General features: G+C 33.9%; 10 protein-coding genes across 10 annotated transcripts; 4 read left to right on the forward strand and 6 right to left on the reverse strand.

Moving 5' to 3' along the window:
* Window positions 1–18,282: 18,282 nt before the first annotated feature.
* On the reverse strand, window positions 18,283–35,740 carry LOC133338415 (intersectin-1). The gene is given in 11 exon segments (XM_061546591.1): window positions 18,283–18,321; window positions 20,910–21,083; window positions 23,909–24,182; window positions 24,585–24,923; window positions 25,381–26,364; window positions 26,762–27,022; window positions 27,089–27,236; window positions 27,311–27,584; window positions 27,646–28,070; window positions 28,136–28,924; window positions 35,577–35,740. Coding segments are annotated over 11 exon segments (3,843 nt in total). The 3' UTR covers window positions 18,283–18,310.
* Window positions 35,741–39,614: 3,874 nt separating this feature from the next.
* Window positions 39,615–41,297, forward strand: LOC133338414 (ATP-dependent RNA helicase DDX47). Its single transcript, XM_061546590.1, has 3 exons — window positions 39,615–39,857; window positions 39,920–40,178; window positions 40,240–41,297. Exons 1-3 carry the CDS (start codon window positions 39,615–39,617, stop codon window positions 41,295–41,297), a joined length of 1,560 nt encoding a protein of 519 aa, XP_061402574.1.
* Window positions 41,298–44,852: 3,555 nt separating this feature from the next.
* Window positions 44,853–51,741, reverse strand: LOC133338405 (transcription factor E2F2). Its single transcript, XM_061546581.1, has 5 exons — window positions 51,511–51,741; window positions 50,977–51,086; window positions 50,646–50,901; window positions 45,052–45,409; window positions 44,853–44,965 (listed from the first exon to the last, which is right to left on the reverse strand). Exons 1-5 carry the CDS (start codon window positions 51,739–51,741, stop codon window positions 44,859–44,861), a joined length of 1,062 nt encoding a protein of 353 aa, XP_061402565.1. The 3' UTR covers window positions 44,853–44,858.
* Window positions 51,742–53,443: 1,702 nt separating this feature from the next.
* LOC133338406 (M-phase phosphoprotein 6) lies at window positions 53,444–54,070 on the forward strand. Its single transcript, XM_061546582.1, has 2 exons — window positions 53,444–53,552; window positions 53,640–54,070. Exons 1-2 carry the CDS (start codon window positions 53,444–53,446, stop codon window positions 54,068–54,070), a joined length of 540 nt encoding a protein of 179 aa, XP_061402566.1.
* A 1,028-nt stretch (window positions 54,071–55,098) lies between these two features.
* Window positions 55,099–60,008, reverse strand: LOC133338407 (ubiquinone biosynthesis O-methyltransferase, mitochondrial-like). Its single transcript, XM_061546583.1, has 8 exons — window positions 59,933–60,008; window positions 59,284–59,564; window positions 59,065–59,221; window positions 56,663–56,741; window positions 56,407–56,592; window positions 55,978–56,341; window positions 55,758–55,917; window positions 55,099–55,214 (listed from the first exon to the last, which is right to left on the reverse strand). The coding sequence occupies exons 1-8, from the start codon at window positions 60,006–60,008 to the stop codon at window positions 55,099–55,101; spliced, it is 1,419 nt and encodes a 472-aa protein (XP_061402567.1).
* Window positions 60,009–62,233: 2,225 nt separating this feature from the next.
* Window positions 62,234–63,522, reverse strand: LOC133338413 (ubiquinone biosynthesis O-methyltransferase, mitochondrial-like). The gene is made up of 4 exons (XM_061546589.1): window positions 63,416–63,522; window positions 62,979–63,354; window positions 62,421–62,580; window positions 62,234–62,359 (listed from the first exon to the last, which is right to left on the reverse strand). Exons 1-4 carry the CDS (start codon window positions 63,478–63,480, stop codon window positions 62,241–62,243), a joined length of 720 nt encoding a protein of 239 aa, XP_061402573.1. The 5' UTR covers window positions 63,481–63,522; the 3' UTR covers window positions 62,234–62,240.
* A 3,390-nt stretch (window positions 63,523–66,912) lies between these two features.
* On the forward strand, window positions 66,913–69,443 carry LOC133338410 (nucleolar complex protein 2 homolog). Its single transcript, XM_061546585.1, has 3 exons — window positions 66,913–67,059; window positions 67,120–68,109; window positions 68,185–69,443. Exons 1-3 carry the CDS (start codon window positions 66,916–66,918, stop codon window positions 69,436–69,438), a joined length of 2,388 nt encoding a protein of 795 aa, XP_061402569.1. The 5' UTR covers window positions 66,913–66,915; the 3' UTR covers window positions 69,439–69,443.
* A 1,378-nt stretch (window positions 69,444–70,821) lies between these two features.
* LOC133338411 (NADH dehydrogenase [ubiquinone] 1 alpha subcomplex assembly factor 2) lies at window positions 70,822–71,268 on the reverse strand. Its single transcript, XM_061546586.1, has one exon. The coding sequence runs from the start codon at window positions 71,266–71,268 to the stop codon at window positions 70,822–70,824; it is 447 nt and encodes a 148-aa protein (XP_061402570.1).
* A 1,724-nt stretch (window positions 71,269–72,992) lies between these two features.
* LOC133338408 (phosphatidylinositol 3-kinase regulatory subunit gamma) lies at window positions 72,993–100,662 on the forward strand. The gene is made up of 3 exons (XM_061546584.1): window positions 72,993–73,026; window positions 73,521–74,454; window positions 99,891–100,662. The coding sequence occupies exons 1-3, from the start codon at window positions 72,993–72,995 to the stop codon at window positions 100,660–100,662; spliced, it is 1,740 nt and encodes a 579-aa protein (XP_061402568.1).
* A 21,616-nt stretch (window positions 100,663–122,278) lies between these two features.
* Window positions 122,279–123,950, reverse strand: LOC133338412 (eukaryotic translation initiation factor 4E-binding protein). The gene is made up of 2 exons (XM_061546587.1): window positions 123,786–123,950; window positions 122,279–122,487 (listed from the first exon to the last, which is right to left on the reverse strand). The coding sequence occupies exons 1-2, from the start codon at window positions 123,922–123,924 to the stop codon at window positions 122,279–122,281; spliced, it is 348 nt and encodes a 115-aa protein (XP_061402571.1). The 5' UTR covers window positions 123,925–123,950.
* Between the last annotated feature and the right edge of the window lie 20,229 nt (window positions 123,951–144,179).

Genomic DNA, 144,179 nt, shown 5'->3' on the forward strand with positions numbered 1-144,179 from the left:
AAATATTCTTTAAAAAATCCACGCCTTGTCATGGTGAATCCCTGAAAAAATATTCTTTAAAAACTCCACGCCTCTGTTGATAGGCACTGAAAAAATATTCTTTAAAAACTCCTCGCCTCTGTTGATAGGCACTGAAAAAATATTCTTTAAAAACTCCACGCCTCTGTTGATAGGCACTGAAAAAATATTCTTTAAAAACTCCACGTCTTAGGTGGCTGCCCTTGAAAAAATATTCTTTAAAAACTCCACGCCTTAGGTGGCTGGCCCTTGAAAAAATATTCTTTAAAAACTCCACGCCTCTGTTGATAGGCACTGAAAAAATATTCTTTAAAAAATCCACGCCTCTGTTGATAGGCACTGAAAAAAATTTTTTTTAAAAAATCCACGCCTCTGTTGATGGTCCCTGAAAAAAATATTCTTTAAAAAATCCACGCCTCTGTTGATGATCCCTGAAAAAAATATTCTTTAAAAAATCCACGTCTCTGTTGATGGTCCCTGAAAAAAATATTCTTTAAAAAATCCACGCCTCTGTTGATGGTCCCTGAAAAAAATATTCTTTAAAAAATCCACGCCTCTGTTTATGGTCCCTGAAAAAAATATTCTTTAAAAAATCCACGTCTCTGTTGATGGTCCCTGAAAAAAATATTCTTTAAAAAATCCACGCCTCTGTTGATGGTCCCTGAAAAAAATATTCTTTAAAAAATCCACGCCTCTGTTGATGGTCCCTGAAAAAAATATTCTTCAAAAAATCCACGCCTATGTTGATGGTCGCTGAAGAAATATTCTTTAAAAAATCCACGCCTCTGTTGATGGTCGCTGAAGAAATATTCTTTAAAAAATCCACGCCTCTGTTGATGGTCGCTGAAAAAATATTCTTTAAAAAATCCACACCTCTGTTGAAAAAAAATTCTTTAAAAAATCCACGCCTCTGTTAATGGTCGCTGAAAAAAAATTCTTTAAAAAATCCGCGCCTCTGTTAATGGTCGCTGAAAAAAAATTCTTTAAAAAATCCGCGCCTCTGTTAATGGTCGCTGAAAAAAATTCTTTAAAAAATCCACGCCTCTGTTGATGGTCGCTGAAGAAATATTCTTTAAAAATCCCCGCCTCTGTTGATGGTCCTGAAAAAAATATTCTTTAAAAAATCCACGCCTCTGTTGATGGTCGCTGAAGAAATATTCTTTAAAAAATCCACACCTCTGTTGATGGTCGCTGAAGAAATATTCTTTAAAAAATCCACGCCTCTGTTGATGGTCCCTTAAAAAATATTCTTTAAAAAATCCACACCTCTGTTGAAAAAAAATTCTTTAAAAAATCCGCGCCTCTGTTGATGGTCGCTGAAAAAAATTCTTTAAAAAATCCACGCCTGTTATAGGCCTTGAAAAAATATTCTTTAAAAAATCCGCGCCTCTGTTGATGGTCGCTGAAAAAAACTTCTTTAAAAAATCCGCGCCTCTGTTGATGGTCGCTGAAAAAAATTTTTTAAAAAATCCTGAAAAAATATTCTTTAAAAAATCCACGCCTCTTTGGATGGTCCCTGAAAAAATATTCTTTAAAAAATCCACGCCTCTTTGGATGGTCCCTGAAAAAATATTCTTTAAAAAATCCACGCCTCTTTGGATGGTCCCTGAAAAAATATTCTTTAAAAAATCCACGCCTCTTTGGATGGTCCCTGAAAAAATATTCTTTAAAAAATCCACGCCTCTTTGGATGGTCCCTGAAAAAATATTCTTTAAAAAATCCACGCCTCTTTGGATGGTCCCTGAAAAAATATTCTTTAAAAAATCCACGCCTCTTTGGATGGTCCCTGAAAAAATATTCTTTAAAAAATCCACGCCTCTTTGGATGGTCCCTGAAAAAATATTCTTTAAAAAATCCACGCCTCTTTGGATGGTCCCTGAAAAAATATTCTTTAAAAAAAATATTCTTTAAAAAATCCACGCCTCTTTGGATGGTCCCTGAAAAAATATTCTTTAAAAAATCCACGCCTCTTTGGATGGTCCCTGAAAAAATATTCTTTAAAAAATCCACGCCTCTTTGGATGGTCCCTGAAAAAATATTCTTTAAAAAATCCACGCCTCTTTGGATGGATCCCTTTAAAAAATAGTCTTTAAAAAATCCACGCCTCTTGGTGAGACGCCGTCAAAAATATTCTTTAAAAAATCCACGCCTCTTGGTGAGACGTCGCAAAAATATTCTTTAAAAAATCCACGCCTCTTGGTGAGACGTCGCAAAAATATTCTTTAAAAAATCCACGCCTCTTGGTGAGACGTCGCAAAAATATTCTTTAAAAAATCCACGCCTCTTGGTGAGGATGGATCCCTTTAAAAAATCCACGCCTCTTGGTGAGGATGGATCCCTTTAAAAAATCCACGCCTCTTGGTTGGATGGATCCCTTTAAAAAATAGTCTTTAAAAAATCCACGCCTCTTGGTTGGATGGATCCCTTTAAAAATTATTCTTTAAAAAATCCACGCCTCTTGGTTGGATGGATCCCTTTAAAAAATAGTCTTTAAAAAATCCACGCCTCTTGGTGAGACCCCTTTAAAAATATTCTTTAAAAAATCCACGCCTCTTGGTGAGACCCCTTTAAAAATATTCTTTAAAAAATCCACGCCTCTTGGTGAGACCCCTTTAAAAATATTCTTTAAAAAATCCACGCCTCTTGGTGAGACCCCGTCAAAAATATTCTTTAAAAAATCCACGCCTCTTGGTGAGACCCCTTTAAAAATATTCTTTAAAAAATCCACGCCTCTTGGTGAGACCCCTTTTAAAATATTCTTTAAAAAATCCACGCCTCTTGGTGAGACCCCGTCAAAAATATTCTTTAAAAAATCCACGCCTCTTGGTGAGACCCCTTTAAAAATATTCTTTAAAAAATCCATGCCTCTTGGTGAGACCCCTTTAAAAATATTCTTTAAAAAATCCACGCCTCTTGGTGAGACCCCGTCAAAAATATTCTTTAATAAATCCACGCCTCTTGGAGCCCTTTAAAAAATCCACGCCTCTTGGTTGGATGGATCCCTTTAAAAAATAGTCTTTAAAAAATCCACGCCTCTTGGTTGGATGGATCCCTTTAAAAAATAGTCTTTAAAAAATCCACGCCTCTTGGTTGGATGGATCCCTTTAAAAAATAGTCTTTAAAAAATCCACGCCTCTTGGTTGGATGGATCCCTTTAAAAAATAGTCTTTAAAAAATCCACGCCTCTTGGTTGGATGGATCCCTTTAAAAAATAGTCTTTAAAAAATCCACGCCTCTTGGTTGGATGGATCCCTTTAAAAAATAGTCTTTAAAAAATCCACGCCTCTTGGTTGGATGGATCCCTTTAAAAAATAGTCTTTAAAAAATCCACGCCTCTTGGTTGGATGGATCCCTTTAAAAAATAGTCTTTAAAAAATCCACGCCTCTTGGTTGGATGGATCCCTTTAAAAAATAGTCTTTAAAAAATCCACGCCTCTTGGTTGGATGGATCCCTTTAAAAAATAGTCTTTAAAAAATCCACGCCTCTTGGTTGGATGGATCCCTTTAAAAAATAGTCTTTAAAAAATCCACGCCTCTTGGTTGGATGGATCCCTTTAAAAAATAGTCTTTAAAAAATCCACGCCTCTTGGTTGGATGGATCCCTTTAAAAAATAGTCTTTAAAAAATCCACGCCTCTTGGTTGGATGGATCCCTTTAAAAAATAGTCTTTAAAAAATCCACGCCTCTTGGTTGGATGGATCCCTTTAAAAAATAGTCTTTAAAAAATCCACGCCTCTTGGTTGGATGGATCCCTTTAAAAAATAGTCTTTAAAAAATCCACGCCTCTTGGTTGGATGGATCCCTTTAAAAAATAGTCTTTAAAAAATCCACGCCTCTTGGTTGGATGGATCCCTTTAAAAAATAGTCTTTAAAAAATCCACGCCTCTTGGTTGGATGGATCCCTTTAAAAAATAGTCTTTAAAAAATCCACGCCTCTTGGTTGGATGGATCCCTTTAAAAAATAGTCTTTAAAAAATCCACGCCTCTTGGTTGGATGGATCCCTTTAAAAAATAGTCTTTAAAAAATCCACGCCTCTTGGTTGGATGGATTCCTTTAAAAATATTCTTTAAAAAATCCAAGCCTCTTGGTGAGACCCCTTTAAAAATATTCTTTAAAAAATCCACGCCTCTTGGTGAGACCCCTTTAAAAATATTCTTTAAAAAATCCACGCCTCTTGGTGAGACCCCTTTAAAAATATTCTTTAAAAAATCCCGTGTGTTGATGGGTCCTTTTCAAAAATATTCTTTAAAAAATCCTCGCCTCTTGGAACCCTTTAAAAAATAAAAACATTTTTTTATTTTTTTTTTTGATAGCATCTCTTCTTTTTATTAATTTCCATTTGTTGTTTGTTTGTATGTATTCATGTATGTATATAGTTAGTTATGTATAAGTGTTTGGTTTCTTTTTTTGTTTTTTGGTATGTATTATCATTTTGTCATTGGGGAAAAAATGTTCTAAATTCTTTTTTTGTTAAGAGTATCCATTTCATTCTTTTTTATCTTACTTCTCTTTGCTTTTTTATTTTTTTGCAAATTTTTATTTTCGTTTTTTTTTAATTTTATTTTTTTAATATATTTTTGTGAAATAACTCAACGCAAACAAACATTAGCTATGTATATATATAATAAGTAGTCTATATATATAATTCATATGTATGATAAGTATGTAATTATGTGTTTGTTATGTCTTAGTTACATATGTACTCTCCTTCTTATACTCTATGTATATATAGCAAGTAAATAACTTCCATTTTTTTGTTCTATATATGTGTGTGTATGTAAGTATGCAATTTAGAAGTGGTTGGTATGCAAGGATGTAAAGGATTTCGATTGGCTTTTTTTCAAGTATATAGATGTATTTTTTTGCTTCGTATATATATTTATTTTTATATAGCGTTTTTTTTTTGTAATTTTATTTTATTGGAATAATAGTAATTGCTGTGGTTGCTTTAATTAGGTAGATCTGCATTATGATGCCATACTTCTTCATCTGCCTGCCTCTGTTTGCCTTTTCTTTCATTTCGATAATTATTTAATAGATTTTTTTGGTTTTGTCAACAATTCGAACAGTAATAATATATACTTAATTATTTTAATTTAATTAATTTAAAAAAAAATTGTTTAACACAAGTTTTAGCATTAGCAGCACAAAAGCTATTTTTCATTTGTTATATTGTTTGTGATTTTATTTTTTTTTTAATTATAAACTTAATTAGTTTTTTGTTATTTAACATTAAACAGATGGATACATGTTTTATTATTATAAGTATATTTGCAAGAAAATTTAATTTAAATCGATTTTTTTAAATTTATATTGAGAGAGAAATATTTTTTTAGAGTAGATGAGAATAGTAGATAGAGTATAGAGTTTTAAATTAAATTTAATTTTAATTTTATTTAAATTTAAATTAATTTAAAATAAAAAATTATTTCAAGAGAAGGGTATGGAAGCATGTATTGGTAAATTGAACGGACTCCTCTTCAGATTTTTTTAAGGAATAAATCCGTCAATTGGTCCTAGTTTCATAACTCCACCCTCCATACCCTTTCCTACTATATATAAATGTATTTATATATACAATAAAAATAATAATGAAGGCCTTTTGCTAAATAAATTCGACTAATTAATTTTAAAGATATTAAAATTAATTACATTAATTTTAAAGATATTAATAATTATAATAATTAAAGACACACAAATTACAATTAACAAGTATAACATTTGTTGTTGTTGTTGGTTTTCACATTATTTTTTTTAATTATAATAAACATAATTTTTGTTTTTCATAAATTAGCTTAAAAATAATAATTAAGTGGCAGTATTCATTTATAATATATATTTTTTTTTAATTTAAAAAACAAGCAACAGATTTTTAATTTAAATTAGATTTTATTTTTTCTTTTTTAATTCGATTTTTTTGTTTTGGTTATATTTTTATTTTTTGGTTTCATAAAGGCTGACACAGTGTGATTGAGATTTTGTTGTTGCGGTTGTTAATAGTTCGTATATTTGTTTAGGATAAGTCGAGAGGACATATTATGTTATGTATGTAATGCAATATTATGATTGAAATATATGTTGTGGTTGTAATTATTTTTTTTAAATTAAAGTTCATGTCGATATCATATTTTGGGGGAAGGAAAAAAAATCATTTCCGTATTTTCATTGTGAGTAATATTTATTTTTTATTTAAAAAATAATAATTCCATGGCGTATAAGTAATATTAATTAATCATACGTATACATGCTATTTTTTATTATTTTTTGTTATTACTCATACGCTATGAGGAAATAATTGATGGTAGATAGTTTAACGATTAGTTTTTTTTTCTAAAACACTAGGGAATGTTTTTAAAATGCAAACAGAGCTTGGATTTATATAGAAATTATCCAAAATTATCCAAGGACCAGCAGAGCCTTTATTTATTAAAAAATACATTTTAAACGACCTGAAGAAGAGGATTTATAAAGAACAAATTTTCCAAGGACCAGAGGAGTTCAGATGTATTAAAAAAAAATTTTTTTTTTCAAAGATCCGAAATTTTTTTTTAAGGAATATTTTAAATAAACCAGAATTTATAAAAAGAATATAAATTCTGGTTTTATAAATGATCATAGGAGTTTTTACGGACTCGAACAAATAATATTTTTCCATAGCCAACAAAAGATAGATTAAAAACCAGTGAGCGGAGCAGTATAGTCGGACGGGGCCGACCATACGATACCCTACACAACTTCCAAGAAAATCTAACTTGCTGCGGTTCTATATTCTGAGATTGGGCAATAATTCACGATTTTTGCACACTTTTGACTGGTTAGGGGTCAGTAATTGTTACTAATAATCAGTACAGCCCCTCTAATTACTTGTCCCTTCACCGTGGGTTGTGTTGTGATGTTCGGCTTTCGACTCGAAAAGTACAAATAATTAAGTTTTCGGTCCACTTCATCCGAAAAATTATTATCTTATAATCACCTAACATTTTAGGCGTTGTCCTTGACCATAACTGGAACCTCATGCAACATTTCAAAGCGATCAGCGCTATATTTCCGCCCTCCAGTGTGGTAATAGGTTAGTAAATAATATATGAATACGTAGGCACCTGTAAATATTTAAGTGTAACTCCCGCATCCGAGTATCTACGACAATATAATTGGTATCAATTTAAAGGTCAACCACTCCTCTTGGATATACTATCAACTCCTAGGGTCTACGTCCTTCAGTGGTAAATATATACGCTATAGAATACAAATTTTGTCATTTTTCACACAAAAGTTAGGGTCCATTTCACCCGCTAAATATTGATCTATCTTTATCAAAACAGGCATGCTTATTCTTTGACCCGATCCCCTTCTCCATGCAAAAATTCGCGGTGTTTGGGTAATAATTGCGACCTCTGGAGCGACCAGAAAAACCGACAAAAATAAAGTTTTTGGTCCATTTTATCCCCTAAATATTAACCGATCTTTTCCAAAAACAATAGGGGTCTTCATTGGGCAGAACCCATCCTACAAGCAAAATTTCGTGAAGATTGGTCCATAACTGTGGCCTGTATCGTGTTTACAAATTATAATGGACAGACGGACGGACGGACGGACACACATGTCTAGATCGACTCAGCTAGTCGAGATATGACGATCGGTATACTTAAAGGTGGGTCTAGGACCAATATTTCGCGGCGTTACAAACTTTTGGTGCTGCACAAAGCTATAATAACCTGACAACATAGTTGTGTAGGGTATAAAAATAGATTTCACTAGGCCATTCAGACTTGGATTTTTTATAGAAAATGAGAATTTTTGATGGATACTTAAAAGCGTCAATTTTTGAACAAAAAAAATATTTTTCAGGTATGCAGAGAAGGCGAGGATTATAGATACTTTTCAGACAACCTCAAAGACTTTTGAATTTGTTAAAGAATATTTTTTTAAAGGTTCGTTAAAAGTTTTGAGTTTAGAATATATTTGCAATCAGACTGTGTTGATGAATATTTTTTCAAGGTCCATAAAATAAATAGACTTGTAAAATAATGCATTTTCACGGTCCATGGGAAGGGTACATTGTTTTTAAATATGTCAAAAACAAATCAAGAAGAACTCGGACATAAAAAATCCGCAAAAGTGAATGTCTATAAAATACTTTTAAACTAAGAGAAGGCGGTGTTATTAAAAGTATTTTTAAATGACCAAGAGAAGACAGTTATGTCTATTAAAAGTATCTCAGTCGGTATTGCCGACAGAGATATACCATCAGCTTATGGTTTGCGGAAAGACTCTATAACAAATTCCCTTTCAGCTTGTCCATAGAAGACTCCTTTCGTCGGTGTTTCTATTCAACCCATTCTGCTCTCCAATAAAAATTTTCTTTCTGCCTCAGCTCTTCTGTAATGACTGATCACTCTTCTGCTGTCCATTGCGGACTTCTCTTTTTTTAGGCATTCTATTAACAATATTTACCTATTATTAGTCCATAAAGACTTCCTATACTTCAGTATATTCAGATTTGCATTCAAATAGTCTCTCGTGTAGTCACTTTTGGTCCTTCGTCCTCAAACAGGTGATGTCACCTTTGGTCGAAGGACCAAATTCGGTTAATTGAAAATTATTTTATTCGTCTGTAACGACTCCATGTACTATAAATGCTCTTTGCCCTTCAGAAGTCTAGTTTTTATTAAATAATTAGCCAAAAAAAATCAAATTGGTCCTTTGTCCTCAAGTAGGTAATTCTACAACTGGTCGGAGAAACAGATTCTGTTGGTTGGTCTTTAATGACTCCCTTTTCTTCGGTCAGACTATAAAGTCGACTATTTCTTCAGACAGCATCTTTGTCATTTAATTAGTCACTTCGTCCTCAAATAATTGACGTCACCTCTGGTCGAAGGACCAATTTATGTTAATCAATGTTCAAAATTGAAAAATTAGGCAAGGCAATTTGTATGTTGCATACTTCGATTTTTGTATCTACAAATCAATTTAATGCAGTATTTTTATTTCTTTTTATATAAGGTATATGTTTTATCAAAAAATTGGCCAAATCAAATATTCTATTATCTTCATATAGGATTAACAAATATTCAAAATGTTGACACATTGTAGGGAAGGTACGGAAGGAGTGGACCAACGGGTCCCATATTTAAGCAAAATCTATGTAAGGTAAATATGTTATCATGTGCAAATTTTAGATGATATTGCCAATTCCGTTCGCCTCTTGTGGGGTGGTACTAGATGGAGTGAAACGATAATTCCCATCTTCCAACATTATACAGACGTGGTAAAAATATTAAGTTGTCCAAAGTTTTTTCAAATTGGATAGTTCGTTCGCATGATATTCTTAAAATTAATTTTTTCCCAAAACAACACAACAAAGGAGACAAGACGAAATGTGCCAACTATAGAGAAATTAGCCTTCTTCCCATCGCATATAAAGTGCTATCCAGTGTGCTGTGTGAACGATGTAAGTCAATAGTCAATGACATTATTGGACCATACCAATTCGATCTGGCAAATCCACCATTGACCAGATTTTCACTCTGCGCCAAATCCTGGAAAAGACTCACGAAAAACACATCGACACATTTCACTTATTCGTCGACTATAAAGCCGCATTCGACAGCCCTATCCGCTCAGAGGAGTTTAAAACTACGTATACGTTCGGCATTCCTGCAAAATTTATACGGATAAATTTAAGTGGCAGAAGGTCAGCAGTTAAAGTTGGAAAGCACCTATCGTAGCCCTTCAATATCGAACGAGGATTCAGACAAGTTGACAGTTTATCGTGTGATCTTTTTAACATCCTGCTGGAAAAGGCCATACGAGACTCAAATGTGAACTGAAATGACACTCTGTACAACAAACAACACTTGTTACTCGCCTGCGCCGATGACACCGATATAATGGGTCGAACATTGCGAGCGGTAATAGCCACCTTTGAACAAATTGGGAAAGAATCTGCCAAAGTAGGTTTGGCAGTAAACGGCGAGAAGATCAAGCTGATGGTGTCAAGACGTCTAGTAGGCTCGAATCTACTGTGGAACTTGAGAACTACAGCTTGGAGGTAGTTAAAGATTTTATATACCTTGGTACCGCCATAAATAAAACGAATGACATCAGTTTTGAAATCCGGAGGAGAATAGTGTTGGCCAATAGATGCTACTATGGTCTAAGTATGCTGCTTAGAAACAAGACCACCTCCCGCCAGACCAAACTCACACTCTACCACGTGCTGTTGTATGGATCTGAAGCATGTGTACATGCGCAAGCACATGATGCAGCTCTTGGAGTGTTTGATAGAAAAATTATCCGGAAGATTTTTGGACCGATCTGTGTCGATGGTGAATATCGCCGTTGAATGAACCATAAGACGGATCGAGCTGCAGCGACTACGTTGGCTAGGCCATCTTGTGAGAATGGATTAAGATGGCCCAGCTCAAAAGGCATATAAAATCGAGGCAAGAAGGAGAAGGAAGGGGTTCACGCAGAAGGGGAATGCCACGAATTTGATAGAAGGATCAAATAGGAGATAACATCTGGGAAAATGGTCTTGCAAATTGGATGAGATGCGCACAAGACCGACGCGCCAGCAAATCTTGTTTGAACTCGGCTTATGGAACAACCGTTCTGCCATAAGCCAGCTAGGTAAGCAGCGACTACGTTGGCTAGGCCTTCTTGTGAGAATGGATGAAGATGCCCCAGCTCAAATGGCATATAAAAGCGAGCCAAGAAGGAGAAGGAAGAGGTTCACGCAGAAGGGGAAGGCCACGAATCCGATGGAAGGATCAAATAGAAGACAACATCTCGGAAAATGGTCTTTCAAATTGGATGAGATGCGTACAAGACCGACGTGCCTGGAAATCTTTTTTATGCTCGGTTTATGGAACAACCGTTCTGTCACAAGCCAGTTATGTAAGTAAATAATGGATTGGTTACTTAAATCCTGGATCCATGCTCTTGGTCCCAAGTGTCCACCAATTCGTAAACGGAAACTAGACAACGTGTATATTTGAAGGATATGAACATTTCTTAAACGATTTTAGAACCTACTGTGCGTGGAATTTTTTAAGGACAAACAAGGAATTCAGCTTCAGCAGATCGTTCGATTCTCAAACAATATCGTGGATTTTTTTTAAACATTTGTTCAAAATTTTCCAGGAAAATGTAATTTTTAAAAAATTATTTTAAAGAACCACAGACTTCGGATTAATAGTTTAAAAAAACTATTTTTAAGGGGCCAGTACGAATATTTTGTTTAAATATTTAAATCAAGGACCATATTTTTTCCAGGACAAGGGGTAGACATTTTTTTTAAATATATTTTCGATAGAATTTCTGTGATGATACGCCAGAGAAATGTTGAAAATGTTCAGGCATTTTTTTAAAGGCAAGTTCGAGCTTTAGTTCTAGCTTTTGTGGATTTTTTTTTTTTTTTTTTTTGGACCCGCTTGCAATTTTTGATCTTATGCCATATTATAATTAAAACTGTCTTTTATGTCCTTTTGAAAAATAATCTATCTTATAAAGAAATTCGATTGTAATTGAATGCCTTTTAAGAAGGATTTTTTTCGGACCCGCTTGTAATTTTTGATATTATTGCCTATTATATATAAAACTGCATTTTATGTTCTTTTGAAAAATAATCAACCCTCTAAAGAAATTCGATTTTAATTGAATATCTTTTAAGAAGGCGTATGAGTAATGTCACAACGTATACTCTGCGGTAATTACGAACAGCGGAAGATATGACTGTTGTCACAACTTATACATTAACAAGAATATAAATTTTTTTTCTGAAGATTGAAACATGTGAGTATTTTGAAAAAAGTCCTTAAAAAAGACTCAAAAGATAGTAAAAAATTACCCATTTTTAAAAATATATTTTCGATAGAATTACTGTGATGATACACATTTTTTAAGCACAGCTTCTTGTGGCTTTTGTGAATTTTTATTCGGATCCCGTTTGCAATTTTTGGTCTTATGATTATGAATAAAAGTGCCATTTAAATTCTTCTGAAAAAAAAATAATAAACCTTATAAATGCGATCGTAATTAAATATTTTTTTAAGAAGGCGTATGAGTACTGTCACAACGTATACTGTGCGGTAATTAGGAACAGCGGAAGATATGACTGTTGTCACAACTTATACATTAACAGGAATATAATTTTTTTCTAAAGATTGAAACAGGTGAAAGATTTCTTTTAAGGACTCAGAATATAATAAACTAATTAATTTTCTTTTCCCCTTATCGACATGACTTTAACATCTATATATTTAATTTCCTTTTATTTTTATGTATACATATGATCAGTAATTATGGTGGTCTCTTTTGTTTCAAATGGATTTGTTTTTTCATTCATAATTTATTTATTTATTTTATTTATTGATTAACGCATAACATCTAAATGGTATTTTAAATATCTTCTCTTAAATATGATTAAATTATGTACAAAGAACATTTTATTTTATCTTTCATTGTTGATTTATGTTAAATATATCAATTTATTTGTTTCGTCTTTTTTTTTGGTTGGAATGGTTTTTGATCTATGTACTAAAAATTGTTTGAAATATATATTTGATATTGTTGTTCACTGGTTTTTTGTTATCGTATAAATTTTGTTGTTGTTGTTATTTGTTAAGAAACACTTAATAAGGTGGTTAAATATGTTGTTGTATGGTAGTTTTGTTTGTGGTTTCAATTCGTTATAATTTCTCTTGGATTCGATTTTGTTTGTTATATTTTTCTTTTGAGAAAATGTTAAGGTTATTTATTGGAAGGGGTATCAAACACACTTTTAATTTTCTTTAAATATATAATTCATATATAATACCACATAAAAATTTGTTAAACCTGATTTATTAGTTTATTTGGAATAATTTGTTTTTTTTTTAATTTAACTATAAAGTTTATTGATTTTTAGTTTGGAAAAGCAAAATGTTGGAATAGTTGAGATTTTGAGGGAATTGTTTGAGAAAATGGAAATAGTTTCTGAAGATGACACATTGGAGCGTATGATAAATATCAATATTTTCTACCATGGTGACGTATGAGTATTTTAAATAGACAAAAAGAATTGGGAAATTCAGTACAATTCTCTAATTTTTGTTTCAAAACACCAAATTTTTCAATTCTAAAAAAAAAACTACACAAATTCTCCTACTGATTTGAATATTTAGATACTCAAACCTTTTAGACAATACTTATTAAAAAACAAGTTTTGTCTTTGTAAGACCCTAAAAAATTCCCTCTAAAAATTTATTGCGCCTCTAAATATTTTCCAATTGATGAGTTCTTAGGGAAAATTGGAATTGTATTAAAAATATATAACTGGAAAATTTTAGACAAATTCAAATACAGTACTAGGTTTTCAAATTTTAAAATAATATGTATATGAAGATCGCAATTGGCCCTGACACATACTGCATATTCAGAAAAATAAAAAGTGAATCATGCAGGGAGATACTTTGAAAAACAACTAAGGGGACCCGCCCCCTTCCTTGGAAAGACATTTTTAATTCGAACATACGCTAATTCAAGAATGTCCCTTTAAATATCAAGTGAAAATCTCAACATCTCTTGAAGTAAAGTCGGATGCAGCCGACTATATGATACCCTTCACCATTTTGGGTATATGCCAAATTTCGTGCAAATCTAAAGATATACAGGGTATTTGGTGGACCATTTACATTAAATCGGACGAAAATATAAATGGTAGCTATATCTAAATCTGTACCGATTTTCAGGAAACTTAACACACATCATTCTAGACCTAATTCAGTACGCTGTGCCAAATTTCGTACAAATCTAATGATATATAGGGACTTTGGTGCACCATTTACCTTAAATCGGACGAAACTATATATGGGACCTCTATCCAAATCTGAACCGATTTTCGGGAAACTTAACACACATCATTCTAGACCTAATTCAGTACGCTGTGCCACATTTCGTACAAATCTAAAGATATATAGGGACTTTGGTGCCCCATTTACCTTAAATCGGACGAAACTATATATGGGAGCTATATCTAAATCTGAAACGATTTTTTCCAATTTCAATAGGGTTCATCCTTGGGCCAAATAAGTGGTGATTCTATGCATATTCTCAAAAGGAACCATGTCTATCTCCTTCCTTTTGCCTGTTACAAACATATGCACAAAGACATAATACCCTGTACCACAGTGTGGTGAAGGGTATAAAAAGGGTTCTCTTAAACCATTATTGGTAACTAGTGAGTCGAACCGGACCTACCGTGTGATACCAACACAAATGCCACTGAAGTCTAAATTCCCGTGGATCAATTGCCTTAAGCACGTTCATGGTCGATTAGAGGTCAACAACGCCTCCTTTTATCTATTCCGAATCATGTTTCCCCGAGTGAACACTTACGAGGAAAAATTAAAATTTTACTATTGTACACACAATAGACTTGGCTCATTTGACCCGCATAATATTGACCAATCACTATAAAAACAGTTATTTTAATTAGTTGGACAGATCCTCTTCCCCATGTGATGTTCGGCTTAAAATTGTGGCCTCCAGAGCGACTAGAAAACCAAACAAAAATAAAGTTTGAGGCCCATTTCACACCCTTAATATCAACTGATCATGACCGAAAATTATAAGTGTCGTCCTTGACCAATAAAATGTCATATCGTTTTGGGTCACAGTTTATAAATGAAACTCATAAATATGTTTTTTCCAATAGAAGCCCAAAATTTGGTATTTTGGGTTTCTATTGGGTAGCAAAACTTCCTACCCAAAATTAACATTTTTAGTTCACTTTCGGGAATTTGAGCGCATTTTCAACAAAATTCTCATTGGGTGAGAAGTTTTCGCACCAAAAATAAGCAATATTGACTTAAGGTTCGGGATAGGCCCCATATAAGCGGATTCCACCTTATTCGCTATTTTGGAAATTTTGATTTGGTTGAAAACAAAATCGGCCATATTTCAAATTTAATTATGGTATGGAACGATTTCATGCTAGTTTGATATTAAATACTGCTAGAAATGAAATATTTAATGTTTTCTAATGTTTGATTCGTCATTTTGAATTAATTTTATTTGATTTTCAAAATTTGATTTCATATTTGTAATCAGTGACCATAGCTCTACAAAATTCGACTGCCATTTTCGATCCACCCTAGTGATTTTTACTGTTTTCTTGCAGTACCGTAATCAGCGTCAATGCCAAAAAATAGGCTCTCTGGCCCATAGTGGATCCCCTTAAATATTTAAGTATTACTCCCCTATTCAATATCATTGGTATCAATTTATAAGTCAACCACTCCGCTTAGAAATACTATCACCTTATCCAGTCTATCTACTTCTGGCCAAATATATACCCCACAGAACGCCAATTTTGTCATTTTTTCTCACAAAAGACTTGGTTCATAGACCCCCATAAATGTTAACTGATCATAGGTTAGGTTAGGGCTGTACGGTTGTTAGTAATAATCGTTCACTCGGAGACTATTGTCCATTGTGATCATCCTTGATACCTGAAAAGAAAAGGGTGAAAAGAAGAGAGAGCAGAACAGACTTGCAATCAAGAACTGCTTTTGAGTTTATAGTGCACGACTTCAAAGGCTCGAGAGCCGCCAGACTATCGACATAAATAGTCACCGGTCCCGTATTATCGGTAGTAAGGGTTTTGACTATTTCGTCCGATTTCGTAATTGCAAGGATTTTCTGCTTGAAAAACGCTACAAAGATTGTTAAGTTTATATGTGTTGTATATTTCTAATTCCCCACAGTAAACGCCTGCACCAGTGCCTTCCTTCATCTTTGACCCGTCTGTGACTGATCATCCCGAAAACAGCAATGCAAAAGTCGGACAGGCCGACTATATGATACCCTTCAACACTCATAAATGCGATCTGTACTTTGTTAAAATTTAACATGGACAGACGGACATGCATAAATCGACTTAGAAAGTGATTCTATGCATATTCTCAAAAGGAACCATGTGTCTGTCTCGTCTCCTTTTGCCTGTTACAAACATATGCACAAAGACATAATACCCTGTACCATAGTGTGGTGAAGGGTATATATAGAGATCGTCCTTGGTCAGTACCGAACCTACATACATGTCCAATTGGACTATAGGGTCTTCTAGGAAAAAAAAAACGAAATGCCAAACTACAGACACTAAGGTTGTATTCGGACCTTGAACATACCAGAAATAAGGCGCAGGCATGCAATCCTCAAAATACCGAAAAGTTGGGTTACTGTGTTATGGGGCATAAAACAAACAGGTACTGAGATTTGAACCCAAGAATCTAAAACATATATTTTTGCAGCCAATTCGGTGGAAAAATGTTCACAACATTCCCAAAATTCCGAATATTGGCCTTATGGGGAGGCGACTACGACACTTACAGACAAATTCGATTGAAAAAAACGTGCCAAATATCGTTAAAATACCGAATATTGGGAGCTGGACTGATATATCCCATTTTCAATATCAAACATACTAGTATGTAGAAATGTTCAAAACGTCATCTTAAATATTGCGAGCTCTATCGTGATTTCAACAGACAGAATGGCAGACATAAATCTACATAGAATTATATTCTAATCCAGAATATATATATATATATACTTTACAGGGTCTCTGGTGATTATTTCGAGGTGTTGCAAATGGAATGCCACATTTACATATACACTTCACCTTATGGTATAAAAATCGACGATTTAAAAATTAGAAAGGAAAGCATACGTATTCGAAATACGATTAAATAAAATCTCTCATACGCCCACAAATTCTTTTAAATAAAAACAGAAGTATTGTTACGCAAATCTCAACTATTTCAACATTTTTAATAATTTTTATTTTGGTTAATTATTTATTTATTTAATCGGTAACGTTTTGTAGGTTATGTTTTTTTGAAAGGAAAATTTGTAATAATAAAATGTTCATCAAAAAGAAGAAACACCTATGAATTTTATGTGTATATACGAGTTATGTATCAATATCCAATACTTTTGTTTGCAATATCATATATATTTTTTTATAATAAATATTATGAACGATTTAGTAATTAAGTGATCCAAAAGAGATTTCAGAAATTCATAACGAAATTTGATATATATATATAATTATTCTGAGATCTTCAAAATGGCTCATGTAGAGGATTAATTTCTGAATTAAATTTTCGTTTTTTTATTAATTTTTAAAATTCAAAATTTCACTGGGCTTCTGAGTCATGTAGAGGATTAATTTCGGAATTAAATTTTTGTTTCAAATCATCTTCATCATTTTATTAGACTGCATAGTCTTGTAGAAGATTAATTTCCGAATTTATTTTTTTTTTTTATTAATTTTTAAAAAATCAATTTTTTCTTTTAGAAAATCTCTTGTGGAACACTTAAGCATTAAATCCACCATATATATCTATATATATTTTTGTTAATATATTTATTTAATAATCAATTTTCTTTTATTATTGTAATAACTAGTCTGACAAGATTTCTTTGTAAAGTGTTTCCCATTTATATATGTAGGTATGTATAATTCATTATTTGTTTGTTTGTATATATGAATGCTTAATTATTGTTTGCATTTAGTTTTTTTGCAAATATGTAATGTAATAATTTATTTTTAATTAATTTACCCAATTATATAAGAAAGCTTGATATTGTCCTTAATACATATGAATTTGCAGTGGATTAGAATATATATGTATGTATATATATATAGTCATCCATCAATGGGTTATGTTGCCTATACCTCGATTTTTCTTCTACGAATTTTTGGTTCCGAACTCTTTCGTTCATTTTGAGAGTGACATTTGAATGTGTAGGTGTCTTACTGACTGACTGAGTGATATTGTGATTGATTAATACGACTAATGGAATGGAATAAATGTGTGTGTGTGAGTATGTGTGAATTTTGTGATTTCCTTTCGATACTCTTATATATTCATTTGTTTTATATATATATTGCAAAAAAAGAACTTACTAATTTCTTTGTCTTCTTTTTCTAATTTTGTTTTTTTTTTCTTTTTTAATTTATTAATTTTTTAATTCATTATTTTTGTTAATAATACCCAGGGTTTTTAGTTTGTAATTTTTCTTATGCCAGATTTTGTGTCCATTTTTGTTTTGTGTTTTTTATTTCTTTTTCTAAATTTTCTAAATTTGTTTCAGTATTTTGTTTTCTATATTTCCGTGTAAATACAATTCATTATTGCTGCTGCTTTACTTTTGTTATTAAATTCAATAATTTTGTTTAGCCATTGTGGTTGTTGTTGTTCTTGTAGTTGCAGTTTAGTAAGCTGGGGCTGGCATAACTTGTTATACATTTCCTAGAAGAAAGAATAGAACAAATTAGTTATATAAAAAAAATTAAAATAAAAAATAATTAAAAAAATCCACCTTTACAAATTATCTTTAAAATTCCCCCTTTAAACAATTATCTTTAAAAAATCCACGCCTTGTATAGACCCTTAAAAAACATCTTTAAAAAATCCACGCCTTGTATAGACCCTTAAAAAACATCTTTAAAAAATCCACGCCTTGTATAGACCCTTAAAAAACATCTTTAAAAAATCCACGCCTTGTATAGACCCTTAAAAAACATCTTTAAAAAATCCACGCCTTGTATAGACCCTTAAAAAACATCTTTAAAAAATCCACGCCTTGTATAGTATAGCCTTGTATAGACCCTTAAAAAACATCTTTAAAAAATCCACGCCTTGTATAGACCCTTAAAAAACATCTTTAAAAAATCCACGCCTTGTATAGACCCTTAAAAAACATCTTTAAAAAATCCACGCCTTGTATAGACCCTTAAAAAACATCTTTAAAAAATCCACGCCTTGTATAGACCCTTAAAAAACATCTTTAAAAAATCCACGCCTTGTATAGACCCTTAAAAAACATCTTTAAAAAATCCACGCCTTGTATAGACCCTTAAAAAACATCTTTAAAAAATCCACGCCTTGTATAGACCCTTAAAAAACATCTTTAAAAAATCCACGCCTTGTATACACCCTTAAAAAACATCTTTAAAAAATCCACGCCTTGTATAGACCCTTAAAAAACATCTTTAAAAAATCCACGCCTTGTATAGACCCTTAAAAAACATCTTTAAAAAATCCACGCCTTGTATAGACCCTTAAAAAACATCTTTAAAAAATCCACGCCTTGTATAGACCCTTAAAAAACATCTTTAAAAAATCCACGCCATGTATAGACCCTTAAAAAACATCTTTAAAAAATCCACGCCTTGTATAGACCCTTAAAAAACATCTTTAAAAAATCCACGCCTTGTATAGACCCTTAAAAAACATCTTTAAAAAATGCACGCCTTGTATAGACCCTTAAAAACATCTTTAAAAAATCCACGCCTTGTATAGACCCTTAAAAAACATCTTTAAAAAATGCACGCCTTATATAGACCCTTAAAAACATCTTTAAAAAATCCACGCCTTGTATAGACCCTTAAAAACATCTTTAAAAAATCCACGCCTTGTATAGACCCTTAAAAAACATCTTTAAAAAATCCACGCCTTGTATAGACCCTTAAAAAACATCTTTAAAAAATCCACGCCTTCTACAGACCCTTGAAAAAATATCTTCTATAGACCCTTAAAAAATATTCTTTAAAAAATCCACGCCTCGCCTTTGGTAGACCCTCTCAAAAAATATTCTTCAAAAAATTCACGCCTCGCCTTTGGTAGGCCCTCTCAAAAAATATTCTTTAAAAAATCCACGCCTCGCCTTTGGTAGACCCTCTCGAAAAATATTCTTTAAAAAATTCACGCCTCGCCTTTGGTAGGCCCTCTCAAAAAATATTCTTTAAAAAATCCACGCCTCGCCTTTGGTAGACCCTCTCAAAAAATATTCTTTAAAAAATTCACGCCTCGCCTTTGGTAGACCCTTTTAAATATTTTTGAAAATCTACGCCTACTAAAAATTAAAATTTATAACTTTTAAAAAATAAATCAAATGTAACAAAAAATAAAACCAAAACAAAAAAGCAATTAAAAATTATTTAACTTTTATTTTAATACATATATATGTGTATATATAATATAATAATAATAATATCGATAATAATATTGCAAATAAAGCACATATATAAATATATATTTACACATATTTTGTTGTTTTAAGCTCATTATCAAAAAAATAAGTGACAAGAAAAAAATAAACTTAAAATTATTTATGATAAAAAAATAATTTAATACAAAAAAAATAATATTGCAAAAAATTTGGTGGGAAAAAGGAATAACAGAAGCCAAATTTGAAAAAAATATATTCGGAAAATAACAAAATTAAAATAGCATTACAAAGCAAATATGATCTATGGCATTGTTGTTGTAATAAATCTAAAGAGAGGGGTGTGATTAGGTTGGGGTCTATTTTGTTTTTCACAATAATTGCAATGGAACAAAACTTGGCTAACTTAACAAACAATAAAAAAAGAAAACAATAAATACAGTCTATTTAACTTAAAGATAATTAATTCACTTAAAAATTAACAAAAAATAATAATAAAGAAAGAAAAAATATAATATTAAATTTAACATGTTTTATAAACAATCGCCAAAAGCGAAAACAGAGAGAGGGAGAGAGAGAGTTGGGGGTAGTTCAATAATAATAATATTTTCGAAATTTCGGAATGTTCGTATTCGTTTTTAATGATCGTTAATTACAGATCAAAATATCATAAAGAAAAAATATATTTTTAAAGCATAACAATGACAATGTATACAAAAATAAAATATTAATGGGTAGAAGAGAGGTGAGAGAGCATTGAGTTGTGTACGGGGGGATTGCATTAAATTATAATTAAAGCGTTCATGTTGAGGATTTTTTTGGTCTATCCCAGCCATTAGCAGCACATCCTAGGAATATTTCAATTATTTGTTGCCATTGGCTTTCTTACCGGACGTCACAAATGGTCCAACATAATTGCTGGGGAACAAACCGGTAAGACCATTCAATTCACCGCGCCACCATTCGGGTTCATCTCGGCCCAGTACACTGATAATATCATCTTTGTCAAATGATAATTCATCATCGTTTTGTGCTTTGTACGGGTACAGAGCAATGACTTTGTCTGGAAAGAGAAGAAGAAGAAAGAAAATTTAATTAAAAATTTGAATATAAAATATAATAAGAATTTTTTGAAAAAATATTTTTGAAGGCGTGGATTTTTTAAAGAATATTTTTTCAAAATAATTGTTCGGGGTCTATCAAAGGCTTGGATTTTTTAAAGACTTTTTTTTCAGGGCCAACCAAAGGCGTGGATTTTTTAAAGAATATTTTTTTAAGGAATATTTTTGAGAGGGTCTACCAAAGGCGAGGCGTGGATTTTTTTAAGGAATATTTTTGAGAGGGTCTACCAAAGGCGAGGCGTGGATTTTTTTAAGGAATATTTTTGAGAGGGTCTACCAAAGGCAAGGGGTGGATTGCGAGGCGAGGCGTGGATTTTTTAAAGAATATTTTTGAGAGGGGTTCCAAAGTCGGATTTTTTTAAAGAATATTTTTGAGAGGGTCTACCAAAGCGAGGCGTGGATTTTTTAACGAATATTTTTGAGAAGGTCTACCAAAGGCGAGGCGTGGATTTTTTTAACGAATATTTTTGAGAAGGTCTACCAAAGGCGAGGCGTGGATTTTTTTAAGGAATATTTTTGAGAGGGTCTACCAAAGGCGAGGGGTGGATTGCGAGGCGAGGCGTGGATTGTTTAAAGAATATTTTTGAGAGGGGTTCCAAAGTCGGTTTTTTTTAAAGAATATTTTTGAGAGGGGCTCTAAGAGACGGATTTTTTAAAGAATATTTTTGAGAGGGGCTCTAAGAGACGAATTTTTTAAAGAATATTTTTGAGAGTGGCTCTAAGAGACGGATTTTTTAAAGAATATTTTTGGGACCCAAAAGGGCACCTCAAGATGCTTGGGTTTTCTAAAGAATATTTTTTTTTGGGTTTGGGGAGTTGATTTTTTAACTAATATATTGTAAATAATCTGGAATATTTTTTAAGAATATACTTCAGGGTTAATTTTGTAAAGAATATCTGTTAAGTGTCCTTCAATTTATTTGGACCCAAGAGGTTTGGATGTTTTAAATAATATTTTTTTGAAACCCAAAAGGGACCCCATTATGATTGGATTTTTTTATAGAATAGTTTTAAGGTCCAACGTATGGCGTGAATTTTTAAAAATGATTTTTAAAGCCGACCTGATTCAGTTCGCCTACAAAGCCGAACTCGTTTAAAAAACGACAATCAACACGTCTATAATGCCGATATAGAATTGGCATATAAAGACGACCTTCAGCTCACCAATATAGACGATCTGTTTCAGCTAACCTACAAAGACGATTTGTTTCAGCTCGCCTATAAAGCCGACCTGAAGACTCGCCTTCTATAGACCATTTGAAAAATATCTTTAAGTAATCCTTTGTATAAGGAGGTCTGGCCAAACCGTAGGCTCTGTCTAACATCCTCGTTCGATAGGAAGAGATCCTTCAGATAGCCATCGACCAGCAACCATTTATCCTCGCTGATGATCCCGTCAGGGTAAGCTCGGTTCATGATTGCTAATCGCAGATCATCCGGAAGCTCTTGTGGAGCAGCAGAGTCGCTGAGCACCGTTGTAGGTTTTTGGGCTACCTGCTTCGAGACAGCGTGTTTGGTTTCCACCACACAATCACTGCTCTTGGCAGGTTTGTCCTTCAGCGCAAACGAAACAGATTTTTGTGCAGCTGACGACTGTGTGGGTCTCTTTGCAGCAGGTTATTGTTCCTCATTCTCTTGACAGCTGTGGACTCGCTACCTTCGGCGCATCCACTAGTAACTGCCCAATTGTCACAGCCTTGGGTATCGGCTTTGGCAATTCGACAGAGTGTGAATTGACAGAGGGTGATTGTGCCTTATCGGTCTTCTTGGAGGCCTTTTTACGCGGTCTCCTGCGGGCCGACTTCGACAGTCCCCTACCTTCCGTCTTTGTGGATGCTGATGTCTGGGACGTCTCAGTACTCAGTTTACCCTTGGGTGGTGCTGATGTATACTATAACCTCCGACAGGTTTCTCCTTCTTTGGAGGGACTACCGTGGTGGTCTTCGTACTGGGTAGGGGGATCCTTTTAAACAAGAAGTCCCTCTCAATATCATTCGTATAATTCCTGGAGAACTTCCGGATGAATTTGAGGTTCCTCCTGATTAAAAGGAACTCCTTTCCCGTGATGCAGTCGCTGTCCCGTCCGATGAATCGGTTGCAGTAGTTAACTGCTGCTAACTGAGAGATTGAGGTCGACCATGGTATAGCCACTTACCAGGGCAAGGACTTGGCGGCTAAGCCTTAATAAGCTTAGGTATCAACAAGGCTTCTATAGACCCTTAAAAAATTAGCTTTAAATGAATTATGAAATCCAGGCCTTCTATAGACCCTTGAAAAATATCTTTAAAAAATTCACGCCTTCTATAGACCCTAGAGAAATATCTTTATAAAGTCCTCGCCTTCTATAGACCCTTGAAAAAACCTCTTTAAAAATCCACGCCTTCTATAGATTCTTGAAAAAATCTCTTATAAAATCCATGCCTTCTATAGACCCTTAAAAATATCTTTAAGAAATCCACGCCTTCTATAGACCCTTAAAAAATATATTTTAGAAATCCACGACCCTTGAAAAAATCTCTTTAAAAATCCACAACCCTTGAACAAATCTCTTTAAAAAATCCAATACTCCCTTGATAAATATCTTTAAGAAATCCACGACTTCTATAGACCCTTGAAAAATATATTTACGAAATTTACGCCTTTTATAGGCCCTTGAAAAATATCTTTAAACAATTCACCCTGAAAAAAATCTCTTTAAAAAATCCACGCCTTCTATAAAGACGAATTTTATATATATATATTTTATCTATTGTTATAATTTTCTTACCCAATATAGTTTCGGTCATCTCAACTCGACTGCCGGAAACGGGAGTATTACGGCCACTGTTACGACCACCTTGTAACACTTTGACATATGTGGCAGGGAACCAACCGATTTGACGTTTACGTCCCTTGGCCTGTAGTTCACCTTCCCACCAACCGGTTTCGGTTTTCTTACGGATCATTATGAGTTGGCCACGAGTCAGCGACAGCTGTTCAGGACTGGTAGCTTCATAGGGTGCAATAACTTGTGCTATTTCGGAACGTTTGGCTCGCATGCCCTAAGGAGGGAAAGAAAATTAATTTAATTTTCAAAAATTCGATTTAGTAATTTTCAAATATTTAAATTTGATGTGAAATAAAAGTGTTTTCATATTAGCATTCCTTTAAACTAGTCATTTGGTAGTAGAGAAGCAATAATTATTAAGAAGAAGCGAAAAAAATGATAACAAAAAATGGTGTTTGAAAAACAAAACAAAACAGAAAAATGATAAAAAGCCGTTTTTACACAACAAAATTACAAAAACAAAAAAATTAAAATATTTTGTTGCTTTTGCTTGCTTGCAACTAATCATACAGTCAGACAGTAAACAAACAGGTGAGAGGGGTGAGAGAAAGGACAGTCAGACAGACAGACATAGAGTTATTACAAAAGTAAAATTATTATTATTTTTTTTAATTACTGGAGTCATGGAAGAAGTACGTGACATGGGACGACTATACGATTCAGCAGGTTCACTTGATTGTGTTTTATTGTTAGATTGTGTATTGATTTGTGAGACTTCCGTATCCAGTTCCTCATTGGTTCGGGTCTCTTCGGCCGCCACAGCTGCCGCATCATCGTGAGTCGCATTGCTATCGACTATATTCGAGGTGGAGGAGGAGGAGGCGGCGGCAGGGTTCATTTGTTCATTGGTTAATTGGGTATCCGAGGCGGCGGCGGCAAGCGTATTATCTGACAAAGCAGTCGAAGCATTTTCGGTTATTTGATCATGATGAGCATTGCCATTGTATGTGTTATCCTAGAAAATGTTTAAATGAGATAGAGAGAGAGACACAAAAAATGTTTGGATTTTTGTTTTTTTCGTAGGGTTTTAAGGGAGATGATAATTCAACTAATGCTTCAAAAGGTGGGTTGTGTGTTTGTAATTCATATAACAATTCTATAAAATTGTAATAATGGACGTGTGTGTGTGTGTGATGTGCTTTTTTCGCTTGTTTCTTTTCTTTTAGTGTATGTGTGATTTTGTGAGGTTATGTTTTCTATTCAATTGCGAAATTGAACTATTTTTCTTGTTGCTGATTTTTGCTTTAAAAATTGTAATTGTGTTATGTTAGTCATCATGCTTTTTTGTTTTTGATTGGAACTTTAACACTGTGCAGCGGGACAGGCACGCCTCTTTTCGATTCGCTTGTGAGATTAATGGTCTAGCAGAGCTGGTTTCAATCTTAAGCTGGCAGCAGGCAACCATTACTCACCTTGCTGTAGGCATCATCATATTGGGCCGTTGTATCTGTGATGGTGGGGGCCGCACCACCCACATCTGCTTTTTGTACATAATTTGAGGGGAACATGCCCGTGCGATTGCCTATTGTACCCGTCCACCAGTCACCTTCTTTCTTTATCACCATTACCATTTCACCGGCACTGAAGGTGAGATCTCCAGCTTCAGCAGATTCGTAGGGATAGGCGGCTATGTAATACTCAACATCACCATTGTAGGTAGGATCTGCAGCCACGGCGTCCGTAGAAGTGGTTCTAAAAACAAAAAAATTTCAAAAATTATTTTTTTCAATTCCCAAAAATGTCTCCTTTAAAAACCCTTACCCATAACCCTGACTATTATCATTGTAGGTATCTTGCGCAGTGGTATAACTCTCCGTGGGCGCCAAATCCTCTTCCATTTTTTCCACATAGGTCTCGGGGAACCATCCCGTATGGCCATTTATTTCACCCGCCAACCAACCAGGTTCAGCATTTTGTTCTAACGGTACAAATATAATATCACCAGGCACAAAAGATATTTCATCCGCATTGCGAGCTGTAAATTCATACACCGCTTTGTATTTAACAAAACCTTCAGGGGCCGGACCGCTTGTATCCGCCACAACAGCATTATCCATTGCAGAAGATACAGCCGTAGTGGATGCCACAGCTGTACTATTGTCATTTGCCAACGAATATTGATCAATACTTGATGTTGTGGTTGCACCCCATGCCGATCCTGTGTCCCATGCCGAGGTCGCGGTAACATTTTCATTCTTTTTATTATATTTCATTTCCAGAACTTGTGTTCGCTGTTTATCATAATCGGCATATAATTCTTCACACTTTTTAATAAGTTCGGAAAGTTCTGCCTTCACTTCGGTCACTTGTATGTCATGGGAATTGATATCTTCTTTTTTAGATTCAATTTCACTTCGGATGTTTTCCACTTTGTCTTTGAGTTGTTTGATTATTAGCTGGAAAGTAGAAAAAAAGAAATTATAAATTTTTTTCGAACGTGGTTTTTAAAAAGAATATTTTTTAGGGCCCAATAAATGGCGTGGATTTTTAAAAGAATATTTTTTAGTGTCGAATATAAGCGTGGATTTTGTAAAGGAATATTTTTAGGTGTCAATACAAGGCGTGGATTTTTTAAAGGAATATTTTTAGGGGTCAATACAAGGCGTAGATTTTTAAAGGAATATTTTTAGGGGTCAATACAAGGCGTAGATTTTTAAAGGAATATTTTTAGGGGTCAATACAAGGCGTAGATTTTTAAAGGAATATTTTTAGGGGTCAATACAAGGCGTAGATTTTTAAAGGAATATTTTTAGGGGTCAATATAAGGTGTGGATTCCTAAATTTTCCACTTACTTGTTTATTTGCAAATGCTGCTGTCAACTGCTCCTGTTGGCCGGCATCACCCAAGGCACCGGCCGCCTTGGCTTTGGCATCCCATTTGGCTTTCTCCTGTGTCAATTGCAATAATTTGGCATTTTGTTCTTTGATACGAGCTTTTAGCTGGGACATTTCCGACATGGATGTGTCACGCTGTGAACGCATTCCATCAATAACCGATTTGACATTGGTCACGCCAGCACGTGTTTCACAAATTTTCTGTGAAAGATCTTTGATCTGAAAATGATGAATAAAAAAAATTATAAATAAAAATTGAAAGGTATTGAAATCAAAGTCTAAAACCTTTTCATTCAATGTACTCAATTCCACATTTAATTGAGTATTGTGGGCTTTTTGCTTGAGTACACGTTCCTGTTCACGTTGCTTTTGAGAATTCAGCTCGGCAATGCGTGCCTGTTCCCATTCCAAGAGACGTTGTTTTTCCAATTCTCTGTAGAAGAGATTGAGAGGATGAATTTTGTAATATTTAAACTCGTATTAGGATATTTTGAAAATGTGACTTACTTCCTAGCAGCTTCTTTGGCTTCAAGTTCCCGTTTTCGTTGTTCCTCCTTTTCCATTTCGAGTTCACGCTGCTTCTGCAGCTGACGTTCAAGTTCTTCCTGTTGTTTGCGTTCAGCTTCAAGCCGGGCCTTTTCACGTTTTTCGGCCTCTTCACGTTCTTTACGTTCACGTTCCTCCTTTTCTTTGCGCTGCTGATCCTGTAATAATTTACGACGTCTATCCAGCTCAGCCTGACCTTTGTCAAAGTTCTCTTTGCGTTTGTCTTCGAAAGAGGCTGTAAAAAGAGAAATTCGTTATTTCAATTCAAAATAATTATGAATGGGAGACTTCCTTACTTTGTGGTAGTCCAGCCAAAGGATCGGCATCGCCGGCCCCTTGAGATGAAACCGAGGCATGTCGAGATCCTGGCTGTGAGCCAGGCCTTGAAATGGGACCCGACACAGAGCCCTGCCGAGATTTATTTTTACGAAAACTAGGTGGTATCCAATCAGCCGGCAAAGTGGCGGGTATTTTTTCACCATTCATGGCCTTATCGCACAAAAACATGGCCAATATAAATTCATCACAACTGAGACGGCCATCGGTATCCAAATCAGAAAGAGTCCAGATTTGAGCCAGTGTGGCTTGTGGCAATTTACTTTGTACCAAAATGCCACGGGCCTGGGGTCCAGTTAAATAGCCCGTGCGATTACGATCTGTGGCATTGAAGACTTGAGTGTATTTGCGTTTGGCTGGGGCCTTGACAGCCCATTCTCCTTGTCTAGAAACGAAAAAGAAAATTTTTATTAAATTGGAAAAATGTTTGAAGATCTGTTTGGTACTCACGGTGATTCCAATGATGGTGCCCTTTCCGATATGGACATATTGCGACTTGGTGGATTACTACCCGGTGGTGTGGGTGTGGCGGCCACAGCTGCTGCAGCCACTGCATTTGGTGGTGAAATTACTTTCGCTGCCACAGATACTGGTGGTGGTATTGGTGGCGGTGCCACACCACCCGCCACCATGCCGCCTACAACAGGAACCGTGGGTGCCACACCAGGCACCATGCCACCAGGCATCATGGGCGGTATGCCTGGCATTGCAGCTGGTTGTGTTACCACTGGCATACCAGCAACAGCTGGCACCCCGGGAACACCGGCAACACCACCATGCATCATACCGGCCTGCATTGCGGCAGGCATTACTGGCACAGCGCCAGTCATTTGTTGCATTGGTGGTATTCCAGCCATGGCTGCCGGAGCCATATTAGCCTGTGGCACAATGCCTGGCAAAGAACCGGGAACCATGCCGGGGACAATGGGCACAGCCCCGGGCATTGGTACCAATGGAGCGGCCGCTGAGGTGGGCACTGCAGCTGCTGTGGGCATTGGTGGTACTTCGGGCTTTTGGGCAGCCGCCGCCACAGCGGTTTTTGTTGCTTCCAATGGACTTAGGCTACCAGCGCCTGTTGGTGTCAGAGTTGGTGTCGTTCCGGTACTTAGCGAAGCCAATAGCGATGGTGGCAACGCTTTGGGTACTTCCATGCCACGTAATTTCAAATTGATTAGCTTGCATGCAATACTGAACTCATTTATGTTCATTTTGCCATCGGAATCTGTATCAGCCAGTGCCCTGATAAGAGAAATACGAAAAAAAAACAATAACAATTAGTATTGGAATTAAGTGTTAAAATTCACAGTTTTCGAAAATGGAAAATAAAAATGCACATACAAAAAATAAAAGTTTAATGAACTAAGATTTAAAGATATGAAATATATTCCGACCTCCAAACCTCCTCTAAATATAAGGCGTGGATTTTTAAGGAATATTTTTAGGGGTCTAATCGAGGCGTGGATTTTTAAAGGTATACTTTTAAGGGTCTAATCGAGAAGTGGATTTTTAAACGAATATTTTTAAGGGTCTAATCGAGGCGTGGATTTTTAAAGAAATATTTTTAGGGGTCTAATCGAGGCGTGGATTTTAAAAAAAATATTTTTAGGGGTCTAATCGAGGCGTGGATTTTTAAAAGAATATTTTTAGGGGTCTAATCGAGGCGTGGATTTTTAAAAGAATATTTTTAGGGGTCTAATCATGGAGTGGATTTTTAAAGAATATTTTTAGGGGTCTAATCGAGGAGTGGATTTTTAAAAGAATATTTTTAGGGGTCTAATCGAGGCGTAGATTTTTAAAGGAATATTTTTAGGGTCTAATCGAGGCCTGACTTCTTAAATAAATATAGGGCTTCATAGAGGCGTGAATTCTTAAATGAATATAGGGCTTCATAGAGGCGTGAATTCTTAAATGAATATAGGGCTTCATAGAGGCGTGAATTCTTAAATGAATATAGGGCTTCATAGAGGCGTGAATTCTTAAATGAATATAGGGCTTCATAGGGGCGTGAATTCTTAAATAAATATAGGGCTTCATAGAGGCGTGAATTCTTAAATGAATATTTTTCAGGGTTTCATAGAGGTGTGAATTCTTAAATGAATATTTTTCAGGGTTACATAGAGGTGTGAATTCTTAAAAGAATATTTTTCAGGGTTTCATAGAGGTGTGAATTCTTAAATGAATATTTTTCGGGTTTTAATAGAGGTGTGAATTCTTAAAAGAATATTTTTTAGGGTTTCATAGAGGTGTGAATTCTTAAAAGAATATTTTTTCAGGGTATTATAAAGACGATTTTTTAAAGAAAATATTTAAAGGCCAAGTAAGGCGTTAAATTTTTAAGAACCAATGTGAGGCGTATTTGGATTTTTTTGAAGAGTTTTGAAGAGCAATCGAGGCGGGTATTTTTTGATGTATATATTATCTGCGACTAATCGAGGCTTTGATTTTTTCAGAGACCAATCGAGGCGTAAATATTTTCATTTTTAAAGAATATTTTTCAGGGACTACAGAAGGCGTCGATTTTTAAAGAATACTTTTTCAAACTACTGTCCATTGCGCCATTCGGGAGCAACAGTACAAGTGGCGAATTTGGAGTTGTCTGTTTTAGAAAGGTTTGTCATCATTTTTGGTTTAAATGTCACAGTTTAAATGCTTCGACTTTAATTTTACTGACCTTTAAATCAACTAGCTGCCCCCTCTCAGAGGATATCCTTATCTTTCACATTATATCCTTTGAAATTGTGAATTTTACTAATGCCAGTCGTTGGAAATCGCCAACAAAAATGAATTATACATCTGCACCACACAACAACAACATTGTTTCTTTATATTCAAATGTGTTTTATTTTCTTTTTGAATTTGGCATTTCCCATTCTTTTTGGTGGCTAAAGTACTTCATTATTCACTTATATACACACACAAACATACATGTCTGCATACAAGTGTATTAGGGTTGGACGGAAAAAAGAAGAGTTCTTGAGATTGGTAAGACAAACGGCCGAACATTATGAGCGACAATTCTGAAATATACCATAAATCAATTAAACCGAAATATCGAAAAAGGGCCAGTCATGTCTGCCCTACTGAACCATAATGTTGAGGCATGTTGCTAATTCGCTTCAGTCGAATGACGATTTCCCTACCGGCTATCGGTTATTATTGTATACGACTACTGTCCCTTTTTTGAAAGCGAGGAGGTAATGGAGACGGCCAAATACCTACTTCGCATCATTGCAAGAAACTGCGAAGTTATTAACAGGACGGTTTCGGGGTTATTCCCTAGACCCCCGTACTATAATTACCTTTACAGAAGAATAACAGATCAAAAATCCGAGTCGATTTCAGTTCTAATGTACCACTTTGGTATCCTTTCTTCCACAGCATATACAAATTGGCCATATTCATTATCGAGTATTCTACTATTTTGTTAATAAAACATTCTTTTCAACATTGTTGGTCATTGTTTTGTAAATTTCCAGCCGAAAAGCCATGAATAGAATGTGTGTGTTTGCATTTGTATTTATTATGGCATTGCATTTTCGTTTTGTTTTTCATTTTTCGCCTTTGTTTTCTAAATAATAATTAGAATGTTTATTTAGAAATTGCGTATGGAAGAATATTCGGAAGAAAGCCTAATATGTGCAAAATGTTTAGAAAAAATCATTAACAAGTTTATAAAGTCATTGCCACTTGCAATAGCAGAGGAACCAACCAAAACCGAGTTCATGGCTAACTATGATGAGAACATTGTTGTTGACCATAGAGGGCCTCTTAGTGTTTGACTTTGAACTAAATAATAACAACAAAGAAGTGAAAAAATCGTTCATTTCGGCCGGGCTTAGGATACCCTCCCCACCATAGGAATACTGACAGATAGTTGAAATGAAAATATAGGAACATACAACATACAAAAAGTGGACATATAACGACAATTTTACCAATCGATTGTTGGAAACCATAATCTACACCAAATACAAATTTCAGCAACTTTAATGGGGTTTTCCTATAAACTCCAAACCTCAAAATGTGGACCCATATTCTGAACGCATGGTAGGGTGAAATATGTGTATAAAATCCTCAAAATATTGCAATTTAGATTGCAAAGTTATATGAGCCATACCAAAAGCGGGATCAATATTGACAGCATTGTGTAGGAATTAGCGAATATTTGATATTTTTTAATATGAAGGGTTATGACTAATTAAGGACCGATAATCGATATCCTCCGAAGAAAGAATGATTACAACAGATGGCTAAATGGACTAAATCGTCTTAGTAGGGTATAAACTGATAATTTTGAGTACAGAATACACCCCATTCTATGGTCGAATACAGGTATATGGAGACAACCGTATATTTATAATATTTAGTGGAGAGACTTAGTACTCAATAAGAACACAAAGTGCCAAATTACAGCGAATTTTGTTGAATACAAAACTTCAAAATACCGAAATATCGGTTACCGTTATATGGGGGCTATCGGAAAATGGACCTATATTAATAATTTTTAGTGAGGAGATTTGGTACTCAATAAGAACGCAAAATGCGATATTACTGCGAATTTGGTTGAAAAATGCGCTCAAAAACCCCAAAATAGCGAAAAATTGGGGGGTAACTTTATATGGGGGCTACCCGAAAAAATTTACCTATATTTATAATTTTTAGGAGGAGAGAATTGCTAACCAAAGAAAACTGAAAGTACTAAATTACAGCCAATTCGGTCAAAAAATGCGATCAAAAGCCTCCAAAAACTGAAAATTGGGGGTACCGTTATATGGGACCTTCTCGAAAAAATGGACCTACATTTATATTTTGTGGAGAGATTTGCTACCCAAGAATAACTCAAAGTACTAAATTGCAGCCGATTCGGTAGAAAAATGCGGTCAAAACCACCCAAAATCTGAAAATTAAGGTGTACCGTGATATGGGAGCTACCCGAAAAAGTGGACCTATATTTATAATTTTTGGTAGGAAGATTTGGAAACCAATAAGAACGCAAAATGCCAAACTACCGCGAATTTGGTTGAAAAAATGCGTTCAAGAACACCAATATACCGAAAATTGGGAGTACCTTAATATGGGGGTTACCCGAAAAAATGGATTTGCTATCCTAGAAGAACTCAAAGTACTAAATTACAGCCTATTTGATTGAAAAATGCGGTCAAAACCCCTTAAAACTGAAAATTTGTGGTTACGGTTATATGGGGGCTACCAGAAAAAGTGGACCTATGTATATAACTAATTGTGGAGAAATTTGGTACCCAGTAACAACCCATTGTACCAAATTTCGGCGAAATTGGTAGAAAAGCGCACTGTGAAGAAAAACAAACTTAATATATCATCCATACTATGGCCGAGGGTATAAAAAATTAAAAAAAAAACTGAAATAAATACAGTCGAAATCGTTTAAACCGACGAAATCTAAAAATCCCGAATTTTAAAAAAAAATATCGCTATATCCTTCTATAGCATGGGATCGGTTCTGATTTAGATATAGCTCCCATTCTCCGCCTTCGGGGAGCAGAGCTGAATGCTAACGGACGCGTCCACAGGCTGTAGATAGTGGAAAGCCCAATACAATTTTTTGGGTAGCTGTGAATATCAAATAAACAGACTCGGACAATCTGCGGAATCTTAAGATTCATCAGGGGTTGACAAACATCTTATTTCCAGAGTAAATCATTTTCTGTTACAAACTGTCTTCACTCGCAATTGATATGATCTCAATATATTTTTTTGACATTGTCTTCCAATGCAGGCAAACAAGACCTTACAATGTCTGAAATGGTGTACCATTTTCTCTTTTTGGAAAACAAAGTTCAAGTTATTATTGGCAGCAACAAATACGGGAAACGACATGACATAAAATATAACATAGTCTTGCGAAATTTATTACATGAACATACAAATGCACATATGTACGTATATTGTGGTATATAAATCCTAACAATGTCATGTACAAAAACATACATAAATATTTTATTATGAGACAAGGAGGATAAAATGATATGGCCGGAGAATAACATCACAGCTTAAATCACACTCACGCTAAATCATCTTTTGTGTATTATCACATGTTGCTGTTGTTGTTGTTTGGGAATTATGGGGCGTAGTTTGTCAAATATTCAAACCAAACATTTGAAAAAAAAAATATTGACACATTGAAATTTGAAAAATAATAACGCTATCATAAAAAATCTTAATATAAAAAATCGTACAACAAAATATGTGGTATTAAGTTCGGTGGATTACTAGAGAAAACTAGAACCACAACAAACGAACAAAATGGAGGTCATGGAACGAGATTAATTTATTCAACAAGTCTCTCACAGAAGAAACGGATCCCAATACAAGCTTCACTACAGAATCTACTTTTAAATGGGATAGTTTTGGGGATTTAAGACTTTCGACTAGAATCTCTTCTACAATTACATTTTTGCAAACAGCAGTTAAAGGGTTTCAAATTGATATCCAAACCCTTTGTCATCGAATGCATGCTACAGCAATCCTCCTATGTTGACTTGGCCAGAATCGGCGTAGTACCCAGCTCATCATCAGTGAGGGTAAGATTTAGTAGCAGTTCCTCCAGAAGTGTATCAACACTTTGCTCTTCCGGTACAAGCCTGTCCAGGTGGTCGAATAGTTCCCTACTCTGTTTCTCTAGAATATCGCGGATAATACTAAGGGTCCCATGTAGGTCGTCCTCTCCCAGAACTGCAGTCCTGTGAGTCGTAGACTGATTTGCATCAGTCTTGACTAGCTCGTTTTCTATTTGTATTGCCTTAAGTCGCAATTCTAAATTTCCAAAAAAAAAATATTTATTTATTTATTAATTTTTTTGTATTGAATCATTGAATCAAATTGAATCATCTTGAATTACCTACAAGCTGGGTAGCAACTGTAGTATTTCCCAACCTGAAATCTTTGCTATTAGGAAGGCAGCGGCATTGATAAAAAGTTTGGATGCAGCGATCGTTGCAGGGTTGCTATAATTCAATTCTTGTACAATTCTTAAAAAAACACGCCTTAGATCCACTAATGGTCCTTTAAAAAATACTTTAGAAAATCAATACCGATGGTCGTTTTAACGCATAACTCCCCCTATTGGCCCTTAAAAATTCATTAAATTTTAACATTTTTTAAAAAAATCAATACCTAAGGTCGTTTTAATACTGATTTTCCATTGACCCTTTTAAAAATGCATATCAAAGGTCCTCTGATGGTCCTTTTACAAACTTTTTAATAATCCACCATACAAATTGGTCTTGGACTTTGAATATACCCAAAATGTGGGGTCTTTAATGAAATATAATTAGAGGCGTTGTAAAAAGGGACCAACAGGCAAGTCTTTATAATACAATCCACAACCGGTCCTCAAACATTCTTCTTCTGTTCTTTATCATTAGCATCGCCTCGAATTTATGACTTCTCAAAACACTTCATATCCTAATTAATAACCTCTTGAGACTATCACCTACATCTATCTAATCAGGGTCATTGACTCTTCCTTAAAGCTTCTGCTTCTTTCATGTTAAGAAGTTCTTTCAAAAAGCTATTATCAGAGTTTGGTTAAAGGCAAAACTAAGAAGAAGAAAAATATGAATAAAGAAAATCATTAACGACAATACAATAGAAATACTATATAAGTGTAAACAAGAAACCATCCGTCTCAAGTATAAGAGGAGGAGGTTGAGATGTACGACGACAGCAAGCGATATTTTTTATCGAAGCAAAAAAGAGGAATTTACAACATACATATCGCCTGCTGCCGCTCTATATTGGGGGGTTTATATATTTTTTAATACTTCAACGTATGAGTCACTCAGAAGCTAATCGGCTGAGGTTTATGTTTGCTGATTATTATGTTGCTGATGAGACAGACAGTCAGACTTACCATATTTGTCCAAGTATTAAAGGCGGCAATTGTGATTGCAAAAAGAAACCCTTTGCCTGGCCGCCGGTAACAAAACCATTCTGCGGCTGTAATGCCTTAAATTGTTCCACATATTTCAGTTTTTCTCGTTGTGTAATTATCCAGGGATCTGTGGCTGGATTCATGGTGATGGTGGAGGTGGTTCTGGTGGATGTTGATATTGGATTGTGGTTGTTGTCGATAAGTATTTTTAGGCCTGGCAAAATCTGTGTGGGGTGTGGGAGAAGATTGATTCCTTTTGCTAGACTTCTGTGTGGGGTTCTACAATTGGATGGCTGTTCTGGATTTGCTTTGCTTTTTTCTTTTTGGTATTCTTGTTCTAATTTTCTTGATTTCTAAAGTTTTACATCAGAACGAACGGGGTTGTTGTTGCTTGCTTGTGGTGCTGCTGTTCATACATCGGCAAAAATTTGGGCCAACAACAACATCAACAACACAAATGCACTTTGATGTGACACACTTTGGCTTCTTCCGTTTTAGTGGGTGAGGAGGAGTTCCCTTTTCACAATTCTGCTATCCACAAACTAGGAGCCGTTGTTACCCCACTAGGATGTCTTTCATGCAGGAATATGTAAGAGGTGTTTGTTCTTGTTTTTGTGTCTTTTTTTGTAGGAAATGTGATTGTTCTTCTTCTTAGTCTTTTAGACTTTGGATGAGATCTCTCTATAGGAATTCTGAGATTGATTATTAAAATTTCTTCATATGGCTAGGTTAGGTTATTATCCTGCTGTGGCTTGCTGCTGTTGCTGCCTTCTTCGTTCTTTCGTTCGTTTATGGGGAAGAGTTTGGGATATACACACACACGAACTCAGCTGGGCGACAGAGGAGGGCTTTGATTTAATAATTTTCTATGTTGTTGTTGCTTTTTTCTGTTCTTACTACTATTATGTGTAATTATTTAGCTATTTTCTTGTTCTTTTTTGGGTGCTATTTGCAGTTGTACTACTTTTTTTTTTTTTTTTTTTTGTTATTCCTTGGCCCTTTTTGCCTGACAGTTCTTGATTCTTGCCACTGTTGTTGGTAGTGCGTTTGCGTTTAGTCTCACTCCCACCACCCGCTTCAAATGCGTGTGTGCAAGAGTGTGTTTGCTCAACTCGTTATTCTCTCTCTTTTGACACCTCTCCACCTACAACAAAATTGTGCTGCTTCTTCTTCTTGTTTTACAACTTGGTCGTCGGTATGTCTGTCCGACCGTCGTTTTTGTCTGGTGGTTTTTATTAATGGTTATTATTTCGTTAAAAGTTACTCGTTTGCTGCTCCTTTTTTCTCAGTCGTTGACGGTGACGTTGACGTCAACGGAGAGTTATAACAACAACAAACACACACAACTCATTTACAACACTCCGTCTCTCTACAATACAACTCTATACTGTAACTGATGGTGATGATGCTGTTGGTGTCTCTGCTGCTGCTGCTCTCTGTCTCTGCTACTATTGTTACGGCAACTGCACTGTCAACTGCTAAATGTACCGAAACCGAAAGGAAGAAGACAGAACAAAAAAAAGACGTACGTTATGTTGTGTATCCCAAAGACATTTCAATGGACGAAGAAGGATGTGTGTGCGCGATTCCAATGCAAAAAATGAAAAAAAAAAACTCAGTATAAAATGTAGAACAAAACTAAAAAAATGGGAATTTGGAAAACAACACACACACACAATTTTTGCTTCATAAAATCTAAACACTGCTCTTGCTCTTTTTTTCTTTCTTATCAGCATTCAAAAACAAAATTCATCTTGCTTATTTTTTTCAACAAATACACAATCATTCATTCTCATTTAATGCCAAGAAGACATTGTTATAGATTTTTTTCGTTGGTTTTGCTCTTGCTTTTGTCGTCGACTTTCTTTTCAGTGAGCAGCAAATTTTCTTATTCATAACTTTTTTTCTTCAATTTTCTATTCACCGACACTCACTTTAATTTTCCAAATTTTTGTTTACCGAATTCCGCGTTCTTTTTTGTGTTTTCTTTACATACTAGTAATAATGGAACAAATATATTTTATTTTAATTTTTTTTAGCTCTCTTTACGGAGGAATTTATTTCTTTTCGCGTGTATATGAATTGGAAAAATTTTTCTACTACTGACACAAACGTCACTTTTTTTCTAATCAATAAATCAATGGGTAGAAATGGGGGTTGCCATATGTTTGTGGCAGGTTGATTGTTGTCAAGTTGGTTGGGTTAGTGGACATGTGTCGTTATTAAGTGAATGGCACCATTTTTCAGTGATTATCTATTAATTTTTGAAAAAAAAAGGAAACATTCTTTAGAAAATCCACAGTGTTAAAGCAAGGCCACCTCCCACCAGACCAAATTCACACTCTACAAGACGCTGATACTACCCGAGCTGTTGTATGGATCTGAAGCATGGGTGCTTGTGCAAATAGATGAGGTAGCTCTTGGGGCGTTTGATAGAAAAATTATTCGAAAGATTTACGGGCCGATCTGCGTCTATGGTGAATATCGGCGTCGAATGAACCATGAGCTTTACAATCTATACGTGCACATCAACATAGTCAGTCGTATTGAGCTGCAGCCACTACGGTGGCTAAGCCACAAAATATTTTTTTTTAAGGTTTAAACATTTCAAGGGAATAGCTTGAGATATCGCCGCGTCACTTTACTAAAGGGCTAAACAGAATGTTCGCGTTCAGCGTTTTTTGTTATCGCGTTAACGCACGCAAAAAGTTAAAATATATTTAACTCCGAAGCGCAGCGCACAACAACTTCGAGCGTTTGTGTTTTCGTTTCCTTGTGGTTGGTGTATTTTCGATAACACATAACGCAACGGACGGATAATTTTTAGTAGAGATATTTGGTACCCAATATGAACCCAATGTACAAAATTGCAGCGAATTCGGTTGAAAAGCGCGCTCAAGAACCCCAAAATACCGAAATTGGGGGGTACCCTTATATGGGGTATATCCGAAAAAATTGACCTATATTTAAATTTTTTTGTGGAGAGATTTGGTACCTGCTAAGAACTCAAAATACTAAATTACAGCGAAATCGGTGGAAAAATACGATAAAAACCCAAAAAATACTGAAAATTAGGAGGTACCGTTATATGGGGGCTACAAGAAAAAGAGGACCTATATTTATAATTTTTTGTGGATACATTTACTACAAATTCGCTTGAAAAACGCGCTCAAGAACCCCAAAATACCGAAAATTGGGGGTACCCTTATATGGGAGCTATGCCTAAACGTGGACCGATATATCCCATCTTCGAACTTGACCTGCCTGCCGACAAAAGACAACCCTATGCAAAATTTCCAAATTTTGCACCCTATCTCAATTCCTTCAGAAGATAGCGTGATTGGACGGACATGGCTAGATCGTCTTAGAATTTTACCCTGATCAAGAATATATATACTTTATAGGGTCGGAAATGAATATTTCGATGAGTTACAAACGGAATGACAAAATTAAATAATACTATGGTGGAGGGTATAAAAAGTACTGGAACAGACCATTTGTTGGCGAAGGTTTGCGATAAAAAAGTCTTGGCAGAACGACAATTAACAAAAATGAAGGTGTGTACACTGTTCTTTTGAATCTCTCTCTCTCTTTTATTTTTTTTTTCGTTTTTCCATATATAGTTCCTTTGCTCCATATAGTTCCTTTGAAAAACCTTTGCTCCATATAATTCCTTTACTCCAAATAGTGCCTTAGCTCCATATAGTTCCGACTACTACATAGTTCTTTTGAATCTCTCTCTCATCATTCTTTTTTTGTTTTTCCATATATAGTTCCTTTGCTCTTTATAGTTCCTTTGCTAGGGATACGTATACAGTTCCTTTGCTTCAAATAGTTCAAAAAAGGAACTGGATGAGAGAAAGGAATTATATTAATTAAAGAACTGGAACTGTCGATTTACTTATCCCGGAATAGTTCCAATGAACTACCACAACAATCGGCAGGCATTGCACGTGTTCCTGTATTTTCATTTAATTTACCCCCCCATAAAATAATCAAAGAAAACATTGAATAAAAATGTCCACAACATCAGAAGATGAGGAGAATGTTGTTAGCGGCGAAGAAGAGGAAGAGGAGTTGGATGAGGAGCAAGAGGACAGTGACATTGGTGAAGAGGAACAAGAAGATGAATCAAATGCCGAATCAGAAAATGATGATGAGGATGTAAATCAAAAGGTCTCGAAAAATCAGGCCAATGGAGGTGACGCGGTCAATGGCAATGATGATAAAGCGGAAAAGGATTTGTCTTGGAAAGATTTGGTGAGTCCAGAAGGAATGAAATTAATATTTAAGAAAAAATAATGATAAATTTATTATTTCAGGGTCTAAATGAAACGCTGGTCAAGGCATGTGAAGAACTCAAATGGAAGGCCCCGTCAAAGATTCAAAAAGAGGCCATTCCCGTCGCCTTGCAGGGTAAAGATGTTATTGGTCTTGCTGAGACAGGTTCGGGTAAAACCGGTGCCTTTGCCCTGCCCATATTGCATGCTTTGCTAGAGAATCCCCAGAGATATTTCGCCTTGATTTTGACACCGACACGTGAATTGGCTTTTCAAATATCAGAACAATTTGAGGCCTTGGGTAAGGAGAAAATGGATTTTTTAAATCCAATTTTATAATTTATTTTTCATTCCCATTTTAGGCAGCTCAATTGGTGTAAAATGCTGTGTTGTTGTCGGCGGCATGGACATGGTATCCCAGGCCCTGCAATTGGGCAAAAAACCTCACATTATTATTGTCACACCTGGTCGTTTGGTGGATCATTTGGAAAATTTGAAGGGTTTCAATTTGAAGGCTATTAAATATCTTGTCATGGACGAGGCAGATCGTATTCTCAATATGGATTTCGAGGTGGAATTGGATAAGATTCTTAAAGTCCTACCCAAGGAGCGGAGAACTTTCCTCTTCAGTGCCACAATGACAAAGAAAGTGAAGAAGTTGCAAAGAGCCTCTCTGAAGGATCCAGTCAAGGTTGAAGTCTCAAATAAATATCAAACTGTGGAACAGCTGCAACAATACTACATTTTCATCCCAGTGAAATATAAAGACGTCTACTTGGTGCACATACTCAATGAATTGGCCGGGAATAGTTTTATGATTTTCTGCAGTACATGCAACAACACCGTCAAGACAGCTCTTATGTTAAGAGCTTTGGGCTTGGCTGCCATTCCCCTGCACGGTCAAATGTCTCAGAATAAACGTTTGGCGGCGCTGAATAAATTCAAAGCGAAAAATCGTTCAATTCTCATATCCACCGATGTTGCTTCACGTGGTCTTGATATACCCCATGTAGATGTGGTGTTAAATTTCGATATACCCACCCATAGTAAAGATTATATCCATCGAGTGGGTCGTACTGCCAGAGCTGGTCGTTCGGGTAAAGCTATAACATTTGTCACCCAATACGATGTCGAGTTGTATCAACGTATCGAACATTTGCTGGGTAAACAATTGCCGCTATATAAATGTGAAGAGGATGAGGTAATGGCTCTGCAGGAACGTGTTAGTGAAGCTCAACGTACCGCCAAATTGGAGCTGAAAGATATTGAGGAGTCTAAGGGTGCCAAGGGACGTTTTAAGAAGGGAGCTGCAGGTGATGATTTTGATGATTCCGAACAGTTTACTGGAGCCCGCAAACGCCTTAAGACCGGTGGCGGCGGTGGTGGTAAAAATAATTGGAAAAAAGCCAAAAGGAAGTGAAGTAGCTGTTGAGAAGTAGCCCCCAACGACTGTGTGTTTGTTTCTTGTATTTTTTATAATTATCGCTTAGATTTTTAGGTATATTTTATATATATGAATCAAACTTTTTAAAGAAAAAAAAAAATATATAGAAAATATATAAAACAAAATTAACAGGTTTTTTATTTATTTATAATTTTTTCTAAATATTTAGTGGATTTTTTTACAGAATATTTTTTCAAGGTCTGTATAAGGCGTGGATTTTATATAGAATATTTTTCCAATGCCTATATATAAGGTGTTGATTTTTTAAAGAATATTTTTCCAAGGTCTATATAAGGCGTGGATATTTTTATAGAATATTTTTCCAAGGTCTATATAAGACGTGGATATTTTTATAGAATATTTTTCCAAGGTCTATATAAGGCCTGGATATTTTTATAGAATATTTTTCCAAGGTCTATATAAGGCCTGGATATTTTTATAGAATATTTTTCTAAGGTCTATATAAGGCGTGGATATTTTTATAGAATATTTTTCCAAGGTCTATATAAGGCGTGGATATTTTTATAGAATATTTTTCCAAGGTCTATATAAGGCCTGGATATTTTTATAGAATATTTTTCTAAGGTCTATATAAGGCGTGGATATTTTTATAGAATAATTTTCCAAGACACAGATCGGCCCACATATTTTCCGGAGGATTTTTTTCAAGCACTCCATCTCTTAGCGTATGTACCCATGTTTCAGATCCATACAACAGCACGGGTAGTATCAGCGTCTGGTAGAGTGTGAGTTTGGTCTGGTGAGAGGTGGCCTTGCTTACTCAGACCCCAGTAGCATCTGTCGGCCAAAAATATTCTCCTCCTGATTTCAAAGCTGATGTCATTAGTTTCGTTTATGGCGGTACAGCGGTATATAAAATCGTTCACTACCTCGAAGCTGCAGTTTTCCAATTACACAGTTGGTCCGAGTCTATTGGACGTCTTGCGCGTTGATACCATCAGCTTGGTCTTCTGCTACTAATCAGACTGTAGTTCTGGCAGGGGACGACCTAAATTGGATCCTTAGATCTATTCACGATAGTCTAGAGGAACAGAGTAGGGAACTCTTCGAACAACTGTACAGGCTTGTGGGATACACTTCCGTTGGAACTGCTACTAAATCTTACCCTGACTGATGATGAGGAGCTGGACAACACGTTGATTCCAACCAAGTCTACACAGGAGGATTGCTGTGTGGCATCAACGAAGGAAGTGTATACCCTGTTTATCGAAGAAGACAAGACAAGTCTGACTCCAACAGGTCCTGTGTCGGCACATGCCGACAATAAGCTTCAAAGGCAGATCGCGAATGAAGCAAAGGACAACGACAACAATGGTCGGAACTGCCCCGAGAAGCATCCAATGCGAAGCACTATAAACGTGCCGTATAGTATCACCGTAAATTAGTAGGTCGAGATGCGAATTTTCCTTCGAAGGCAAGTTCATGTTAAAAAGGTCGCACGACAAACTGTCACCTTGTCTGAATCCTCGTTCGATATTAAGGGGCTCTGATAGGTCATTTCCGACTTAAACTGCTCAACCACTCAAAGTTATCCCGCATAATTTTGCGGGAATACCGAACGCAGACATGACTTTAAACACCTCTGAACGGATAGGGCTGTCGAATGCAGTTTTATAGTCGGACGAATAGGTGAAATGTGTCGATGGGTGGGTTCTAGGGTTTTTTTTCAGGATTTAGCGCAGAGTGAAAATTTGGTCTATGTTGGATTTACAAGGTCTGAAGCCGCTTATAGATTCCCGCAGTGTTTTTTTTTTTTTTGGTTCAGCAAATCGATTATGAGCGGAGAAGGTAAATATATTGCAAAGGGGGTTTCGAATAAAAAAGGCTTTGTGTACATGTAAGAGTTTTAATAAATAAAAGTGAAAAAAAAATAAATGAAAATGAAATGTGCCCCAAGTATGTGTTACTACATTTCAACTTCGCAGTTAGCTGTGGTTGGTGCGGACGATTTGAATATGCTGTTGAATTTGACCCCCAAAATTGTGAGTGTAGTTGGTGGTCGAAATTGTGTGCCCTCGTCCTGAAAATTCAATGACATTCTCATATTCGCAGTCCATGTGTTCAACAATATATCATGCAATCATCTGCATACGTGACTCTCAATGCCGTCTGTGGAGGGCATGAAATACCGGAAAAGTAGGGGTTCAACAGTTTCGGAGATATTATTCCACCCTCAGGAACTCTCTGCTTCACTCTACGGGATTTGGACTTCTTATTCAGGAACTCCACGTAAGACTGACATCCACAAATATTATTGATTACCAAACGTTTCAAACTCGGCCGGAGGCAAGTGTTCTCGAAGTCCTCAAACAATGTGGCATGATTGGCGGAGTACGGATAGGTCCAAAACTGTCGTAATGACCACTGCTGACTTCCGGTGCTGTTTTCACATCGGATTAACCTTCAATCTGTCTTTTGGTGGTTTTTATAATGATTCTGCTGCTGATTCTGGAACCTAAGCAATATCAGTCAACATTTTCCCAATGCGTTTACCCCAATAAAAAATGCAAACAATTACTGAATAAATTAGGCAAGTTATTATTGTTGTTATTAAAAGTCAATATTGATTGCTTAATTTAAATATATAATATGTAGCTTAAAAACACATCTTTAAAATTTAGCCATTAGCAAAGAAAAGTTATGACATCATTCGATAGCAGACGAAATAATAATTAAGACCTTTTGTTTTATTAAAATTTAAAAGAATATATGTATATATTTTTTGTATAATTTTGGACATGCCGTCACAGTCTAATATTGCATTATATATTTATATACAATTGCCTAAAATTGTTGCTTAAAAGGAAAATGATTTTTTTTAATTGTCTAAGAAAAGAAATAATAAAAAAATAAAATAAAATGGAGGTAATTTGGAAGCCAATGAGAAAAACAAAAATTAAAAAAAATAATATTTAAATAAAAAAATATTGTGGAAAAATAATAATTAAATAAATTTGGAAGTAAATTAAAAATGCAAAGAAAATGTGATTTAAATTGACGGATCGATTAAAACCCTCTTTGAAATATATATATATATATATATATATTTGGGATGTAGATTTCACGATCAAGTCAAAAATTACAGTCATAATAAATTTTGATTAAAAAAATAATAATAAACTAAAGAAATAATAATAATAAAAAATAATCTGCAGAAAAGAAAACGCCAAAACAAGGAGGAAAGTCGTACTTATATATATGCTACACTATACAAATCTAACCAATTTTCCTTCTTTCTTCTCTCTCTCTCTTGTTCTCTTTTTTCCTTACTTGATTCATCAAGTTGGTCATTAGATTAATTCAACTAAGTTTGCTATTCATTACAACTTTAAATATTTGCACTATGTTTTTTGTTTTGTTGACGATCATATTTGGTTAAGGGAAAGGGGAAGGGAAAAAATTAAAAATATAAGGAGAAGAGGGTGTGAAAAACTATTCTCCTTTAAATGCGCACTCAAACTCGAAAATAAAAAGGATGTTATTTCAATTTCCTCTTCACCAGCACCACACACACTATTATGGACAACAGGGTATATCATATAGTTCGCATATACCCTCATCTTGACTTAAATCAAAATGATAATCGTTTTGTGGCGGATTCAAAGGCATTAGAGGGGGATTTTCTGTAAAAAAAGAGAGGGAGAGAAAACAAAAGAAACCCGTTAATATTTCAAACAAACATAAATTCAAATAAATATTGCCAACTCACCCATATATGGATCATCGGGAAAGAATCGTCTCAACGAATGACCCGCCGTACAATTTTGCAATACAATTCGGGCGGTCAGCTTATTTTCCAACGCCTCCATTTCTTCTTTCAGCTCGGGATTACAAAAGTAGGTGTGCTCTTCGTTGACTAGATTTGCTTTGGTGGAGGTTTGTTGCAGGGTACCCGATGTTGTTGAATACGTTGACGATGATGATGATAGTGTGGGTGATGGTGTTTCCAAACGTGAATATTGCCGGGCAGATTCTGTTTCGGGTTTTGTTGTACTACAGCGTCCTTGATTTGTAACTAATCGTACATCGATTGTACTGCCATTGTCCAATGAAATGTATAAAGAATTCTGAAAAAAAAAAAAAATAGTAGAGGGAGTAAAGCATAGATAAAAATTAAACATATGAGGTGATAACGAATCAGCAAAATTTCAGGAAATAATATCGAAGAACCATGGGTAGTATTAATAAAAAATGATAGATGGTTGAATAATTGTGGATTAGAGACTTTGGACTGCTGAAATTTGGGCATCGATGTGCCTTAGCCAGCCACAGCACATCCAAACTCAAACTTGGGACGATGAATCTCTGATAAAATCTGAAATTAGCTATGAAAAACTGGCGATGGGCGATATATTCTTTTCAAGTCACCTGGACCACCGATGTTACTGAACATGGCGGAGCAAATTTTTATCCGAAGCATGAATCAATATTGATATTTTTATACCCTCCACCATAGTATGAAGGGTATATTAATTTTGTCATTCCGTTTGTAACTCATCGAATTATTCATTTCCGACCCTATAAAGTATATATATTCTTGATCAGTGTATTCTAAGACGATCTAGCCATGTCCGTCCGTCTGTTGTAATCACGCTATCTTCTGAAGGAATTGAGTTAGGGTGCTGAAATTTTGCATAGGGTTGACTTTTGTCTGCAGGCAGGTCAAGTTCGGCATAGCATAGCTCCCATATAATGATACACCCTAATTTTCGGTATTTTGGGTTTTCAACCGAATTCGCTGAAATTTGCTGTATTGGGTACATAATGTCTCCACAAAAAATTATAAATGTAGGTCCACTTTTTCTGGTAGCCCCCATATAACGGTACCTCCCAATTTTGAGTATTTTGATCGTATTTTTCCGCCGAATTAGCTGTAATTTAGTATTTTGAGTTCTTAATAGGTCCCAAATCTCTCCACAAAAAATTATGAATATAGGTCCATTTTTTCGGATAGCCCCCATATAAGGGTACCCCCAATTTTCGGAATTTTGGGGTTCTTGAGCGCGTTTTTCAACCGAATTTGCTGCAAATTGGTATTTTGTAGTCGTATATGGTACCAAATCTCACTACCAAAAATTATTAATATTCGCCCCATTTTTAGGTAGTCCCCAGTATCTGTAGTATCTGATTTGTTTCGAGTTTTGAGTTTGGTTCTAAGACTCTGATGTAATCATTTCACCTGCGGAGGATATCGAGATAAAAAAGTAGAACGTAAGGTTCCATTTAGGCCTAGTCCCTGTATGGAGGAAACCTCCGATATTCCCCATCTTCGAATTTAAACTAAGATTGGAAAAAATAATAAGATGGACAAAGTTTGGATGAAATCTAAATTTTTTGAAACGGATTTGGTCCAAAGAAACGTGGGTCTAAAACCAATATTTCGATTAGCCACAGTGTATAATTATCCATTAAAAATTACTGAATTTTTTTATTATGGTTTACATAATCCCTTTTTAGAAATGTCGGTATAGGTCCACTTTTTGGTATGCTCCCTATATTTTCATTTCTAGTACCTGCCAGTATATCTATGGTGGAGGGTATCCAAAGTTTGACCCGGCCGACCCGGCCGAACGCTTTTTCACTTGTTTCATATCAAATTGGAGCCAATTCGGTTAAAAACGTGCACATTGTCCCTCAAATACCGAAATTTGGGGGTACCGTTATAGGTTATGAATGTACGGTTGCTAATTGCAGCCGTTCACTCAGAGAAGTTTGTCCATTATGATCATGAAAAGAGAGTGGAAAGAGGATATTGGGAGTTGGAGAGGAGAAATGAGTTTCAGAAATGTGGTTTTTTTACTATGTCAAAGTTTTGACAAAATGTAGAATCTGTTTGGGGTCTATTCCTGAGAAAAATGCTAGATTACCAATTTCATATTTGCCAAACTGTCTGTGTCTTCTGTCACTCAGCGATTGACACCTACAGAGGATATGTTCAATTGTTTCTAGCTCTTCCTCGTCCTCACATAGACGGCAGTAATCCACCCCGTTGATATCCCATTTAGAAGTGAGTGATCTAATACTGCAGTGACCTGTTATGGTCCTCACAACGATTTTAATCTCTCTTCCTCTCTCTATCTCTTAGTATGAGACAACAGCGAAGAAGCTCTACTGCGAGAGAATTCTGGCCAGAAAGTTTTCGAGATACTGCATTCAGGTTCGCTTGACCATCTGTTGCCGACCACCTCGCCGTAGATCAGACGAATTCTGCCAATAAAGAAGCCAATGGGCGGTTGTACAGATCTCTCAATCGGAAGATTAAACGACTGTAAACCTCGAGCCTCGAACAAGCTTGTCGGTAATCTCATTCTCTTCTATGTTACAATGTCCTGGAACCCAGCATAAATTAACCATCCGTCGTATATCATGAAGAACATCCTTAGAGTCACGAATTGTTTTTTAGTTAATAGTGCACGACTTGGCTTTGAAAAAAAAACTAACCTTACAACTGACGGTATACAAACATATTTTTGTTTACAAAGGTGTTTGGTCGTAAGCCATTCGATTTCCTTAGGTTAGAGAAACAGTTCGTTTCTGTATGAATATGAAGTATACAAAGTATTCTATATGTTAATGTGGTTAATAATGACATTATTGCATTAACCGTGGTGGTGGTGCTGGACATTTCTTTTATTATTTCCATTTGCACCATAAGATTCTCACACAAACATTTTAATTGTACATTAGAGCTCTTTCACATGCCATTGACTTGAAATTATTTATTTGAATTCTTTCCATACTGCATTTCATCAAATGTGCGAAAACAAATATGAAATTGACAACGCACTTTTTTTTTAATAAACAATCGAAAGAATTGAATGGGTAAAACAAGATAAGAAAAAAATAAAAACTAAAAATAGAAATACTGCCACTTGCATATAATCAAAACAAAGCAAAAACAACATCAAGAAAAATTTAAAGGCGTGTTTGCATTTATTTGTTGATAAAAGATATGCATATGAGGTTAAAGATGTATCGAAACAAATCATTAGGAATATAAGTTTTATATAGGTTAATCTATGCTGCTAAGACCAAGATTTTAAATTCGAACTTTTTATACCCTCCACCATTAGTTTGATATTCAAAATATCTGAAATTAATGGGGGATCCTATGAAAATACTCATGTTATTATACCGAAAAGACGCGAAAATATATATTAAATTTTCATAATACCGAATAGCAGGGCTTCCGTTATATGGGGTTATAGCAACGCGCAGATCGATATTGATAATTTCGGAAGTGAGATTTGACAACCAATGAGAATACCAAATACCGAATATTGGGGGATATCATTGCTTCACCCCCGCGAGAGATGAGAAGCTTACAAGGAATTGTGAGAAGGTAAGTATGAGATAGTATCAATGGCTATAGAGATCGGACAGAAGATATATTACGTGCCAAGGTTGCACTTTTTCCAACCACTTTAGGTTACTTATTATGCTGTATATTATAGCAGGTTCCGTTGTTGAGAAGAAACTAAGACTCGGTGGAAAGTGAGCACCCACTAGTCTGTCGTCTGTAGACCAGGACTGGGCACCGACACAGGCGATGCTCAATTGTCTACGTCTCCTCTACAGTAATCAATAGCATCATGGTCCCATTTACTGGTAATGGCCCTGATATTGCAATGACCAGTAATGATTCCTGTCATTACTTTTATTTTAGCTTTGGTCAGGTTCAACAGTGTGTCCTTTTGGTAGACCGAGTCGGCCAAATAGATCTTGACACATTGCACCTAGATTCGTTGTGCTAAAGTTCATAGGCTCTTTCGTCGAAGACCGCCTCAAAGTTACGATAAAGATAACACACGATTGAGCCATCAATTGCTAGATATGTAGATTGAGATCCTCTTCTAGCTTATTCGTTCGGCTTTTCCATTACCCATGATGTCACGGTGTCTTCATACCCAACATAGCCGATAGCTGTAAGCAAGTTCTTCCAAAACTGTTCTACACTTAAGGACGGCCACCGATTTCATGTAACAGGATTTGATGGCTTTAAGAGCCGCCTGACTATCCACAAAGATAGTCACCGGTTCAACGATCTCTGCATTCAGACTTTTTATCAGTTCCGCTGTCTTCCAAATGCCTTGTGTGCATTTGTCGCGATGTGACAACACACAACAGTGGGAAAGGTATGGAATTGTTTGTAAATGCCTTGTTAACCTCGAAGTGAAGCTCCAGCGAAATTCTCATACAGTTTATGTCGTTGGTCAGCTAAGTAGTTCGCTTTGTTACAAGAGACATTTGGGTATGAACGGTTTTTGTATAGAAGCAATAACTTCTGGGGAGAATATCCCAACAAAAAACTAAGGGATCTAATGAGGATCAGTGGCGTGATCCGAAACTATAGTCTTCCCTGTCTTACCCCTCCGGCAAACAATACCATACATTCCCCACTAATAAATAGTTGTTTTTTTATAAAAACAACAAACTGGGATTCAGCCTGACTATTTTGCAAAAACAAAATTACCAATAGGTGAGGTGTACCTCTAGTTACCGTTTTCCTGATTTTTGTATCTCCCACACTTGGATTTATAATTCTGTTGTTTAGCATTTTATCTATCCAATACCTAAAGGTTTCAGGAATGTCAACATCTTTAAGTAAGTGGTTTATGGATTCAAGTTTAACGTTTTTAAAGGCTCCCTCTATATCTAGGAAGGCGGCCAAAGTAAATTTTGAATTTTCCATATTCCTCTCAATGTAATTTACCACCTCGTGCAGTGCAGATTCTACAGACTTGCCCTTTATGTATACGTGTTGTGAGTTGCTAAGAGATGTGGTGTCTATACGACTCTTAATCTCCAGGTCGATCAGTCTATCGAGGGTCTTGAGAAGAAAGGATGATAATCTAATAAGTCTATAGTCCTTTGGTGCAGAGTGGCTTGGAATGTAAGTAACCTTTACCTCGTTCCATAGATTAAAAGAAATTAAATAAAATAAATACAGTCCCAAATATGGATGTTCGCAAGAAAAAAGTGTATTATTTTAATCAGCGGCCTTAGAACTTATGTTAAACATTTTAAAATGTTACGCGATCGGACGCTATACAATACTTAAGACCACCTCCGAAATCACCACTAGAAATCTCGCTAGTTTTGCTTTTTTGGATTATTCATTCCCCTTGAGACATTTTATGTTCTCTGACTGAGTCACATTGCAGATCATAAAATATGTTTTCAATTCAACCACAATTCTTCATATCATTTCTTTACAAAAAAAAAAATTATAATTCAAAACAAATCTTAAAATATATTACTAAGCCACAACAAGTAACACAAATAAATTCCACACACACTTACCTTATTTTTTTCTATTTGCACTTCTTCGTCGTGACGGGGTATTGTGAAAACCACATCGTCACCAAATACCGAAAGTAAATCATCGCGGGTAACATAGGCAAATGAACGATTTATAGCATCTTCTTTGACATATTTGAGATTGCGACGGGCGGTATCCAATAGTGTGTCAATTTCATCTTCCAATGCTATTAAATGATCGGTACGTGCCTTCACCGCTTTACATATTGAATCGTCATTTTGACCATTCAGGCCGCCTCTGTAAACAAAGAAAAGCATTTTTTATTATTTATATATGTATTTTTATTTGAGATGTATTTGATTTGTAACTTACCGCCATCGAACAACACTGGAATAACGTGTCTTCTCGATGAGACCAACTCCTTCCAAAACATTTGTGATATCATAAATACGACGTTTTTGCACATCTAATATGTCAGCAGCCTACAATTAATTGAAATGCGCCCGCGGGGTTAGAGGTGTTGGTGAAAGATGGCGGGAGTAACGCAACGCAAAAGAGAATTAACAATTAACGAAAACAAAACAACAAAAAACATTACGTAGTAAGTGAAACTCTTAATTAACAATGAATCTTAGAAGAAATGAGGGTTCTCTATAGAATCTTTTGGCGCGTTAGTCAGGTGAAGACAAAAAACAAAACACCATTACAAAAACAATAACAAACTACACAAGGGCAGAAACAACAACACATCACATATTACACACTGTACGACTACGCCGTTGTCGCTGCCATCGTCACAATAATAACAAAAGCTAACTTCTTACTCACAAAATATCAGTGTTTTTTTGTTATTAATGGTGGTTGATTTTTTTAATGTCGCCTAGCCATAGCTGATGAAAAACTTACATCTTTGAGATCAATTTCCCCTCCATTTCTTATCATTAAATCCACAAATTTTTGTGTTAATAGCACCAGGGAACCAATAGCTCGTCCAGGTGTTTGTGGTGTCCGTTCATGTTTTTCACGTTCTCCGTTGGGTGGCTGTTGTCGGGGCGTTCCATATCCAGCAGCAGCACCACTGCCACCATTGCTGTTTGGCGGCCATGACTTTTTCGGTGTATTTTCTGGCGTTTCCATAATTGCAATTTATCACAATATCTCCGCAAATGTTCCAGCTATTGCTTCGTCCCGTATTCAATTGGTATTTTCAAATGTAAATGTGTTTATTTTTATATTTTTTGAAGAACTAAATTCTAAATTTGGCGCTTGAGAAATACTAGCGCCATTTGGATTTTATTTTTTTTCTTTTCTGTTCTATTCTTTCATTCATTCACTCACATTCATTGACATTTCCATTAGGGTTGTGTAGATCGACTTTTAGACTAATCGATTAATCGAGTGTATCTATAAAGGGATACGAGGAAATTGATGGCATGATGCTAGGAAATTGAATAATTTATTATTTTATGCTGGATTTAGGGCCATCAGGACAACTACAAGCGTATGTATCTCTTTTTATTGATCTGTCAGTCTTCGATTTTATAATATGTTTACAAGCCAACGTTAAATAATCGAATTTGTTATGTTGAAAATCGGTCTACGTATCTCTTCAAGTAATAACAATATTAGTTGCGTTCCAGTACATTTTTCATTTTAATTATAATATTATAAAACGTTGTACACACTATTACTTTTGCATGACTCTCTTGTCCAAATTTTCATCAGGCCACCACGAAAATATTCTTGGTTAAATAATCGAGTTTGTTACATTGAAAATGTCTATGTAATTACAATATTAGTAGCGTTCCAGTACATTTTTCATATTGATTATAATATTTTAATGGGTTGTACACACTATCACTTTTGAATGACACTCTAACCTAAATTTCCATCAGCCACCACCAAAATATTCATGGTTCTTGTCTAATCAGTTATCGATAAAAGAGCTGACAGTCAAAAATGTTTAATGCCTTAAGATGTTTAAAAATTATTGGTCTGTTCCCGCACTGCAAGTATCTACTAGATTTTACTATTATCTTCGGTATTATAAAGGAAGAAAATTCGTTATCGCAGAAAAATGTAGTAAATTCTTGCCTTACAGGAACAGACCAATCGGTTTGGCTTAAATTCTTCCTGTTTGATTGAAACCCGTTCATGTCATGACAAACCTCAGATGCCACACTATCAAACAAGCAAAATTTGGGCGAGAGTACCAGTGTGTGTATACCGCTTTAAATATTTATGGTTTATCGATAAAAAAAACCCTGTCAGTCTAAACTGTTAGTGTGTACACCTCTTTAGTGAAGTGTTGAAAAATTGGATTCTAATGCTATGTTTAGACTTATAATTCAATATGGAGACTGAAAAGAAATATTCCCTACATTTTATTTCAATTTTTTTTTTGGATCGGTTCTCATTTGTTAATATCCAATAAACTTGGTTCTCTAAATTTTTGAAAAACATTTTTCTGTTCTGTGGACAATTTAACAGAATTTAACAGAAGTTTCCCTGAGATATCTTAATTAATAAGGTCACCCAGCAATTGAAAGTTAACCATTTTTCAACTCCAATGTTATTTGGACTTTGTTTCCGATATAATAATGTATTTTTGACAACAAACTTGACAAGCAGCTGATATGCTGGTGGTCTCCCTGGAGACCTTATTAATAGACCTTGACCATATTCGATCTATATAACCCTATTTTGATTTTCCTTGTTTTTGTTTACAACTTCCATTTTCACAACACGCGGTGCATTGGACGACTGTCTCCCATTTCATTTGTAAATAAATTTTTTAAATTTTTATAAATTAAAAAAACTATCCTGCATTACATTCACCATGGCCAACAAAAACTCAAGTAAACCCAAGCTATCCAAGGGCATATTGGAAATGAAATTTATGCAAAGGACAAAAGAAAAAGTCAACAAAGAAATTGAAGCTGCTGAAGGTGAGTATTTAGATTATGACCACATGAATTGAATATTATGAATTTTTCCAACAATAAATTACCAATTTCTTTTTCCCTCTATTACAGGACGTGAAATGTACTCCAGTGAAATTACCGAACGCATGAAAAACAGTAAATCAAATTTCATTATGGAACCAAGTTTTGTTCACTGTGAAAATCTCATTGAGGGTCGTTTAAGTTTTCGTGGTATGAATCCAGAAATTGAACGGCTGTTGGAATTGGAAAAAGCCGAAAAGGAAGCAACAAAACGACATGAACAAAGTACCGATGTATCCAATGAAGAAATGGTCAAATTTTATCATGACACAAAAGCGGCTGGGGCTGGACGCACCATGGAAAATAAATTCAATAAATATAAGAAAGTTAATAAGAGACATGCGAATAATGATGGTCATGATGATGATGCTCAGACAGTGACAATGCCAAATGAAAGACAAAATCACGGATTTGCGGGGAAAAAGAAAAGAGGAAAATTTATGAAACCCAATGATGATTAGAGATTAGACAAATTAATTGCATATATTTATTTGTATCTACATAATTAGATAATAGGCATTATTATAACAAAAATGGAAACAAAATTGACTGCTTCAGTTTTTTTAAATACACTTATTATATTTTTAGTTTATATTTAATGTAATATAAATAGTATGAAAAGAAAATAAATAGCTTGTGTAGCTATAAACTATTTTTGATTTTGTAAACTTTGTTGTGTCTGGGCTTTTTGTAAAGCGGTTCCCAATAAAGACTTTACAATTGACATTTTTCGAAAGGTTTAATCATTGGGGGGATACCAGGAGTGGGCCGATCGATGGTTTAAGGGGAGGCTGTGATAAAAATAACTTCACAAAGCTGTACACAAGGCTTGGATTAAAAAAAAACATTTTAGCGTGAATATTTAAAAAATATAAAATAAAATGGATTTTTAAAGAATATTTTTTCAAGTCTGTATACAAGGAGTGGATTTTTTAAAGAGTATTTTTTCAAGACTATACAAGGCGTGGACTTTGTAAAGAATATTTTTTCAAGAATTTATACAAGGCGTACATTTTTTAAAGGTTAAGGCTCTACACAAGGCGTGTTTTTTTAACGGATATTTTTTCAAAGCTCTGCATAAGGCGTGGTTTTTTTAAGGAATATTTTTTCAAGGCTCTACACATGGCGTGTTTTTTTAACGAATATTTTTTCAAGGCTCTACACAAGGCGTGTTTTGTTAAGGAATATTTTTTTAAGGCTTGTCGGTCAATTGTTTGATATTTTATAACTTGCTGTTATTATTGTCTATTATTTCTTATTATATTACCACATCCAAAACGTGTTTTACACAGAATTATAGGCAATTTAAACAAAATTAATTGTTTTAATTGCTCTCCTGATTTTCAACTTCGATAAAAAATATTTAAACATTTAAAATGGTATTATACTACTTTTTTATTAATAATCTGTAAGGCTTGCATGTATTGTGTTTTTATTTTATTTTTAATTCTAATCCCAACACATTAAATATGTACGAATTTTATTGATCTCATTGTCGTTTTACGGCATGCAGAGCATAAAACATCGATGTACTGTTAATCCAACGCCAAGAGTTTCGGAAAAAGTTGTAGGAGCTACCCTTTACAAGTATTGTATCACAGTTCACTGGAAAGGAAATAAACAAAATAATAAAATTAGCATTTCAAAATTGATCTGATTTAAAATTAACAGAAGTTACACGTGAAACAAGTTTTTTGGAGAATATTAACCTCAAGTTGTTTAAATTTGTTATATTAGGTATTTGTATTTTTGTTTTCTCAGTAGAATCATGGTCACATTTCTGGTAAAGGGCCCAATTACTGGTGAAACCACAAGGGGTGGGTTTCTTTTCCAGGGTATTTAAGCGGACAGGATTCCTTATGGCATATGAGAAGGACGTCCGTTAAATTGTTCACGGCCACATTGAGTACCACAGCTGTTTCTAAGTTTGAATTAAGAGACAGCTGGGAGTTCGTTTGATCCGTGTATTTCTCCCAGTTTGTTCTCTTCGGATTTCTACTAATTATTTGATGATTTTTAATTATAAATTGAATTTGTTGTTGGGAACCAGAAGGATAATTATTTTGTAAATTGTACATTTTACTACAATAAACATTTTTCTATATGATAAACTTCTTTGAATTTATGACTGTTTTTTTTATAACTCACATGTTTTTAAAATTCGTTCCACATCGGCCGGAGATATCATTTTATTGTAATGATGGGTACCAATTGGTATTGCCTGTAACATATATTCGCCAATTAAAACACCCACCACCCACATTGTTAGGGTCTTGTTAAGGGTTGTTATGAAAATAGATCCTCCTGGCTGGAATTTCATTATAATATTGTAATTTCGATTTTTCTCATATTTTTTCTCTTCAATTACCTTAACAGCATCAACACTTGCGGTAAGAAATCCAATTTTATCATCGATATGTTCCAATACCTCCGAAATAACTATGGCATCATAATGATTTTTCCTAGCCATGGCATGCGTCTCAATTGGTTCTACTTTATATTGAATGAGGTGAGCAAATTTTGGTTGCTTGGCCAAATGTGCCTGGGCTAGGGAAATTAGATTTTCACTTAAATCCAAACCGGTTACATTGGCACTCAGGCTAGCTAGATTTTCGGTGAGTATACCACCACCACAACCAATTTCCAAAATTTGTTGATTTGTGAGAGTTTCTGAATTCGTATTTGGTGAAAGTTTACCTTGTTGCCGTAAACCATCGCAAATGAAAGGCACTCTAAATACGAGTATTGGAACATTATATTGAATCCTGGAAATTCCACATGTGTGTGTAGATATTACCTGATTTTATTTAGGGAATGCAGTGCCCTCATGGGACCATTAACATTCCACCAATCAATGGCTAAATCTGAATGATGTTTCACTTCACTTTGGGTGTGTTTGCTTAGATTATATCCTGCATTTGTTTCCGATACATTTTCATTGGTTTTCACATTTCTTACAAAACTCCAGGATATAATGGGTAACCTGTCAGATAATTGAAGATATTTTAAAATATATTATTTAATTTTGAAAACTCAAAATATACGAATTATACCTATTGCCATGGATTAGCACTCGATTAAAACTCTTTAGTGATTGAAGTGACATGTTGTTTGTTGCGTGACTAAGTTCAACTTAAAAGTGTTTTGCGATTTTGTTCTAAACAAACTCAAATATTGACTTCCATAACGATTTACTTTTGTAAGATTATAAGATAATAATCCAGTTTTGTTTAATTGTGTTTACCGCAATTTAATTATCGCAAACAAAATAATAAATTTATGTACGCCTGAATTATCTGACTTGTTAATTTGTTGATATTAACAATGATTTACAAACATACACTGTAATACAAACATTTTTAACTAAAAAAAGGTACCGTATAAGAGATACCTAAATGTTATAAAGTTTCCATAAACATTTTAGGATCTAAATGGAAACATGGAAGAGAGGAAAAAAAAATAGTTGGAGTTGAAGAGCCTGGAAGATGGTTATTTTAGCCTTGCCAGATTTTTGACAAAGCCTAGGATCTGAATGAGGTCTATTTTAGAGAAGAAAGCTAAATTATCAATTTCATATCTTTCAAACTGTTTGAGTCTTCTGCCACTCAGCGATGGATATCTACAGAGGATATGTTCAATTGTTTCTAGCTCCTCTTCGTCCTTACATAGACGACAGTAATCCTTTTCATTGGAGTCCCATTTGGAAGTATATTGAAGAGCTTAATGTGAGTACCTGCCTATCGACCTACGGTTTTTTGTCCTTTGACATACCCTGGGAGAAAATCACAACTGGTATGGTGATCAAAAAACTTAGCATCCTTGAGGAAGGCTAAGAAATCTTATAATAAAGCTAGTATGACGAAACATTGTAAAGATTACAACGTTTACAGAGAACAATTCAATAGGTACACAAGTGAAATCAAGAAGGCTATACGTAAACGAAGCGGCTAGATTTCGCAGAGTAATATCTCAAGATCTAAAATCTATAGGTAGTATAAAGCGAAGCGAAGGAACGTGCACTAACTTTGTCAGAGAGACCCTTGATCTTCCATCATCCCACCCACTTCCCTGGTTGTATAGACAATAACCCCAAAGTGCGATATGCACATCGGCATACGGTCCGAACCAAGGAAGGGGAGTAGCTGATAGAGAACACTAAAAGCTATCCAAAGCTGTTATGGGCAATAAATAGCTTTCAACCCTACAACCCCCTGGGTCCAGATGGTAATACCGCCCATGCTGCAGATGAATGAGTATTGATCACTCTGCAGGGGATTTTAGGGCTTGTCTGTCTTAAATTCGTCCACTGGAGAGAGTTCCGTGAAGAAACACCACAGAAAGGAGTACTACCTCCTCTACTATGGCTTCTGGTGAAAAATTTGATACTTCTGAAATTCGATATCCTCATTATAAAGGTTGTAGCCTTGATGCCGATGATGTAGTTCTAATCGGTGCGAAATTTCTACCGACTTTTTCTGACATCAGACAGAGTGTCTTATTAACTCTGTCCAATTGTGCACACGCCAATGGACTTGTTGTAAACTCCATGAAGACAGAAATGGTTCTCTTCACTAGGAAATGTAAGATCACAACATTCCGATTGCCATCATAGAGTGGAGTCACATTAGATCTTTCCTTAGAAACAAAATACCTTGGTACAGTCCTCAAATTAACGTGGACCACAAATTGACGTGGAAGAGGAATGTTGAGGAATGCACTATGAAAGGACTAATAGTACTTTACTCCTCTTATTTCACGCTATATATTCCCGCTTTCTCTTCTTTTTTCCTTTTTATTTCCTTTTCAGGGAGACCATAATGAATCACAGATCTCTGAGCGACTGCCGCACATCCTTTAACCTAACATAGCAAAGCATTGCTATGAGAGCCTCAAAAAGGTTTAGTCACCAGTTAAAAAAATCACATCCGCAAATTTTTAACAATGGAAAAATTAGAAATGCGTGGAATAAGATTTATTAATAGGTCACCCATATAGCAAAAGTCAGCGGTTTTTCTCAAGTCTAATGTCAAAAATTTGGCTTTTCCTTACGTTTTCATAATGGAAGTCAATTTCCAATAATGGATTTTGACATCAAACTTAAGAGGCAGCTGATATCAAGCTGGTCTCCCTGGACGACCTTATTTATAGACATTGAATGCGTGCTTTCATTGGGGAAAAAATTGCGGATGCGTCTTTTTTGAACACCTGTTTCTATATGAAGGAGTTGCCAGAGCGAAACAAAATTTAACATGTGTTCATAACAGAGATGGAATTTTCCAAAACACTTAACTTTTTTCTGTTTATACCTCGCTTTTTGTGCTAGGCTAAGAACTTTTCGAACTGTCCACGTCATTCATTTGTTTGTGTGGTTAGAATATCTTGAATCGTTGAAGATATTTTCAATCTTTGTTTTGGGTCTAAATATAAAACCAATTTAATTTAAAACCAAACTTACATCCATTCAATATCCTTTCAACATCACGCGGTGATATCATTTTACCATAATGATGTGTTCCAATTGGTATCGAACGATGAATATATTCACCGAATAGAACACCAACCAGCCACATGGTATAGGTTTTATTTGTCGTTATGAAAACCGAACCACCGGGCTAAAACAATAAAAGAAATATTTATAAAATAATACAACACATATCATTTCAAATCCATTTACCTTCAAAGTCTCTATCCCTGCCGCTAAGAATTCTTCTTTGTCATCTATATTTTCCAATACTTCTGATATCACAATTGCATCATAGAAATTCTTTGTGTGTATAGCATGTTGTTCTATTGCTTCGACTTTATAGTCTATACGATTGGCCATTGCCAATTCTGAGTCCTTGGCTAAATGTTGTCGGGCTATTTCAATCATATTTTCACTTAAATCCAATGCCGTAATGTGGGCACCCAAACGGGCCAGATTTTCCGTTAATATACCACCACCACAACCAATTTCTAAAATATTTTGATTTTTTAAAATGTCTTGGCTGTCACGTGAATTGGTGGACATTTTTCCCTGGGCCAAAAGGCCATCACATATAAAGGGGACTCTAAACAAAATAAAATTTTAGAAAAAAACCAATTTGGTTAATAAAATATTGCTTTGGTTAATAAAATATTGCCAATTTGGTTAATAAAATATTTTGCAAAAACAATTTTCACAATTTCATATAATTGCATCTCAATTTGTCGAAACCTTTTAAAAAATACATTGTTGATTTGTTTATCTTTCAGAACATTGCAAAAGTAAAGAAGATCTAGTGGTCGGTCTATTGCCTCTTTACAAAGTGATGCGATGAGGACATACATTTGCAACACCTCACTGTCACGAATGAAATGTGAACGTATACAACTCAATGACCTTTTATCGGGTAAATTTTCCAAAACACAGAAAGTCATTAGACTAGAGTAAAATATGTTTAATAATATTGTGATGAACTGACACAGCGACGTTAAATTGCACCACAATTAAAAAAGTATTAAAACAAATGCCCCTCACATTGTCGGCTGATTGAAAGTTACTATCAAGACAAAGACATTGGTAAATAGACATGAATTCAGTCAATGTGTTCATCCTGAAAATAAAATAAAAAGGAAAAAAAAGGAAGTTGAAGAGAAGAGGGGATTTGAGCTTGAGTTTTGATAACTCAGCCATCAACATTTTTGTGGACAAAGCTGGAAATGATGACGGGATCTATCTGAGAAAAAGTTTATGGCGTCTATCTCACAACTATCGATGTATTTTACCGTATGAACTGACGACGATAATCCACTTCATTAATTTCCCACTTAAGAGATCTAATCTACAATGATCCTAAGAGATCTTATTATGCAGTGACCTGTGATCCCAACAGTTAGTTGCATTCCTTTCCAATCGAAATCAATTATTTATGATCAATGCCAATGTAGTAGCTAACTTGTGGCTTAACGCTATCATCGATCATAATGTCAATTGATTGTGAACCACCTGACAACAGCATAGAACTACTTTGCAGTCATGACTTAATCTCGAATTTACAGTCTGCGAATCGATTGCCTTGAGGACAGCTTGACTATCGACATATATAGTCAGCGGTTCTCCCCTTCGGTGGCTTCTGGTGATAAATGATATACTGCTGAAATTCGATCATCATAAAATAAAGGTTGTAGCCTATGCCGATGATGTAGTCTTGCTGGTTGGTGGGAAATTTCTAATGACAATTTCAGATATTATGGAGCACACGCTCACAATCGTTCAATCTTCCGATTGAGAGATCTGTGCAACCAAAATTCAAGATAACCTGGTTGCAGAAGCTATCTGGCCTGAATTCTCTCGCCGAATAACTTCTTCGCAGATCCTAGGCTTTGTCAAAAATCTGATATAACTATATAACCATCTCTAGGCTCTCCTTCTCCTACTATCTTCTCTCTTCTTTTCCCGTTCTCTTTTCAGGTATAAAGGATGATCACAATGGACAATAGTCTCCGAGTGGACGGTTGTTACATACATCCCAAACCTAGTCAGCGGTTTCTAATCCATAGTTTCTTGGCTTATTCAGTTTCCTTCATTATTGCTAGAATTTCGACATGAAAAACACTGCCAAATTCATAAAATTCAAAAGAGTTATATAAAAAAAGGTACACTCTTCTTGGACTCAAAGCTAAGGATTGAGAGTAGTGGTTACCATGTGGAATATAGCGATTTACCATCGTGTATAAGATATCAGAGTTATAGAACCACCATTCCTTTCCCTTTAAAAAATCCACGTCTAGAAATATTCTTTAAAAACTCCACGCCCAAAAATATTCTTAAAAGATAATCCCCTGTAAGTCCAGAAAAAATATTTTTTAAAAAACCCGCCTAGAAATATTCTTTAAATAAAAAGCACGCCCGGAAATATTCTTTAAATAAAAACACGCCCAGAAATATTCGTTAAAAAGTCCACACCTTGAAATATCCCTAAAAATTAATTCTCTGTAAGTCCAGAAAAATATTCTTTAAAAAATCCACATCTAAAAATATTCTTCTAAAAATCCACGCCTGGAAATACCCCCAATTGAGATGCCAATGGAGTCATTCATGAGACGGTAAGGAAGAGCTTAGAAACGACCAAACATCAACAATGTAAGTGCCAATTGTTCCAAGCAACAGTAAACAAGTGCTTGGCAAATACGAGCTTGATACTCTAACCTACTTCCCCCGAATAGATCCTACTCAAATCCAAAGCTTTTCCTAAAATCTCTTCAGGCTAAGCTGTAACATCGAATATAATTGTCTATTTCTTCCTTTTCTTCTACTCAGGATGAAAATATTCATTCAATTATTAGCGGCTGAATATTTTATAGCCGAACCTTATGATGTTACAGACTAATATTTTGATTTAATATACACTCCACATTATTGTGGAGGATGTAACAATGATCTCTATATATGAAGTAGGTTTAGTAAATCTTTCATTTAAAATACAAATTTATAAGATGAAAAAAAACCGCTTCTAAATAACTAATCGCAATTTTATTGTTTTTTATGTGTATTACACAAATTTGAAAATATCATAGAAATATATTAATATACACCCCCTCTTTGAGCTCCCAATATTGTTGTGTTTTGAAAACATCTTATCTATAAATTAACAAGTCTTTATTTTGAAATTAGATTTCAGTTTTAACTGCCTGCAAAGCATAACACATGCTAGTAGAATTAATCCAACGCCATGTGTTGCGCCAAAAATCGTATGTGGAACCATTAACCAGTACCGTGCTGCAACCCACTGAAAGGGTAAAAAATAATAAATTATAAGGGTGTATAAATATTAAACCGAATATACTTACTTGTATCAAGAATACGTTGCACATCCAATGGTGATATCATTTTATCATAATGATGTGTACCAACGGGAGCAGCTTTTATGACATATTCTCCAATTATAACGCCACTAAACCACATTGTAAAGGTTTTATTTAATGTGGTAATGAATATGGAACCACCAGGCTAATGAAATAAAAAATAGATTTTTTAGAAGCAATACGTAAAGGGAAGAAGTCAAAAATAGGTTCTGGTCGCGGATCTTTTTTTAATTATTTTTTATCATATTTAGCTCCAATAGACCTGATTACAACATAAAAATTGTACTGTCAGAACTAGGACCGCAACATTATACCCAAATTTTCTTTTGATAATTTAAAAGGAATTAGAGTCCAAAAGGTGGTTTGTAAGTTCATATCTCAGAAAGGACTTCTATGAGAACAAATATTGCCGTTGTAATCAGGGCCCCTAGGTTTTTTTTTATGGTAAATATGTGGAAACTATCCTCGATCGGGCCTTAAAATTGACTTGAGCCTAAGATAGGAGCTGATCTCGGCAGAATTATATGTTAAACTAATAAATACCTTTAGACACTGTACACTGGCTTGCAAAAACGCCACTTTATCATCAATATGTTCAAGAACTTCCGATATTACCAAGGCATCATAATAGTTTTGTTTATCCTTGGCATGCATTTCGATCGGTTCAATTCGATAATTTATAAGATCACATAATTTGGGATTAGCTTCTTGAGACAGATGGGTGCGGGCCACACCAATTAATTCATCACTTAAATCCAATGCAGTCATAGAGGCACCCAAACGAGCCAACTGTTCTGTGAGTATACCACCACCACAACCAACTTCAAGTATTTTCTGTCCCCTCAAGACGTTGGATGTGCCCACCAAATCCTCGGCAATGTTACCACGAGCAATTAAACCATCACGTATAAATGGAATCCTGAATATATTAAAAGATCACTTATGTTCAAATCCAGGTTCATAACAAATCCATGACCTACCTCAAAGCATTTAGGGCATGCAGCGCTTTCATGGGACCATTTTTATCCCACCAATCTGTGGCCATTTTTGAATGATGCTGAACTTCTCGCAGAGTTTCATCGCTAGTCATTGTAAATGATGGTGATGCCGGTGTGGATTCTTTTTGTGTTGTGTGCTGAGCTTCCAGGTTACGAGCAATGTGTAACCTCGATTGCCTTATTATGCTGGGCAAACATCTCTTTAATATGTTGGCCATGTTTTGTAATTTTTTTTTCTGATCACTGCGTCCTCAAATATATTCGTTGTATCGAATGCTGTAAATTATTTTATTTATTTATTATTTAACTAAGAGTTCCGTAGTTCCATAGTTCAATTCAAGACCTATTAATAAGGTCATCCAGGGATAACAGCTGGTTATCAGCTGCTTCTCGAGTTGCTCATCAACTATTCAACAAGCCAAAACAGCTGGTGTATATTAGGGGTATTAAACCCGAAATAATAGCAACTTTAGTGACCTCTGAAATTTCTGGGATTTCAAATTCTGAAGGTGAATTTTAATCCATTTAAGCAGAAACCCTGTATACGTGATTCTCCAGGCGACTCTATAGGTATGGAATGTTCATCACTGTAGAGTTACTCTACATGACTTACGGCTAATCGTACCTTTTTCGGGTATCTGGATTTCAACTTTTACATTTTGTAGATTTCTTTCAGATTCTGAAGGTGAATTATAATTATTTTAAGCAGAAACCCTGTATACGTGATTCTCCAGCCGACGCTATAGGTAATGTTGATGACTGTACTCTACATGACTTACGCCGAATAGTATCACCTATTGCCAAGATTTCAATTATTTTGCAGATATGAAATTAATATTGTAATCTTGTTCTCCAGAATAGATCATACCATAAAAAATCATCTCATTTTATACTATATATTTATTTCCCCTAAATAACTGGAGATTTTACATCAATATTGGTAGGGAATTTCCAACCGAACTACAGCAGTAGGTTAAATATGTGTCCAATTTTGTTAGCCTAATATATATGCAAACTGTGTCATTATGTGGGAATTGTCTTCCACTTGATCTTTCCATTTAATTTGTGGTCTTCCCCTTCTGCTTTAGTCATCAGCTGGTTCGTGTTTATATGCCTTTTTTAGTTGGGGCATCTTTATTCATTTTCACAAGATGACCTAGACAACGTAATCCATGCAGCTCGATCCGTCTGACTATGTCGATGTCTTAGAATAGATTGTATAGCTCATGTTTCATTCGACGGCGATATTCACCATCGACGTAGCTCGGCCCATAGATCTTCCAAAGAATTTTTCTCTCAAACACTACAAGAGCTGCCTGATCTGCTTGCGCAAGTACCCATGCTTCAGATCCATACAATAGTACGGGTAATATCAGTTTCTTATTGTAGAGTGTGAGTTTGGTCTGGCGAAAGGTGGCCCATTTGATCTGCTTACTCAGACCATAGTAGCATCTGTTGGCCAACATTATTCTCCTCCGGATTTTACAGCTGATGTTATTCGTTTTGTTTACCAAGGTATATAAAATCGTTCACTACCTCGAAGCAGTAGTTTTCCGGCAGAATATTGAACAGGTCACACGACAAACTGTCACCTTGTCTGCATCCTCGTTCGGCATTGAAGGGCTCTGATAGGTCCTTTCCGACTTTAACTGCTGACATTGTACCAGTTAAAGTTATCCTGCATAGCTGTATTAATTTTGCAGTAATGTCGAACGCAGGCATGACTTTAAACACCTCTGAACGGATGGGCTTTATAGTCGATGTGTTTTTCATGGGGGTTTCCAGGATCTCTCGCAGAGTAAAAATCTGATCCACGGTTGATTTGCCAGGCCGGAAGCCGCATTGGTATGGTTCAATAATGTCATTGACCACTGGCTTCAGTCGTTCACACAGCACTCTGGATAGCACTTTATACTTTTGCGATGGGAAGGAGACTTATTGCTTTATAGGTGGCACATATCATCTTGCCTCTTTTTTTGTGCACGGGACACAGGATGCTGAGGTTCTGTTCTATGTGGGAATTCACAATACATAAAATCGGAGGGGACCTTACTACTATGAAAATTATGCATCCAATATCCGTAATGCCAAATTACAGTCACTTCTGTTTGAAAATTGTCCTATTAACATTTTCCAATACCTGAGGCTATTGGGGGCTATGTTAAAACATGAATCAATACTGAAAAAGTTATACGAACAAATTTTGTATTCACCTAAAACGCGGAATGCCTAATTATAGTCACTTTGTTCGGAAAATCCGACTAGAAACATACAAATTAAAAAATGCACGTAAGACCATGCATATACCATAAATTGATTTTTTTCCAGAATAAGCTTTTTATCCGCCAAAAGTCCGGAGTCCCCAATTACAGACACTTCGATTGCTAAATTTACTTCCCACTCAAGTTTCAAATTACATCTAATTTGGTTGGGAAAATTCGCCTAATACTGTCAATATACCTAAAATATGGAGGACCTTATAGTACGTTTAAATTGAAGGAGATTTCATTAACCCAGTAGGTTTAAATTGTCAATTCATTTGAATATATTCCAAATAAATCTTCATAGAGTAGGTTAATCCGGTAAAAAGTTCTAATATAAATGCCGTTTTGAGAAGGCTATGTCAAAAATATGATTTTGAAGATATTTTTACCCTCCAAAAACCCTTCGATTAAGCGGTGTACACACTATCATTTTTGACTGTCAACTTTTTTATCGATTACTGACTGTCCAACAACCATAAATATTTTTGTGGTTGCCTGATGAATGACAAACATGTGAGGCCACACTATCAAACAAGCAAAATTTGGGCAAGAGTGCCATTCAAAAATGATAGTGTGTACACCGCATTAGAATACGCTTCTAAAACAATGGCGGTACCATTGGAATTGGCAAATACTGAATTTGTAGGCGAGAGGGGTGCGAGGAAGAAAAACAAAAATTTGCCTGTTCAGAATTTGCGGTACACGCAAATTCTGCTTTGCTCTGTTCGTTGAAAACAATTTTGTTGACATTTCCTTTTGAACCTATTCGCTTTACTGACACACAGCCGGCTTTTGTTTACAAACCTGTTGCTTTAATTTGTGCAAGTGAAATTTAATTTTTGCAATTTATATAATAAAATATATAAAAAATAAATAAAATATTAAAACAAATCTTTAAAATGCAAAAACTTTTGACTTTTATTTTCTTTTTTTTTTGTATTTTGATTCGCAAATTTGGCAAAGAAAAATTTGCTAATGGAAAAGCAAGCGAAAATTTCAAAAGAGAAAACAAAAAATTTGCCAAATAAAAATCTGCCTGTGGAAAAGCAGACTTATTTATTTACTTACAACTTCGACATGGCAACCCTGTTCACATCAACTAAAACAATGACGGCGGCAAAACGAAAAATAATCAGCTGCGTCGTAGACCGGCGGCTTCATACTCTGCACGTGGGTTAGTTTTGTTTAGAATTGCTCCAGAGAACGTGTATTAAAAAAATGAAAACTTTAATTAAAAAACCTGGAAAGCCTAAATCCTTGGCCAGCATAGAGAAAAAGAAGAAGGTGGTAAAAACAGAAGAAAAGCCACAAAAAGTCAAGAAGCTAAAGAAAGTCCTAGAGGAAGTTGAAGCTGAGGTGGCGGTACCCAAGAAGTTGAAAACAAACAGCAAAAAGCCCAAGAAGGTAGCTGAGGAGGAAGAGGAGGTGGAGGCCACCAAAAAGTCCAAGAAAATCACCAAAAAGGACACAAAAGATGCTGGTAAAAAGAAGAAGACGAAAAAATCCCACAAGGAGGAGCTGGAAGGTTTGAAAGACATCGATCCGGAGTTTTATGATTTCTTAAAGAAGAATGATAAACAATTGTTGGAATTCAATATGTTGGACAGTGATGATGACGAAGAAGATGAGGAGGTGGCACCAAAAAAAGATGTAAAAACGAAAACAAACTCGAAAAAAGAGAAGAAATCCAAAAAATCCCATGCTGATGATTCCGACGATGACTTTTTAGATGATGATGAAGAGGATGACGATGAAGATATGGATGATGACGACGAGGAGGAAGATGAAAAGTTCCACAAACCTAATGCTGAATTGGAGGTGGCCAGTGATGAAAGTGATTTTGAAGGTGATGATGATGCAGAAGCCGATCAATCCACAGATGGTGTACAAAAAGTCACCCTGAATCTTTTACGTCAATGGCAAATACAATTGGAACAAGATAAAATACCGATAGAAGTGGTACGCAAAGTGACGCAGGCTTTTAGTTCCGCATTGGCCAGTATTACCCCAGATGCTGATCAGGTGCCGTTGCCATTTAAGGTAGTGGGTTCGGCTGCCTTTAATGGTGTCATCCAGCTGTGTGTGTTGCATCTGCAGCCAGCCATATTGAGATTTTTGGGCGTAAAAGAGAAATCCAATATTCCCCTACATAAAACTAAGAAGTGGAATAAAGTTCGTGGTTGTTTGCGTTACTATCTCACCGATTTGATTCGCCTTGTCGAACAAGTATCCAGTCCAAATATTCTATCGGTTCTGCTTAAACATTTACATCAAATGGCCAATATGGTGGCGCCCTTCAGCACCCTGGGCAAGACAATTTTGAAACGTTTAATTGTTCTCTGGTCTACCGGCGATGAAACTATTCGCGTCGTGGCATTTTTGTGCATTTTGAAAATTACCCGAAATCAACAGGTAAGTTTTTTGAGGATTAAATCAATTTGAATTCAACAATTTAATAATGATTTTTCTTCTTCCCTTTTTTTGCAGGCCACCATGTTGAATCATGTCCTGAAGGCCATGTATCTTTCCTATGTACGCAATTCGAAGTTTGTTTCCCCCAACACTTTGCCTTCCATCAATTTCATGCGCCGTTCTTTGGTTGAAATGTTCGCATTGGATTTGAATACCACCTATCAGCATGCCTTCTTGTACATCCGTCAGCTGGCCATTCATTTACGTAATGCAGTTATTCTCAAGAAAAAAGATAGCTTCCAAGCTGTCTATAATTGGCAATATATCAACTCATTGCGTTTGTGGTGTGATCTCTTGGGTCTAACTGCAGATAAGCAACAATTACAACCCTTGATATATCCCTTGGTAACAATTGCCATTGGTGTTATACGTCTAATACCCACGGCACAATATTTCCCCTTGAGATTCCATTGTTTGCAGTCGCTGATTGAATTGGCCAAGAATACACACACCTTTATTCCCGTACTACCCTTGATTCTTGAAGTTTTGCGCAGCAACACCTTTAACAAAAAACACAGTTCCGTATCCATGAAACCTTTACAATTCACCTGCATCCTTCGTCTGAATAAGGGTCAATTGGCGGAGAATGGTTTCCGTGATGAAGTGGTGGAACAGGTGTGTGGTTTGACATTGGAATACTTGGCATATGAATCGAATTCATTGGCATTCTGTGATTTGGCAGTGCACACGGTGACGGCTCTAAAGTCATACCTCAAGGATTGCCGCAATGCCAATTATTCACGTAAAATTAAACAGTTGATCGACAAAATTGCCGAGAACTCCAAATTCATTGAACAAGAACGTCGTAAAATATCCTTTGGCCTTAAGGATACCGATCAGATACGTGCCTGGGAGACACAGGTGCGTAATAAGGGCACACCTTTGGATATCTACTACAATGCTTGGGTTAAGACCCATGAAACAAAAAAGAGACGTCAAGCTGCCCAAGCGGACACCGTCAATGATGATTATGATTTGCCCGTTATCAAGAAGCCCACAAAGAAACCAATGTCTATTAAAAATGAAAATGGCGAAGTGGAACTGTTCCCTTCAGATTCTGAAGATGATGAAGGTGTTGCCAAATTACCGGGAGTTGGAGATAGTGATGATGAGATGGCTGAGGAGAAACCCAAGAAGAAAACTAAGAAGGACAAAGCAACGAAGAAGGTTAAAAAGCCAGTTGCTGAACAAGAAGTTGATATACCCGTTGAAGAACCCGATAATGAAGAAGTGGATATTGTTAAAGATTTGGATATGGATGATTGGTAGATTTAGTTTACTTTACTATATTGAAAGTATACATTTTTTTGTAATTAGTTAAGGAATAAAAAAAACAAAATTATAAAAAACAAGATGTGAGAAAAAGGAAGGTGGCAAAAGGGGTTTTACGGAGAAGATCACAAGAGTCTTGAAATAGAAAATATTTTGGAATTTCGAAAGGACCTTCTCCTAGAAGACAAAAGGAGACTCTTATAGAAAACTGAAGTATCAGACATCCCCTGAAGGCGAGGATTTTTTAAAGAATCTTTTTCCTAAGCAGTCACAGAAGGCGTGAATTTTTTAAAGAATATTTTTCCAAAGCAGCCACAGAATGCGTGGATTATTTAAAGAATATTTTTCCTAAGCAGCCACAGAAGGCGTGAATTTTTTAAAGAATATTTTTCCAAAGCAGCCACGGAAGGCGTGATTTTTTTTTAAATATTTTTCCAAAGCAGCCACAGAGGACGTGGATTCTTTAAAGAATATTTTTCCTAAGCAGCCACAGAAGACGTGGATTTTTTTAAAGAACATTTTTCCAAAGCAGCCACAGAAGGCGTGGATTTTTTAAAGAATATTTTTCATATGCAGCCACAGAAGGCGTGGATTGTTTAAAGAATATTTTTCTTAAGCAGCCACAGAAGGCGTGGATTTTTTAAAGAATATTTTTCCTAAGCAGCCACAGAAGGTGTGGATTTTTTAAAGAATATTTTTCTTAAGCAGACGTGGATTTTTTAAAGAATATTTTTCTTAAGCAGCCACAGAAGGCGTGGATTTTTTAAAGAATATTTTTCCAAAGCAGCCACAGAAGGCGTGGATTTTTTAAAGAATATTTTTCTTAAGCAGCCACAGAAGGCGTGGATTTTTTAAAGAATATTTTTCCTAAGCAGCCACAGAAGGTGTGGATTTTTTAAAGAATATTTTTCCTAAGCAGCCACAGAAGGCGTGGATTTTTTAAAGAATATTTTTACTAAGGAACCACACAAGGATTTTTATCATCTCATAGAAGACCAAAGGGTCTTCTATAATAACACAAAAGGGTCTTCTATAATAACACAAAATAAGCCCAGGGAGATTTCAACTAGGGCCTTCTCCTGGAAGATCTAAAAGTCCTCTGAAAGAAAACTTAAGGATCTTCTCATAGAAGTCCGAGTGGTCTTCTCAATGTGAATTTTTCTCATAGAAGACCAAAGGGTCTTCTATAATAACACAAAAGGTTCTTCTCCGAGAAGATCAAACATTTTTCTTCTAAAAGATCAAAAGGTCATTTTTCGTCATCGTGTTTCACGATCACAAAGTTTATTTTTTACTTTATTTTACTTAATAAAATTTAACAAACTATAATAACATTTACTACAAAAAATAATCATTAGCCTCTATCACAGCTCCTCCAATTTACTTCTTCTCCGGATCCTTGCCGGGTATAATTTCATAATCATTATATTTCGGGAAGGTATTGTAGGTCTCTTGCGGTTGTATTAATTTACCCTTGGCATCTTTCTCGCCATATTTCTCTTCCAATTCAACTGCATTACGTTTTTTCATATCCATAATTTGTAAATTTCGTACCAATTCCTCTCGGCTCGGCGGTTCTTCACGACGTCCTCGCAGCCATGCTTCCCATTCAGCGGTGATTTCATTATCGAATGCTTCCTTGTCGGCTGGTTCAAACCATCTTGAGGGTTTACGTTTACCTATCGAGGGATCGGCTGGTATTTCATAGTATTTGTTACCAAAATAATCTTCACCAATTAAATTGCCACGAATTTGCCGAGGACGAAAGGATTTGAAGAAATTTTGAAAAATGATTTTGATAATATCACGGGATGGTGGTTTGGCCATATTGCTTTTTGGTGTTTCCCGAAATTAAATTTTTGCAAAATTATTTTTTTGCGTTCGTAGGGAAACAAAATCGAGTATTTCTTTAAAAGAATTGTTATTCAAGGTTATGTTTTTGTTATGACATCTGTAACAGCTGTTGTGAAATGTTACCACATCTTCTGAGACAGATTGGAGGGCGTATTTACACCGTAATGTTATATAGGGATTGCCATAATAGAACATTTCGTAAATAAGGCACAATAAGAACGTCAGGCGATAAAAAAGATTTTCTTTAATCAAATAAAAGCTACTCTATGTCCTTCATAGGGTCTTAAAAATAGTCTTTAAAAAATCCACGCCTTCTGAGTATGTCTTAAGAAAACATTCTTTAAGAATCCACGCCTTCTGTGGCTGCTTAGGAAAAATATTGTTTAAAAATCCACGCCTTCTGAGGATTTCTTAAGAAAATATTCTTTAAGAATCCACGCCTTCTGAGTATGTCTTAAGAAAATATTCTTTAAGAATCCACGCCTTCTGAGGATTTCTTAAGAAAATATTCTTTAAGAATCCACGCCTTCTGTGGCTGCTTAGGAAAAATATTGTTTAAAATCCACGCCTTCTGAGGATTTCTTAAGAAAATATTCTATAAAAATCCATGCCTTCTGTGGCTGCTTAGGAAAAATATTGTTTAAAAATCCACGCCTTCTGAGGATTTCTTAAGAAATTATTCTTTAAAAATCCACGCCTTCTGTGGCTGCTTTGGAAAAATGTTCTTTAAAAAAATCCACGCCTTCTGTGGCTGCTTAGGAAAAATATTATTTAATATATCCACGCTTTCTGTGGCTGCTTAGGAAAAATTTTGTTTAAAAAATCCAAAAAAAATGCACGTCTGTTTTTGATGCCTTCCAAAATTATTCATTAAAAACCCCATTAAAATCCACGCCGTCTGAGGATGTTGAATCCATATTGAATCCCTACAAAATATTCTTTATAAAAACCACGCCTCTATTTTTGCCCTAAAAAATATTCTTTATAAAAACCACGAATCCCTACAAAATATTCTTTAGAAAATTCACGCCTCTATTGAATCCCTACAAAATATTCTTTATAAAAACCACGCCTCTATTGTTGCCCTAAAAAATATTGTTTATAAAAACCACGCCTCTATTGATGCCTTCAAAATATTATTTAAAAAATCACCGCCTTTTTTGTTATATTCCTCTATTAAAGCCTAAAAAATTGTTTTCCATTTTCCCCTTGTCTGAAACCATCTACAAATTGAATGCGTATAAGCGAATTCGCATGTGTGAACTATATGAACTAGTTGCAAATGGTTCCATTCGTACATTTGACGGCGTTCTTTTGAACTAGTTAACACACACAGTTGAATGATGAAGTCTTCGTCGTCTTCTTCGTCGTTGTCGATCTCGAAAGGAAGGAAAATAAAAAAATGAAGGAAAGAAAAATCAACCGAATAGAGTAGAGTGAAGTGTGGAACCCAACTAATCAATTAAATTTGCAATAGGATTTAGTGTTAAGTTCGCAAAGATAATGGAAGTGTTCAAAGAAAGGTCAGTATCAATGCGGAATCGGACTTTTTCTCTTCATTCGTCAATTTACACGCGTTCGTCGTCGTAGAGGTGATAAAACGGATGATTTAAATAAAAGAGAACACGAAAAGAAGAAATAAGAAGTTCAACAATTGAAATACGCGAAATATACAACAAAGCCCCCCACCACCAACCATGCTGCCTGCCACTGCTGTGCGCAACGTTGAGTGTGGGTATTAATAAAAATCAGAAAAATCAACTGACCAAGAAAAAAATTTAATTAAGAAAAAAATAATTTACATATATAAGAAAAAGAAGAAGAAAAAATTAATATATTATAAAAAAAGAAAAAAATTTGTGATTTTTTGTGAGTGTTAAAAAAAGAATTGAAACAAAAGAAATTAAGAGAAACAAGAGGAAAAATAAGAAGAAGAGGAAGAAGAAATAAAACGTATAAAGCAAAGCAAAAAAAGAGTAAGAAGAAGAAAAACGAAGGAATCGAAAAAAGAAAATTTTGATAAAGAAGAGAAACCTAATACAACAATAATAAAAAAAGGAAAACCAAAACTAACAAAAACGTAGATTTTCCGGTGAAAATTTTTGTGAATTTTCAAAACTGCTGCTGCTAAAAACAATCACAGAAAAAACAGAAAAAGTAAGTCAAAGACGGATTGATTTGAGTTTTATTGTTGTAATAACACATTTTCCCCGCTTTGTTTACAGTGTTCACCTCACCCTTTCATTATTCCACAATGAGACCACAACCTCCTGGAGGAGGTGGTGGTGGTGGCCAATCCTTAGATGCTAATGCCGAAGAGCTACGCAATGTTGAATGGTATTGGGGAAAAATGACACGAGAAGAAGTCAAAAATATATTGGCTGGTAAACCGGATGGTAGTTTCTTGGTACGTGATGCCCTCTCCAAGGAGGGTGAATACACCCTCACCCTCATCAAAGATGGCACAGAGAAGCTAATCAAAATTTGCCACCTCAATGGGAAGTACGGGTTTGTCGATTGTAAATTCAATTCTGTCGTGGAACTTATCAATTACTATAAAGTCAATTCCCTTAAGCTGTACAATAAAACCCTGGACATAACGTTAAGTAATCCCATTATACGTCCCATCGAAGACGATGACCTACAGCCGAATAGTGATCTACGACAATTGGCCGAACAATTCCTGTTGCTGCACGATAAACTCAATAAACAACAATTAACACTGGAACAAAAGCTGAAAACTTTCAAAGCCATCGAAGCTGAGCTAAATGACAAAAAACTACATCAGGAAGTCTTCCTAAGGGCGGAGAAAATGTTCCAGAATCAAATAAAGATTTTGGAAAACTTCATTAACTCACAGACGCCAGCGATAAATCAAAATTGTTCCAATAGTATATCGCAAAGCACAGGAACAGCAACCGGCGCATCATCAGCCCCAACAATACCAACGAATAATGTCACCCGCCAACAAGAACAAGAACAACTACAACAAAATGCCGCCCTTATGAAGGCGCGTCTCAGTGATCTCTGCAGTGAAATGCACAAGCTGAATCGTCATGTCGAAGCCAAAAAGGAGGAATACAAGGGTCTCGAGCGTCAGATCAATGCAGCAAAACCCGAATTACAAGCGATTAATATGCGCAAAGAGAAATATTTGGAGTGAGTAGAAAAAATACAATAACAACAAAAATATATAGAATATTTTTAAGATTTATTTCATAATTTATATGTACTATTATTGTTTATAAAGAAGTTATGTTTATTTTTCTACAGAGATTATAGGTTCCACACAGACACACACACTCAAACCCATTCAATTTATAGCAGTTATCTATGACAATCTCTATGGGGTTGTGGTAGTTTTTTTAGTTAGAGTACTTGTCGTGCTGCCTGGTCTGGCCAGGCCTGTTGCTTTGCAAATTCAAATTCATTATGATAGGTTAGGGGATACAATTTGAATTGAATAAAAAGATGTTTATTTTTGCACTTTTTTGTTGTTGTTGCTGTGGTGTTATTAGCCGTGACTAATAGACATTTTTTTCTTGTACGTCTGATTTTCATTTATTTATTTCTAAATGTATTAAATTTCAATAATTAAATTAAATTATCAAATATTATATTAAAAAATTATGAAATATTATATCAAAAGCGATTATTATTAAAGAATATTTTATAGGCTTCAATAAAGGCGAGGATTTTTAAAGAAAAAAATTTTCAGGGCATCAATAGAGGCGTTGGTTTTTTAAAATAATTTTTTTTTCAGGGCATCAATATAGGCGTGGGCATCAATAGACCCATGGATTTTTAAACAATATTTTTTTCAGAGACGACCCTGGCGCAGATTAAAAAAAATTGTTCAAAGAGCCACTGAATGAGTGGATTTACAATATCCTGTAGATAGAACGGAGGACCATTGAGATGGAATCGGCCGAAATTAAACGTGCTATCTAGATAAATATTTGAACCAATTGAAAAACCCCATACACATACCATTCTGAAATCAATACAAATTTGGTGCATCATTCACATAAAATCGGACAAAACTATATATGGGAGCTATATTTAAATCAGAACCGATTCCAACACACATAAGCATGGACCTGATTCAGTGCGCTGTGCAAAATTTTGTCCCAATCGGACAAATATTGGAAGTTTGGTGCATCATTTACATAAAATCGAACGAAACTAGATATGGGAGCTATATCTAAATCTGAACCGATTTTTTCCAATTTCAATAGGGCCAAATAAAAGCACTGTGCCAGATTTCATCCAAATCAGATCATAAATGCGACCTGTACTTTGTTAACAAAAATACATGGACGGACGGACAGACGGACGACTCAGAAAGTTATTCTATGCATATTCTCAAAAGAAACCATGGGTCTATCTCGATTCCTTTTGCCTGTTACAAACATATGCACAAAGACATAATACCCTGTACCACAGTGTGGTGAAGGGTATAAAATATGTTTCTCAAAGACCCTTCGCGGCGTATTTTTTTAAATTATTTTTTTATAGATTTACAAAGAACCAAAACATATTTTCAGATTCTCAGATTTATAGACGTCGCAATAGCCCATAAAAATCGTAGATTTTATTTTGAATATGTTTTCAAAGAATTTTTTGTGAAAAATTATTTGTAAAGATTCGCGTTTTTTACAGTTGAGCAGTAAGTAGTGGATTGCTAATAATGCCTTGTTTCTTCCAAGGTGTATGTGCCACGGTTACCTTACCAGATGCCTTTTTACGGGCTCTCCTTCTGGACCCGTCCTTACCTTTCTTTGGTTTCGTCAATGGTACAACGGATCTTTTTTCATCCAGAGACCCCCTTGAAGGTTCTGGTTGAGTAGATATCTCTGACACGATATTTTCCCAGATGTACTTGGGGTACTCACAGTCATCTGCCTCGTTCTCTCGCAGGTCAAAATCATATTTTAACAATTTATATTGCCTAATTCCCAAAATGAAGTCACCATAAGTAAAACTGGAACTCATCAATGTTCCTATCAATATATCCCCGACCATTTCCTATAAAACTATGTTCTTATCTACCCTGGATGTAAATATTCGTGTAACAACAATTTTGGGCCAAATGTAAATCAATTATGACGTCAATTCTGACATTGACTTGCTTGATGCGGCGAAACCCCATCGCATTTACAAAATTCATTTAATTGTAGTATTACTACAGCAACAGATGTGCGGTGCTGCTGCTGCTATCCTTATTCTAAATATTTATTTATTAAACCTTTTTTATTACATATATTGATCCGATCAGCAAGCGAGCAATCGAACCGAACCATCAACCAAATAATCACTCTTAAAAATCCAAAATCGCACACACACACACACCCTTGCCCACAATTTACAAAAATGTGATTCATATCATTTTTAGCAAACTGACACATAAATCTGAATGGATAAAGAAGGAAGAAGAAGCGATAATATGAGAGAGAGGTGCGGCGCGGGGCAAAGGCATCATAAAATAAATAAAAGAAATGCATTCATAATTTGCTAAAAACCAAAAAATAAAAAAGCAAAAATCGTCAAAAAGGCACGTACACATTAAGTGATGGAAGAAATATGACAAAAAAAGCAACAAAATTTTTACTACGTTTGTAAAATTTTTTTTCTCTCTCGCTATAACATTTCAATACCCGGATAATATGTTTTTTTTTCAGCAACCGACCGACCGGTAATTTGAAGAGTTTGCTATATTCATTAAACATTAACAAAAAAATTGTAAAATAAAAAATGCCAATGCTAAGGAGCAACAAAATGAAAACATAAAATGAAAAAAAAAAAATTGAAAATAATATTGAACTGCGCAGAAATGTAATTCGAAACGTTGTCACTGGAGTACATTGGTAGATAATAGAAAAAGTTTTTAAATATTTTTATGATCGACAGGAAGAGATTTTTAGTAGAAATATTTTTTTTTTAAATTTATTATCAAAAGAATTAATTGAAAAATTATATATAATATATATTTTTGTATACCTATACATATATGTAAATATATGTGCTAATTGCGTCAACAATATATAAACACCAATTAACACTCCTTTACAAAATTATAATAAATGTATAAAAATTGAAAGCAATTAGCATATAAGAAGTTATACCAATTTTTATATTTGTCTTTCTTGAAAAAAAAAAATACTAGTTCGGAACAACCTTAGTCGATTGTAGTCGATATTGTAATCCCTATATAAACTATTAGTCCCTGAAAAAAATATTTAAAAAAAATCCACACCTTTTTGAGAACCCTAAAAATGTATTTTAAAAAATCCTCGCCGTTTTCAGACATCAATATTTTTTCAAAGAATATTTTTTCAAATGAGCTTTTAAAGGCCCATAGAATTCGTGGATTTTCTGAAGAATAGTTTGAAACAACCTTAATCGAACCTTAGCCTTTGATAGACATTGAAAAATGAATTAAAAACTCCTTGGTAGACTCTGAAAAAATAGGTTTTACAAAATCATAGCCTTGTGTATGTCCCTTAAAAATTATTTAAAAAATCAACGCCTTTGGTAGACCCTTGAAAAATATATTTTAAAAAATATATTCGCCTTTGATTGATAGTCCCTTAAAACAATTTGTTTAAAAAAAAAATCCTCCCCTTTGATAGACCTTGAATTGACCCACGTTTCAGGGTAACGGGAAAACAAACAATGAAGCTTGGATATTTGAATGACTATTTTTCAAGGATCAAAACAAGTACACGGTTTTTGAGAGAATAGAGAATAATTATTGCTTTGGCCGTGTGATATTGTATTAATTCCCAATTAAAAATAAATCTTCACTGTCATCCCAATTGCGCCTTCTATAAAAATATCCTCTGTCTATCTTCTATGGAAAACATTCTAAAAATATGTACTATTTGCAGTGCTTCACTTTTTTTTGCAATTGACACAATCTTTATTATTTCCACCACCGCCTACAACAATGTAATAATTTAATCCCAGCTATTACATATTTAATTATATGACAATTTCTATATCAGCAAAATAAAAAAGAAAATAAATTCAGTTTACGACGACGATCTTACATAATTTTTTTTCGCGAAATGTATATTTACATTTAATTTAGAAAATAAAAAAATCCAAAATACATTTTACTAATTTGTATTTAATTAGTATTTCAACACACACATGTTCTATTCTAATAATACAAAGTGTGTGAGTGTGTGTGGGTGGGATTTTTATCACATACTAAAAAAAATAATTTATAATCATATTTAAAGACATTAACTATAATTATTATCCATATATTGGATACATTTGTCAAAAATCATTTTTGATGGGGGGAATTTTGTTGAAATTCCACTTTTCTATTTTGTTTAAAAATAGCATTTGTTGTAGGAATTGCAAAAAATAATAATGACAACAACAAAACATCACAAATAAAATGTTTGCTAAAATAGTATAGAAGAACCGAATAGAAGAGAACATCTGTTTTGTTTGACAGTATTGTGAATAATGAATGGCCTTCCTTAGAGTATGGCACGTTTTCTATAATAAATAGAGACCTACTCCGCACACCCCTCTCCCGTGTACATATTTCCATGTGTGTGATAACTATTTGCCAATAGTTTATATTCTGTAAACAAAAGTTGGAGGGGGAAAATATTGTAGTTGATAAAAATTTTTGTGATTTTCAACAGAATTTTATTTCTTTAACACTTCCTCAAAATCTCCACCTCTAGTCGGTGATAGGAGAGAGGGGAGATTGGGAATATTTGTTTATAAATAAACATATTGAAAATCGTAGTAACCAACCCTTTATTTGTTTGCATACCTTTTTTTGAATTGTTTGTAAATATAGTTTGCAACATTCGGTTTTGAATTAATTATAGAAGTGTGCGGAGGAGAGGGGGTGGAGTCAGTTTTCCCCCACTCCATTTGATAGTGGAACACAAAGAAAGCCTTGTTATATTTTTTTATCACGTATACTACTAGGGTTCAATATTTACCTAATTATTTTTTTTATTCATGTTTAGGCGTGTGTATGTAGGTAGATATGGCAAAATTTACATATCTAATAGTTTACTGATAAGAACTTAAGTTGGGGTGAGGAATATTATGGCGTTTGTTCTATATTTGTTTATTGTAGGTCGGAATTTATATGTGAAAAAATTAAATATCTAAATCTCCATAAAATATTGATAATGATACAAAAAATTCTCAAAATACTGAATTGTGGGGTCCACCATAATATGTGCTATACCAAAATTGATATTCGATATATGATCGATATTGATATTCGTTTGGGAGATTTGACACCCAATGAGAATACAAAATACCAAATTACAGCCAAATATCGAATATTGGGGGTACAAAATATTCTCTCAAAAATCCATACTTGTAGTGGTACCTGAAAAATCGTTTAAAAAGTATTCCTGAAAAAAATATATTTTCCATAAAAAACTATACTTAAGAAAAATATTCTTTCAATAGTCCATACTTGTTTTGATACCTGAAAGTAGTCTTTGAAATAACCAAGCTCCATTGTTTTCCTTTAATATATATATATATATATATAAAATTCACGTTTTTTTGTGACTTAAAAAATAATATTAAAAAACCTACGCTTTTTGGGTATCTGAAATAATTAGTCTTTAAAATATCATCAATTATTTTTGCCCTAAAAATCAGTCTTTAAAATTTCTACGCTTTATTTGACCCTCCGAAATAATACTCTTTAAAAAAAATCAATGCTTCTTTGTGTCCCTGAAATAAATTAGTTTTTAAATAATCTACGCTTCTTGGTGTCCTCGAAAAATTGTCCCTAAAGAATCAGTTTTTTTTAAATCCACGCTTCTTTGTGTTTTTAAAAAATCTTTCTTTGTATTCATAGAAAATGTATTCTTTAAAAATCCAATCTTGTGTCCCCGAACATTTTTTTTAATCCGCAGTTCTTTTTGTCGCCGAAAAATTAGTCTTAAAAAAAAACACTATTTGTGTTCCCGAAAAAATTACCTTAAAAAACCATGCACCTTCTTTATGTTTCTAAAAAAACATTCCTTTACTAATCTAGGCCTCAGTGGTTCTCTTTAAAAAATTGTTCTCTCTTATTATCAGGGAAGCGTAAATTTATGCTTCCCTGATTCTCTGAGAAGATATTTTTTAGAAATCTACTACCTATGCCTCTTTGTGTTCCTATTTCTTCAATCCACGATTTGTTATCAATCTTCTCTTTGTATATCTAAAAAATTGTTTTTCATTAAATATGTCACGCTTGTATGCTTCACCTAAAATATGCATTTAAGATCTACGCCCTGATTGGTTTTTATAAAAATATTTTTGTTTAAAAATGCATGCTATGCCCCAATTTTTTCTTTTAGAGATCCAAGTTTTTTCGAGTCCCCGAAAAAATATTTATAAAATATGTATGTTATCCTTATTTCCTATTTTCTGAGGAAACATATTTCTCAATCGATATTTCGTGTTACATTCACTTTATTAAATTGTTTCGCTAATTTTATAAAATTTTTGCATTAATTTGATGAAATAATTTCATATATTTGATGAAGTAGTTTCATTGTTTAAACACATAGTTACAGGAATACAACACGTCATTACACAAAAGAAAAAAAAATCCTTACACGAACGTAACATTTCATTATATGAGTAAATCATTTCATTAAATGAATGCAACATTTGATTACATTTATGAAACAATTTATTACAATAATATAGTAAATTAATCAAACATTTCATCATATAAAAAAATAGATTCCTTTATATGGATAAATCATTTCATTAAATAAATGAAATCATTTCATTAAATGAATGAAATAATTTCATTAAATGGATGAAATCATTTCATTATATGAAAGAAATCATTTCATTATATGAATAAAATCATTTTTTGCACGAATGAATTATTTCATAAATTAATGAAACATTTCATTGCATCAACGAAAATTTTCATAACATCAATGGAACTTTTCATTACGTTAACGAAAGATTTCACTCAATGAATTATTTAAAAAAATAATACTACATTTAAAGTGATTTCGCTTGATTTCAACAATTAAATAATATAATGTCTTAATATTGTATTCGATTACGTAAAATTTTGACAGTGTTAATCCTACGTTTTTCAAATTTTGGTAAATAAATATTGTTTGCCGAGCTTAAATGTGTTTACTAGTATTTTAATTAACAATCGATTTTTCTTGTCAAGTCATCTATATTGAAATAAGGTTTTTGAATTTAAATAGGGAAACAAATTGAAAATATATTCAGCTAAATAGAAAAAAATGTTCCTGCAATTTTAAACGAAACATTTCAATAATAATAATTCAATTTCTAATTATTCTACCAAGCCAAAAAACTGTATTGGCCACAGAAGATCAATATATTCTGTGTAGTTGAAGAAGTTTCCTAATTTTTTTTAATGATAAAAAATTAGTTTTCTTTTTACCCTGCAAATAAACCTTAGTCCCACATATGTACATTTCATTTGCCACTACAATGGAAAAGTTTTTGCAAACATTGTATTTTGTGTGTTTGTTTACTTTAAAAGTCATTGATTGCAAAATAATTCCCACTCCACTAAAGCCCCCCCAAAGATATTAAAAATGAATTATGTCAATGCCCTCCAAATATATTTTTTATCCTATTTATAGGAAAAAAATCCAACAAAAAATTATAACAACATTTGATTTATTATTAAATTATCTTTTTGAATGCCATTGTTCCAATTTTTTTTGACTATCGAAATTTATAGAATAAAATGACAGAAAGAAAGACCAGACCCAATATTGCCGCTACCAATATTTAACCGATAACAATATTTATACCACAATTTGTTTTCTTTATTGTGGTTTTCATAATTTTGTTGATTTTTTTTCCGTTCGAATGCAATAATGGAAAAATGATATTTGTTAAGCAGACTCTACCACCTTCTTGCCCATTTCGAAATAGATTTTTTCTCCATAATTTGTTCTAGTTTGAAAAGGAGGAGGAGGAATCATGTAACCACCCATCCGAACGACCAACCAGATAATATGTTTTTTCTTTTTGTTTCATTTTACTTGCAATATTCATTAATTAATTACCTAAACGTGCGGTTTTATTGCCTCCTCGGTCTCTGTTTCGAGCATCTGCTATGCGATAGTTGCTACCCATTCGAATAAAATAAAAATTTGCAATTAATTTATTAAATGATTACGAGGAACTGACTACATGCTGGGTTAAAATATTAGCTAAGTGTACAGTGATGGCTATTTAATTAGCACCAATTAGGAAATTTTGAAATATATTTTCAATATTTAGAACTTGGCTTAATCTTTAAATTATTCCCAAAAATTCATAATCCTAAAAACGTTAAATTATTTTTTAAGTATATTTTGAACCATTTGAATTTCTGTGGGGGTTCGATTTCCAGCGGAGAAGAAAAAATTATTTTAAAGTTAGTTTCCAATATTTGCAAAAAGAGACTTGCATTCGCTTCCAGATGAGTCACTGACTTTCCGCATTAATGGTTTTCTAAGACTTCTCGGCCTAAACACAATGTAGAAACGAGAGGAGATAGCGTCACCCAGAGAAAAAAAAACCTTGGATGTTGTTTCTAGGCAACGATAGATAGCTCTATAACCTATTACTGAGTACAGTAGACTTAACATCTACATAGCTGCAATTAAAAACTGATTAATTTGATCTGATGTAGTGCAAGGGCCATCGTATAGACCCTTAGTTTCGAAACTCAGTGGAGGAGGACATTTTCCTTGAAAATTGTTTTCGAGAATTTGTAAAAGGAGGTTTTTATTCGCCATCAAATGAAATGCATCGTAAGCCCCTGACAATATAATAACCAAGCACAAAATCAAGATCAACACATCTGCATAACACAAAATAGGAATGCCAGGTCCACCTAGAGGAAAATGTCAACACAAAATAAGCAAGGACACGAACTACTGCACACAGTTCAATATGGTGTTGTTTCTAGGCAACTATAGATGTCAGAACCATCACTAAGGATAAGCTACAGGAGACTTTTATCTAAAGTTCAAATTCCAGCTGAGGAGAATTTTTTTTCTAAAAAACCAACCTCTTGGCATCAAATCGGAATGACATGGGATATCGCCACCCATTGTTTCTATATAACGATAGAACACAGCCCTTTTAACTAGGACTGGCTATATCAGACAATCTATTACCTGGGGAATAATTAATGTGATGTAGGATTTTGGTGTTGAGGATTTTAATCCCAATGGAGGAGGAAAAATTCTGTCAAAGTGTTTTTCCAATATTTCCAATAGTCAGTCAAATTTATTTTCTTCAAATATTTGTAAAGAGTGAATTAGAAAACCCTCTCCAGATGAAATTCATACGAACCTCACTGACATTCTAATAACCAAACTCTCGGCACTAACACAGGAGGATAACACCAAATAACGCCATCCATATGCAAATGGCAAAACTGAATAAGCATGGATGTAAACCAGTAATGCAAGGAGGCGTTGTTTCTATGGAACGATAGATGGCATAACCATCACCTAGAACAGACTATTTCTTAGATGATTTGTCATCTAATATAAAAGGATCTAAACCACTGCACAAAAATTTTAGGAGTCGTTCTTTCTAGATGACGATATATGACACAACCTTCATCTACAACAGGCAAGGTATGTGCCACCTGAGAAAGATTGGGGCGTTGTTTCTAGGCAATGATAGATGGCAGTCCCATCTCCTAGGATAAACTACAGTAGATCAATCATCTACTTATCTAAAAAAAAAAACAATAAACAATAATCATTGTTTACTTTTTTCAAAGTGTTTTTCGAATATTTGTAAAAAGTTATTTACATTCGTCGCCAGATGAAATGCATACGAAGCCACCCCTGACACTCTAAAATCCAACTTTCCGGCATCAGCATCTACACCAAAAACTATACGATGCTTCACCCAGAGGAAATTGGCAACACTATTTAGCAAGAATCCCAACCATAGCTGAACATTCTAGGAGACGTAACTATGCAACGGTAGATGGCAATTCTTATCAAAAAGGACAGACAGGCCAATCATCTTCATAGCTGGTATGAAACCAATGGATCTCGGATTCATATCCCAGCGGAGTAGGAAAACTTCTTTCCATTGGGTTTTTGAACATTTGAAAAAGAGTATTCTCAAGATTAATACCAATTAGCGCCAACTAGATGCAAATGGCAACACTCAATAAGCAATGATCCAAACCAGAAAGTCAAGGAGGCGTTCTTTCTAGGCAACGATAGGTGGCACTAATGTCAACTGGGACAGTTTACAACAGACCAAACAACTAAACAATAAGCTAGGATACAAACCACTGCAAACAATTAAAGGAGACATTGTTTCAGGACGACAATACATGGCAGAATCATCACCTGGGACAGGCTATAGCAGATCAAACATTTTCTTAGCTGAAATAAAACAAGTAGCGGTTAAAAAAACTAACTTGAGGCCTATTAGAGTATGATGGTGATGCTTTGCTCCTAAGGACCTGAAAAACAATATATTTTCAGGTCAAGTAGAAGAATGGATTTTTAAGCATACATTCCTTAGATAGACGCAACTAATTCTACCGACGTATTTTATTGAATTTATTGATAATTCAAACTGACAGTTTGACATTTTGTCAACAGAAAAAAACCCAGCAAACCAAATATTGGATAACCGATATGTCTGAAGAAAATCGGATATTTTTTGGCCATTGTCTGGCCAACTTCAGGCTTCAATTGAACATATATTTTGGATCAGCATTCTTATAGACCATTTTCAAATACTTTATATTATTTTTATTCCGAACTCGGACAAATTATTCTGGCAATTTTCAATTGGCAAAATACCGAACGTATTTTGTTAGTTTGGTTTGCTGGGAAACTTCTTATATGTATATATTTCTAAAAATAAACGAACATTTTTGTTTGTTTGGGTATCATCATCTTCATATAAATGTCTAGCAAATCTACTCTAGTTTAATTTATTATTTTTATTAATATTATTGGGGTGACTCTATGAAAACAAAAGATTTTTATTATTTGCTATTACGTAGGCCGAGACTAAATATTCGAGTTAAACCAAATAAATTTATACATAAAAAATGTATAATTTATTTTATGTTATGCATTCCGCAAAAAAGCCAATAAAGTGCGGTGGAGGCTCGTCATGGTAATAAAATTTGAAACCTTTGAAACAAATACTATGTAGACGAATAGAGTATAAATCAATTTGATTTTAGAATATCGGAAATAATTGTTCAGTTTAATTCACTTCAGAGGCCACGTTTAAGAAGATATTTCGCAATGGTGAAATGATTTTTATAGCACATTTTAGAGAAGGTTTTCAAGTTAGTGTGTATCAAAAGAAAGTTTAGAAATAAATTTGAAAGATATTCAGTTTGAAAGAAATAGTGCCTTTCAACCTGCTTTGATATTTAAATCCTATATGTGAGACTTATGTGCGGACTTTGGTTTTAAATAATGTTGGAAATAATTTGAATATCATATGGGAACAATTCTTTTTTGAAAATTTCCCAACATTCTGCATTTTGTATCAGACTACTAACCGATTCGAATCCCTTCGTAGGAGAAAACATTATTTCAAAGTGGTTTTCGACTATTTATAATAAGAGCCTTTTATAATCCCTTTCCCTATGAAATGTATCCAAAGCCCGCTGATATTCTAATAACCAAAATCTATATCAACACGTTAGGATAACACAAAAAAGAGATGACAGGAAATTGCGCCACATAGATGAATATGACAACACTAAATAAACAAGAGCAAGGGAGGTGTTGTTTCTAGGCAACGATAGATGGCATTCCCATCACCTAGGACAGACTACAGCCGACCCACCATTTACTTAGCTGGGGAATAAAAAAATGATTAATGTGATGTGTAGTGCAGACTACTAACCGATGGATCTTGAATTCGAATTACATCTGAGGACGAACATTTTTTTATCAAAGTAGTTTTGAAAGAGCCTTAAATTCCCCCTTCCAGATGGAATTCATTCGAAACCTCTGGACATTCTAATAACCGAACTCAGAACGAAATTCAGGCAGTTGCTGTTTCTATACAATGGTAGGTGGCAGCCCACACATGACAAAGAACAGAAATGATATAGTGCCACCCACTTTACAAAATGGCAACACTAAATAATCAAGGACAGGAGGTGTTGTTTCTAGGAAACGATAGATGGCAGCCCCATGGTATTAAATAATCAAGGACAGGAGGTGTTGTTTCTAGGAAACGATAGATGGTAGCCCCATGGTATTATTTTGATCTGCAATTGAATTGCCCTATTTTATGAATGTTCCTGAATAATTTTGGTTTACTTAATAATTATGTTTAATGTAAGATGGCATGGAAGACGGCGAACCAAATCGTCGAGGGGGCCTCAATTCTGGGCAAAAGGGCTTCAGAAAGAAAGGGATGCGGCTATGGGGCCATATTCCCTAGAGGACGCATCAGTATAAATTTCAGCACCGATCGATGAGAAGACTTTTAAACTTTGTATGATTTAAGAGAGAGGGAGAGCCACAGTTCAATTTTAACAGGCTCGTAGCTTTATATTTTGATGAACTATCCGGAGATATTCTGGAAAGATTAAAGAAGTAAATGATCAATACGAAACAGCGAAATGGGAACTACTTCAAGAAAAGATGCGGAAGGTATTGCTAGAAGAAGTCAATCAGGAAAGAATGCCTGAGAAGTGTAAGCTGCCAGTTGATAATTGTGTTACAGATATGAAGATGAAGAAGGCGGACAATGACGATGAACCGACAACACAAGATGATGTATGGGTATGTAAGCAAAGGCCGTTAGTTACGGATGTCCCTGCCAAGAAGATTGCGGCTATAAATCCTGAAGCGGAGGCAGTGTGAATGACGAGGCCAATAAGACGAAGACAGCGGCCAAGAAAAAGCGATTACACTGCTACGATGAAGAGGTTTGTGGATGTTCTGGAAGAATAAGCCGGCAGGCAAAGGTGGAATTGCAAACATGAGAAGCTGGAAAGATGGCAGTGATACCTAGATGCGATCACCTAGCTGTTTATACCCTTCATCACACTGTGTTACAGGGTATTATTTCTTTCTGCATGTTTGTAACAGGCAAAAGAAAACGAGATGGACCCATAGTTCCTTTTGAGAATATGCATAGAATCACTTTCTGAGTCGATTTATGCATTTATCCCTCCATCTGTCCGTCTGTTGGTGTTAAATTGTAAACAAAGTACAGGTCGTATTTATAATCCGAATTGGATTAAATTTGGCACAGCTCATTTGTTTTGCCCAAGGACGAACCCTATTGAAATTGGGGAAAATCAGTTCAGATTTAGATATAGCTCCCATATATACTTTCGTCCGAATGGTGCACTAAAGTCCCTAAATATCTTTCGATTTGGACGAAATTTGGCACACCGTCTTGAAATAAGTCTGGAATGATGTGTGTTAAGTTTCGCGGAAATCGGTTCAGTTTTAGATATAGCTCCCATATATATTTTCCGCCGATTTAATGTAAATGGTGCAACAATGCCCCTGTATATGTTTCGATTTAGACGAAATTTGGCACAGCGTTTTGAATTAAGCCTAGAATGATATCTGCCAAGTTTCGTGAATATCGGTTCGGATTTGGATATAGCTACCATATATAGTTTCGTCCGATTTAAGGTAAATGGTGCACCAAAGTCCCTATATATCTTTCGATTTGCACGAAATTTGGCATACCGTACTGAATTAAGTCTCGAACAATGTGTGTTAAATTCCGTGAAAATCGGTTCAGATTTGGATATAGCTACCATATATAGTTTCGTCCGATTTAAGGTAAAAATGGTGCACCAAAGTCCCTATATATTTTTCTATTTGCACGAAATTCGGCATAAGGTACTAAATTGAGCCCAGAGTGATGCCTGCCAAGTTTCGTGAAAATCGGTCCATGTTTAGATATTGCTCCCATAAATAGTTTCGACCGATCTTATGGTGGATGGTGGACCAACGTCGCTATATATCTTTCGATTTTCAGGAAATTTGGCATGGTATACTAAATTGAACCAAAGAGGTGTAGGAGGGTATCATATAGTCGGCCCCGTCCGTCTTTGAACTGTCCTTAATTTCGTATGTGTTTCATAGCACGTAGCAATGTAAGAAATAATTATTGCAAAATGATTCTCGCAATTATTATTCGTTTCTTTCTTTCATTTTTTGCGAAATTCTTATCTCTTAGGCTGCCATGAAATTCTTATCAATCTTTTTGTTTCCCCATTTCATTTCATTTTCTGTTTTGAAATACCCTCCTTGAAGTGGAACCCTTATATGTCATACTTAACTACACACTGTGTAGATTTATATAGGAACCATAAAGTAGATAACCATCAAATGGCACACAGATGTGTTCATATTTGAGCCCGATATTTATATAAAATTTCGTCATGCTTCCCTCCCGACTGTCAACCACCACCACCACCCTCTCACCGACACACTCTCAATGACAGACCCACATCAGACACAAGTATCTAGTCGTCGTCCAGAGAGCTAATGAAAAAAAAACACTTATCATTATCTTGGTAATAAAAAATGAAATCATTTTTTTTTCGAATAAATTATTCTATCTATGAGTATTAAAGTAGAGTTTACTTTTTTATTGTTATTTTTATTAATTATAACATTGGTGGTTACCGGTGTCGGTGCCGATGTCGACAGCAACAGCGACGACGTACTGTCTACGGGGAAAAATTGTGAATTTCTTTTGGCAACAAATAGCGAAGCAGAACAAAAAAATTGAAACATGTGACGACAGACGTAGGTATCTGTCTACCTAACAGCAGCAGCTATAATTGAAATTCACTTAGACCCCAACAATCATCATGTCAGTCAAAATGCAAACACACACACACATCGACATACAGATGTACTTTTTTTCACATGTATATACATATATGGTGCATATGCACTTTTTCAAATGAAATTAATTTGTACGAACAAATATATATATATACTTACATAAATGTGTCTGTTTCGACTTCTGTACAATTTGTGAATGATTAAATTCGGCCTCTTCGCCCTGCCTTCCTTTTTTCCTGATATCAGTGTATAATCTTTGTTCGTCGTGCTGCTGATATATTTTTTGATGAATTCGTTTCGGGCTTTTACGATTGCACGTCGCTCCCGATCATCAACATTATCAGTTCGTTTAGCTTCTATTTTGGACGTTTTTCATTTAAAGTCCATACGTACATACACATATGTATATCACATTCCCTTAGGAGCTGTTGTGAATGGTGTATTACAGCAAATAAAATTTTTGGCAAGCAATTAACGAATGAGTCATATGCAGGCACAGGCAGCTATCGATCAGTCGATGGCATAAAATCGAATCGAAAAATAATTTAAGAAAAGTCTGGTTTTTATCAGATTCTTTAAGATCTACCTAAATTTTGAGAAATTGAAAAAAAAAATATATAAGGAATTAAAAGAGAAACAAAAAAGCTAAAAAAATAAAAATAGAAACATTCTGGACCTAATTCAGTGCCTTATGATAAATTACGCGCAAATCGAAATATATATAGAGACATTAGAGTCCCATTTAGATTAAATCGGACCAAATTATATATGAGAGCTATATCAAAATCTGAACCGATTTTCACAAAAGTTTGCACACATCATTCTAGACTGAATTCAATACACTATGCCAAATTTCATGCAAATCGAAAGATATATAGGGACTTTGCGGCATCATTTACCTTAAATCGGACGAAATTTTATATGGGAGCTATATATAAATATGACCAGATTTTCTCGAAACTTGACACACGTCATTCTAGACTCAATTCAGTACATTAAGCAAAATTTCGCGCAAATCGAAATATATATTGGGACTTTTGTGCACCATTTACATTAAATCGGACGTAAATATACAGTGGAACTGGACATCACATATTGTAAAATGGCTCATAAAAACCATTTTTGTTCCAAGTAATACGTTAATAATACATCTATATTCCTCTGTACTAACTTAGACACCGATCATATGTACCAGAACCAGAGATGGTCCGTCAGAAACAGTGACATAAATGACATACATTTCCGACGTATAATACATAAGTCAGAAACGTCGGAAACCCACCCAAAACCATTAGGTTTTTGACAAGTTAGCTATTCCTATTAATCAATTCAAAAATTACGCATGCTTGACCCAAATCCATATAAAATGTCAAAATTTTCTTCTCAAAAAAGTTTAGAATTTTGTATCAGCTCTAGTAAGGAATAGTCAGATTTACGTAAAAATAATATATATATTCTTGAAAATAACTGTATATGGTAATAATATTGAAATAAATGACGTTTACTACATTTATTACATTTTATACAGGTATATGACGTTTTCGACGTTTACAACTTTTTGACAGTCGAAAACCTAAAAATTCGTCACACGGACCATCCCTGACCAGAACAAACATCTTATTTTGATTTTGTCGATTGTTTTCATGTTTATCGATAACCTAAAATATCGATACGTTTACAACTTTTTGACAGTAGAAAACCTAAAAATTCGTCACACGGACCATCCCTGACCAGAACAAACATCTTATTTTGATTTTGTCGATTGTTTTCACGTTTATCGATAACCTAAAAAATCGATATGGTCAAAACTTGTGCAACTCTACGATCATTTTCGGATAACGGTATTTTTACCACTTTTTCTCACGTGTTTTCATAATATATTTGTTGAAACTGCATTAATCACGCATAATCATGCACAAATAAGCATAAGAATTTCGATTAAAAGTAAAATTTTGTTTAAAAATATATTTAATTATGGCGCTGGATAAGTTTGGAATCGAGCTAAGAAAGCGTATTGTGGTTGATTTTTCCGAAGGAATGTCAAAAAAAAAAAAAAAAATATCACTAAAATACGGTACAACACCGCGGAGGTCGACCTCGTAAAACAACTAATCGTACGGACAATTTTATAATCCAAAAAGTGAAAAAGATCCCTTTATCACATCCTCAAAAATAACTGCAACACTCCCAATACAAATTTCTGATCGAACTATTTGTAGACGTCTAAATGATGCCTCCCTTCCAGCACGCCAGCAAGCAAAAAAACAGAAATGAAATGGAGAACTGTATTGTTTAGCGACGAATCCAAATTTAACATCTTTGGTAGCAATGGTATGCGTTATGTACGGCGACCACCTAATAAGCGGCTCCAAGCTCGCTACTGTACAAAGACAGTGAAGCATGGAGGAGGCAGCGTAATGGTGTGAGGGTGTTTTTCTACTGCAGGAGTGTGTCCATTGCATAGAATTAATGGAATAATGGATCAGTACATATACAAATATATATTGGAAACGGTAATGCGCTACCATATGCAGAGTATGAGATGCCATTGCGATGGATATTCCACCACGACAACGATCCCAAACACTCTTCAAGAGTTGTTAAATCGTGGTTAGCACTAAATGACGTTGCAGTAATGCAATGGCCACCGCAATCACCAGATTTAAACCCCATTGAGAACCTTTGGGAAATCGTAAATCAAAGAATCAATCGTGAAAATTGTACAAATTCGAATATTTTGTACAACAGGTTGGAAGAGGCCTGAAAATCGATACCTCAACATTTTATTGACAACATTATATCGTTCATGCGTCGCCGATGTCAGGCTGTTATTAAAAATAAAGGATTTGCTACAAAATATTAATATTCTTGCACAAACAATTTAACGAAATGATTGGTTGCATATGTTCTGACCAACCAAATATTAGACTATATTGAATATCTATAAATTTTCTATGTTTTCTTTGTTATAAGTATGGATTAAATTTTATTTTCTGTTAACCAATAAAATTAAGTAAAAAAATGTATGACAAGTTCCGTTTGTTTCCTTCAGAAAATATTTGTTTAGAGAACTTCTTGAAAAACTAATATTTGTTGTACATGTTTTGGCCACCACTGTATATGGACGCTATGTCTAAATCTGAACCGATTTTCACGAAACTTAGCACACATCATTTTGGACCCAATTCAGTACACTATGCCAAATTTTGTGCAAATCGAAAGATATATAGGGACTTAAATGCACCATTTACATCAAATCGGACGTAAATATATATGGGAGCTATGTCTAAATCTGAACCGATTTTCACGAAACTTAGCACACATCATTCTGGACCTAAATCAGTACCCTATGCCAAATGTCGTGCAAATCGAAAGTTATATAGGGCCTGTGGTGTCCCATTTACATTAAATCGGACGTAAATATATATGGGAGCTATATCTAAATCTGAATAGATTTTCTCAAAACTTAGCACACCTCATTCTGGACCTAATTTAGTAGCCTATGCTAAATTTCGTGCAAATCGAAAGATATATAGGGGCTTTGGAGCCCCACTTAACTTAAATCGGAAGAAATATATAAATCGGTAATTCCCCCCTAAAATTTGAGATTTATTAGATCATTTAATTATATATATTTTTTTGTTACTGATGAAATTAATAAAAAACACACTGTTGCTACCCCTCATCACATCACTTGTGATCGATCTCTGACGAATGACAATTTAACAGCAGCAGCTGCAACAACAACAAGAGCAACAACTACAAAGCAATTGCTGCTGTAAAATACCCAGACCATTTGTCGTCAGTGTTTGACATTGTTGTTGCATTTTTTTTTGTTGCTATAATCATTGTTGTTGTTGGATATAATAATGATGCCTTTTTCCTACCGTTCCTCCGTTTCCGATCCCTTTTAGATAAACCCCAGCTGTTCGATTTTTCCCGTAACACCATCACCACCACCACAATCAGAAGCTTGTCGGTCAAAAGCTTTTGATCGCTCTACAAAAAACAACGACACGAATAGTTAAACATTTGTTACCAAGCCATTTGGTAGTGTTTGCTGCCCGCCAGCAAGTCTTTCGCGGTTCTGATTCATTTCTGGGTACGGAGTGTGAGTGTGTGTTTGCGATTTTTTCTGTAATGACCTCCTCTTTTTCGCTCCACAAACGGTTTTGAGGTGGTGTGGTTCTCGTAAAAAAAAAAAAAAACAGAAACAATAATAAATTAAAGGAAATTGTTGGATCATCACCAGATGATGCGAATGATGATTTATTCGGGATTTTTTTTCGGTTATTTTTAAATAATCTTTTTGTGCTACCGTTCCGCGGCTTCTTCTCTTGCTCCACCTCCATTGTCTTTATTCTCATTATTAACCATTGCAAACATATGGTGGTGGTGTAATTCGTGTCGTGTGATCCGTCCAATCGATACGATTAAGTTAATTCAAAATAGCAACAACAACACCAATAATAAATAGTCACGCTTTTCTATATAATTTCTCTAAAGAACTTGCCACACTTTACGCCTTCCTTCCCGCCCTGTGTCATCTCTATTTAAAGCTATTTGACATTATTTTTGTTGTTGCTTTTTGTGTGGAGTGGAAATCGGAAATTGTTTAGTTTTTGTTGTTGCTGTTGGCATACGGTTCATCGATTGGTGATTAACCATCACGACTACTACTCGACGACGATGTTGGCTGGTGGGAATTCTACCAGAGGCAGAGTTGTAAGTCCATTGTAGTCGAACTGTCTGCTATTTATCGGCGTGTCAACGTGCGGAAGAAATTCCCCGAGCTTTACAAATTGTTTCTGATTTTTTTCCGTAAGTATTAAAATCGAATAATAATTTTAAAATGTTTAAATATTTTTTTTTTTACAATATTTTGTGAATTTGTATATTTTCTAAAAATTGTGAAATTAAATACTGCAAAATATTTTTCTTCGTGGGATTCCTAAGGTCACACAGTGTCAATATATTTTTCAGAAGTGATCTAGGAGAAAATTTTTTCAAAACCCTATATAATTGTGACAACTACATCAACAAATACATTTCGATGAAGAAAAAAACGGTTTTCTAAATTTTTGAACTGGATATTCATATAATAAAACCGATAATAGTCCGGGATTCTAAATTTTTAACCGGATAATAATAAATAATAAAAACGATAATAGTCCGATTCAATAAATTTAGCACGTATGTTTACAAGCTTTCCAATGATATACATATAAGGTATTGAAACCGGTTTTATCATCTGAATATACGGTTCAAAAATTTAGAAAACCGGTTCTTCTTCTATAGAAGTTATCTAGGAGAAATTTGTTTAAAAAAACCCTATATAGTTATGCCCAATTACGTCAAAACAATTACATTTCGATGAAGAAAGAACCGGTTTTCTAAATTTTTGAACCGGATATTCATATAATAAAACCGATAATAGCCGGGTTCAATAAAGCACGTTTGTTTACACGCTTTCTAATGATATGCATATAAGGTATTGAAACCGGTTTTATTATCTGAATATCCGGTTCAAAAATTTAGAAAACCGTTTCTTTCTTCCTCTTTTCCAAACTATATATACGGTTTGGAAAACAATTTCCAATAAATCCTATTGTCCTACATAATAGGGAATTTATACTGCATTTATTGAAATACATATAGATAGGGTTTTAGTGACAAGTTCCGACGGGCCTAATATTTCTCAAGCCCCCACAATGTGGGAGATGTACATTTAAATTTCCTTAAATACTTCGGTACCTTTATATGAGGGATATGTCGTCGAAATTTAAAATGTCGAAAATAGGACGGGAACTTTATATCGGACCCTAAATGCATTTAAAATATCGAAAATTGGATGGTACCTTTATATCGGGGTTGTGTCAGAATGTGGTCAAAAAATGTAACATTTCTGCAGAGATATTATTCTCTTTCCATTAGCCCTGAAGGCCAAACTACCGTAACTTCGGTGGGGAAAATGAACCTTAAAAATACCGAAAATTGACATGTCCCTTATATTGGGACTATGTCAAAACGCATATCGAACATTGTCTGCAAAGACATTTTTCTCCCTCCAGGAACCCTGAAAGCCAAACTACAATCCGGTGGGAAATGCGGCTAAACCTCGAAATGCCGAAAATTGGGCGGAATCTTTGTACAAAGCCATGTCAGAACATGGACCTATATTGAACATTTTCTCCTGACATGTTTGTTTTTTGCAATGTTTTGTGGCTAGAACATTGAAAATATCGAAAATTGGGTCGAACCTTTATATGGGGGCTATGTCTTTGTAAATTGTGCTAAAAACTTAAACATTTCGAAAATTATGCGGAACCTTAGTACATGTGCTATGTAGAAACATGAGAAGAGCTAGGAATCCGAAATGCCATTTCTGTTGGAAAATTCGGTTAAAACCTTTAAAATATCGAAAATGGGGTGTGACCTTTATACCGGACCCTGAATCCCTTTAAAATTCTGAAAATGTGGTAGAAACTTTATATCAGGTTTGTGTCTCAATATGATCGAATAACGAACAATTTCTGCCGAGATGTTATTCTCGCTCTGGAAACTCTAAATTCCAATATTCAGACATTTTGGTAGTGAAAACGCAGGAAATTTTCCCTGCAGAAACCCTGAATGCCAAAGTACATCTATTTCAGTGGGACAATTGAGGCTATGTCAGAACATGACATACTGAACATTTTCTTCAGAGATGTTTTGTCGTCCTCCACCAACCCAAAATGCCTATTTACAGCCTCCACTGTGTTCAAAATTTGGCTAAAAATCCTTCAAAAATATCTATAATGGAGTGGGATGTCTATATGGGTCTATTGAGTTTTACAACTGACCCACGGACGGACTTTTAATCTGTTGGAGAATATATATAATTTGTGGAGCCATCGAGTGATATTTCGGGGGTTTTATAAACATAATGACACATTAGTAGGCTAAAAGTGAGAGAGCAAACCAAATGGTGTCAAATTACATTTTAGTTCAGATAATAATTGCCAGGGGTGCATGCATCATAGACAAGAATCATGTGCGTTGAGTTGTAGATGTCACCCTGGATATCTGGCATAGACACAATTCGAGTCGAGTGGTGAGTTGTAGTCTGAACTAAAATATAATTTGACACCATTTTGTTTGCCCTCTCACTTTTACCCTACTCACATAACAAATTATCTTAAATTAAAACAACTATATATTGAAACATATTTTGCAAAGCCTATCTGTATTTTTATTTTTGTAAAGTCTATATAGCCGTTTTTTTTAAATATAATTTCCGTGGTTTTTTTTAAAAATATTTTTTTTACGAAAATTTCCAATAAATAAATATTTTTTCAAGAAATTTCCAAAGACGTGGGTGTTATAAACGTAATGACTCATTAGTTCTGACAATAACCACCATGAGTGCATGTAGCATAGACAATAATCATGTGTGTTGAGTTGTAGATGTCACCCTGGTTATCTAGCATAGACACAATTCGAGTTGAGTGATGAGCTGTAGTCTGAACTAAAATATAATTTGACACAATTTTGTTATCCCTCTCACATTTACCCTACTCATACACTCCACCTTATATTTGTTTATCATAAATTAAAGTAATTACTACTGAATTTGAATTTCATATAATGAAAATATAGCAGATCCAAATATAATAAAAGTTAACTGATAGGACATAAAATAAATAAAAATTTTCATTGATTCACAAAGCGTGTAATTTGTGAAAGAATATTAACTCAATTACCATATTCTGTGAAATCGTTTATATTCTATTTTCTAAGAAGTCTGCTCAAATCACACATCAGGTGTTCGAAAATGTATTGCATATTCATAATATTGAACACAAAATATGTATTTATTTTACAGTGGCAAACCAAAAAACTATAATAATTAAAAACAAATAAAAAATGAATAATAATTAAAACAAAAAATTAAATACACTTAAAATGCAAACTCATCAAATATATATACTTAACAAAGTCCACAAAATATGATTCATTTCCAATGATAATAAAAAATATGCACCTCTTTAAAGACCATTGTAATACTTATAATATTTATTTTTTTTTAAATTTATTCCACTCATTCATTTTAATTAGTGATTATTCCCCCGTTTCGAATATGCACATGAACTAATCCACTAATAATAATTTTCAATATTTTTTTTTTTTTTTTTGCATATGACTGTGCATTTATTTTTTTTCTTCTAAGTATCTTAATGAAATTGACAATACATACGTTGAAATAACCTTGTTCATGTATTATGCGTTCAATGAACCTATTATCAATCTTCTTATATATATATTAGAAAATTAACAGCAACAACAACCACAAAAAATCATAGTGAATTCCCCGAATTCTGCTATCCCCAAAGCAACAGCATTTTTGCCAAATTAGAAACGAAGCAGCAGCAACAATAAAGAAATGATGAAATAACCTTCATTTAAAAAAAATGTGCATACAACAAAAAAAATTGTTGTTGTTGTATGATATAAGAAATAATTTTTTTAGAAACAAATTTTTTCTTTATTAACAATGCGCCTATCGACGTCGACACACCCGATTAATTTAGGAAATGACATGGCAGGCAGATCGTTCACATTGTGTACCCTAGTCAATGGGTCGGTCGGCCGGCCTATATATGATAATTATTTTCTTTTTATTAGCATCTTTTCTAGGAAATAATTTCAAATCTCAAAACATTGTATTTGTTATATATATTATTTTTTATAATTAAAAAAAAAATTGCTGAAATGCAGCACCTCCCACAAGTAGCCTGTAATAATAATTTCTCAATTTACCGGCAATTTTATTTAAATGCAATTTTTTGTTTAATAATTTATTCCAAAAATGGTTTCATCGCCGGATGGGATGTCATAGTAGTAGTAGAGTCACAAGCAATAAATTAAAATTATTAGAGATTTTGTGGAGCTACGAGTATCGTCGACGTCACCTCTAGTGACTACACGTTTAAATATATTATAAATTAGATAATTGCTATATATTTATTAGGTAGAAGATAACAACAACAGCAACAGAAGCAACAAAAAATTAACCGGTTGTTCATTGTTCTATGAACTTGATTCTATATTTGCTGTCATTTCTCTCCCTCTATCCACCTCTTTCTTTCTCGATCTCTCTCCATCTCTGGAACACATTTCATCCAAACAGACAGACACTTAACACAGTAGCCGTAACCATTTATCTTCTGACAACAGACACGTTTTTATTTAATTAATATTATATATTTATATATGTATATACAAATATATGTCGCCAGGCCATTGAATTTTTTGGAGATATCACCACACAGACTATTACATTATTGCGAAACATTTGTTCGTTTTTTTTGAAAATAAATCTCTCAGATCAGGGGGAATTTATAAAACACACACTTTTTTCAAATTAAAAATATTTACATTATTTGAAATATATATATCTTTTGTTAACACATTTAAATATTAAAAAGTGAATCTTTAGATACTGGTATTTTTTTTTATCAATTACTATTAAGGTTTTCAGAATGTGATGTTTAATTTTTTTTTTTTAATTTACAAAAAATGCCAAAATCCTTTTTTTTCTAAATAAATTTTTATTATTTTTTTTAATTCTTTGGAGTATTTTTTTTTGATGTTTTATAAAATTATTGCAAATTAGTAGGGTAAAATTGAGAGAGCAAACCAAATGGTGTCAAATTACATTTTTATTTCAGACAATAACCACCATGAGCGCATGTAGCATAGACCAGAATCATGTGGGTTGAGTTGTAGATGTCACCCTAGTTATCTTACACATAGACACAATTCGTCGGGTGGTTTTTATAAAAATTATTAAAAATTAGTAGGGTAAAATTGAGAAAGCAAACCAAATGGTGTCAAATTACATTTTTAGTTCGGACAAAAACCGCCATGAGCGCATGTAGCATAGACAAGAATCATGTGAGTTGAGATGTAGATGTCACTCTGTCTGGCGTAAACACAATTCGAGTCGAGTGGTGTGTTGTAGTCTGAACTAAAATATAATTTGACACAATTTTGTTTGCCCTCTCACTTTTACCCTACTCAGTTGATATACACTTCACCTATTGGTGAAGATATGAGTATCGTCTTTATCTTAATTTAAAGTAATTTATACTGAATTTTAATTTCATAGAAAGAAAATTAAACAGAGAAAAATATAGTTTATACCCTCCACCATATATATTTTTATTTTTTCTAAATTTTTAAAATATTCTTTTAATTTTCTTTCTGTAACATTTTTTTTAAATTTAAATTATTTTTTAACTTTTTTTAATGTATTCATATTTTTTTAATGCAAAAATTTGTTTAAAAAATTTTTTGATTTTTTTGTAATTTTTGATATATATTTTTTAAAATATGTTTTAAAATTGGTTACAATATATTTTTTTAGAAAAAATTATTTTTTAATAATAGAATACGTTTTTAATAATTATTAGAAATAAAAACTTAAATAATAATAAATAAAATAATTTAAAAATATTTTTAAAATTGATTTAGTTAGGGAAATATTTTATATTTTGATGATTTTTTAATTTTTTTTTTGGTTTTTTTTTATTTTGTTATGGTATGTTTTTTAATTTTTTACTTTTTTTTTCTTTAATTTTATATATTTTGTTAGGAATATTAATATTTTTATTTTTTTTTTAATAATATTTTACTATAGTTTTTATGGCCAACCATGAATTTTGATAGACGAACAATTATTGATTTTTTTTTTAACAAATTTCCCTTTTCTTTTCTTTCCAGACGTCTCAAAGAATTCGGCATCTCCGAAGAGGATATCAAACAGCTAATAGAAATGGGCTTCGAAGCATGGCAACAGCGTTATGAAATCGAATCGAATCAACCGCACAACGATGAATCAATGTGGTTCCTTAAGGATGTAACACGTCAGGGTGCCGAAGATCTATTACGTGGTGCTCCCACAGGAACATTCTTAATACGTGCCCGTTCCGCCGGCCACTATGCCCTCTCGATAGTTTGTAAAAATTGTATCAATCATTGTATTATCTATAAAACAGAAAGTGGTTATGGTTTTGCCGCGCCCTATAACATCTATCATTCACTGAAGAAACTTGTCGAACATTATGCACAAAATTCCCTGGAGGAACATAATGATACGTTGACCACGACGCTAAGTATACCCGTCATGTATTGGCATGCAAATAAAGAACTGATAACACAACAACTGCAAGAACAAATGGAATTGGAAAGGCAGCAGTTGGAAATGGAACAGCAAATGCAGGAGAATATGTTATTGCCACCGGGAATGGCAGGAGGAATGCCTACATCGTTGTTGGGTAATGTTTCGGCACCCATTGCTGTTAGTGGAGCTGCCACAATTATGCACATAAATGATATGGCAGCTAGCCAGACCCCACCCAGTAGTGTGGCAGCTACCCCACCTCAGGCACATTCCTATGGTAGTAGTAGTGGGGGTGGTGGTGTTGGAGATTTTGGTGGTAATGGCGGTGGCAATGGCAGCAATGTGGGCAGTTATCCTGGTGGTAATCTGTAGTTGTGGAATTATTTTGGATAATCGAAGTAATCGAAAGAGAGAGAAATGTTATCTCATTTACCCAATTGACCCGGTTTTTTTTTTGTAAAAGAGAATGTCCTGAAGAGAGAGGAAAGGTTGAGAATGCTACCTGCCTGCCTGCCAGGATTTGGAGGAAATTCAAGGAATTTTGAAAACCTGTTACTAGATGGAGAAACAAAAAAAAAAAAATGGAATGGAAAAGTCCACCAACCTCCTCTATATATTTAATTGATTGTTTTGTTTTTTTGATACATACATACATACATATATAAGTATATATTATTATATGCGAAAGAAAAAAATTGTATATAAAAAAATTAGAAAGTTCGAAAAAGTTGGAAAACAAACAAAAAAAGTAATGAAAAGTGGTGCTTTGAGATATATTTATAAAGAGAGGGAGTGAGGAACCTCCTCCACTACAGGTCTAGTGCTAACCTACAGCTGGCTGTTGATTTTTGTACAATTCTTGTTTAATTGTTTTGCACACACACACACACACGAACACACTACTTTTGTATTTGTACTCTATATATATATATATATTTTTTTAAATTATTATTTTGGAGAATGTCAAGAAGAAGAAAAGAAAAATTGAAACGTAAACCATGATCCTCCTCCTCTACCTAGCTACTACTTTAAATATTAATAACCTATTTGTAGATGATAAGAAATTAAAAACAAAACAAAAAACTACAACAACAACAAACAATCCCCCCTCTTAAATTGTTAAGTAATATTTGTCTTAAGAAAAAAAGAAAGAAAAAACAATCTCCACTCCCCAACAAAAAAGGAAAGAAAAAAAAAACAATTAAGAATTTTTGAACTTTGGTTCCATTTTGAGTTGTATATCCCTACCCCTCACCCTGCCCTCCCCTAAAAAACAACTAATTGTCATATGAAAAAACCTACAACAACAAAGTGATTTAAGTTTAAAACAACAAAAAACAATTAAGAGAAACAAAAAAGAAAATGAAATGAAAGAAATATAAGATCTTAGCATTTTGCGTGATATATTAAGTGACCATGATTAAAATAATAATAACAATAATGATAATGATATACATATATTTAAAAATAATAATATTATGTTTACATATATTTTTTCCTGTGAGTGTAATATGTAATAATTTTCGACTAATGTTTTTCTCCAACCCCCAAACAACAATGAGCTTCCCAATATTATTTCCTTTTTTTCCTTAATTAATTAATTATTCATCCCCGCCCCATTTTTTCCTTAACTAATTATTCATTGCCCCCACTCCTTAAATTTTTCTATGGTCCCCTTAAACAAAAAACAACAACAATTTAATTATGTTTATATTTACATTTTTTTAATTTTAATTTTTTTACATATATAAATAATTATTAGTTAGTTAGTCTTTTTTTCGTTTGTTCGCTTGTTTGTTTTTTTTGTAAGAAACTACTCTCCCCAAAAACAACCTCCCCCCAAACACTAGAATACACTATCATTTTTTATTTTGTACATTATTATTAATTAATTAGTTACGTATATATAGATTTTTTTGTTTTTAATATTTTTTTGTTCTAAATATTTAATTTATTTAATATATAATAATAATAATAATAATAATAATAAAAAACAACAATAATGATGATGCAAGAAAAAATATTAACTTAATTTTTTTTTTGGTTCGCTTGATGTATGATTATGGCTTGTGATATAAAAAATCGTCAACAATAAGAAATACTTTTTGCAATATAACAAAAACTAATTTTTATTTTAATTTTTAAAATTAATTTTTTGTACATTAGCTTTTTCTTGAAAATAATTTTATTTTAATTTTGTTAAAGTCGAATTATCATTTAATAACAATAACAAATTACTTTCAATTTAGAACCAAAAAAAAAGTTTTTGTACGACCAACATAACAGGTCCTGATTTAACAAAAAAAGAAATCTATGTTAAATTGTTTCACTTCTGTGTGAAAATTAATTTTTTATAAATGCCATGCAAGTTAAATTTTATATCGATTAAATCATATCCAAATGTCAATATGGAGTAGGCCTCGGAAATATATTCTTTAAAAAATCTACGCCTTGTCTTGATCCCTGAAAAAAATATTCTTAATTCACACTTGGTCCTAAAAAATATATATTTTTAAAAATCTACGCCTGGTTTTGATCCCTGAAAAAATATTCTTTAACAAATTCACGCATGGTCCTAAAAAAATTAATTTTTGGTAAAAAAGTACACACCTTTTCCGGGTTCCCCTTAAAAAAACCGACTTAGGATGTTATGAAAAATATTATTTATGATCTTAACCAAAAAAAGTTCTATATATTCAGATATGTCATCGGTCTTTTGCACAGTTTTTCCAATTTGAAAGACCATATTGGGCAATGTTGTCTTCCATTTGATATTTCCATCTTATTCGTGGCCTTCCCTTCTGCGTGAACCATCAGCTGGTTCGCTTTTGGGCTGGGGCATCTTCATCCATTCTCACAACATGACCTAGCCAAAGTAGTCGCTGCTGGTACAACTCATGGTTCATTCGACGGCGATATTCACCGTCAACGCAGATCGGACCATAGATCTTTCGGAGAATTTCTAAAAAAATAAACAGGAATAACCTTAAAAGTTAATTCAGTTTGAGCCTGGCAGCTATTTGAATCTTGGTTTCTATTTCAAATGAAATATTATATTGCGTCTTAGAGTTCAAATCCATATACTTAATTCAAAGCCGATTAAGCTATTTTTGCAGGTGTGAAAAAAAGTCCGTCGCAACAAATATAAATCCCTGTTTTTACATATTTTAAAAGATCTGCTTCACTGGATTTTTTTAGTTCCTCATGGTGGAGGTGGGTTTTCCTAACAATAAGGTGTACACCCTTTCATATAAAATAACTTCTGTTTGAATAATTCCTTTTCCCTGCAGACACTTGGAGACCCACTTTTATAATCTGTTTCGAAATCTGTTAATATGTTTACTTCTATTTGAGATTTTTGTTTTTATGAAATTACTATTTTCTTTTTAAATTTTAGCAGATAAAATTTAAGTTTTCTTGTGGAAACCCTATGTGTATAAAATATTGTGGTGTCCTTCCATGTGGAGAGCTATAAATGGGCCAGTTGGTTGGTATTCTTTATAGTCAGATATTCTCCAGGCAAGAATCTACTCATTTTACTATTTTCTTCCATATCATAAAGTAAAATCAGTTATCTTAGTAAAAAGTACTAGATTCTTGCAGTACGGGAACAGAACAATAGTCTTTAGAAAACAAAAACATTCATTAAAAATTCACGCCTGTTTCACTTCACATAAAAAATTCTTCAAAAATCGAGTCCATTTCTAGTCCTCGAATATTTTTATGAAACTATGACTCTTTTCATTCTTGGAAATTTTATTCACAAAAAAAATCAGAGACTCTTGGAAAAATATTTTTTAAAAGTTCATACCATTTTTAGTCATTGGAAAAAGTAATTCTTAGACATACAGGGCTAGACAGAATGCCTTACTTACCCAAAATTAAATTGGGGCAAATTATGACAGTCGAATCGAGTAGGTTTTATTCGACAATAAAAATTCTATACGATCATACCTACTGTGTGACACCAACACCTGTCCGTCCGTCCAATATATTTTTGTGAGCAAAGTACCGGTCGCATTTATGATCCGATTTGGGTCACTTACATGGCTCAAAAACGAATCCTATTGAGATTGGAGAAAATCGGTTCATATTTAGATATAGCTCTCATATATAGTTTCGTCCGATGTTTGGTAAATAGCCCACCAAACTCTGAATATTTGTCCAATTGAGAAGCAATTTTACATAGAGTACTAAATATGGTCCTTATTGATGTATCTGAAGTTTTTTTTTTTGAAATCGATTAAGAATTAGAAATATCTCCCACATATATTTTCTTTCATTTTTTGTAAATGGTGTACCAAAGAGCCTCTCTTTTTCGATTTATACGAACGTTTGCATAGCGAATGCAATTGAGTCAAGAATGTTGTGTGTTAAGGTTTATTGAAATCAGTTCAGATTTAGATATAGCTCCCATATATATTTTCGTCCGATTTTTTTGTAAATGCCTATGCCTATGTTTTTTTCATATTCACGAAATTTGGCAGCAGAAATGAAATTTAATCTACAATGTTTTGTGATAAATTTGTAATCGGTTCAGATTTAAATATAGCTCCCATACATACTTTAGTCTGATTTTATGTAAATGCTGCACGATAGATCTTGTTTGATTTCCACGATATTTTGTTAAGTATATCGAATATCGAGTCTAGAAAGACATGTGTTAAGTTTTGGTGAAATCGGTTGAGATGTAGATTTAGCTCCCACATATATTTTTGTCCGATTTTATGTAAATGATTAAAAAAATGGAGGAGCCTATGTCTGTTTTATAATGAATTTGTATAGTTGGTTGAGATTGATAATATAGCGATTAAGCCTTACGCATTCGTGGATTATTGGTATACGTGAAGATACTGATGGGACCAATTATATAGGCCCCCCCTTACCAAGACTAAAACTTATCGAGAAAATTTCGTTAGAATACAATTTAGGTGTGCCAAACTCTGTTTTTTCGATGAAATCAAATTACGAATCAACAAGTAAAAAATGTGTCAGTCAGTATTGCCGATAGACATATATAGCTTATGGTTTGAGGAGGTCTTCGGAATTACACACAGGTTTTATTATTTGTTTTATAAAAGGTATATGTTTTTATCAAAGCGGTTTTGTAATTAATATCGATCAAATTTGTTATGCAATTTTCTTTTCAAAGTTTATAAAATATTGACCCTTTTTTGGTGGAGGTATCAGCAAGAGTGGACCGGACTTAATCTAGGCTTGGCAAAGATAATACGTTGTACAATGTTAAGTTCAAATCGGGCATTCCTTCAACATATAAATATTGGAAATTTTGAGCTTATGTATTTTTGAGGTTATGTATCAGAAAGAGTGAACCAATGGGTCCAATAATCGGACTTGATCTAGGTTTGGTAAAGAAAATAGGTTGTACAAAGTGTGGTTCAAATCGAATTTTTATTGTTATTATTATTCTTATTTGAAAAATGCTAACCATTTTTTATGGGAGATACCAGAGGGAGTAGACCGATATTTCCCATCTTCGAACTTAAACTAAGTTTGGAAGAAATATTACGTTGTGCAAAGTTTGGATGAAATTAGTTACTTCCTTCTGAGTTGTTGTGCGCACCAGAGGGCCAAACAGGCGGACGAACATTTGTAGATCGACTCCAATTGGGATTTGTGGTGTAAAACCAATATTTCGATGAGGCATATTTTTGCCGTATCAAAGTGCAAATACCCATAAAGCTGAACGTGTCCCATAGAGTTCATCTCGGCTCTCTGTACATACCTATTAGGTATTATGGATATATCTTTATAGATGGTAGGGCGATGGAGAATAGTCTGATTTGTATCGGATGGGTAACCACTACAATATTTAGAATATGAGTGATAGGCTTGACAAAATTGTAAATATTAAAACCTTAAAATTAAAGAAAATTGGTTTAAATTGAAAGTAATTGTTGTTGTTTTTTTTTTATAAAAATACATGCATGTAATTCATATGCCTTTCATATAATTAAAACAAAAAGGAAAAAGCTAAGCGAGATATCTATCCCCAAAATTCAATAATATCATTCTGTTTTTTGTTTGTCTATTATAGGGACTATTTTTGTAATCATTTTTTGTAATTAATTTATTTTTTAAAAATATTTTTTTCAAAAAAGCTTATGCAGGCTAAATATATTTAGGATCATATAACAAACACAGTGCTATATTAAGATATGAAACGACATTTTTTTTTTATAAATTATCAAGTTTGTATTACAAAAACTTTTAAGAAAAAAATTTTTAGTTTAGGGACTAACCAATTATTGGAAACATAAAACAACATTTTTTGTTTTAAATTGTATTTTTTTTTATGGAAACTGTGAAACAAACTAAATCTCAAATTTTCAATATTTTGAAAAGTTCTGTAATGGAATGCCATATAAACGATGCACAGCGGAATTGCTGCTAATGATAATCAGGGGACCGGCGAAATTAGTCGCTGTTTCAAATTAAGGACAGAACATGTCATTATAAAAAACAGAGACCAAAAGGGACTGAACTAAAAAATCAAAGACATATTTTTCATAAGTCCTCTGAAGTGGTGATTTTTTTTTTTTTTTTTTGAAGACCCTTGAAGTCGTGAATTTTTTTTTCGAAGACCTTGGACGACGTGGATTTTTTTTCAGACCCACAGATGGTTTGGATTTTTTTCGAGACTATTTTTCAGAGACCCACAGAAGGCGTGAACTTTTTAATAAATATTTTTCAGAAGGCCTGGATTTTTTAGAGAATATTTTTCAGTGACCAATAGAGGTCAAAAAGTTTGTTTCAATTGTACTTCATAATATTTGATGACTTCCATTTAATTTTTTTTTATGAGACGGAACTTGGTCCTTTTGTATATTTCGTGGTTCCCATTATATGTAGGTTTCACTCTTTTTCATTGGTTTTTATATGGTAGAAACTTTTAATATAATTTTTTATAAATAATTAATTTTGTTTGGTTTTGTCAAATGGGAAAATGTCAAAAAATCCTAAAGAGAAAAAATTAATTTTTTTTAGGTTAGGTTAACATGCAATAGTGGGCAAAAAAATCCCCATAAAAATGCAATACAAAAATACATACTATTTTATTATTCCTATTTTTTTTAACAAATCGATAATAGTCCCCAAGATGATTTTGGAATTCTCAAAATAGTTTTTTTTTGAATATTTGTATTATGTAAAATAATTTTGAAACAACACACAATGACCCGTACGAAATTGTAGGGGTGTCATTCTATTAATATTCAGGTTTGAGGACCTTTCAACATGTCTTGTGGAAAGAGAGAGGGGTGAAGGGAAGTTGGAATCTTTCACTCATCTCTATAAGATTTTTAAAAATCGATTTTTTATTATTTTTTTTTTTTTCAAAATCTCTCCAACAAATATACATTTATATAGATATATAGTCTTGAGGAATTCATAGCATAACACCAATAGCTAAAACACTTAACAAATTGTAGGACATCCAATTTTTTTATTATGAATAAACAATAAAATAAAACAAGAAATATATTAATTAAGATTGTATACTAAAAATTTGATAGAGGACATAAAAAACAATTTTTTTTAATTTTTTATAATTTGTACAAAAAAAAAAAAGAAAATAAAAAAAAAATAAAAAAAAACAAAAAAAACATAAAAAATAATTACATCAAATAATTAATTAAAAAATAAAAATAAAATATAATGTTGGCTTATAAACAAAAAAACATATAATTCTGTGAAAATCTATTAAAAATAATATTTAAAAAATAATTGTTGTTATCAAAAAATTTTTTGTAATTTTTTATATATATATACACACACACACTGACACAAACGAATGATAATCATTCGTTGGAAAAACAAAACAACAACAACAACTAAACTACATATGTACATGCAGACAGAAGATATCAGACCAATTATTAAGAGTCAAGATAAATTAAAAAAAAACAACTAAGGGTAATCAAAAAAAATATATATATATAATATCAACAACAATTCTCTATTCCCCATAAAAAAATTTAAAATACTATTATCAAAAAAAAAAAATCTCGATACAAAATTTTTTTTACAAATTAAGATCTTGGAAAAAATCAATCCCCCCCCACTTACTGTTTTGTAATATTTATTAAGTATATATAGTTTTTTTAGAATTAAAGTTAAACAAATAATTTCCTATTATTTCCCCCTATATTTTTTTGTATTAACTATTTTTCACACACTATTTTTTTAGTTTTAATATTGTTATAAAAAAACAAAAGAAAACTCTTTGAATGTAAATTATTGATGTGCCATTGATTTCAGTGATCTCCTTGGTGATTTTTTGTATAACAAAAAAACAAACACAAAATTGAAATCAATGCAACAAAAAAAGTAAATTGTGTGTATTGTTCTACTTATAATTTTTTATTTAAATATGTAAATTATAAAAAAAAATAAAAAATGATATATTACAAAACAAATATTGTCTACTTTACATAAAATGTATTCGATTGATGGATTCTGAAACGTTTCTTCACAGAGGCGTGGATTTTTTAAAGAAAAATTTTTTAAATGACAAACAAGTGAAAAATGACTGAATTAAAAAAAAATAAATTTAAAAGACCCACAAATTTTTGTATTAAATAAAAATATTGTTCAATGACCAACAAAGGCTAAAAAGTACTGAATTTGAAAAAAAAAAAATCTGAGACCCACAAATGTTGTGCATTTTTTATAGAATATTTTTTAAAAGTCCTCTCCACAGATAGTTTGGACGTTTAGAGAAAAATTTCCAGTGACCAACATAGACCAAAAAGGACTGAACTAATAAAAACCAAAGACCCACAGATGATGTGTTTTTTTTAGAGAATATTTTCCAAAGACCCACAGATGGCGCAGACATTTTTAAGAAATAGTTTTCAAAAGTCCTCTGAAGTCGTAATTTTTTTTCGAAGACTCTTGTACGACGTGGACTTTTTTAAGAAAATTTTTTTAAGACCAACAGATCGTTTAGATTTTGTAGAGACTATTTTTCAGAGACCCACAGAAGGCATGGACTTTTTCTAATAAATATTTTACAGAAGGCCTGGATTTTTTTTCAGTGACCAATAGAGGCTAAAAAGTTGGCGTGGAGTGTGACCTGGGGGGTTACTCTGCATTGCGATGCGTGAGAAAAATTGTAACGCATCGCGTAATTGGTACTCTCTAATTCGTTTTCGTATCTCTTTTCGCAAATGTGGCATCACCGCACTCTGTAATACGAAAACGCATGTCAAACTCGTTCGTTAAGCGCAAATATCTTGCGTTAACAAAATAGCAAACGCAAAGGAAGCGAAACATATAAGTAAGCTCAATTAAAGGTTTTATTTATATATAAATTGTAAATTATTTTAAGTAAAAGGCAAAAAAGTCACAGTTGCCGATTTAGCAATGTCAGTTCCTAACTTCAGTAGAGTTTATGGGGCAACACAGTGATTTGGCAAAGGGACAGTTGAAGAATTCAAATGCAAAACAACGCGCCAACAATTTGTGGACAAAACTGCCTGATGACCTCAATTCAAATTGACCTCCTGTAAAAGATGTTGGAAAAAGTAATGTATTATATTTTTTATATAAAATGTGAAACTATTCGTGCATATTTACAGGTTAGTGTTGATAGCCGCCTTGTCCAAGCAATTTCAAAGCAGCGACCTCTTTTATTGGAGTTGGAATTGTTATGGATCTATTTGGAACGACGAGCGTTTAATAAATACATAAGCGAATCTTTATTGAGACGAACATTTTGTATAAATCTATAAAAATTAAATATTTGAAAACGTTTGTCACATAATTCGTACTTCTATTTTCATATCCGTGGTCACTTAGGGAGAGTATATTTGATCGATCTCATGAAATTTTTTTTTTTTATTCGTTTATCATTTTTGTTAAAAAAATACTAGTACCACACAAAAATATGTTTTCATTTACAATTTTTTGACGTTTCCTTTTGTCATTCTTCGTTATTGTTTACTTTGTGGCGACAGTGTTGCCCTATTTTCGATTTAGTTTGCGAATGCGTTTGCGTGAGCGTTACAGAGTACCAAATTGTAATCTTATCGCATTGAGCTTTCGCATCGCACTTGCTTTCGCAACGCAATACAGAGTAACCCCCCTGTTTAACATCCTTTTCTAGCAGGATGTTAAACAGGTCACACGAAAAATGGTCACTTTGTCTGAATCCTCGTTCGGTATTGATGGGCTCCGATAAATTCTCTCTGACTTTTATTGGCGTCCTTGTGCCACTTAAAGTTATTCTGCATTGCCGTATTAATTTTGCAGGAATGCTAAACGCTGACATGGCATTAAACACCTCTGAACGTATAGGGCTGTCGATTGCGGCTTTGTAGTCGTCGAATAGGTGGAATGTACCGATGTGTTTTGCGCGGATCTGGCGCAGAGTGAAAATCTAGTCAATGGTGGATTTGCCAGGACTGAAGCCGCATTTTTATGGTCCAATAATGTCATTGACCATTGGCCGCAGTCGTTCAAATATCACTTTATATGCGATGGGAAGGAGAATTATTCCTCTATAGTTGGCACATATCGTCTTGTCTCCCTTTTTGTGAACGGGACATAGGATGCTGAGGTTCCACAAATCAGCTGGTGCATGCTCCTGACCACCGGTCTTGAATAGTTCAGCTGGAAACCTGGTGACAGCTGGATCCCTCCAGAACCTCCTGTCACCATGTTTCCTTCTTCATTTCTACAGGAGGATGTGCCTGCACCAAAACCTTTGCTTTGGTGTTTTACTCGTTGGTAAAATTTCCGGACTTCATTCTGATTCCTGTACATCTTGATTTGCTCGCGCTCACGTTTTGCTTGTTCTTTATACTTTTTTCTGAAAACACGTTTCTCCTCTCTCCTTTTCTCCTGATAATTCTCCCTCGCATTACGTGTTGCTACTCTTTGCAGGGTTACTCCATACGCTGCGCTTTTTCATATCAGTAGCATTACTACACTCCTGATCGTACCATGGGTTTCTTGATGTTGGTTTTTGGTACCCAAGTGTTTATTTTGCTGCAGTTCGTAGGGAGTGGGCAATTCTTTGCCATTGTGCTTCAATATTATTATCGTGACAAGGAGTACTTTCGTCAAGCAGGTGGGTAAGTTGAGCGGAGTAGGCCTCAGCTACCAGTTGTGTTTGCTTTTCGACGTCGAATTTCCGTGTTATATTAGATCGCACTTTGGTGCTACATTAAGACGGGTACTAAATCTTGTCTGCCACAATATAATGGTCCGAATTGATTGATTGAACGTCTAAAACACTGGATGAAGGCAACAACGACTGACACTTTTTTACTTGTTTGAAATTATTTTTCAAAGACCTACAGAAGGCGTTTATTTTTAATATACATATATTTTTGACCCCCACTTAATGTGAGATACAGAAGAGTTCGATTAAGAAAAATATTATTTTTTTCTTCTTATTTTAATAGTTCACTTAACAAACAATTGATTAACGATAAATATTTTCTATTATATTCTTTTAATATGAGTTTGAACATTTTTAGAGCATACTTTTAGGAGGTAGTAAATAGTGATTTTAAATTGTTAATAACAGATTTTGAAGAAAGTAAAAATAACAGCAAATTAATATAAATCGTTATTAGAAACTAATTTTTAATAAGTCCCCCGGCAGATCGGGCCGAATTTTTATAACCTTCACTATGAGATGAATATTTAAATAATCTAAAATCCATCGGGACATTTATATGAGGATTATTTGCAACTATATATACACTTGGGTTGGCAAATATCTCCAAAGGTGGAAAGATTTAAAAAAAATATTTTATAAAAAATCCACGCATCTATGATTCTGACTTCATTTGTTGGTATGAATGTAAATTTTAATTTTGGTTATATCTTTTTTTCATGTCAATTTATTTTTTTATATCTCTTTTTTTAATAAGGGGAAATATGAATCCCAATTGAAATCAAAAATAATTTTCAAACACAAAATTTACCGGCAAGATAATCCCATTTTCCCCTCCCGATTTTGCATATATGCAAAAGATATCCATTACAAATTGAAAGCAAGTATTATTTCACAATAAATAAATATTAACAAAATAATAAATAAATTAATGGCTGTTTAAATTGTGTACATGTATGTAATTAAGAGAAATAATTATTACTAAATAAAACAACACAACAAGAACAAGAACAACCAACTCCATAGAATTAAAAAAATAAATTGAAACCCATGAAGAAAATAGTAACAAATTAATCCTATTACAGTTATGTGAAGAAAAGTTAAATGAAATGAAAAAATGCAATGAATGAAAACTGAAACAAGAATATAAATAGCTAAAAAATATATATAAATAAAATATAATGAGATTTCCCCACATAATATTTGGATTGTATTTTTATTATTAAAACATTTTTTTATTTATTTATTTTTTGTCTTTCTTACAATTTTGCGGACTATCTATCCTTACCAGCCAGATTCTTCTCCACCCAAAATTGTATAAAAAATATAATTATGTATTCTTAAAAAATAATTTTTTATATTAAACATAATTTTTTTATATTAAAAATAATTTATTTTTTATACAAAAACTAATTTATTTTTTATATGAAAAATAATTTATTTTTTTTCTAAAAAATAAAATATTTTTGTGTATATGTTTATATTAAAAATAATTTATTTTTTATATTAAAAATAATTTATTTTTTATACAAAAAATAATTTATTTTTTATACAAAAAATAATTTATTCTTTTATGAAAAATATTTTTTTCTAAAAAACAAAATATTTTTTTGTATACTTTCATATATTGAATATATTAACAACGAATTTTAATCACTCTTGGCTTTCTATATAAATATAATTTATATTCAAATAGATATTTTTTTATATATAATACTATGTTATGTCATAACGAGATTTGATATAGGTACATATTTGTTATATATTTTTTTTAATATTAAAAAAAATAATTTTATTTAATTTATAAGACAAATTTAAATACAACAAACTTATAACGTATAAACACACTCATATATAAAAAATACATATTTTTTGTTTTATATTATTACCAAACAAATGTATTTATATGTATGTAAAATGTCTATGTATATTCAGTGTAATTAATTAATTGCATATTTATTTATTTTTATAAATTTGTTTTCCCGAACAAACAAAAAAATATGTTTTATATATTGTTTAGTATTTAAGAGAAATGAGAAAAATTAATAAAAATAATAAAGAAAAAATTAAAAAATATAAAAAAATGAATTTTTATTTATAGTTTAATAATTCTTTTAACAATTTTCCACAAAACTATAACAATTTTTAAGAAACATTCCTTAAAAATATTCAAAACTATTTTTTTAAAAATTAAGGCATATTTGAAAAAAAAAATATATTCTTCAAAAATGCAAATAAAAAATAGTGAACGGAGCAGTATAGTCGGACGGGGCCGACCATATGATACCCTACACAACTACCACGAATATCTAACGTTCTGCGGTTTTATATTCTGAGCCTGGGCAATATTTCGCGATACTTGCACTCTCTTGATCGACTAGAGGTCAACAAATATTAATAATATTCAGTCCTTCTAATTACTTGTCCATATTCTCTTCACCGTGTGTTGGGATTTTCGGCTTTCAACTGTGGCCTATAGATCGACTCAAAAAAAAAAAAAAAAAAAAACACATACAATTAAGTTTTCGGTCCACTTCATTCCAATAGTATTATCTGATCATCATCGAAAATTATAGGAGTAAATATATATGCCATAGAATACAAATTTTGCCATTTTTCTCACAAAAGTAAGGGTCCATTTGACCCGGTTAATATTGACCGATCTTTATCAAAACAGGCATGCTTATACTTAGGCCCGACCCCCTTCTTTCTGTAAACATTCGAGATGTTTGGGCCATAATTGCGGACTCCGGAGCGACCAAAATTAAATATTTGGTCTATTTCATCCCCTAAATATTACCAAAAACAATAGAGGTCTTCATTGGCCAGAACCCATTCTGCATGCAAAATTTCGTGAATATTGGTCCATAACTGTGGCCTGTATCGTGTTTACAAATTATAATGGACGGACGGATGGACACACATGTCTATATCGTCTCAGCTAGTCGAGATATAACGATCGGTATACTTAAAGGTGGGTCTAGGACCAATTTTTCGCGGCGTTACAAACTCTTGGGGCTGCACAAAGCTATAATACCCTGACAACATAGTTGTGTAGGGTATAAATATGGAATGGCGCAGTGTGTAATAAAACTTCAGAATTTCCTCTAACCATATTAGGAAACTTTATAAAAATCGATTTAGTAGTTGCCGAGATATTTGTATTTCAATTCAACGATAGTCCGAAATACACCTCCTGCTCGATTCTGGTCGCCTATTACCTGAAAATGAAAAACCACACAAAAATCGTTCTTTTAAAAAAGGCAAACATCGATCGTTGTTTTCATAATGTCTGCTGTTGTATGATAATTATAGCATACTTGTCAAAGGGGCAAACGGCAGTTCGAGGTGCAATTTCTTGTTGCTTGATAATATGTAGGTGTGACTGTATGTGATTTATGCACATATACAATGTCAAATATATTTACTTACACATACACACACTGTAGCTATATGAAGAAAAAATTTCTTTCCATTTTTATAAGATTGATTTTTGAGGGGTTTTTCATTGTTTGGTAATAGGCGCCCAGCATCGAACAGAAAGTATATTTCGGAGCATGGTAGAATTGAAATTCGAATAACTCCGGAAATACTTAACCGATTTTTATGAATTTTTCAGCAATGGTTAGAGGGAATTCTACAGTTTTATTACACAATGACATTATATATTTATTACACCTATAAATGTGATTTTTTATCTTTTTGGCAACACTGTTTTAAACAGTTTACACACTCGTGTTTTCTCGTGTTTTGTTTTTCTGTCATACATCTTCAGTTCGGTCCATAATTTAACGATGAATCGTCATACAAACGATCAACGCTTTCAAATAATTGAATTTCATAATTAAAATTTGTGTCAAAGATATTTTCCCTTTCGATTTTTGCATTAAAATCTCCTAGCAGAATTTTAATGTCATGTCCAGGGCAGCGATCATATGCTGTTTCTAGGCGCTCGTAAAATATATCTTTGGTCTGCTCATATTCGTTTTCGGTCGGAGCATGGGCGCAAATAAGGCTGATGTAGCAGAATTTCGCTTTTATGCGGATTATAGCAATTCGCTCATCTACTGGAGTGAATCGAGGAGACAAGGTCTTTTATTCTCCTGTTAACCATAAATCCGCAGGAAATTCATGCCTCGTTTCATGGCAGTTATAATACAGTGCGTAATCATCTGATTTATTTATGCCAGTGCCTTGCCATCGCACTTCCTGTTAGGCAATAATATCGGCTTTGTACTTCTTGAATACATCCGACAAAGCGAAAACTGGGCCTGTTATGTACAAGTTGCGCACATTCCAAGTGCAGTGCTTTATACGTTTGCGGGGGTCGTCAAAATTAGGGGGGTTTAGTTTTCTTTCTCTTTGATTTTTCATAGTAGGAGGTGTTCTCCGAGTGTGGGCAACTAACCCGACGCCTCAACCCATTTTTATAGTTCGTGGATTTTTAAAGAATATTTTTCATGAGACTTCTAAGGGCGGATTTTTAAAGAATATTTTTTTATGGGACCCTTAGAAGGGGTGAATTTTTAAAGTATATTTTTTCAAGAATCAATATAAGGCGTGAATAAGGGACTCTTAGAAGGTGTGGATTTTTAAAGAATATTTTTTATGGGACCCTTAGAAGGCGTGGATTTTTAAAGAATATTTTTTATGGGACCCTTAGAAGGCGTGGATTTTTAAAGAATATTTTTTATGGGATCCTTAGAAGGGGTGCATTTTTAAAGAATATTTTTATGGGACCCTTAGAAGGGGTGGATTTTTAAAGAATATTTTTTATGGGACCCTTAGAAGGTGTGGATTTTTAAAGAATATTTTTTATGGGACCCTTAGAAGGGATGAATTTTTAAAGAATATTTTTTCAAGGACCAATGATGAAATGTCAATCTTCTTACTTACTTACTTAGCTGGCTTTTAACAGAACGGTTTTTCCATAAGCCGAGCTTATAAAAGATGTTGCTTTCTACTTGGTCTTTCCATCTAATTCGTGGCCTTCCCCTTCTACGGGAACCATCAGTAGGCTCGTTTTTATATGCCTTTTGAGCTGGGACATTCTCATTCATCCGCACAACATGGCCTAGCCACCGTAGTCGCTGCAGCTCAATACGACTGACTATATCGATGTCCGCTTATAAATTGTAAAGCTCGTGGTTCATTCGACGCCGATATTCACCGTCAACGCAGATCGGCCAGTAGATCTTTCGGATAATTTTTCTTTCAAACACCCCAAGAGCTGCATCATCTGCTTGCGCGCAAGTACCCATGCTTCAGATCCATATAATAGCACAGGTAGTATCACCGTCTTGTAAAGTGTGAGTTTGGTCTGGCGGGACGTGGCCTTGTATCTAAACTTCTTACTTATGCCATAGTAGCATCTGTTGGCCATCACAATCCTTCTCCGAATTTCAAAACTGATGTCATTCGTTTTATCTATGGCGGTACCAAGATATATAAAATCTTTAACTACCTCGAAGCTGTAGTTCTCAAGTTCCACAGTTGGTCCGAGTCTACTGGAGTTCTTGCGCGTTGATATCATCAGCTTGGTCTTCTCGCCGTTTACTGCCAGACCCACTTTGGCAGACTCCTCAATTTGTTCAAAGGTTGCTGTTACCGCTCGCAATGTTCGATAGGGCTGTCGAATGCGGCTATACAGTGCGTAATCGTCTGATTTACTTACATCTGTCCCTTTTCATCGCATTTCCTGTGAGGCAATAATATCGGCTTTGTACTTCTTGAGTACATCCGCCAAAGCGAATACTGCGCCTGCTCTGTACAACGTGCGCACATTCCAAGTGCAGATTCGCAGATCGTGGTCCTTTATACGTTTGCGGGGGTCGTCAACATTAGGGGGGTTTGGTTTTCTTTTTCTTAGCTTTTTCATAGTAGGTTGGGTTTTCCGAGAGTGGGCAACTAACCCGACGCCTCAACCCATTGTTTATGGGTGAACTCGCGGCACATATTAGCTCACTATTTCATCGGGTGATGAAAATAGCTCCCCAGGTGGCACCGCGGGGAGGTCAGTGTCCACAATTGAGATGAAAGAGGGACCAAGATAAGCCTGGACTTCGCCATGTTAAAGCCAATCAGAGCCGCCGTAGCTTGGTATCTATCATACCCTACGCCATACCCTCCACGCCCTTCTGAGAATGTTTAAAAAAAATTAATCCACGCCTCCATCGATGCCTAAAAAATATTCCTTTAAAAAAATCAACTTTTGTGGTTGAAGAACTTAACTCAACATTGCTTTCAACCTTGAAGAGCTGTTATCATGTTTATTCATGCATGCCGAAGTACATACAATTTATAAAATATACAATTTCTTCCTGCTGCCAGATAGCCAGACTTGGGCTACGTAATAGCACTAATTGATAAGACGGGAACAAGTAGTTACTTTGTTGTTTTGCTTATCAAAAAATGGCTTTCAATGAGACATCCCAGTGAATCGGAAGAATTAAAAATAACTTTGTTGGTTCGCTTATAAGAAACATGACTTTATAACCGACATTTTGTAAGATTTGAAATTATTTTTTTTTGTATATTATGTGGTATGGGTGTTCAATATATCCTAAAATGCCCAAAAACACAAATATTCGGTTAAAAGAAACAGTTACTTATAAGCGAATTTTTGTGTAAAATTGCTTTTATAAGCCTAAACTACAATTAAAAATATTTTAAAAATTCACGCCTTCTGTGGATGTTTGAAAAAATATTTTTAAAAAATCCCAGTGAATTGGTAGATTTAAAAATACATTTTTTTGTTCGCTTATAAGAAACATGATTGTTATAACCGACATTTTGCAAGATTTGAAATTATTTTTGGTATATTATGTGTTATTGGTGTCCAATATATCTTAAAATGCTCAAAAACACAGATATTCGCTTATAAGAAACAGTTGCTTATAAGCGAATTTGTATGCAAAATCGCTTTTGTAGGCCTTAACTACTAAAATTAAATATATTTTTCGATTTTCAGGCAAAAATCATGAGTTTCTTATAACCGAATTTTCTTGAAATACGCACAATTTCTTATAAAAAAATATGACAAAAATCGACTAATCAGCAAATCGAATTAACAGAAAATGTAATTAAGATTATAAATAACAAAATTTCAAATTATACATCTCATAAATTTTGAATTATTCAAAACATTTAATTCAATTCGCTTATAAGAAACACGGGTTTTATAATCATAATTTTGTGCTGTTTGATTAAATTTTATTATTTTATGTGTTTTTGCCTTAAAAAATGGCGAAAATGCGTAAAAACATTTTTTCGGTTATAAGAAACAGTTGCTTATAAGCGGTTTTTTTTTTGCTAAAAACACTTCAAAATGCCTAAAACACCTAAATAAATACGATTTAATAATTTTCCGTCAAAAAAACTGTGAGTTTCTTATAACCGATTTTCTTCAATTACGCACTATTTCACATAAAAAAACCTACAAATTAGCCGTGCCTATTTATAGAAAATGCTAATAAGCTTACAATAAAAAAATCACAATTATAAAAGGGTGTTAACCAATTTACAAACAAATTATGTACTTCTATTTTTATTAGCAATTTAAACCCAATATTAAATTATGTCAATACCGGGTATGATGACCGTCCACATGTTCACGTTTATGTGGCATGTTCATCTCTGTGTTCCGTTTGGATTTTGGTGGTGGGTCTTTCATTTGCATAAACCTTTTTTTAGTTCGCGTCGCAGTTTGCCTAGCCGGCAAACTAAATTCGAAATATAAACAGAAACAAAAAGCCGGGCGATAAACAATAAATAAATAGCGCCATATAAACATGATGATGATGACGACGACAATGACATTCGTACAGACGGACGGTCTGAAATAAACCACTAAACATTTTTTTCTTAACGAAAAAAAACTACTGCGTAGTTTTTCTTCTCTCTGGCAAAGACGTAGCTGGCGGGGCAAAGGGCTGGGGTATTAAAAGTTTTTTTTTGTTTGCTGCTGCTTTTCTCCATAGCTGGCTGTGGTGTTTAAAATTGATATTTTTATGATTCCCCACACAAATGTGAACGACACGCTTCTTGTCGTTAACATACATACGTACGTATGTATGCATATTAGACGTGACCTTTTTAAATATTTATTTTTCAAACATCCACAGAAGAAGGCGTGGATTTAAAAAAAAAATAATTTTTCAAACATCCACCGATGAAGGCGTGGATTTTAAAAAACATATTTTTTCAAACATCCACCGATGAAGGCGTGGATTTTTAAAAACATATATTTTCAAACATCCACCGATGGAGGCGTGGATTTTTAAAAACATATTTTTTCAAACATCCACCGATGAAGGCGTAGATTTTTAAAAAATAATTTTTCAAACATCCACCGATGAAGGCGTGGATTTTTAAAAACATATTTTTTCAAACATCCACCGATGAAGGCGTGGATTTTTAAAAACATATTTTTTCAAACATCCACCGATGAAGGCGGTGGCGCCTCTTTCGGAGGCTTGGATTTTTAAAAAAATATTTTTTCGAAAGGGTGGAATTTTTAAAAAAAATATTTTTTCGAAGGGTGGATTTTTAAAAAATATGTTTTTCGGGGGCGTGGATTTTTAAAAAAATATTTTTTTCGAAAGGGTGGAATTTTTAAAAAAATATTTTTTCGAAGGGTGGGTTTTTAAAAAAATATGTTTTTCGGGGGCGTGGATTTTTAAAAAAATATTTATTCGGTGAGTTTCCAAAGGATTTTAATGTTTTTTTTGGAGGCGTTTTTTTTAAATATTTTTTCGGAGGTTTGAATTTAAAAAAATCGGAGGAGTGGATTTAAAAAAAAAAAACATTTTGGAACAAGTCTAGTTTATGACCCCCTCTAATCCACTAAGGCTATATGGGCATCATTTTAAAGCATTTGAAGCCCTGATTACAAAAATATAATATTCATATCAAATAAGTCCATACTTTCTGAGATATGGGTCTCCAAAATTCCGCGCGATTCTTCTGTGGTAAAAATTTCAAAACGATCCGTGAGGGGGCCCTAAACTAGACTTAAGCCAAAATATTTTTTCGGAGGCGTGATTTTTTTAAAAAATATATTTTTTTGGAGGCGTGGATTTTTAAAAAAATATTTATGCATGTCCGTCCGTCTGTCTGTCCATGTTAAATTGTAAACAAAGTACAGGTCGCATTTTTGATTCGAATGGGACGAAATTTGGCACAGCTCATTTATTTGGTCCAAGGACGAACCCTATTGAAATTGGGAAGAATCCGTTCAGATTTTGATATAGCTCTCATATATATTTTCGTCCGATTTTATAAAAATGGTGCACCAAAGTCCCCATATATCCTTTGATTTGCACGAAATTTGGCATAGCGTTCTGTGTGTGTGTGTGTTAAATTTCGTGAAAATCGGTTTAGATTTAGATATAGCTCCCATAAATATTTTCTTCCGATTTAAGGTAAATGCGGCACCAAAGTCCCTAAATATATTCCGATTTGTACGAAATTTTGCACGGTGTACCTAATTGAGTCTAGATTGACGTGTGTTAAGTTTCATGAAAATCGGTTTAGATTTAGATATAGCTCCGATTCGTCCGATTTTATGTAAATGGTGAACCAAAGTCCTTATATATCTTTCGATTTACACGAAATTTGGCATGGCGTACTGGATTTAGTCTAATAATATGTTAGTTAAATTTCGTAAAAATCGGTTCAGATTTAGATATACCTCTTATATACATTTTCGTCCGATTTTATGTAAATGATGCACCAAAGTCCCTATATATCCTTTGATTTACTCGAAATTTGGATTTATAAGTAAATGAAGTACTCAAAATGTGGCCGAATGCACAAAACATACTGAAATAAGTGTAACCTATCATGTGACAAGTTTCGATGAAATCGGTTTAGATTTCGATATTTTGCTTTAACTTTATTTACATAATACATATTTGTCCCATTGTAAGAAGCAACTCTATACCTGACCAAAATTTAGTACTAGTCCCATTGTTCCAAGAATAAACAAATGTTGTTTTTGTTTTAATAAATATTTTTTTATATTTTCATTTTGTTTTTTTTTTTGATTTTTTTCTAATTTTTTTCTTATAAAAAAATAGTTATACTTAAACCTATATCATGATACAGATAATGATGATATTTTTTTTTAATTTTGTATGTCAACTTTTTTAAAATGAAGGAAATTTAAAAAAAATAAAATTTTTACAACAAAATTTCACAAAAAAAATTAAAAGAAAAAATTTACAAAATTATGAAAAAAACTAAAAATTTGTTTTTCTTTAATACACAATGATATGAATAGTTCTTGTCCAGTCAATATGACTGAAATATATATAACAAAAAGAAATTATAAAATAAAAAATTTAGAGAAAAAAATTAAAAATTTTTACTAAAACTAAATGAGAGATGGTGTTGTTGATTTTAAAAACTATCAAAAAGGAGATATTTGTTTTCTTGTTATTTAAAAAATAATAATAAAGTAGTTAACTATTGTTAAGGAAATTTGTTTTTAGAAACTGCTACCATGTGTGTGTGTGGAACCCAAAAATCTTCGAATTTAGGCAGTAAGCTTTCTGTTGATTTTGGGACCTTGGAATTTTTTGCGAAGTTCAGTATCCACATTCAATGTTTAAGTAGTAGTCTAAAATAAGTTTTCTTTTTAGTTTTAGTTAAAGCTTCTGGGCTTAGTTGTTTTTGAAATGGATCCCTGGGTGAGGGAGGGGGTTTGAACCATTTTTTCTGTGATGTTCAGTTTTCCATTTTTTTTTTGTTTCCTCTTTTAATGGCAGGGATTCTGTTTTGCAGTTAGTTATGATGATTATGATGAGGAGATGTAGGGATGGATTTTTAATTGGTTTTTTACAATTCCAATTGGAATTGTTCTTGATCCTCGATTTTCAATGATTCGGTCTTCTTGACCAAATCTGTTGGTGGTGGTACACATTTACGGAATGGTGTACGTGGTGTACCCTTCAGCAGGCAGGTGGGTATATTGGCTGGTGGAGATTGACTCAAGGGCGATTGGCGTAGATTTTTCAAAAATGCACGTTCATAAATTAGGCGGGTACCTAGAAAAAAAGAGAAAGGAAAGGGAAAATTAATTATCAAATTTTCAAAAGGGGTGATTTTTTTTTAAATAAAGAAATAATTTTGTTTTTCTAAAAAAAATAATGTGAAAGGCCAGTGTTTTTATGATTTTTGTTGGGTGGAAAGCTTTCAATTTTTTTCTAAAACGTATTTTTTTATCTTTATTATTCTACTCGTTTCTAGTTTCACCAGGTAAAAAATTGCAGGCTAATCACTTTGATATTTGAAAAAAAAAAAATAATTTTGTTCTGATTAGATTTTTTTATGTTTGCCCCTATTCTTATCACTGCTTCAGTCATAGAGCCTCAAAATTTGGCTTATGATTCATCAAGGTTTATTGTGTTTCGGGTAGGTCCAAAATAAATGATAGGAAAGAAATTAAAAAAATATTTAAAATGTGATAAGTATTAAATTTATTTTTTTGGGTCGACTATAAAAATAAAATTATCTATTTCCGGTTTGGTCATAATTTATTTCGATATTATTATTATTATTTTCATTTCAATTATTTTTAACCTTTTCATATATTTTCAATATTTAATTTTTTGATAAAATTTCAAAACAAGCAAATTTTTCAAACCTTTTAAGTTTACAATTCAAAATATTTTTCTCAATTCAGAATATTTCGAATTTTTTGTGGCAATTTTTTCTCAAAAAACTATTTTAGAATATTTTTTATTTTTCAGATATATTATGTTTTAAATTCAAATATTTTCAATATTATATTTTGATCAATATTCTATCATAAAAAATTATTTTAATATTTTTTTAATATATTTTATTCATTAAAATTTTTTGAAAATATTTTTTTGTGTCAACATTTTTATATTTTTGAATTTTCACAGTATTTTCAATTATAATTTTCAAAATAATTTTTCGTTGGAAAAAAATTTTGGTGTCAATCTTTTTTATACTCTTCTTTAATTTCAAAATAATTTTTCGTTTCAAAAATCCTGAGTCTCTTTTTGAAGTCCACAATTTTTCAGCCCTTGCAATATTTCATTAAATCACCCACATTTATAAATATCACTTCTAATTTATCTTCAAATTTCCTTTCTCCAATATTTATTTTAATTTTTCTTTTCATCACAATTTTTTTTTCAATTTTCCACAATTTTCTAGATTTTTCTTTCAAACACTTGTTAATTTGGTTTTTATCATTTCCCCCAAAACATAAACACTGACCTCAGACACACATTTCATTCTCTTCAATTCTCCTCACACTCAGAGAATTTAAAAAAAAAACACTATTTTCTCCCAATTTAGGGGGGATACTTACCACCAGGTGTTGTCGAGTACAAGGTGCCGCCAGGTGTTGAGGAGTAAACCTCTGGCATTTGGATGGGATCCGAAATTTTAATGGTCCTGGTCTTTTGGGGGACGTGCATGGCTTGACGGGCAGTTGGTGATGCAGACATGGTGACTAGTTATAGATTCTGCTTCTTCTTAATTTAAATTAAAACACTTTGTTTTTTGGTAAATTCTTCACTTGGTGAACAACTTTGGTTGTTTTTCTAAATTAATCACTTGTTTTTAAACCTTTTCTTTAATAAATTTGTTTAAAATACTTGTTTTCTATTTTAATATTTCACTCTGTTGTATTCGTGACGAAAAATAAAGCAAAAAAACTCTTGCTTAACTTTGTTTTGCTTTTAGTTGAAAGGAGAATTTTGTTTTGCTTTGTTTGGGCACGACAACTAACTGCTTTGAAAGCTGTTGGTGAAATGTTGTTCTTTCGTTGGTCGGCTGCCTGTATTTATACGAATGGCGAACGTGCCAGAACACACCGGCGAAATGTAGCGAGAGTATATGTGTATGCATGGGTGTGTGTGTGTGTGTGGTTTACTCTCACAGATACTCACTGTCCAATAACAACGATAATCATAACAAATAAACAAAACAAAACACGCCGTATGACGAATAACAAGAACAACAATAGGGTGGCAGGCAGGCAGTCATCAAAGCAAAACAAGGCCAAACGTCGCCGCCATGTGTGTTGTACTTTCTTTTGTAATCTCCTCAATGTTGAGATAACATCTCGCGCGCTCTCTCGCTCTCCCTCATCTGTTGTGTGAGAATGGGGTTGTTGTGTATGGTAAATATGGTTTGTGGTTAATTTGGTGACTTTTTAAAAGTAGCAGAAATAAAAATATGCTAATTTGTGATTGGAAATTTTAGAAAAGTCTGGAATAAAAAAAAAAGAAATTTTTTGGGGAATTAAACTGGGCGTGCATTTTTTTAAATATTTTTTGAAGAGACACAAAGGTCTGTATTAAATAAAAATTGTTTTTATAAATGTGGATTTTAATGTATTTTTGAAGATATGTATTAAAAAATTTTTTGAGGGGACCAACTAGCGTCGATTTAAGAAAATCTTGAAAAATGTCATAAACAAAAATTTGTCAGAGGCATAGGCTTGGATTTAGTTTTAAAAATTTTTTATAGAGTTGCATAGACCTGAATTATTACAAATATTTTTTAAGACGACCATAATCGTGGAATTTTTATAAAAATATATTACTTGAGAATGCTCAAAATCGCAGAATGTCTTATAGGAGTGCATTTTTAAAATATTTTTTTGAAGATGCACAAAGGCCTGTATTGAAAAAGTTGTTTTATGAAGGGGATCGTGGATTAAAAACATACGATACCCCACACAACTACCACGAAAATCAACCTTTTGGTGATTTTTATTCCGAGCCTGGGCAATATTTCCTGATAGATAGATTAGAGGTCAACAGCACCGCTTCCTTACACTGATATATTTTGCGAATATTACTGAAATTTAGTACAGTTCTTCTAATTACTTGTCCTGATTCCCCTCGGATCTGATCTTCGGCTTATAATTGTGGCCTACAGATCGACTCGAAAAGAAAAACAAATAAAAATTAAGTTCTTGGTCCAACTCATCCCAATTTTATTATCTGATCATCATCGAAAATTATGGAACATTTCAAAGCGATCAGCGCTATATTTCCGCCCTCTAGTGTGGTATTGATTTACAGAGGGACGGACGGAGACACATGTCTAGATCGACTCAGCCGATGACGATCGGTATACTTAAAGGTGGGTCTAGGATCAATATTTCGCGGCGTTACAAACTCTTGGGGCTGCACAAAGCTATAATACCCTGACAACATTGTTGTGTATGGTATAAAAATTTACGCAAATTGAGCTCTTCAAAATTATCCTTATAAAAATTTACGCCTTTTGAGCCCCTCAACGTTATTCTTAAAAATCTACGCCTTTTAGTCTCTTAAAAATTATTGTTTTAATAAAAAATCCACGCCTTTTGGGCTCTTCAAAATTATTCTTTAAAATATGCACGCCTTTTGGACTCTTCAAAATTATGTTTTTAAAAAATTAACGCGTTTTGGGCTCTTCAAAATTATTCTTTAAAATATGCACGCCTTTTGGACTCTTCAAAATTATGTTTTTAAAAAATTAACGCGTTTTGGGCTCCTCAAAATATTTTTTTTAAACCAGGACTTTTAGCTCCTCAACAATTTTTTTTTTAAATCCACGCCTTTTGAGCCTTTTAGCTCCTCATCAATTTTTTTTTAAAATCCACGCCTTTTGAGCCTTTTAACTCCTCAACAATTTTTTTAAAATCCACGCCTTTTGAGCCTTTTAACTCCTCAAATTTTTTAATCCACGCCTCTTAGCTCTTCAAAAAATATATATATTTTATTAATTCTCTTAATTTTTTTTTAATTTAGGCCTTTTAGCTCTTCAAAATTATTTTTTAAAATATCCACGCCTATTTTGTTTATATTTTTTGAGCGTGGCCCTTATTAAAACCTTCAAAAATGTGGGGCTGTTTACAAAAACATTCCAAAAAAATTCATGCCTTTAGGTCTTTTTAAAAATATTTTTAGAAAAGGCGACTTTCTTCAATCTGAAAAAGTAAAAAAATCTAGTACGGCAACTCTGCTTGTATTATTCTCATAATATGGCTTCCTGAAAGAGTTGTTGTTATTATATGGTATGATGTTTATGTTTTGTTTTTGTCATACTTATGTTTAATTGGCTCTGCCACTGCGACTCTCTCTCTCTCACACTCTCTCCCCCTAGACACTGTTGTTGTTTATTTATTGCGAAGAAAACAACAGAACAAAACAAAACAAACGCTGGCGTTGGCTGTGCTTAACGGCCAACGTGTTGTACTCAATACATATTCAAAAAAATCTATTGCGCACTCTTTATTTCAGCCAAAACAAAATAAAATTCTTGAAAAAACTTGAAAAAAAGAACAACAAAACTAAAAAATAACAACAAACTTAATTTGTTTGTCGATTTGTTAAAACAGCTTGAATGTTAACGGCGTTTTAGAAAAATAGGCACAGTCATTAGAAAATAATTTCGTTAATTTTTTTCTGTCTGAAGAAAATAAAACATTAAACGTTTCTACAATTGTGCTACAAAGTGCAGACTAGAAAGATCGTTATAATTCGAATAAAATTGATTAAAAGAGGATAAATTGCAAATTTCTAATGAAATAAAAAAAAATTAATAATGTGTGTCGTTTGGAAATAATTTGTTTTGTTATCAAAGTGTTGTTGCTGTTGTTTACCGGCATTTTGTTCGGGTGATTTCTTTTTCGCTTCAATCATTCAAAAATGTCTTTGTCCTGGATTTAGACGTTTTTGTTTGACCACAAGGCCAATTGTTTATTTTTATTTATTTGTTTACCCAAAATAGAACAACGTGGTTTTGTATTTTTTTTTTCTACGTGAAAAATTAAATTATAAGGATTTTGTATGAAAAGTTTGTAACACAACCATAGGAATAAAACCGTTCAGTGTGAATTTAAAAAATATTATTTTGAAGAGCCTTAAATGCGTGAATTAAAAAAATCTTATTCAAGAGCCTTCTAGTTGAGCCTTGAAGAGTGATATAGGCTTGAATTTTTTAAAACATATTTTTTTAAGAATTCCATAGTCGTGGATTTTTTAAAAATATTTTTTGCAGAATTTCATTGGCGTGGATTTTTTTCAAGAAGAATTTATCAAAGCGTGGATTTTTTCAAAAGTATTTTTTACAAATGTTTTAAATTTAACGATTCTTAACAATATTTTGAAGTCTTGGATTTAAAAAAATATTTGGATTAAAAAAATATTTTTTATTCAGGCGTTAATAAAAAAAATAAAGGCGTGGTTAGGGTATATTTTTTATTAAGGCGTGAATTAAAAAAAAAAATATCACGGCGTGGGAAAAAAGTAACACGGCGTGGATTAAAAAAATATCAAGGAGTGGATCTTTTAAAGAATATTTTTTTCGAGGCGATGATTTTTTCAACAGACATTTTTTATAACGCCGCGGATTTTTTTAAAAAAAATATTTTGTGGTGGTTTTGATTTTTTTTTTTAAATATTTTTTGATAGACTTCGATCGATAATGTAACAGGATTTTTTTGGATTAAAAAAAAACATTTTTGAAAGTCTTGAATTAAAAAAAAGAATCTGGCTTAGATTTTTTAATTTTTTGATGGGCTTAATTTTTTTTAAACATAAATTTTAATGTTTAAATTTTTATAGAATGTGCGTCTGGCTATTTAAAAAAAAAAAAACATATTTTGGATGGGTTAATTTTTGAAAAATATATTTTTATAAACGCTATGGAGGGTCTTCTATAGGCTTAAATATTTTTGACAACCATTTTTTTTTTTTTTTTTGAGAGTGTGGATATTTTTTCAAAAATAAACTTTATTTTGGAATTAATAGATTAAAAAAAATGGAATGGGTGGATTTTTTCAAGAGTATTGTTTGAAGGCGTGCATTAAGAAAATTTTGTCCGTTGCTTATGTGTGCATTACGTTCAGCATTTTTTCGAAGGATTGTCAGGACTAGAGCTTGAATTTTATAAAGAAAACAAGTAAAAAAGTGTCAGTCGGTGTTGCGGACAGATATATACCCCCAGCCTATGGTTTGCGGATGTCTTCGAAATGACAGACAAATTTTATTATTAGCTTTATATAAGAAATTTGTTTTTATCAAAGAGGTTTCGGATTTAATGTTGGTAAATATTTATAAAGTATTGACCATTTGTGAGGGAGGTACCGGAAGGAGTGTACTACTGGGTCCCATCTTCGGACTTGATATAGGGTAGGAAAAGATAATAGGTTTTGCAAAGTTTGGTTGAAATATGACATTTCATTCGCCTGAAATGGGATTTACAAATTTTGACCATTTGTGGGGGAGGTACTAGAAGAAGTGGACCAATGGGCCCCACTTCTTCTATTGATCTTGATCTAGGCTTGGTAAAGATAATAGGTTGTACAAAGTTTCATCGGATAGTCCATTTGCATGTTAATTTAAATTTAATTTTTAGCCCAATTTTGACCATTTTGTGGAGGAGGTACCAGAAAGAGTGGACCAATGGGTCCAAACTTCAAACTTGATCTAGGCTTGGTAAAGGTAATAGGTTGTGCAAAGTTTAATTCATACCGGATATTCCATTAGTTTGATATTGGTATTATAAATATTGAAAATTTTGACCCTCTCGGGGGGTGGTACCAGAAAAAGTGGGTTCCATCTTCAAACTTCATCTAGGCTTAGTAAAGATTATAGGTTGTACAAAGTTTCGTTAAAATCGGATAGACCGTTTGTTTGTTATTATCAAATAAATTTTGTGGACCATTTTGGCCATTCTGTTAAGGAGGTACCAGAAGGAGTGGACCGATATTCCCCATCTTCGAACCTAAACTAAGTTTGTAAGAAATATTAAGATGTGCAAAGTTTGAATGAAATCGGTTGCTGGCTTCGATAGTCATCGTGTACACCAGCCTGCCATACAGACGGACAACGGGCGGACGGACATGTGTAAATCGACTCCAAATTTTCTGAAACGGATTTGGTCCAAACAAACATGCGGTCTAAAACCAATATTTCGATGAGGCACATTTTCACCGTATCAACGTGTATATACCTTCATTAGACATAAGGCTGAGTGTATAAAAATTCCACGGGTTGTCGGGACCATATGCGTATATTTTTAAAAAGTTGTTTAGGGATTGTAAGGGATAAGCGTGGATTAAAAAATATTTCCAAAAAATTGTGATGGATAATAACTCGTATTTTTTAAGTAGCATCTTGCCAAGGATTTACCATGGATAGTCAATGATTTCGGGAGGAATTTTGCAGGTGTATAAGAGTAGATATTTAAGATTTTTTCCCATGGATTACCAAGGATGTAAGAGAGTATTTTCCAAGAATTAACAAAATATCTACTAACCCTGGTAGCTCATAGTCCATCGATCGATCGGCAAACACTGCCCGGATTTTATTTGCTATTAATTTATTTCTTTGATGTTTTGTTATTTATTTTTTTTTTTGTTTAAATTCAATTAATATTATTTGTAAACACAATTTATTTTCTTTTTTGTTGTTGTTGTTGCTAATTTTTATTTTGCAATTTATCACAGTATGTCTGCACTTCGTATATTTTTATTTTTAATTCTGTTTTTTTTTTGTTTTTTTTTTTTTAAATTTTACAATTTATCAATATATCTGATTGCCAATAATTTTTTATGTAATATTTGTTTATTTCAAAAAATATATTATATATGTTTTTAAAAAGAAAATTTTGCGAAACGCAATATTTTTACTGCAGATTTTTTTTTTTTTAATTTTTATTGCAAAAATTTGTTGAAACGTCACAGAGAATGACACAACGCAACGAAGGAGTGTTGGGTAATAATGTCTACATGGTTGAGTATGGTTGTTCAAAAAATATTTTTGAAAAAATCCACGCCTATGAAATTTTTACAAAAAAAAAAAAAAAAGTTGTGTAGGTTATAAAAAACAGTAAGGAAAGTAGTAAAGTCGGACAGGGCCGACTATAAGATTCATCAGATGGAATCCTAACAGACGTCGCATAACAGACTTCATTTACTTCTAAAGTCAAATTTCGTGTAAATCGAAGCATATTTAGGGACTTTGGTGCACCATTTACCTAAAATCGGACGAAAATATATATGGGAGCTATATCTAAATCTGAACCGATTTTAACGAAATTTAACACACATCATCCTAGACCTAATTCAGTAGGCTATACCAAATTTCGTGCAAATCGAAAGATATATAGGGACCTTGGTACTCCATTTACATGAAATCGGACGAAACTATATGTGGGAGCTATATCTGAATCTAAACCGATTTTCACGAAATTTAACACACATCGTTCTAGACTTAATTCAATACTCTATGACAAATTTCGTGCACATCGATGGATATATAGGGACTTTGGTACAGAATTTACCTTAAATCGGACGAAGATATACATGGGAGTTATATCTAAGTTTGAACCGATTTTCACGAAACTTAGCACACATCATTCTAATCGCAATCCAGTGCACTGTGCAAAATTTCATGCAAATCGAAAGATATATAGGGACTTTGGTGCACCATTTACATTAAATCGGACGAAAATATATATGGGAGGTATATCCAAATCTCTACCGATTTTCAGGAAACTTAACACACATCTTTCTAGACTTAATTCACTATGATGTGCCAAATTTCGTGCAAATCGAAGCATATTTAAGGACTTTGGTGCACTATTTACCTAAAATCGGACGAAAATATATATGGGAGCTATATCTAAATCTGAACCGATTTTTACGAAATTTAACACACACCTTTCTAGACTTAATTCTGTAAGCTATTCCAAATTTCGTGCAAATCGAAGCATATTTAAGGACTTTGGTGCACTATTTACCTAAAATCGGACGAAAATATATATGGGAGGTATATCTAAATCTGATCCGATTTTTCCCAATTTCAATAGGGTTCGTCCTTGGGCCAAATAAATGAGCTGTGCCAAATTTCATCTAATTCGGATCATAAATGCGACCTGTACTGTTTTACAATTTAACATGGACAGACGGACGGACATGCGTAAATCGACTTAAAAATTTAAAAGCATTTTTTTTGGACCCCTTTGAAATTCTTAAAAAAATTAAATCCACGCCTTTGAAATTCTTAAAAAAAATTTAAATCCATGCCTTTGAAATTCTTAAAAAAAAATTAAATCCACGCCTTTGAAATTCTTAAAAAAATTTAAATCCATGCCTTTGAAATTCTTAAAAAAATTTAAATCCACGCCTTTGAAATTCTTAAAAAATATATTTTTTAAAAAATCCACGCCTTTGAAATTCTTAAAAAATATATTTTTTAAAAAATCCACGCCTTTGAAATTCTTAAAAAATATATTTTTAAAAAAAATCCACGCCTATATAGGTTTTCAAAAATATTTTTTAAAAAATCCACGACTTTGAAATTCTTAAAAAATATATTTTTAAAAAAAATCCACGCCTATATAGGTTTTCAAAAATATTTTTTAAAAAATCCACGCCTTTGAAATTCTTAAAAAATATATTTTTAAAAAATCCACGCCTTATAGTAAAGCCTGAAAAAATATTTTTAAAAAATCCACGCCTTTGAAATTCTTAAAAAATTTATTTTTAAAAAAAATCCACGCCTATATAGGTTTTCAAAAATATTTTTTAAAAAATCCACGCTTTTGAAATTCTTAAAAAAAATTTAAATCCATGCCTTTGAAATTCTTAAAAAATTTAAATCCACGCCTTTGAAATTCTTAAAAAATATATTTTTTAAAAAATCCACGCCTTTGAAATTCTTAAAAATATATTTTTTAAAAAATCCACGCCTTTGAAATTCTTAAAAAATATATTTTTAAAAAAATCCAGCCTATATAGGTTTTCAAAAATATTTTTTAAAAAATCCACGCCTTTGAAATTCTTAAAAAATATATTTTTAAAAAAATCCAGCCTATATAGGTTTTCAAAAATATTTTTTAAAAAATCCACGCCTATATAGGTTTTCAAAAATATTTTTTAAAAAATCCACGCCTATATAGGTTTTCAAAAATATTTTTTAAAAAATCCACGCCTTTGAAATTCTTAAAAAATATATTTTTAAAAAATCCACGCCTCTAAAAAAAATATTTTTAAAAAATCCACGCCTTTGAAATTCTTAAAAAATATATTTTTAAAAAAATCCACGCCTATATAGGTTTTCAAAAATATTTTTTAAAAAATCCACGCCTTTGAAATTCTTAAAAAATCCACGCCTTTGAAATTCTTGAAAAATATATTTTTAAACAAATCCACGCCTATATAGGTTTTCAAAAATATTTTTTAAAAAATCCACGCCTATATAGGTTTTCAAAAATATTTTTTAAAAAACCCACGCCTATGAAATTCTTAATATTTTTGTTTTTTTTTTAACCCACTCTTCGAGTTTTTTAACCAATATCCAGTACTTACGACTCCTCCACCTTACTTAATGGTAGATAATCCAAAAAATTTTCCCTATGACTCTAATTCAAAATTCCTCTTTGGAATTTGAACTCGCAGAGAACTTGAAATCTACTCTGTGTCATACAAAACAAACAAACCTTCATACCCACATATCAAACCGTTTTCGATTATTATTCATTAATTTATTGAAACACATTTAAATCACATTTCAGATTAGCGTCAACCAAAAAATTCACCGGAAAATAAATTTCGTATACCTATTTTGATTTGTTTTGATTCGCCTTTTTGGCGAAAACATAGTTTTTGTATTTGTTGTTGGTATTTTTTTCATTGAAAAACATGCTCCACATTTTGTTTATTATTGCATCATACAGCAGATATTCCCCAAAAATTCTATGTGTGATAATTGTGATGATATGTTTGTATGTGTGCATGTGCAGAGGTATTTGTTGTTATTATTTTAGCCGGTATTTATTTCGTGTTGTCATTTCGTGCAAAAACAAGAAAACACGTTGTGTGTTTAGGAGTCTCATCTCTATCTGTCTAACCAGTTATTGAGAGGAGTGGTACAGAGAGAATTGAAAATACGTTGCAATGTGACGTCGTTCGAGGTTCAATGTTGTGACATTTACGTCTTATCGTCAAAACTACAACAACAAATGTTCACAGGGGAAAAGAGAGTCCCAACAACAACAACAAAGGACGGTTTATTTGACGATCTACAGGGATGGGATTTAAATTGATGGTATATATATATCGAAGAAATTCATATGATATCTAGGGATTGGAACAGCGAAATTTTACAATTTACAAATCGGAAATCAAGGCCTATATTGGTTAGAATATTTCCAGAATAAAATAATTAGATAAACTACCAACAAATCCGACAAAATGAAATCAATGGGGAAGTCTCTGACCTTACATATTTATTCTATGTTAGGCCTAACCTTCAGAATAAGTGGTTGCAGATCTCAAAATTACACCTGCCGGGAAGATGAATTTGTCGAATGAAAATAAGGCCTATTTGGAAGCTAAGAACGATTTGATTTACTATCCTGATAGAATAAGTAAAAAAATAAAATAATGCGCCATCGCTGATAGGTCTCTGACAGTAAGTGATCCTAAAAATCTACTTCCTAAAAAATCTATGAACGATAAAAAATCCAATTAAAAACACTGTCTGTCTAATAATACTCTAAGATTTGTATACCCTTCACCACACTGTGGTACAGAGTATTATGTCTTTGTACATATGTTTGTAACAGGCAAAAATAATCGAGATAGACCCATGGTTCCTTTTGAGAATATGCATAGAATCACTTTCTGAGTCGATTTACGCATGTCCGTCTGTCCGTCCGTCTGTGCATGTTAAATTGTAAACAAAGTACACGTCGCATTTATTATCCGAATTGGATGAAATTTGGCATAGGTCACTTATTTGGCCCAAAAACGAACCCTATTGAAATTGAAAAATAATCGGTTCAGATTTTGATATAGCTCCCATATATATATTTAACCGATTTAATGTAAACGGTCCCTATATATCTTTCGATTTGCACGAAAATTGGTACAGCCTAATCATTTAGGTCTAGAATGATGTCTGCCAAGTTTCGTGAAAATCGGTCGAGGTTTAGATATAGCTCCCATATATAGTTTCGTCCGATTTCATGTAAATGGTGCACCAAAGTCCCTATATATCCTTCGACTTGCACGAAATTTGGCCTAACGTATTAAATTGAGCCTAGAATGATGTCCGCCAAGTTTCGTGAAAATCGGTCCTGATTTAGATATAGCTCCCATATATAGTTTCGTCCGATTTCATGTAAATGGTGCACCAAAGTCCCTAAATATCTTTCGATTTGCACGAAATTTGAATACTGAATTAAGAATGATGTGTGCTAAGTTTCGTAAAAATCTGTTTAGATTTAGATATAGCTTCCGTATATATTTTTGTAAGATTTAAGGTAAATGATGCACCAAAGTCCCTAAATATATTTCTATTTGCACGAAATTTCGCACAGTGTATTGAATTAGACCTAGAATGATGTGTGCTAAGTTTCGTGAAAATCGGTTCAGATTTTCATTTTTCTGGTCCATTAAAAATGTGACGTCTGTTAGGATTCATCTGTTGAATATACCCAAAGTGGTGAAGGGTATCATATAGTCGGCCCCATCCGACTTTACTACTTTTCCTTACTGGTTTTATATAAATACGCCACGGACAATTGTTCCTCAAATAATTTTTGTTCTGATAGACTCTTTTTTTAAATCAAAGAATCTAACCTTTATAGCTGATAAAAATCGATGCTATAATATGTATGAACCTATAATATTCTTGAAAAAATTAAAACACTGAAAGACTGATTGTCTGAGAGGCCTTAAAAATATTCCCTCAAAAATCTAAATTCTACTGGGCATTAACAAGGCCTTGTGTGCATCTCCTCCAATTTGGAAGACCAAGTTCGAAGATGCTGTTTTCTACTTGGTCTTTCCATCTGATTCATGGCCTTCCCCTTCTTCGGGAACCATCAGCAGGCTCGCTTTTATATGCCATTTGAGCTGGGGCATCCTCATCCATTCTCACAGCAAGAACGTCTGACAATGCCGATGTCCGAGAATAGCTGGTACAACTCATGGTTCATTCGACGGCAATATTCACCCTCGATACAGATCGGTCCATAGATCTTCCGGAGAATTTTTCTTTCAAACACTCCAAGAGCTGCCTGATATGCTTGCGCAAGTACCCATGCTTCAAACCCATACAAAACCACGGGTAGTATCAGCGTCTTGAAGAGAGAGAGAGTGAGTTGGGTCTGGGGAGAGGTGGCCTTGTTTTTAAATTGGTTACTCACAGTAGTATCTGTTGGCCATCACAATTCTTCTCCGAATTCCAAAACTAATGTCATTAGTTTTGTTTATGGCGGTACCGAGGTACATAAAATCGGTCACTTCCTCGAAGCTGTAGTTCTCAAATTCCACAGTTGGTCCGAGTCTACTGGACGACTTGCGCGTTTATACCATCAGCTTGGTCTTCTCGCCGTTTCCTGTCAGACCCACTTTGGCAGATTCCTTCTCAATTTTATCAAAGGTGCCTGTTACCGTTCGCAATGTTCGACCCATTATAACGATGTTATCGGTGTAGGCGAGTAAAATATGTTTGGTGTACAGAGTGTCATTTCTGTTCACATTTGCAGCTCGCATTACATTTTCCAGCAGGATGTTAAACATGTCACACGACCAATTTTCACCTTGTCTGAATCCTCGTTCGGTATTGAAGGGCTCCGAGAGGTCCTGTCCGACTTTAACTGCTGACCTTGTGCCACTTAAAGTTATCCTGCATAGCTGTATTAATTTTGCAGGGATGCCGAACGCAGACATGGCTTTATACACCTCTGAACGGATAAGGCTGTCGAATGTGGCGGCTTTATAGTCGACGAATAAGTGGTATGTGTCGATGTGTATTTGTTGTGGGTCTTTTCCAGGATTTGGCGCAAAGTGAAAATCTGGTCAATGGTGGATTTGCCAGGTATGAAGCTGCATTGACCATTGGTTTCAGTCGTTCACACAGCACTTTATGTGCGATGGTAAAGAGATTTATTTCTCTATAGTTGTCACATATCGTCTTGTCTTTTTTTTTTTTGCACGGGACACAGGATGCAGAGGTTGCAATCATTGAGCATGCATTCCTCTGGCCAAATTGTACTAACCAGCTGGTATATGCTCCTTACCAGCATTTGACCGACCACCTGTCTTGAACAGTTCGGCACCTGCTGCATTATTATTCTTCAGTCGATTGATTGCTACTCTGGTCTCATCTTGGCTAGGTGGTATAACACAGAAGCAGTAAGAGATGACGTTATAAAGTGTCTATACCGCCATCTCTTATTGGTTCTGGGGTATCTTCTTCACCGCCACTATTTGATACCAGAAGCTTTTCAAAATGCTCCTTCGATATCCTCAACACGTTGTCTGTATCGGTCACCAGGTTTCCATCTTCAACACAACAGGTCGATGTGCCTGCACTAAGGCCTTCGGTTTGGTGTTTTACTTGTTGGTAAAATTTCAGACTTCATTCTGACTTCCGTACATCTCGATTTGTTTCTCCTCTCTCCTTTTCTCCCGATAATTCTCCATCCCATTACGTGTTACTACTGTCTGCTGGGGGTTGCCCTATATGCTGCGTTTTTCACCTCAGTAACATTACAACACTCCTGAACATACCATGGGTTTCTTGATGGTGGTCTTTAGTAACCAAATTTAGCTTTTGCTGCATTTTGTAGGGAGTGGACAATTCTCTGCCATTGTGCTTCTATATTATTATGCGGAACCAAATCGCAGAGTATCCGTTCTATATCATTGATAACCTCATGAACTCAATCTTTGAGGTCTTGAATCGTATGCTGTGTATATCCCAATGGTAGATTTGTATGTACGGATTTTTAAAAATTAATATGATCGATCGAATTAACACTTCCCATCTCTGATTTAATTTGTTGCGTTAATATTAGCAAATGTTGCATCAAGATCTATTGATCTCATACCAGACAGGTTAATACTTTTGTCAAGGCATTCATTGTTGGCATAAGGTGCCAGCAGAGGTGGCGCAGTTTCGATGCTTCTATAAACAAGGCAAGCAAATATCTCATCTACAGAAAGATTTGTTCGCGATGAAAGATGGTTATTTTTTAATTGAATATTTTCTAGAACTAATTAAATTAAAAATTTAAAATTTTTGTATTAAAAATAAAAAAACAATCTAATATTCTAGACTAATCGATGTATAGATTTTATACCCTAAACAACCATGTAGTCAGGGTATTATAGCTTTGCGCAGCCACAATAGTTCGTATCGCCACGAAATATTAGTCCTAGAATATCGATCGTATATCCCGACCAGCTGAGTCGATCTAGACATGTGTCCATTATAATTTGTAAACACGATACAGGCCTCGGTTATGGACCAATCTTCACGACATATTTATGTAGGATGGGTTCTGGCCAATGAAACCCCCGATTAATATTTAGGGGATGAAATGGACGAAAAGCGCAATTCTTGTCGGTTTTTTCTGGTCACTGTAGAGGCCGCAATTATGACCAAAACATCGCAAATTTTTACATGGAGAAGGGAATCGGTCCAAAGACTAAGCATGCCTGTTTTGATAAATATCGGTCAATATTTAGCGGGTCAAACGGACCCTGACTTGTGTGTGAAAAACCTTGAAGGACATCGACCCGAGAAGTTGATAGTATATCCAAGTGGAAGGGAATCTGGACAATTAATTAGAGGGACTGTTTTGAATACTATGAAGTCGAGTTTTCAAAATGAATTTTTGATCGCTTTTCCTCGAAGTAGATTTTATTTTGAACCCACAAATCAAGGTACTCAAAAATTCTCCCTTAAAAAGTAATTTGCAATATTCCAAAAAATATTTTCTTGTCCCATTGTAGATCTTAAAAAAAAAAATTAATTTCAATATTTTTGTAAAAATGCGATTTTGACCACTGTACTGTCCCAAAAAATACAATCTTTTTCATATGCCTTCTTTTACCTTCATTTTATGCCTGTGTGTGGAGACGGACTTCATAAGAAGATTATGTGGATGATTCCGTCAATTTATTTTTTATCTGTTGATCTCCTCGTCTTTACCGAAGTTCAAGTTGAATAGCAATGACTTTTGTTTGTTGTAATTTTTTGTTGTTTTGGGTCTCATAAAAATGGAAAACGCAATTGAATATTTAATCAAAATAATGATGACAAGAAAAAAACTGAACAGAAATATTCAGTCTTAATTATCTGACATCCAATGACGTCTACACAGCGTAACCAGGCACAGTATTGGATTGAGTGGGAGTGGTATATTGCGGATCAATGATCTTCAGTGGTTTGAGATTAAAAAAAAAACAATATTTTCCGTTCATTGTCATGAAGAGATTTTATTAATAAGGCCAGGAGGGATGTGATGGATTTTTAATAGAATATCTTTAATCTTTAAGAATCTTTAAGAATATCCCAAGAGGAGGGTATTTTTTAAAGAATATTTTTTCAGGGCATCCCAAGAGGCGTGGATTTTTTAAAGAATATTTTTTTAGGGCAGCCCAAGAGACGTGGATTTTTTAAAGAATATTTTTTTAGGGCAGCCCAAGAGGCGTGGATTTTTTAAATAATATTTTTTTAGAGCAGCCCAAGAGGCGTGGATTTTTTAAATAATATTTTTTTAGAGCAGCCCAAGAGGCGTGGATTTTTTAAATAATATTTTTTTAGAGCAGCCCAAGAGGCGTGGATTTTTTAAATAATATTTTTTTAGAGCAGCCCAAGAGGCGTGGATTTTTTAAATAATATTTTTTTAGAGCAGCCCAAGAGGCGTGGATTTTTTAAATAATATTTTTTTAGAGCAGCCCATATTCTGAAAAAATATTCTTTAAAAAATCCACGCCCTGAAAAAATATTCTTTAAAAAATCCACGCCCTGAAAAAATATTCTTTAAAAAATCCACGCCCTAAAAAAATATTCTTTAAAAAATCCACGCCCTGAAAAAATATTCTTTAAAAAATCCACGCCCTGAAAAAATATTCTTTAAAAAATAAACGCCCTGAAAAAATATTCTTTAAAAAATCCACGCCCTCAAAAAATATTCTTTAAAAAATCCACGCCCTGAAAAAATATTCTTTAAAAAATCCACGCCCTGAAAAAATATTCTTTAAAAAATCCACGCCCTGAAAAAATATTCTTTAAAAAATCCACGCCCTGAAAAAATATTCTTTAAAAAAATCCACGCCCTGAAAAAATATTCTTTAAAAAATCCACGCCCTGAAAAAATATTCTTTAAAAAATCCACGCCCTGAAAAAATATTCTTTAAAAAATCCACGCCCTGAAAAAATATTCTTTAAAAAATCCACGCCTCTTGGGATGAACTGAAAAAATATTCTTTAAAAAATCCACGCATCTTGGGATGAACTGAAAAATATTCTTTAAAAAATCCACGCCCTGAAAAAATATTCTTTAAAAAATCTACGCCCTGAAAAAATATTCTTTAAAAAATCTACGCCCTGAAAAAATATTCTTTAAAAAATCCACGCCTCTTGGGATGCCCTGAAAAAAATATTCTTTAAAAGAGGCGTGGATTTTTAAATAACATTTTTTCGAGAATACCAGTAGATGTTAGAGAAATAAAAAGTTCGGCCCGGCAAAAAAAGTACGTTAATTTTTTAAAAAAATTATTTTAGATTTTTTAAAAGAATGGATTTTGGAATGTTATTTGAATCATTGTACCCAGTATCGTGTTAATTGCACGTGTTCGGTTTTTCGTTTTCTGATTGTTTGTTTTGTTTATAGTTTTCTTCATTTATTTATTTGCAACGCAGATTCGCACGACTGACAACCGGCATTTGCCGCTTGGGCGTCATAGCCGTTAATGTTTTTGTTTTGACTAGCGGATTTGTCGTGCCGGTCATAAATTCTTTATTTATAAGTGAAATAGTTGTTGAGTCGCAGCTATTAACGTCAATTGCATTAGTTTTTATGATCGCGGGGGAATAGTTCTGAAAGAGCTCCACGTAAGTGCATAATTACGTGACAAAAAACCGACACAATCTGCTAAAACAGATGATCACCGACCGATTCTGCAATCTGTTCGAAATGTTGTTTTTTGCGAACGTGTTCTCTCAGTTTCATCATCATATGTTTTTTTTTGTATTGCATACTACCCTTTACTTTGTTCGGTGTTCCGCATTTGTCATCAAAATTGTCGTTGTTTTTATTTCCAGCCCAGCCGTCTATGTCGCACAACGCGTGGCCAGGCATACTTTTTAATTAGTGATGAGCAGAGATGGCCTGTCAGAAACAGTGACGTAAATGACATACATTTCCGACGTATAATACATACGTCAGAAACGTCGGAAACCTACCCAAATCCATTAGGTTTTTGACAAAATAGCTATTTCCTTTAATCAATTTGGAAATTACGCATGCTTTACTCAAATCCATAAAAAATTGAAAATTTTCTTTTCAAAAAAATTTAGAAATTTGTATCAGTTCTAGCAAGGAATAGTCAGATATATGTAAAAATAATATATATTCTTGAAAATAACCTTATTTGCTGATAATATTGAAATAAACGACGTTTACTACATTTATTACATTTTATACAGGTATATGACGTTATCGACGTTTGAACCTTTTTGACGGTCGAAAACCTAAAAATTCGTCACACGGACCATCCCTGGTGATGAGCTAGACAATGTTTTGGTGCCCAACCGTTCGCCCCGCAAATATCAGCCACCCACCATAAAGTGAAGAATATTTGTTTTGGCGTACGTGCTCCCCACCCACTAATTCTGTTAATCAAACACACATTCTGCTGCCCACAAAAAAAAATTTCGCATGGCTAATTTTTCACACATATTATAATATGCAGAGATTGTAAAAAAATTACCCCATCCTGTGAATTGTATTTATTTTATTTGATTTTTTATTTAAATTAAAAAATAAACAATTCCATCGATCATTTAATGTAAAACACAAACCGAAGAACGGAAGAGATAACCAAAATTGATCGCTACTCTATCGCATTTGTTTGGCCCCAATTGAGCGGCAAATAATGGACAAAACAAACTACCAATAGCTACAACGCCATTTCTTCTTCCACAGCCGTCGCCAGCCTCGTGGGAGACGACTATTTGGTTAATGGGAAGTGTTTGGGCCACAAAAAAAATGATGTAAAGTGAAAAAAATCGACGCGTGTGGTGAATAATTAAATAAATTACAAATGATTTGCGGGAGCAATTCGAAAATCTAAATTGTCTATAAAAAAATTACGTGAATAATCCACGAGGATGGCTAAGTAATTTTAAAATCTATTTAATTGTCATTTACGAAGTAGTTCGGAACAATTTCATATCAAGAAATTGAAGAACTTTTTATGAGACCTTCTTGTAAGAATTTCATATTTACCCTTCATTATAAGGCGTGCTGCATTAACCCTTTCAGTGTCAAAAAAAAAATTGTCGGAATAAAAATCTAAAATTTTGTACTTTTAATCGTATGAAAGCACAAATTTTAGAAAAAAAGGCAATTCTCATTATAACCCTCGGACAGTTTTGTCTGTCTTTCAGCAAAAACAAAGACATCAATTGTAACGGTACATAGGATAACCGAAAATTTGCATAGGAAGAGAGTAATTTTAAATATCGAATATATTCGACAAAAACACTGAAAGGGTTAAAAATAACTTCAATCGTTCGGAACGCCTATATGAGAGCTGTGCCAAGCCATGGACCGACATCGGGACCTTTAAAATACGAAAATTCAGAGAGAACTTAGCGAAGAGCATAACGGAAACTGTTTCAAATCATGGACTCAGCTGTGAGAAACCATAGATTCACATCGAAAATGGGTCAAATGAGGAGGACATTCAAAATACCTAAAATCAACCGGGACTTTTATAAGGGGTGTGGGGCGGTAGGGTCTTGTAGAATATAAAATGCCAAAGTAAAAACACTTAGGTTGGAAAAATTGGACTAGGGGTTTTGAACACCCTGAAAATTACAAGGCTATGGCGGAAAATGGATGTTAATGGCGGAATTTAGAAGTTAATTATAAGTTAACTTTCCACCAAGGTCCCGAAATGCCAAATCAATAAATTAAACAATTTCTATGGGATCTTGTGAGAGATTAGTCTGCAATGTTAGGTGCGCATATAAGTAATCGAAAATAGTCGGAGCATTTATTAACAAGCTGTGTCAAACAATGGACATACATTAGAAATTGTCTAGCTTGGAGGTTTTTCCATCCTCTGAGAATACGTAATTACAGATACTTAGGCTTGAAAATCCCACTAGGACTAGGAGCAATTATTTAGCCAACCAGACCCCAAAATGAAATAAAACCACTTCCATATGGATCCTCCTTGTAAGAGTTTCTTTTAAAACCACTTAACTTTGGGACCTTCAAAGATACCGAAAATTAAGCGAGAACTTTATATAAGGGCTATGTATAGACATAGGGCGCTATTTAACTTTTTTTTCGAACAATACCAAACTACAGGGTACAAATATTGAGCTTTTTTGGTAGGGAGATTTTCTAGTCAATGAAAATCGGAAATATAAACTTACAGCAAATTCGTTATAAGAACATCCCTTAAATTCTCCAAAAATCCTGAAATTGAGGGATACGGTTATACTAGCTTTAAAAAAAATATTTATTAGAGTTCTAGTGAAGTGGGAAATTGGTAAAAATGTTTTGTTCGGGGGCTTAACTTGACAAAAAATTTTAAAAATGTTTTGAGCGCTCAAACAAGACGTACATGGGTTCATTTTAATTATTTTGAGGACTAGAAGAAGATGGGTGGCGTAGGGGATGATAGATACCAAGCAACTGCTCTGATTGGCTTTAACATGGCGAAGTCCAGGCTTATCTTGGTCCCTCTTTCGTCTCAATTGTGGACACTGATCTCCCCGCGGTGCCACCTGGGGAGCTAGTCTCATCACCCGATGAAATAGTGAGCTAATATGTGCCGCGAGTTCACCCATAAGAACTATAAAAAAATGGGTTGAGGCGTCGGGTTAGTTGCCCACTCTCGGAAAACCCAACCTACTATGAAAAAGCTAAGAAAAAGAAAACCAAAACCCCCTAATGTTGACGACCCCCGCAAACGTATAAATGACCACGATCTGCGAATCTGCACTTGGAATTTGCGCACGTTGTACAGGACAGGCGCAGTGTTCGCATTGGCGGATGTACTCAAGAAGTACAAAGCCCATATTATTGCCTTACAGGAAATGCGATGGAATGGGACTGGCGTAAGTAAATCAAATGATTACGCCCTGTATAGCCGCAATCGACAGCCCTTCAATACCGAACGAGGATTCAGACAAGGTGACAGTTTGTCATGTGATCTTTTTAACATCCTGCTGGAAAAGGTCATACGAGACGCAAAGGTGAACAGAAATGGCACTCTGTACACCAAACAACACCAGTTACTCGCCTACGTCGATGATATCGATATAATGGGTCGAACATTGCGAGCGGTATCAGCCACCTTTGAACAAATTGAGAAGGTGTCTGCCAAAGTGGGTCTGGCAGTAAACGGCGAGAAGACCAAGCTGATGGTATCAACGCGCAAGACGTCCAGTAGACTCGCACCAACTGTGGAACTTGAGAACTACAGCTTCGAGTAAGAGAACTACAGCATATGTAAGAAGTTTAGATACAAGGCCACGTCCCGCCAGACCAAACTCACACTTTACAAGACGCTGATACTACCCGTGCTATTATATGGATCTGAAGCATGGGTACTTGCGCGCAAGCAGATGAGGCAGCTCTTGAGGTGTTTGAAAGAAAAATTCTCCGAAAGATATACGGGCCGATCTGCGTCGACGGTAAATATCGGTGT

This window comes from Musca vetustissima, unplaced genomic scaffold (assembly GCF_032173495.1).
Source record: "Musca vetustissima isolate MV318-11 ecotype Yass unplaced genomic scaffold, APGP_CSIRO_Mvet_v1 utg1883, whole genome shotgun sequence".
In the NCBI taxonomy this organism is placed as follows: Eukaryota; Metazoa; Arthropoda; class Insecta; order Diptera; family Muscidae; genus Musca; species Musca vetustissima.

Bases quoted from the DNA above. Each gene is read 5' to 3' on its own strand.
- LOC133338410 (XM_061546585.1), top strand. From the start codon at position 66,916: ATGAAAACTTTAATTAAAAAACCTGGAAAGCCTAAATCCTTGGCCAGC. The intron at 67,060-67,119 runs GTACCCAAGAAG...GAGGAGGAAGAG, and splicing joins AAGTTGAAGCTGAGGTGGCG to GAGGTGGAGGCCACCAAAAA. The intron at 68,110-68,184 runs GTAAGTTTTTTG...CTTTTTTTGCAG, and splicing joins AAATTACCCGAAATCAACAG to GCCACCATGTTGAATCATGT.
- LOC133338411 (XM_061546586.1), bottom strand. From the start codon at position 71,268: ATGGCCAAACCACCATCCCGTGATATTATCAAAATCATTTTTCAAAAT.
- LOC133338405 (XM_061546581.1), bottom strand. From the start codon at position 51,741: ATGGAAACGCCAGAAAATACACCGAAAAAGTCATGGCCGCCAAACAGC. The intron at 50,902-50,976 runs GTAAGTTACAAA...CTTTGTTTACAG, and splicing joins TCCAGTGTTGTTCGATGGCG to AGGCGGCCTGAATGGTCAAA. The intron at 44,966-45,051 runs GTGAGTTGGCAA...CTTTTTTTACAG, and splicing joins TCCCGATGATCCATATATGG to AAAATCCCCCTCTAATGCCT.
- LOC133338408 (XM_061546584.1), top strand. From the start codon at position 72,993: ATGCTGCCTGCCACTGCTGTGCGCAACGTTGAGT. The intron at 73,027-73,520 runs GTGGGTATTAAT...CTTTGTTTACAG, and splicing joins TGCTGTGCGCAACGTTGAGT to TGTTCACCTCACCCTTTCAT. The intron at 74,455-99,890 runs GTGAGTAGAAAA...TTTTCTTTCCAG, and splicing joins CGCAAAGAGAAATATTTGGA to ACGTCTCAAAGAATTCGGCA.
- LOC133338412 (XM_061546587.1), bottom strand. From the start codon at position 123,924: ATGTCTGCATCACCAACTGCCCGTCAAGCCATGCACGTCCCCCAAAAG. The intron at 122,488-123,785 runs GTAAGTATCCCC...CTTTTTTTCTAG, and splicing joins GTACTCGACAACACCTGGTG to GTACCCGCCTAATTTATGAA.
- LOC133338406 (XM_061546582.1), top strand. From the start codon at position 53,444: ATGGCCAACAAAAACTCAAGTAAACCCAAGCTATCCAAGGGCATATTG. The intron at 53,553-53,639 runs GTGAGTATTTAG...CCTCTATTACAG, and splicing joins AGAAATTGAAGCTGCTGAAG to GACGTGAAATGTACTCCAGT.
- LOC133338413 (XM_061546589.1), bottom strand. From the start codon at position 63,480: ATGGCCACAGATTGGTGGGATAAAAATGGTCCCATGAAAGCGCTGCAT. The intron at 63,355-63,415 runs GTAGGTCATGGA...TAATATATTCAG, and splicing joins CATGCCCTAAATGCTTTGAG to GATTCCATTTATACGTGATG. The intron at 62,360-62,420 runs GTAAGTATATTC...TTACCCTTTCAG, and splicing joins GCAACGTATTCTTGATACAA to TGGGTTGCAGCACGGTACTG.
- LOC133338414 (XM_061546590.1), top strand. From the start codon at position 39,615: ATGTCCACAACATCAGAAGATGAGGAGAATGTTGTTAGCGGCGAAGAA. The intron at 39,858-39,919 runs GTGAGTCCAGAA...TTATTATTTCAG, and splicing joins ATTTGTCTTGGAAAGATTTG to GGTCTAAATGAAACGCTGGT. The intron at 40,179-40,239 runs GTAAGGAGAAAA...TTCCCATTTTAG, and splicing joins AGAACAATTTGAGGCCTTGG to GCAGCTCAATTGGTGTAAAA.
- LOC133338407 (XM_061546583.1), bottom strand. From the start codon at position 60,008: ATGACTTTCTGTGTTTTGGAAAATTTACCCGATAAAAGGTCATTGAGT. The intron at 59,222-59,283 runs GTAAATGGATTT...TTATTGTTTTAG, and splicing joins CAGGGATAGAGACTTTGAAG to CCCGGTGGTTCGGTTTTCAT. The intron at 55,918-55,977 runs GTAATTGAAGAG...ATGAAATTCCAG, and splicing joins CAAGTGTTGATGCTGTTAAG to CCAGGAGGATCTATTTTCAT.